This window comes from Podarcis gaigeae (genome assembly GCF_964106915.1).
Source record: "Podarcis gaigeae genome assembly, chromosome: 3".
Lineage (NCBI taxonomy): Eukaryota > Metazoa > Chordata > Lepidosauria > Squamata > Lacertidae > Podarcis > Podarcis gaigeae.
Window position 1 is genome coordinate 122,164,571 of NC_139680.1, and position 109,544 is coordinate 122,274,114.

At 52.1% G+C, this 109,544-nt stretch overlaps 4 protein-coding genes across 8 annotated transcripts; 2 read left to right on the forward strand and 2 right to left on the reverse strand.

Moving 5' to 3' along the window:
• Positions 1-648: 648 nt before the first annotated feature.
• CAD (carbamoyl-phosphate synthetase 2, aspartate transcarbamylase, and dihydroorotase) lies at positions 649-44,308 on the reverse strand. The gene is made up of 44 exons (XM_083732953.1): positions 44,174-44,308; positions 42,638-42,777; positions 41,006-41,135; positions 39,470-39,612; positions 38,348-38,489; positions 38,015-38,186; positions 36,836-37,021; positions 36,506-36,618; positions 35,547-35,689; positions 34,057-34,188; positions 32,762-32,995; positions 31,031-31,252; positions 30,049-30,237; positions 29,778-29,902; positions 29,303-29,436; positions 27,526-27,638; positions 27,153-27,406; positions 25,231-25,477; positions 23,614-23,712; positions 22,726-22,950; positions 20,768-20,950; positions 19,843-20,061; positions 18,175-18,342; positions 17,279-17,461; positions 16,541-16,645; positions 15,123-15,365; positions 14,872-14,953; positions 14,122-14,288; positions 13,644-13,808; positions 13,039-13,170; positions 12,154-12,355; positions 11,667-11,857; positions 10,194-10,334; positions 9,361-9,435; positions 8,312-8,453; positions 8,143-8,190; positions 7,395-7,549; positions 6,157-6,231; positions 5,855-6,067; positions 4,324-4,449; positions 4,062-4,217; positions 2,697-2,798; positions 2,450-2,544; positions 649-1,198 (listed from the first exon to the last, which is right to left on the reverse strand). Exons 1-44 carry the CDS (start codon positions 44,256-44,258, stop codon positions 1,096-1,098), a joined length of 6,699 nt encoding a protein of 2,232 aa, XP_083589079.1. The 5' UTR covers positions 44,259-44,308; the 3' UTR covers positions 649-1,095.
• A 5,737-nt stretch (positions 44,309-50,045) lies between these two features.
• On the reverse strand, positions 50,046-58,028 carry ATRAID (all-trans retinoic acid induced differentiation factor). The gene is made up of 6 exons (XM_083733818.1): positions 57,764-58,028; positions 55,688-55,759; positions 54,281-54,352; positions 53,897-54,018; positions 52,177-52,277; positions 50,046-51,319 (listed from the first exon to the last, which is right to left on the reverse strand). The coding sequence occupies exons 1-6, from the start codon at positions 58,006-58,008 to the stop codon at positions 51,215-51,217; spliced, it is 717 nt and encodes a 238-aa protein (XP_083589944.1). The 5' UTR covers positions 58,009-58,028; the 3' UTR covers positions 50,046-51,214.
• Positions 58,029-76,244: 18,216 nt separating this feature from the next.
• On the forward strand, positions 76,245-90,171 carry LOC310841818 (uncharacterized protein). Of its 3 annotated transcripts, XM_083733329.1 has the most exons (8): positions 76,245-76,530; positions 80,088-80,601; positions 80,792-80,873; positions 81,406-81,488; positions 82,532-82,658; positions 85,158-87,644; positions 88,154-88,540; positions 88,982-90,171. In XM_083733329.1, the coding sequence occupies exons 2-6, from the start codon at positions 80,188-80,190 to the stop codon at positions 86,567-86,569; spliced, it is 2,118 nt and encodes a 705-aa protein (XP_083589455.1). In that variant the 5' UTR covers positions 76,245-76,530; positions 80,088-80,187; the 3' UTR covers positions 86,570-87,644; positions 88,154-88,540; positions 88,982-90,171. The 3 variants fall into 3 exon arrangements, with proteins under 3 accessions (XP_083589455.1, XP_083589454.1, XP_083589453.1); XM_083733327.1 differs by lacking the exon at positions 76,245-76,530 and having other exon boundaries at positions 79,999-80,613; XM_083733328.1 differs by having other exon boundaries at positions 79,643-80,601; positions 85,158-90,171.
• Positions 90,172-97,595: 7,424 nt separating this feature from the next.
• On the forward strand, positions 97,596-99,236 carry LOC310841975 (zinc finger and SCAN domain-containing protein 32-like). 3 transcript variants are annotated; one of them, XM_083733780.1, is made up of 4 exons: positions 97,596-98,080; positions 98,279-98,354; positions 98,597-98,682; positions 98,897-99,236. In XM_083733780.1, exons 1-4 carry the CDS (start codon positions 97,655-97,657, stop codon positions 99,140-99,142), a joined length of 834 nt encoding a protein of 277 aa, XP_083589906.1. In that variant the 5' UTR covers positions 97,596-97,654; the 3' UTR covers positions 99,143-99,236. The 3 variants fall into 3 exon arrangements, with proteins under 3 accessions (XP_083589906.1, XP_083589905.1, XP_083589907.1); XM_083733779.1 differs by having other exon boundaries at positions 98,273-98,354; positions 98,897-99,206; XM_083733781.1 differs by lacking the exon at positions 98,597-98,682 and having other exon boundaries at positions 98,273-98,354; positions 98,897-99,088.
• Positions 99,237-109,544: the final 10,308 nt, after the last annotated feature.

Here is a 109,544-nt window from a genome sequence, read left to right on the forward strand (position 1 = left end):
TGTTTGTACAGTGGTACCTTGGTTCTCAAACTTAATCCATTCCAGAAGTCTGTTCCAAAACCAAAGCGTTCCAAAACCAAGGTGCACTTTACCATGGAAAGTAATGAAAAATGGATTAATCCCTTCCAGACTTTTAAAAACAACCCCTAAAACAGCAATTTAACATGAATTTTACTATCCAATGAGACCATTGATCCATAAAATGAAAGCAATAATCAATGTACTGCAGTCAATCAGTAACTGAACTGGGTTCGACACAGTCACAGAAATAAACCAAAAAAGCCGCAAAAAAGCAAAACGTTTAGCAAAAAACAGACAGACCTCAGCGTACCACTCAAAACGGAGCACGTTTGGCTTCCGAAAGAAGTTTGCAAACTGGAACACACATTTGGGTTCCACGTTGTTTGAGTACCAAGGTGTTTGAGAACCAAGGTACCACTGTAGTTTAATGGTAACACTGTTTCTGATTTTATTCCCTGACTTTTGTTAGTTGGGAAGGCCTTAGTTTTCTCCATGGGAAATTCTCGGAATCATCCAATCCCTGTGCAAACCGTTTCTCTGGAACGGATTTATTCATAAAAATTACACGCTGGTGGGATTAAGAAAGCCACACAGGTACCCCAAAGCAGTTCACAAAAGAGCAGTAGGTTGTATTGAACTGTTTTTATTAAAAAAAAAGAAACGGAAACAAAGGGATCCGCTTGGCTCACTAGTATGTGTAGAAAAGTCACTGCGGGCAGCAGGCCGTTTGAGGGAAGCAGCGAGGGCTGAAGGGTGTTGCAGCCTGCCAAAGGGGGCCACCAACCCAGACCCAAAACGAACAGAACTTGGTCCTCGGGAAGGAGGGATGTCTCCAGGGCTGGGCCCAGGAAGCAGCTCAGCCCAAGAGGGGAAGGCAAAGAGCCCCACAGAGCCCGTCCTGGAGGCTGGAAGACAAGAGCTGGGCCGGCAGGGAGGGTGGGGCCTTTCCTGAGCTTGCTCCCCCCCCAGCATGGAGCTGTCCCAAGGCTGCCTCCCAGCAGCGCGTTTTTTGCTCTTTGGTGGAGGAGCCAGGTGGGCAACGCGGACCAGGCCCAGAGTCCCGCCCAGGCGGCTTCAGTAGCGTCCCAGCACGGTGGCCAGCAGGGCCATGCGGATGTACATGCCGTTCTCTGCCTGCCGGAAGTAGGCGGCGCGCGGGTCTGAGTCGACCTCCACGCTGGAAGGAGAGAAAGCGGGGGGAGGTCATGATCGCCACCAAGTCAGCAAGTGCTTCAGGCCACCACCCCCCCTCGCCCTTCCGAGGGCCCAGAGCTCTGCACACGAGGTGCTTCTCCTGTGCAAGATGCTTTGTCACCCGCCCTGCGAGGTAGGCCGCTCTTCTAACTCAGCCCCAGTTCCTGCATTGCGGGGGGTGGGGGGTAGATGACCCCTGGGGTAGGAGTCAAATATTCAGAGTGTGGGGATCAGATGGGATTGCTATGAGGAATTATAAAATAGGCATCAAGCCATTGTGTCCACTATGAAAGCATGGCGTTGACTGGGTTTGATTCATTGGCAATAATTTCTGATCAAATCCCACAACCCTCTGCATCTCTGGCCATTTCCTCTACCGTCTATTTATCAAGCTTGACAAGTCTCGGACACAGCCCAGTTGCCAGCTGCTTCCTCAGGCATCCTCAGTACATAAAGATAGTAGGGTACCTTGATGTAGTTTACTCTTTAGATAGATCTTAGGGCCAGGAAGAGGGTTCACAAGAAGACAGTAAATACTATCCATCCTTCCTTCCTTTACTCCTGTTTATGATCTTCCTAAAAGCATTCCTCTTCGTTTCCTCTTTTATTTACTCTGAATTGCATATGCATGCTCAAGTAGGAAACTAGCTCTTTGTAGTTTTAACGTTAACTTTGTCCCCACGTGGGGTTTTTGGAATGCTCAGAGGAAATCTGATTGGTTCTTACAAACACTGTGTAAAAAGTTCTTTTGTGACCTGGGCCAGAGGGTGGAGGGGAATTATTATACGCACCCCTCCCAGAGTCTTGCCAGTTGAAGCCTCTGAGTGTATTTTATCAGGGTCCAATCCTTGCTTTGCTTTGGGAACGCCACACCCTGGGGTTCCCTTCCAACTCTGATGCTCTTTGTGGTTCTACACATCCCAAGGCGACCAACTGAGGCTGGGTGTTCCCATCGCCAAACTACGCCCCCCCCCATCTGACACCCCCTTCTACTGCTCCAGAGTCTCCAAGCAGCCAGAAGCAAAGAAACAGGGACGAAGCTGTTGACGTCTGCTGCTTATGAACCCGCCCCACCCCCCGGACCCACAGGTCTTGGTCCTCCTACATGGGGGCTCTGCTGGGTCCACCACTGGTCCAGATTCCTCGGCTCCACCCAAAATGTCCCTTCACCCCATTGGGCACCCTGAAGCAATTCCCTGGCCAGCAGTGCCCCTCCCTCCCCGCCCTTCCGCACCTGATCTCGTTGACCCTGGGCATCGGGTGCATGACCACCATCTTCTTCTTGGCCCGGGTCATGATGTGAGGGGTCAGGATGAACTGGCCAAAACACTGAGGAGGAAGGAGAGGAGCACAGCCAGTGAGCCTGCGTCGGGGGGGGGGGCTACCCCTCCCGCCAAGGGACCCTCTTCCCCATCCCCTCTGGGTGGCTTCAGGGCCGCCATGGGGTGGGGACAGCAGTTCAGGGCCCCTCCCTCACTCACCGCCTCAAACTCCTGGACTGAGGCGAAGCGCTCCTTCTGGATGCGAGTCATGTAGAGGACGTCCGTGTCGGGCAGAGCCTCCTCGATGTTCTCAAACTCCTCCTGAGAATTTATTACCGCAATTATGGCTCCTACATTTATTTACTTGCCTTTTTGTTATTCCTTAAAATCCACACGCCTCTCAACCGGAACAACGGCAACAGAGCCCACCTCAACGCCGTTTGCGGAAAGATAACACCGGGGAGAAAATCTACAACGGTTTAAGGCGTAAAAATACCCCATGATTTATACTCTGCCTTTTTCCACAGAAGGGGACTTGAGGCAGCTTGCACGGATCAAAGCAACACACAGATCAAACATGGAAAAGGGAGAAGAAGAAGAAAATGCTTTAGCCCCTCAGCAGCCTTCTCCAGTTATACCATATTGGCCCGAATATAAGCCGCAGCTTTAAAATTGGAGGAGGGAAAAGAAAAAATACCCGAATATAAGCGGTTCCCTTCCTCACTACTCTTGGCTGCATACGGGTGCACCTAGCTGCATGCAATAAGACTGCGAATATAAGCGATGCTTTAACTTTTCACGGGAGGAATTTGGGGGGAAAGCGCAGTTTATATTTGGGCCGATACGGCAATTGTATTCATTCTCTAGGCAGAACTTGGGTATCAAGGCACGATTGGATTCTTGCATCCCTGTATTTTTGTACCTCTCCTATGCTGTGTAAACTGCTGGACTCTGGCATTCCTGGCTTCCCTATCCCTGACGGGTGGTTTGCAAAGATTGAGGGCGCAATGTGCCTTTCCTGAGATTCCCCAAGGTGTGGGAAGCGACAGGAAAGGTAAGTTAAGGAGGTCTGGTTGTCAAGGAAGCAGGAGGATCAGTGGGTGAAGCGAGACTCTTGAGGCTCCAGAGTCTGAGGGGACGGAAGATAACAAGGCAAAGCAGGATTGTTCTAGTTGCCTGACCTTCCAGGTATGCATCCTATGAGCTCGTGTTAAAAGGTGCCTTTGGGGCAGCTCCCCTAACTGGTGGTTCTCTGAAGCACAGGTTTATGGAGCCTGCCCTATGGCAACAGCTCCTCTAATAAAGGGGGTCTCTGCCGGATGCTGAGCTTGTGTATCTCTCTTGGCTGTGCTTTTCTTTAAGGTGTTGCATGAAGCATTAAGAGCGGGCTTAGAAGTTAAAATGTTGCTCACCTCAGAGTTTAAACAGTCTAAAAATGCCCAAATCAGTTAAATTTAGGAAGGGAATGGCTTCCGTAGAGAACAGCAAATTAAATCAAACGCTAATAGATTTGCTTTTGAGACTCTTTTAGCTCTGTTAAAATACAGCAGGGGGGGACCCCCAGCGCAGCCCCCTCCCCCTCACCTGCTTGATCCCCTTGGAGGCCACAAAGTGGAAGATGTCGGCCGGCATGCGGAGGTTGGGGGGCGTGACGTAGCGCAGGCTGACCCGGTAGAGGGTGAGCAGGCGAGCCAGAGAGTGGACGGTCCGGCCGTGCTTCAAGTCGCCCACCATGGTGATCTGGGGGGAGGGCAGAGGCAGCCGTCAGCACCCCTGGCTGGGGGGGGAGGCCCCCACAAAGAAGCCACCCCCAACCCCCCCTCCCGAATGAGGTGCCCTCACTCACCGTCATGCCGTTGACCGTGCCCAGCTCCTCCCGGATGGTGAAGATATCCAGCAGACCTTGCGTGGGGTGCTCCCCGACCCCGTCGCCCGCGTTGATGACAGGCTTGCGGCAGTGCTTGGCAGCCAGCTGGCACAAGGAGGAAGGAGGGAGGGAGGGAGGGAGGGAGTCAGCAGGGGCGCTCCTGCAGAGCCCTTTCACGGCCGCCCTGGAGAGATTGTACTGACCGCGGTCCCCATTTCCTCCTTTCTGGGAGGTGGCAGCCCCGTGCCCACGGCGGTTCCCAGGGCCACACGAGAGCCCAGGGTTCAAATTCCCAGTTGGCCATGAAGCTCTCACTGGGAGTGACCCTTGGGCCACTCGCTGCCTTTCTCAGCCTAACCTACTTTGCAGGGTCATTGTGAGGATGAAATGGGAAGCGGGAGAAGCACGTAGAGCACTTTGGGCTCCTTGGAGAATAAGGAGGTGCAGAAACGCAATCAAATAAATAAATAAACCAATAACTCTGCTGCCTGGGGTGGGAGTGAAGTGGCTCAGAGCCTCCTCTGGGCGGAAGAAGAAGACCCAGGCAGGGAAAACAAGAGGCTTTAGGGAACTGAGCCCCGCTGATAGCATAGGCTGCATCTGTTCCTTCTCCTCAACACTGGAATGGTCATCCGCATATAAGAGAACTGGCATATAAGAGTACCAGCCAATTTAGGGGGGTGGGCATTTCCTTTCTCCATGTTTCCTGCTAAGGAGTTAATATAGAAGTTGACTAAAGTAGGCGCAAGGAAGCAGCCTTTTTAACACCATGGGAGGTTTGGATTTCCTTGGACAAATGGCCCTGTCAGTCACACCTAACCCGGACCCGAGTGTTGTCGCATAAACTGCAGATGAGACGCAGTAGACGTCTGTCTATGTTTGAGGCGCTTGGTTTTTCCCAAAGCCTATCTCGTGATACTAAATCAAAGGCAGATTTAAAATCTATGAAAGCTGCGTAGAGGGACCCTCCTTTTCTGGAGGTATATTTCCCCACAAGACATTGGAGTCCTAGGCCTTGGTCGAAAGTTGACCGGTTTGCCCTGACAGCAGCTTGTGCTTCTGTAAGGACATGTTCTCGCTCCATCTGCCCTGAGCCCGCCTTCGGCTGGGGAGGGTGGGATATAAATAAAATTTATTATTATTATTATTATTATTATTATTATTATTATTAATCCAATCCTCAAGTTTATTACGTAAGTGGGCAGCATATAGTTTACCGATAATGCTTAGGAGACTAATTGGCCTGTAATTAGCAGGGTCCGATCTGCTCCCTTTCTTGGCATGATGATTGCTAGACCCCAATCCTCTGGGACGGTCTCCCTCGGAGGGGAGCAGCCACTCCCTGGATGCTCAGAGATCCCTTTGCTGTAACCCCTGCACTGCAGGGGGTGGGACTGGATAACCTTTGGGTCCCCCTCCCAACTCGACAGTCCCAGGGATTCTAGGATTCTCTTTGGTGGGGCCCCCGAGGGCCCTGCGTCCCATCAGAGCAGCCTTGGCCAGAGCTCACCTCCACGGCCCCCGGCTGGGGGTGCCTCAGCACCAAGACGTCGGCGTAGCAGCTCATGGTCTGGACCGAGTCCGCCAGCGACTCCCCCTTCTGGCAGGAGGAGGTGGCCTCCGAAAAGGGCAGGACGGAGCCCCCCAGGCGGTACATGGCGGCGGCAAAGGAGCTGCTGGTGCGCGTGCTGGCCTCGTAGAACATGGAAGCCATCACCTTCCCCTGCGCAGGAGGAAGCGGCGGACTTCAGTACAGGTACAGGAACTCCCCCACCCCCACCCCAACCCCCACCCCCCCGGCCCCCACCTCACCTTGAGGATGTCTATGTTGCGCTCCTTCTGGACCATCATGCGCAGGTTGTGGGCCACGTTGAAGAGGTGAGACATCTGCAGCAGAGGGGAAAGGGGCGCTCAGTCAGACAGGAGGGGGGCTCATACTATTCTATGGCGTTCAGAACGTATGCTCTGGTCAGCGCACCTCAAAAAGTGTACTGAAAACTTAGGGAAGGGTCAGACAAGGCCATTGTGGCATTTGCCTGTTTGTTTAGAGCCTGTTTGTACATGGGAAAAAGAAAGGGTTAAAAATGTAGACCAATAGGAAAGCTGGAGGCGGAGCCTGCATGTGTATAAAAGGGCTTAGCCTGAGGTTTCTTGGAGTTGTTGGTGGGTAGTTGGTTGGTTTTTGTGGGTTGGCTGGTTGGCAAAGGGAGTTGGAAATAGAGACACAGTTAGGGCCGTGGGTTCTTGAGTGAGGGGAGGTGGAAGAGAGAGAGGGGGGGGGGGAATAAGACTAAGAAAATAAAGAGTAACAACGTTTGGAGTGCTGTAAGTTTGGGTCTGAAATAAAATACACTCTTCTTTATTAACTTGAGAACCTGACTGAGGCTGAAGTGATTTTACTGGGGGGGACCAGGTTGGTGGCAGCGGATTAGTGGTGTACGGGTCAATAGTCCGTGAGACGACCGGGGGCTCCGTACAAACGCCACAGACAGTGACTGAGGGGAGGGAGCGACTGCACCATGAGGAATGGTCGCAGCGGTTGGGACTTTTTCAGTTTAGAGAAATGGCAACACACAATCAAAGCTTAAAACGTTCTCCCTGGCCTGCGAGAAAGTGGACAGAGAAAAGTTTTCCTTCCTCTTTCGTAACACTCGATCCCGTGGAGACCCAATGAAGCTGGACGTCGGGAGAGTCAGGACAGAAGACAGAAAGTCCTTCTTCACAGAGAGAGCACATGGGTAAACTGTGGAACTCCCTGCCACAGGAGGCAGTGAAGGCCACCCACTTGGATGGCTTGAAAAGATTCATGGAGGAGGAGAGGGCTTTGGGTGGCTCCTGGCCAGGGTGGCCAGCAATGCTTCGGAATCCCAGTGGCTGGAAGCCCCGGGAGGGGAGAGGGCTCTGGTGGGTTTCCCCTTGGGGCACCTGGTCAGCCACTGGCCTGATCCTGCAGGCTCCTCTTAGGCTTTTCCCTTCCCCACCCCAAGACGGCTGAGTGAAGAAGGCAGGCCAGAGGAGCGGGGTGTCCCAGTGTGTCTCTGCGTGAGTACCTGTCCCTTGGTGAACTGCTTGACGGACAAGACGTGCTGCCCGACCAGCGGGTGGAGGAGCGGCGATGTCTGGGGGTGCGGCAGGCTCTGCGGGGATGTCTGCCTGGGCAAGGGGCCTGCCAGGTACAGGGGGCCGTCCTGGATCATGGCCAAGTCTGTGGGAAGAAAGGAAGGTCAACCCTGCTCAAGAGGAGGACCAGAGAGGCACCACCCAGCGGGGACAGCAGGATCTGCCTCTCAGCCTCTCTCGCCACAGAATGGCAGGAAACCCCAGCTCCTCTCTGATCCTGGAAACACCCCAGGAAGTCTATCAGGACACAAAGCCCTGAACAACTTGGGAGCAGTTTACCTAGAGACCCCCTTGCCCCACACGGACCCACTCGGTTGCTTAGATCAGCGGAGAGGGCACAGCCACAGGGGCTGCGTAATACCCCATCCCAGTTTGTAAAAAAATCAGATCTTTGCCCTCTGGAACTCCCTGCTACTTGACACCAGGCCAGCGCCTGTGCTGTGCATTATTGTTTAGGAAAGCACATCCAGAGACATAGATATAGTTGCTGTGAGTTCCCATCGGCTTTTGGTCCACTGCTATTTTAACTTTTCTACAGCCTTAAATTATTGCTGCTAACTCTTCATCAATCATTTTATTGCCTGGTTTTCTTCATTTTCTTAAAGCAACCAAGCGGCGCATCCGTTTTACGAGAGAAAGGAAACGAGGGGCTCTGCAAGGGGAGGAAGGAAACCTCACCTGGCGGCTCCACCGTTTTCTTGGCCACTTTTTCCCTGAGATCTTCGGCTGCCGGAGGATGGAGAGAGGAAGAGGAGGACCAACGTTAGAGGGAGACGGGAGGCCTTTGCAACAGCACCTCTTTGCCCCCAGGAAGGACCCCCCTCCCGCCACCCCCCACGCCCATCACCTGGCAGCCCGGGGTCCGAGGCACGGTGGATGCGGGGGGCCAGGAAGAACCGGGCGTCTCCCACCGGTCCGGCTCGACGGGGGCTGGGCGCTCGACAGCGCAAGGCCTCTGGCTGGACACTGGGGAGGGGCCGCTCTGGCGTCTGAAAGGGGGGAGGTGTAGTGATCAGGTGGGATTGCCATGAGGAATTATAAAAAATATGGAGCAAGCCATTTGTGTCAGCCATGAAAGCATTGCGTTGACTGGGGTTGCTGAATGCATTCCTCTAGTCCTCTTTTATTTACCCCAGAATGTATGGATGCTCAAATCAGCTCTTTGTCGTTTTAACTTTAACTTTGTCCCCACGTGGGGTTTTTTTGAAATGCTCAGGGGAAATCTGATTGGTACACCTTTTTCGCTCTGTGCTCGGAAGGACTGGCCTGAGGCTCTGCTTTTGAGTCACCAAGAGATTATCCCTTCACAGCTTAGGAGCAATTTATCTTACCTGCCATGGACCCACTTTGGTCCTGCAGGGGCCACCCAATAGCTGTTCCGCATTGGGAAGAACTCGTGTGTGGCAGGACCTGCCCTTTGGAACTCCCTGCCTCTTGATAACAGGCAGGCCTGTCACTGAACTCTGTTTGGCCACTGCTAAAAACACCTGCCCAGGTGTTTGGAAAGTTGGTGCAAAGTAACCTGCTTTAGTTATTTTAACTTTTGTGTTTCTTAAAGTGCTCTTGATTTCCTTGGTGGTGCATAAAGTTTATGAATTAAATAAAGGCCACACTCCCTCTCCCTCTCTCAGTCCTCCTCTTGCTCTTGCATGTCTTTCCTGAGGGATCTCCTACTTGGCGGTCCGAAGGCAGCACCCAAACACCCTGCCGTTCCCTTTCACGGACTAAGCCACCTCTCCTTCATCCCTCTTGGGGGCAGAAGCTTAAGGATAGAGAGACACACTCATAGCCCCACAGAAAGGGGTGCAGGAAGGGGTGCGGATGCTGGGCAGCCTGGCAGGTGGGTTCCCTCACCTTTCCCGCCCCCTTGGGGGGCATTCTGGGCCCAGCGCCTACCTTCAGGATCTCTTTGGCTGGCACCGCACTCGGCCATTTCCGCACATCCTGCCCATAGCCTGCAGGTACAAGGACCTGGAAGGAGAGACAGGAGGCGCTCAGAGCCCCAGAAACCCTCCCCAGGCAGCGGCGTCCGCAGACCCCTTCAGCCCAAGGAAAGCGGCCGACCCTAAACATCAGGATCCCAGGATTGACAGCAGGTGCAGGGGTTATTTTGCCAGGACAGCAGCAGGGAAGGAAAGGGTTAAACCCCACCAGGCTGCACCTCCTTTAACGAAAAGCTGCAATTTTCCCAACTGCAAGCTTGGCATCACATCTAGTCTTCCTCCGACAAGGATAGTTAATGGGTAGAGCTGGTCTGGGCTCATGGAAGCCAGTGCAGCCTAATGGTTAGAGTGCTGGACTGTGACCTGGGAGAGGCGGGTTCGAATCCCCCACTCAGCCACGAAGCTCCCTGGGTCACCTTGGGAGTCACTCACCATCTCTTGGCCTGACCTACCTCCTCACAGGGTGGTTGCGAGGATAAAATGGGAAGGGAGAGAACCGTTACGGGAAAATAAAGGTGGTATATAAATGTAATTACTAATAAGGGATAATTTTCTGATAGCAAGAGCTGTTCGACAGCCTCGGAGGCTGGTGGATTCTCCTTCCCTGGAGGTTTCTAAGCAGAGTTTGGAGGGCCCTCTGTCCTGGGTGCTTCAGCTGAGATTCCTGCGTGGCAGGGGCTGAACTGGATGACCCCGGAGGGCCCCTTCCCCCTCTGCCGTTCTAGGGTTCTGTGGCCCACACGGCCCACTCAGCCCCTCCCTCTCCGCCCTCCCTGCCCCGCTTACCTGCCCGTCAATGTAGGCCACTTCCCCGCGGAGAATGACCCGGCGCACGGTCCCCTTCACCCGCATCCCCTCGAAGGGCGTCCAGCGGGCCTTGCTGAAGGCCGTGTTGGGGGGCACCAGCCACTCCTGCTCCAGGTCCACCTGCCAGAAGGAAATGGCTCAGTCCCACGGAGCCTCAGCCCCCCAGCTCCTGGGGGTCCCATGCCAAGGGGGGGGTGTCGTTCCTGGAGGATCAGGAGCCCTGCAGTTGGTGGATCAGGCCCACCAGGTCCACAGGAAGCTCCATAAGAAGCTGCTTCAGAGAGAGTCAAACCACGGGGCTCCTCTGTGCTGCCTGCAGTGATTGGCAGTAGGGGATCTCCATGGTTTCAGACAAGGGGTCTTTCCCAGCCCCCCAGGAGATGCTGCCAGCGGGGATGGAATGTGGGACCTTCTGCATACAAGGATGCGCTGCCCGAGCCCCGGCCCTTCAGCAGCCTCTTCTGGCCCCCAGGTGCCTGCAGGAAGCAAGCAGGGCTGGGGGGCAACAGCAGCAGCTTCCTCTCCAAACATAGTTAAACGGTGGAACTCCCAGCCAAAGGAGACCCAGCAATGGCCACCAGCCTAGGGGGCTTGAAAAGGGGCTTGGACAAATGCGTGGGGGAGGAGGGGGCTGGCGCTGGCTCTGGCCTGCCACTGGGGGCACCTGGTTGGGAAATGTCCCCCACGGAGGACCTTACAGTCTTCAAACGAAAGCATCGTGGAGGTCCCAGGCCACAGGGAGGTTAGGCTGGCCTCAACCAGAACCAGGGCTTTTTCGGCCGCGGCCCCAATCTGGTGGAACGCTCTGTCCCAAGAGACCAGGGCCCTGCGGGACTTGAGATCTTTCCGCAGGGCCTGCAAGACAGAGCTGTTCCACCAGGCCTTTGGTCAGGGCGCAGCCTGACTCCCTCCTTTGGCAATCTCCACAGAACTTTAGCTTGATGGTTGCCAACAATTTGATTTTAATTAATTTTTATAATGAAATGTTTTTAGAATGCATTTCAATTAATTAGAATGAATTGATTTTAGAATGCATTCCAATTAATTGATTGTGATTTTATGTAAACTGTTACTTTTATTGTTGTTAGCCGCTCTGAGCCCGGCTTCGGCTGGGGAGTGCGGGATATAAATAAATTATTCTTATTCTTATTCTTATTCTTAAATGTATGCCTGGGATACTGGGCTGCCTTTGGCCTGATCCAGGCGGCTCTTCTTATGGAACCTCCAGGTCCAGAGGCAGTCTATCTGGCTCCCACGTTCTTAGGGGTATTTGGCCCTGGGAGGAGAGGAAGCTGCTGGCCATTGGCCTGGTCCTCCCAGGCAGACGGCCTTGACCGGCAGAGAGAGAGCATCGTGGCTGGAGAAGAGGCTTTCCTGGGCGGGAGGCCCCCTTGCCTGTCCTCCCCCAGCCCTACAGAGGGACCCCCCCGAGAGGGCTCCCCCCCGCCTCACCTCGATGTAGGTGTCCTCTTGCAGGGGGAGCCCGAAGATGCGCCGGGGGTTCTCGTAGAGACGCTGGACCAGGTCTTCCACGCTGAGCCGTCCCTCGGAGACAGCCGTCAGCAGCAGGGGCAGCATGGTCTCCAGGCCAGGGAAGCCGGGCGGGGGCTCCTTGCCCAGCTTCTCCTCCAGCGTGTGGGGAGCTGAGTGCGAGAGAGACGCGTGGCAGAGACCAGGGCCCCACACAGCACCCCTTCCCCCCATTTATCTACCCCACCTTCTCCTCCATGGAGGTCAAGGTGGTGGGGCGGTTCTCCCTCCCCCTCCTCTACGCTGAGAGAGAGAACCCTGCGTGTTTCATGGCTGAGTGAGGATTTGACCCCTGGTCTCTCGGAGGTCCTAGGCCAAGACTCTAACCACTCAACCACACTGCCTCTCTATTAGCTATGGGGCTCTGACTGAGCATGGCAGGCGGATCTGCCCCCCACGCCCCCCTTACCGTGGTCCGTGGCAAAGCAGTCGATGGTGTCCATGTTTTCCCACAGGGCCTCCATGTCCTCGCGGGTGCCCAGCATGGGCCGCACCTGCCCCCGGCCCTCCCCGATGCGCCCCAGGTCCTCCTGGCACAGGAAGAGGTGGTGGGGGGCCACCTCGCAGGTCACCTCAATGCCCTTCTGCTTCGCGGCCTTGATGATCAGGATCTGCGGGGGGAGGCGGGGGGGTCACACAACCCTTAGCCCTTCAAATCTGCATCACGATGACCTTCCCTCCCCAAGCAGCTTCCTGACTCTCTGTTGCAGGAAAGGGGAGACCTGCCTCTGCCCCCCTTCTCCCCTTCCAGCGCCCCCTCCCTGTGTGGATTCTCCCTCCCCCCCCCACTGGCCCCCTTTTCGCTGTTGCTCAAAACTGCCCCAGTGCCAGCCCAGCCCACAGCCTGCTCTCTTCCCACTGCCTCTCACCCCTTCGCGTGCCCAGGGGCCGGCTGGATCAGGCCAGCAGCCCCACTCGTCCGGCCTCATCCTGAGTCCTAGCAACCTAGGACTCTAGACATACTGTCTCTGAGCTTGGAGGCACCAGAAGAGCCCAGATGCTGCCCCCCCCCAGAGCCCTCTGCCCTCCAGTGGTTCCCAGCCCCTGGGATTCAGCAGCATCGCTGCCTCTCGAGCATGGAGTCAGCGCAGAGCCACGGTGGCCGGGAGCCATCGATCGCCCTCTCCCCCCTTCATGAATCGGTCCTGCCCTCTTTTCAAGCCACCCAAGGCTGGAGGTGCTTTGCCAGCCTGCCTTGTCCCCTTGCCCCCTTCCTGCAGGAGAAGTCTTCCCGGCCAAGGACCCCCTGCAGCCCCCCTGGGCCGCCATCCCCCACCCCTTCCGACCCGCTCACCTCCTCCTTCCGCGCCACGTGGCAGATGTGGACGGGGCGCTGGTACAGCTGGGCCACCATCAGGATGGCGGCCACCGTCTGCTTCTCTGCGTGAGCCACGATGGGAAGGTGTTTGGGCCACTTTTCAAAGTGCTGCCAGGGAAGAGAGAGAGAGGAGCGAGTGAGGGAGACCCCCTGAGCGCAAAGGGGCGGGGGAAGGAGACCCCCCGGGGTGCAAGGGGGAAGGTCAACCACCTCCCCAATATTCAGACGCCGCTTGATGGTAAAATGGCGTACAAGTGATGAAATAGATTCACACGGACTTCCTAAGCATCTTGGCTTGTCTCAACAAAAGAGCCCAGTGATTCCTGATATCAATAGGCAGGGAGTTCCAAAGTCTTATTGCAGCTGCCCTAAAATGCTGAATTCTTACAGAGGTTGAACGGGTGTTACAGGGCACCTGTAGCTGTGCCAGGTCCCCCAAAATGAAGCAGCGGAGCAAGGCGGTTTTGTGTTCTGGGGTGTTGGCCGAAGGCCTCGCCCCGTTAAGACAGGATTCCTGGACCCACAGCCAGAGAAGGGACGGGAAGGTATGGCTCAACGTGCATCTCGCGTGCCCGACCCACCTCCATCCACAGGGAGACGTTGTCCATCTTGAGGTCCGAAAAGGTGTCGTTCAAGTACATCTTCAGGCCAGCGGCTGCTCCGGCCAGAGGCCCCAGGGAGCCGGCGTTGTCCGAGGAGGCGCCCACATAGAGCGCATAATCGCAGCGGGCCCCGGTCTCCGCCAGCTGCGGGGTGGGGGGAGAGGGCAGAGAGGCAAACCCAGTTTCACAACGGGGCTGGCACACCTTTCGGCACCCCCAAACCAGGAGCTGCAGACGGTGACCCCCACCGAGGAAGAGCCCTGCTGGGGCAAAGGGAGCCCATCCAGTCTCAGAGAGCCCAGCCAGATGACCATTATGGGAAACCCGAAAGCAGGATCCGTCGCCCACCTCCCTTCTCCGCAGTCACAGAATTGTGAGCTGCAAGGGGTCCGGAGGGTCATTTAGTCCAACCCCCCCCCCCCGGAAGGCGGGACCCGCCAGGCAGGAGCCTCTTTACCTTCTGCGCCAGGGCAAAGGAAGCAGCGTCAATGATAGCCGGGGAGGTGTTGGGCATCGCACACACCATGGTGATGCCGCCAGCCAGGGCAGCGGCTGTGCCGGATGCGAAGTCCTCCTTGTGGGTGGCCCCTGGCTCCCGAAGGTGCACATGGACATCGATGAGCCCTGGAGGGGGAGAAGGGGGCCAAGGTCAGCGGAGGGAGCCCCCCCCCCCGGGGAGTCAGGCAGGTGCCCAACGGGTCCAGCTCAGCCTCCGCCCAAGGGGGACCCAGCACCAGGCTCCTCCAAGCCCTCATCGCCCCATCGCACACAGAATGGCAAAGGCGCTCAGGACGGCAGCCTGAGTTGCGTCTGGTCCGGCCCCCTCTTCTCACAGTGGCCAAAACCCCCTCAGAACTTGCAGTCCAGACGGGCTGCCTCTGGAGCTGGAGGTTCCATCAAGTGCGCAGGTGATGGAGCACACCGTCAGGGAAACCGAGGCAGGGTTGGCCAGCCATGGTCTGTTCAGAGTGGCAGGATTTACTGTCTGGGGCCCACAAGCTGTGGGGGTCCAAGGGACTCATGCTTCACTCCAGCCCCATGGCCAGACAGCCAGGTCTGCCCTCTGACCCCACGGATGGAGGCAGGACCCCAACGCTGGCAAGTGAGGGCCAGGAGAGGGTCAGGATGGGCTCAGGGGGAGATGCTCTTCTGCCTGCCTAATGCCCCCCTCTCCCTCCCCCTGGCACCCCCATATCCCAGCTCCCACCTGGCAAGCGGATGAGCTTCTGCGAGGTCATGCAGTCCACGTGCATCTTCAGCGGAGGAGCCCCCCCAATCTGTCCAAGGGCCTGCGGGGAGCAGAGGAGGGGGTCACAACTGCCCAGGAATAGCTGGCAAACCCCCCCTGAACCCCCAATGCTTGCCTCCCACCCTCCCCATTCACAACCTCTAACTGGGGTCTCCCACCCCCAGAGCCCAGTCCCAGCCTTCTGCCCCCTCCCCCAAATGCCCCCGCACCTCGACGAAGAGCTTGGTGCACTTGATGTCGATGATGAGGGGCACGGAGTAGTCGATGGCCAGGCGCCGGGTGCGGTAGCCCTTGGTGACGAAGGAGGAGAGTCTTCGGCCGCCCGAGTTGCGCATGGAGAGGTTGATGACCAGGTCAAAGTGGTTCTCGGCCAGGTAGTCCAGGATGCTGCGCTCCTTGCCGGCCACCTCGCCCCCGTCGGCCTCCTCAAAGTGCCAGTCCACAGCCATCACCTGCCGTGCCAGACAAGGAGGGAGACCCCCAGCCCCAGGTCAGCCACGCCCAGCAAGGACGGAGGGCCAGTTCTGCCCCCGGGGCCTGGGAAGGGCCACGGGAGGCTAGGGATCAGGGAGCCACCAGATTCCTGCATTGCAGGGGGTTGGACTAGAGGACCTTTGGAGTCCCCTTCCAACTGGACAGCTTTAGGATTGAGGGCACCCCATGCCCTGCCTCCTCCCCATAGGAAGGTTCTCCCAAGCCCCACATGCAATAAGACACAAACTGGTGGCTAAAGAGGAGGGAATATGTTGTGTGTGATGTACTTGAGATTCCTTGGGGTCCCTTCCAACGCTACAATTGTGATTTAGAGGAAGGCGTTGTAAAAATGTAAGCTAGGGGGGTGGGGGAAGTTATAATGCTGTATCATGTTTTTAATATTCGGTTGGGAGCCACCCAGAGTGGCTGGGGAAACCCAGCCAGGTGGGCGGGGTATAAATAAAGTATTATTATCATTATCTCCATCATTATTATTACATGCCAAACTTCCAGTCCCTCCAGGGCTGGCACAGAGGGAAAAGGTAAAGGGACCGCTGACCATTAGGTCCAGTCGCAGACGACTCTGGGGTTGCGGCGCTCATCTCGCTTTATTGGGCGAGGTAGCCGGTGTACAGCTTCCGGGTCATGACTAAGCCGCTTCTGGCAAACCAGAACAGCGCACGGAAACGCCATTTACCTTCCCACTGGAGTGGTACCTATTTATCTACTTGCACTTTGAGGTGCTTTCGAACTGCTAGGTTGGCAGGAGCAGGGACCGAGCAACGGGAGCTCACCCCGTCGTGGGGATTCGAACCGCCAACCTTCTGATCTGCAAGTCCTAGGCTCTGTGGTTTAACCCACAGCGCCACCCGTGTCCTGGTACAGAGGCAACTGGCCTTAGAAGTCTTCACAGTGCCCCCCCAGGGGATAAGAAGGGGGGTCCACTGCACTTGGTGAGGGATGGGGCCAAATGACACTCCGGTTGTTGAACGGAGTAACATCACCCCCACATGGCCTTGGAAGTGGATCCCTTGCCCCACTCCCCCCTGCAGGGACCCTTTCCATCCCTCCCTCCACCCCCCCCCCCCGCAAGGCTCAGCCATCAGCCAAACTGACAGGGATGTTAAGCGCTGCAGCTCCCTGCCCAGCCCACCTTGATGCCGTGCTCCGTGTAGAAGTCGGCCGTGCCCAGGCTGGCATAGAGGTTGTATCCCAGGCCCTCCAGGGTTCGCACGGTGGACAGCAGCTCACTCTTGTTCTGGAAGAGATGCCAAGGTCAGGCCACGTGGCAGCGCTCCTCTCACTGCCTCCCTCCCGGGGTGAGGGTCTTCGCGGTCCTGGGCGGGTGCTGCCACCACCCAGCCTTCTCCTGCCACTTTGTGCCATGCGCCCGCTTCCACAGGCTGGCATCCAAGGACAGAGGAACCCAAGAACCCAGGGGGGCCCATCTAGACACCCAGCTCCTCTTCAAGCTCTTTATTTAATAGCCCTGAACGGTTTCGCGCCCTCAGCAAACTGGGCCACTTCCCTGATCACCCCAAACTCCAGATCAAGATAAAAAAGGTCAGGTCTCCTTTCTGATCCTTGAAAATTGACCATTTATTCCAACTCTCTGCTTTGTGTTTCTTAAGCAGTCTCTCCTCTTATTTCCTAACTGCTCATCTGAGTCGGGAGTCTTTGTCCAAATCTGCTGCGTCTGCCAGGGCCCCTCTCCAGAAACACACGCGGCCAGCCCAGTCTCTTCCCCTCCGCACAGGACTTCCTCATCTCTTCCACTATGGAATTCTGGGTGCTAAATGCCTTTGGGGATGTGTGGGGCACTGCTGGGCCCCCTCCTCAGGCCCTCCCTCGCCCCAAGGCTGCCCCCCCGTCCCCTCCCTGCCCGGCTCACCTTGTAGCTTCCAATGGTGAGCAGGATGTTCTTCCGGGGGATCTTGAACCCGGTGCTGAGCATGGCCTTCAGGTACGCCTCGCAGCGGTTCTCCCCAAAGCAGGCCACCTCCCCCGTGCTGGTCATCTCCACGCCCAGGACTACGTCGGCCCCTGCCAGCCGCGAGAAGGAGAACTGGGGCACCTGCGGACGGAGAGGGGCATGGGAATTTAAGTGTTTTAAATTGGTTGCTAGCCGCCCTGAGCCCAGTTTCCTGAACTGGGAAAGGCAGGGTATAAATAAAAATTTATTTATCAACCTGAAGCATTTTTGTTAGGGACTGTAGGAAAAGACCGGCCAAGGAAACTGAGAAATATCTTCATGTGTGCGACAACGGCGGCAAGAGTCTTAAGAGCACAAGGATGGAAGAATGAAGAAATCCTGACTAAAGAACTGTGGCAGGAGAAACTGATGGACTACGCAGAATTGGCAAAACTGACACATGACAAGGATAACTGTGACTTTAAAGATGAATGGGAACAACAAAATGAACTGGACTCCTTGGCAGGTTTTGAATAAACATACACAAACTTTTTATTGATAACATTTAGATAGATAAATTAAGGATCTGTACAATTCTGCAATGTGCTGAAAAACCAGAGAGAGGAGCTGAGGGAAGTCGGGGGGTTGGGGGGTTTTCTTTTTTTGGGGGGAGGGGGAAAATGGGGGGGAGGGGGAAAATGGGGGGGGGGAAATGAGGATGAATTCCTAATAATTTTTTTTAAAAAAAATACAAAATAATAAATTTATTTATTATTATTTATGGGCCCCAAACAAGAGGCCCCCTCGGAGAACTCGGGGGAGATCCAGCTGCCTCAGCACCCCTCCCCCTGAGGAGCCCCCCCCCAGCCACTCACCTTGACCCCCACGATGCCTGTGCCGGCCATCAGCCCCACCGGCTCCACCTCTTCGCCCATGATCACCTGCGTGGCCAAAGCCACCAGGTCGACGCCCAGGGTCTTGGAGACGAAGGGGAAGGAGCGCGAGACCCTCACGTTGCACTCAATCACCTTCAGCTGGTCGTGCTGCGGAGGAGGAGGAGGAGAGGCAGGTTGGCCAGGGGTTCAAAGGGGGCCACGCGGCCCCAGTCCAGAGCCCCAAGCGCACAGGGATGCGCCAAGCCCGAGCCACGTTCAACGCCAAACAACAACAGGGGCTGAAATGTACAATTGCACGCCGGGGGTCTGCATATACACAGAAATCCTGTCTGGCCAAGCCCTGTGAGAATCCTCCCTTCTCACAGAGATCCTGTGCCAAGTGGAACTTGCCGGCCAGGGAATTTGTATGGTAAGCCCAGCACAAAAAGAAGGAAGTTCATCGCATGCTCAGCGCACTGGCTCTGGGAAGCTGGCGCAAGCATGTCAGAGCCTGCACACTGCCCCCAAGCGTGAAAGCTCTTTCTGCCTTCATAGAACTGTAGCGCAACTAAATACATGAATGCAGAAAATAAATATTATAATACGTTGTGAGTTGGGAATACTTCCTTTATCAGTAAGAGTATGGCTGAGAACCTTGAAATATTGGATCTTCCTGCATTATAGAGCCCTGTCTCCTAATTCTCTACGACCTCTTAAGTGATAATGTAATTTACAAGTTATCATTGATTGTAGGAGAAAATTGAACTTGATAGGGCTTAATCTAACTGACTTTGAAAATTCGGACCCCAAAGATGCTTGGGAAATTATCAGGCAGTCTTACAGAAAAAAGTATCCACTCTCAAGGTTGCAAAGCACAGCACTTCCTCTCCTCTCTATTTAAATCTCTCTTTGTATAGAGATTTTCAAAAGGAATACATGACAAATCTGAAGAATCATGAACTGTGCAGGCTGTTTATATTAGCCAGATTTAATATGTTTCTCTCAGTGATAGTGAGAGGAAGATATTTAGCTCTCCCAGAATCAAGAGTGTCTCTGCAAATGTAGTAAACAAGAACCTGATACTTTGGTGCATATTTTCATTTCTTGTGATTTTGGCATTTATGCCAGAAGACAATTATTAGAGGCCTTACAACTCAATAGGCTCAATTCTATGCCACCAACGGTTCAGGACCTGCTTTCGGACAGGAATGATCAAATTACTTTAATAGTGGCTGTCCATGTAGAAAGACTGCGCCATTATAAAAAGATCTAGTGGTTCTTAATTGATCGGTGATGTAGTAGTGTTGTATTGTATTATTTATGCAAATTGATTTCCTCTGGAGTTAAAGATCTGACTGGGACAAACCTTGTTATGCTAAGATCACATTTTGCACAATTTGTATATGGTGTCTGTTTGATAATGTATGGTTTGCTATGCCTAATAAAGGATATTTGATTTGAAATATTATAAAGAACCAGCCTGTCTCCAACCACGTCTGGTTGAAACAGCGCAAGTTACATGTGTATCAGATGTGATCGTATTGCAATAGAAAACTTGGCCAAGCAAATCTGCTAGAGAACCCCACAGCCTGATAGGGGGGCCCCCAATGGCGGACAAAGGGGTCTGTCACCCCCCCCCCGGCTGCCCCGCTCCCCCACCCCCTTCACCTTGGCGATGAGCTGGAGGTTGAAGGGCCCCGTGACCTGGAGCTCCTGCCCGATGGCATGCACAATGGCCTTGATGCGCTCCAGCGTCTTGGGCGTGATGTCCTGCGGGGGCGTCACCAGGGTGGCGTCCCCCGAATGCACCCCGGCGTTCTCCACGTGCTCAGAGATGGCGATGGCCACCACCTGCCCGTCGCAGGCCACGGCGTCCACGTCAATCTCCTGCGGCAAGGGGGAGAGCGAGAGCCCAGTGAAGCGTGTGTTCACCCCACCCCCAGCAGACACCCCCCCCAATTCATGCTCTCCTGGCGGGGGGGGGGCCTCTGAGCTTCATCGGGCACTCAGAAGCGCCAATCCTGCCCCCTGCTCCCCTCACGCCAACAGCCACCTTTGCGGCAGTGAAAGGCAGATGACCATCCACTGTCCGACTTGGAGGGCTCACCCCCAGATCACAAAAACCACACCCTTTAACCCCCCCCCCAGCTCTGAATCAGGAAGGGGTAGAGATGGGAAGACCGGGGGGGGGGCGGAAAAATTGGAAAAAACCAGTCCCCCACCCCACAATTTTTCCCATCTCTAGGAAGGGGAGAATAGCATCTGTTTTTGCGTTTGGAAGGCTGTCTGCCGGATCAGACCACTGGCCCATCCAGTCCAGAATCCTGTTCTCACAGCGGCTGAGCAGACAGACGGCCATTGCGTAAAACCCACTAGCAGGATCCAAGCAGCAGAGACTCCTCTCTCCTCCTGCGGCTTCCGGCGAGTGGATTTAAGAAGCATTTACTGCCTCCTGGAAGATCAGAGCCATCGAGAGCCCTCTCTTCTCCTGCCTGAATTGGTCCGATCCTCTTTTGAAGTCGCTGGCCACCCTTGCCCGGTCCGGTGGCAGGGAGTTCCAGAGTCTAACCCCCCTTTCCCTCTGCCCCCGCACCTTGGCCTCCTGGATGAACTTGGAGATGACGACCGGCTGCTCCTTGGAGACGGCCACGGCGTTGCAGAGGAACCTCTCCAGGTCGCTGTCGGAGTAGGCCACGTTCATGGCCGCCCCGCTGAGGACGTAGGACGGCCGCACCACGCAGGGGTAGCCCACCTTGCAGCAGAACTGCTTGGCCGACTGCGGGGGGGGGGGAGGAAACGGTCAGCAGGCGTCCAGGGCGGACCCCTGGCAGAGAGAGGGGCCACTTGGGTTTCCAGGGAGAAAAGATCCAGGGGCTCCCTCTGGCCTGGGACCCCGGGGTCCATCCATTCTGGACCTCTGCCCTGAACAAGGGCAGCGAAGGACCCACGGCCCCAAGGGGGAGCATCTGGCATCAGTTTCCAGACCCAATTCAAAGTGCTGGTCTTGACCTGTAAAGCCTTAAATGGCTCAGGACCGCAAGACCTCAAGAACTGCCTCTACCTGGACCCCAATATCATCTTCTGCGGCCCTCCTTCGTGTGCCTCCTCCTCGAGAGGTGCGGAGGGTGGCAACACAAGAACGGGGCCTTTTCTGCAGTGGCCCCCGTCTGTGGGGTGCTCTCCCCAGGGAAGCTCGCCTGGCGCCTTCATTACACACCTTCAGGTGCCAGGCAAAAAGGTTCCTTTTTAACCAGGCCTTTGGTTGGTCTAATCGGCATCCTCTGCCTTTTTAAAATGTGGCTCTTTTTGGCGTTTGTGTGTGTGTTACGGGGTTGTTGTTTTTCTTCTGATTATGTATGTTGTGATTTTTTTTCTATGACCTCTGGGTATAGGGCGGCATATAAACTCAGTAAATAATAATAAGATGATCAGAAGAGACGGGCTGGATCAGGCCAGTGGTCCGCGAGAATAGCATCATGAATTTAAGATAGCTTACAACCGTAACAATAAGGTGGGTCCTAAAAGGCAAAGGTCAGGGGGGCAAAGAGGAGGGAGACCCCCGGAGAAGGCCGTCTCTCCCTGGCCCTCCCCAGAGGGCAGAGGATCTACCAGGAGGGGCCCCCCTGCAGCCATGAGGAGGAGGCGGCCTTTAAGGGATTTGGGGCCATTTAGGGCCATGATCCCCTTACTATTCTTTCTGCATTGCAGGGGTTTGGACTAGATGATGATGATAATAATGATGATAATAATAATAATAATAATAATAATAATAATAATAATAATAAATAAATAAATAAAAATTAAAAAATATTTTATTTATACCCCGCCCTCCCAGGCAAGAGCCGGGTTCAGGGTGGCTAACACCAGTAAAATTACAGTAAAAACATAATAAAAAAGGTAAAGGGACCCCTGACCATTAGGTCCAGTTGTGACTGACTCTGGGGTTGCAGCGCTCATCTCGCTTTACTGGCCGAGGGAGCCGGCGTACAGCTTCCGGGTCATGTGGCCAGGATGACTAAGCTGCTTCTGGCGAACCAGAGCAGTGCACGGAAACGCCGTTTACCTTCCCGCCGGAGCAGTACCTATTTATCTACTTGCACTTTTTGGCATGTTTTCGAACTGCTAGATTGGCAGGAGCAGGGACCGAGCAACGGGAGCTCACCCCGTCACGGGGATTCGAACCGCCGACCTTCTGATCGGCAAGCCCTAGGCTCTGTGGTTTAACCCACAACGCCACCTGTGTCCCTTTAAAAAAACATAATAGGGGGGAAGAAAACCAATTTAAAATACAGGTTAAAATGCAATGACTCCTTGGGGTCCCTTTCCAACTGAGTTGGGCCTGGAAAACTGGCAACCAACCCCGTTCTCACAGTGGCCACCCGGATGCCCAACACGGGGAGCCCCAAAGCAGGATCCAAACCCTCTTCCCCACCCCTCTTGGTTGCCTGGAGACAAGAGAGAGGTCCGCCTGCCCCCTGCCCAGCGTTGCCAAGCAAGGGGCGGCAGAGCCAGGCTGGCCGCTGCCCCCAGCCGCCCTCCCCGGCTCCTGACCTCGGTGTCGGAGAGCTCCTTCCAGAGGGGCTGGCTGATGCTGATGGTGTCCAGCAGGCGGGAGAACTTGAAGCGGTTCTCGGCCGAGTCGATGGCCTCCGGGGACGTCCCCAGGATGCGGCACTGCTGCCGGTGCAGGGCCATGGCAATGTTGTTGGGCAGCTGGCCCCCCATGGACAGGATCACACCCTCAGGGTTCTCCAGTTCGTAGATGTCCATCACCACCTGGTTGGGGGGCGGAGAGGCCGGGTGAGGGTCCCAAGAGGGGCAGGATCAGGCCCGTCAGGCACAGCTGCAAAGCCCAGCTGCAGAGAAGAGGCCCCTTTCACCCACTTGGGGGCGTCCTTTACACAGCCATCACCAGAAATCATTTTGGGGAGAATCATTATGAGGGGTTTTATTCCATTGTTTTACAGTTTTTATAGCACACTCCCATGCGAGGCCTTGACACCTGCTGCACCAAAACAGTAACAACTCAAATGTTTTAGAGTAGCAGCACAGAACCTTTGGAACTCCCTGCCTATTGAGATCACTGCACTCTTTTCGGCACCTGCTAAAAAACATTATGGCTTAAACGAGCCTGCCAGGAGAGTGGATGTGAGTTTCATCTTGTCTCAGTCTATTGCGGCTGCAACTTTCTGTACGTTTTGAATGATGGCTGCAACTCAGTGATAATTTTATTGCTCTCTCTTTTCTTTTTTTGTCAACTGCTTTGAGGTCGCCCCCCCCCCCGCCCCTATGATCAAGGGGCATATAGACTTTGTGAAATAAGGAAATAAAGGACGGCTGAGGAGTAGCGTAAACTAAATAAGGAGAAGCCCTACAAGACAGATGGGACTTGTTAGAGGCCCCGATCCCCTGGCATAAGCACCCATGGACGGCACCCACCTCGAAGGACATCTCGTCAAAGTAGAGCCGGTCACACATGTCGTAGTCGGTGCTGACCGTCTCCGGGTTGTAGTTGACCATGATGGTTTTGTAACCCATCTGCGGAGGAGAGAAGGAAGGCTCATTCTCCCAGAACTCAGCCTGAATAAAGCTGTGGGTCTGGCCCCTGTCCTGCCACCCCACCCCCCCAGGGGCTGGGAGCTTGCTGCCTCAAGCACCCGAAGGGAGTACTTCTCAAACCTGGGTCCCTAGCTGTTGTTGGGACTACAATTCCCATCGTCCCTGACCACTGGTGCTGCTGGCTAATTCAGGGTGATGGGAGTTGTGGTCCATCGACAGCTGGGGCTCCAGATGAGATACATGGCCCCAAACCATCAATGGCCTGGGGGCCGGACAGAAGGGCCTCCCCAGCACCAGCGCCACCCAGTGCCTTAAGCCCAGAGACAGCCAGTGTGGTGCTCACAATGGGGACAAGGGACAGGACAGGGCCTTCTCAGTGGTGGCTCCCCATTTATGGAACACCCTCCAGACTGAGATACAAGAATCCTCTACATTGGCTGCATTTAGGAGAAATTTAGGTGGAAACGTATCGGATATGGATGCCGCTCAGAGTTCAGCCCCAGTGTTGCTGTTTTATAATAGATGCATGGTTTTATTCTGTTTTATTTTGTATTATCTGAAGGGCTGCCACACGGAAAAGGGAGCCGGCTTGTTTTCTGCTGCTCCAAAGGCTTCGAGTTACACAAAAGGGGATTCCGACTAAACATCAGGAAGAACTTTCTGACGGCAAGAGTTGCTTGACAGTGGAACGGTCTTATAGGGGTGCAAATATCCCCGAGTGTGGGGGTCAGGTGGGATTGCTATGAGGAATTATGAAAAATGAAGCAAGCCACTGTGTCCGCGATGAAAGCATGGCGTTGACTGGGTTTGATTCATTGACAATAGTTTCTGATCAAATCCCCCAGGCCTCTCCACCTCTGCCATTTGCTTTCTCTACACCTGACAGGCACCTATAAGCATTCTGGAACACAGGCCAGTTGCTTCACCAGGCATCCTCAGTACATAACGATAGTAAGTTACTTTGATGGAGTTTAATCTTTAGCATTCCTCCTTGTTTCCTATTTTATTGACTCTGAACTATGTATGAATGCTCAAATTAGCTCTTTGTTGTTTTAACTTTTAATATTGTCCCACGTGGGGTTTTTTGAAATGCTCAGAGGAAATCTGATTGGTTCTTACGAACACTGTGTAAAAAGTTCTTTTGTGAATAAAACGACCTGGGCCGAGGGGGGGGGGAGAGGATTATTATTATTGGCACTCCTCCCAGAGTCTTGCTGGTCAAGCCTCGTGTGTATTCTATGAAATCAGAGTCCAATCCTTCCTTGCTTTGGGAACGCTACACGGTCTCCCTCGGGAATCTCCCTCCTGGGAGGTTTTTAAGCAGAGGCTGGATGGCCCTCTGCCAGGGATGCTTTAGCAGAGGTTCCTGCGCGGCAGGGGGCTGGACTAGATGTCCCTTGGGGGTCCCTCTCAACCCTACAATTCTATGAAATACTGATGGGGCAAGAGCATCCCCAAACCCTGTGCAGCCGAGGGAGATGGGGGGAAGAGGCTCACCTTGCGCAGCTCCTGGATGCACCCGACTGCGCACCAGTCGAACTCCACGCTGCTGCCGATGCGGTAGACGCCGGAGCCGATGACCATGACGTGGGGCTCGCGGAAGGCCAGGTCGTGCTCCGTCCCGTTGTAGGTCAGGTAGAGGTAGTTGGTCTGGGCCGGCCACTCGGCCGCTACCGTGTCGATCTGCTTGACCACCGGCAGAATTTTCAGGTCGTGGCGCATCTTGCGGACGGCCAGCTCCGTGCTGGGAGGGAGAGGAAAAGTTCCCTTGTAACGCGCTGAGCCAGGTCTGCCTGCACTGACGGGCAGCACCGACCGGCCGGGATTTTGGAAAGGGGTCTTCCCTCGCCTTGCCAGGAGATGCTGCCAGCCATGGCGCCTGGGATCTATAGAATCATAGTTGGAGGGGACTCCTAGTCCAGCCCCCTGCAAGGCAGGAATCTCGGCTCAAGCATCCCTGACAGTCCACAACCTCCTGAGGGTATCCATTCTGCTGTCAAACAGCTCACCTTCATAAAGTTTTTCCATCTGTTGAGTCGGAATCTCCTTTCTGGTCACTCGAAGCCATGGGTTCGAGTCCTACCCTCTGATGCAGGAGAAAACAAGCTTGCTCCCTCTTCCATGGGGCAGCCTTTCCGATATTACCAGATGGCTCTAGTGTCTCCTCTCATACCTGAGGGGCTGCCCCATGGAAGAGGGAACAAGCTTGTTTTCTCCTGCTTCAGAGAGAAGGACCTGAATTCCGAGCACAATTCAAAGTGTTGGTGCTGACCTTTCAAGCCCTAAATGGCCTCGGTCCTGTATACCTGAAGGAGCATCTCCACCCCCATCGTTCTGCCCGGACACTGAGGTCCAGCTCCAAGGGCCTTCTGGCTGTTCCCTCATTGCAAGAAGTGAGGTTACAGGGAACCAGGCAGAGGAAGAAGAAGAAGAAGAGTTTGGATTTGATATCCCGCCTTTCACTCCCTTTAAGGAGTCTCAAAGCGGCTCACATTCTCCTTTCCCTTCCTCCCCCACAACAAGTGGGGCTGAGAGACTTCACAGAAGTGTGACTGGCCCAAGGTCACCCAGCAGCTGCATGTGGAGGAGCGGAGACGCGAACCCGGTTCCCCAGATTACAAGTCTACCGCTCTTAACCACTACACCACACTGGCTTCACATCTGGTGGGAGGGCCTTCTTGGTAGTGGCGCCCGCCCTGTGGAACGCCCTCCCACCAGATGTGAAGGAAATAAGCAGCTATGCTATTTTTAAAAGACATCTGAAGGCAGCTCTGTTTAGGGAAGCTTTTAATGTTTAATAGGTTATTGTATTTTAGTGTTTTATTGGAAGCCCCCCAGAGTGGCTGGGGAAACCCAGCCAGATGGGTGGGGTATAAATAAATTATTATTATTATTATTATTATTATTATTATTATTATTATTATTACCACCAATGGAGCCAAGTTACAAGAAATGAGATTCTGACTAAACATTAGGAAGAGCTCTTCTGACGGGAAGAGCTGCTTGGCAGTGGAACAGATGACGTCGGAAGGGGGCGGACTCTCCTTCGCCGGAGGTTTTCGAACGGAAGTGGGATTGTCATTCATCAGGGATTCTTGAGCTGTCATTCCTGCATTGCAGGGGGCTGGACTAGATGGCCCTTGGGGCCCCCCCACCCCTAAAAAAACCATCTCTTGGCCTAGCTCAGTCATGGCCAACCTGGCGCCCTCCAGGTGGCTTAGATGACAACTCCCAAGTGCATCTTTTCCTTGGGGGTCCCTTCTATGATTCCATGACAATTGCCCCGGGACGGCTGAAAGAAGTGCCGAACACGCTGGCACCCTGGCAGTCAGGCCTGCGGTGATGCCCTCCCTATTCCCCCCAGGGGAAGAGGGGGCTGCCGCTCCTGGCTGGATGGGGGGGGGCACACCTCCAGGTACCTGAGCACAGCTTGGGCCACCTGCTTGTCTGAGAAGCCGAGCTGCTTGGCCAGCTTGAGGACGGCGGTGGGCATGGAGCCCGGCTCGGCCTGGCGGTAGGACTCGAGGCACAGGGCGTGGTCCGTGATGTTCTTCATCTTGTGCAGGAACCAGCGGTCAATCTTGGTCAGCTCGTAGAGGCGCTCGATGGAGTAGCCGGCCCGCAGGGCGGCCGCCAGGACAAAGATGCGCTTGTCGGTGGGCGTCTCCAGCTCCTGTGGGTCGGGGAAAGGGAGGGGGCAGGCAGAGAGGGTCAGGGCTCTGGGCCCGGTGGGGCAGGCACAGTCTGGCCAGGAGGGCAGCCGGACCCTCTCCACCCCCCCGGACCCCTTACCATGTCTGAAGCAGGCTTCACAGTGTGGTCAAAGCCCACGCAGTTCTCATCCACCATGCGCAGAGCCTTCTGGAAGGCCTCTTCAAAGCTGCGCCCAATCGCCATCACCTCGCCTGGGGGGCGGGGAGGAGGAAAGAAGGGGGGTGGGCAAGATGCAAGTTAGCAAATGATCCGGAAGGGAGCCTGTTCCCCAAAGCAGGTGAGGCAGGTGCTAAACTGCAGTGATCAGATGGGATTACTATGAGGAATTATGAAATATGCATCAAGCCATTTGTGTCCACGATGAAAGCATTGGGTTGACTGGGTTTGATTCATTGGCAATGGTTTCTGATCGAATCCCACAAGCCTCTCCATCTCGGCAAGTATAAGCATTCTAAAACACAGGCCAGTTGCTGCATGAGGCATCCTGGGTCATAAAGGTGATAGCTAGCTTTGATATAGCTATTGTTAGGTTTGTTAATCTTAAGGGCCAGGAAGAGAGTTCACAAGGAGATAGTAAATATTCTTTCCTTGTTTATGACCTCCGGGTTTCCTAAAAGCATCCCTCCTTTTATTCCTATTTTATTTACTCTGAATGCATATGCATGCTCAAGTAGGAAATTAGCCCTTTGTAGTTTTAACTTTAAATTTGTCCCCACGTGGGGTTTTTGGAAATGCTCAGAGGAAATCTGATTGGTTCTTATGAACACTGTGTAAAAAGTTCTTGTGTGAATAAAACGACCTGGGCCAAGGGGTAGAGAGGCATCCTGGGTCATAAAGGTGATAGCTAGCTTTGATATAGCTATTGTTAGGTTTGTTAATCTTAAGGGCCAGGAAGAGAGTTCACAAGGAGATAGTAAATATTCTTTCCTTGTTTATGACCTCCGGGTTTCCTAAAAGCATCCCTCCTTTTATTCCTATTTTATTTACTCTGAATGCATATGCATGCTCAAGTAGGAAATTAGCCCTTTGTAGTTTTAACTTTAAATTTGTCCCCACGTGGGGTTTTTGGAAATGCTCAGAGGAAATCTGATTGGTTCTTATGAACACTGTGTAAAAAGTTCTTGTGTGAATAAAACGACCTGGGCCAAGGGGTAGAGAGGAATTATTATTATTGGCAGCTCCTCCCAGAGTCTTGCTGGTCAAGCCTCTGTGTGTATTCTATGAATCAGAGTCCAATCCTTCCTTGCTTTGGGAACGCTACACTAAACCAAGGAAATGAGTATGATCCGAGGGAGAAGGGGGGGATGCAGAAGGGGCAACAGAGTTGGCGACAGGGAACAGTTCAGACTTTGAGGCTGAAGCAGAGGAGGGGGGTCAAGAGGCTGCTGAAGAATCGTGGGAGCCTCCCTCCCCTCTGGTCTCGTGCAGGATCACTAGGAGGGCAGAAGAGAGGCCAGAGGGGCACAGATGCAGTTTTGAGTCTGCTGGGGAAAAATCTGTGAGAGGAGCCTTAGGAGGGTGGAAGGCTCAGTCTGGGAAGCTGCCCTGTAGGGGCAAGACCTGCCGGGAGCTGTCTCCTTGAATAAAGTGTTAACTCTGCTGACAAGAGACTCGGCCGCTTGGCACTGAACTGCATCTGACTCCAGTCTTGACTCCGGGTCTGCGCTAGTCCGGGGCTCATGCTCTTAACTGACAGTTCTAGACCCACGAAAGGCAAAAGGAGGGGGCAGCATCACAGAATCAGGAAGCCTGCAAGTTCCAGGACCAAATCCTGCCTCTTTGGCAACTCAGAAGCAGCAGGCGCAAAGCGAGTGGGCCCAGCCGGGTCTCCCAGGGACCCCCCCCCCCCGCTCACCCACACTCTTCATGGAGCTGCCAATCTTGGTGCTGACGCGCAGAAACTTGCTGAGGTCCCAGCGCGGGATCTTGACCACGCAGTAATCCAGACTGGGCTCAAAGCAGGCGGTGGTGGAGTTGGTGACTGAGTTCCTGGGGCAGAGAAGTGTGCGGTTGGAAGGGACCCCAACCAACCCCTACAAGGAAGGACTCGAACCCACGACCCCGTTTGTGGAAAGCTCTCCCCAGGGAGCCTCGCCTGGCGCCATCTTTGGTGCCAAGCAAGGGCAAGACGGCAAGGACAGCTAAAACCCAGGCGTGAGCAAGACGCAACCCGGCCGCTTCTGTGTTTCAAGGGAAGCTTCTTGCAAGGAAAACAGTTTTGCTCCACAAGATGCTCAAGCGGTGAAGGATCCTCGGGACCCGTGAGCAGCAAGCCCCCCGCCCCAGCCAGGATTGGGCAGAGCGATGCCCCAGCCCAGGGTGAGCATTACCTGAGGACAGGCAGAGGGATGCCCAAAGCCAGCTTGGCAGCCACGTACGCCAGGGGGTAGCCGGTGGCTTTGCTGGCCAGCGCTGAGCTCCGCGACAGCCGGGCATTCACCTCGATGATGTAGTACTGCGGGTGGGGGGCAAAAGAGAAGGTTGCAGCGGCAGCAGACCCAGACCCCGCAGGGGGCAAGGGGGTCAGAGAGGGCAGAAGCCGGCATGCGCTGCTCAGGCACAGGGCAGCCACCCCAACCCACCCCACCTGCCGGGTCTCACCTGCTCAGATTCGGGGTTCAGGGCATACTGGATGTTGCACTCGCCCACGATGCCCAGGTGGCGCACCACCTTGATGGCCGTAGTGCGCAGGAGGTTGTACTCGCGGTCGTTGAGGGTCTGGCTGGGGGCCACCACAATGGACTCCCCCGTGTGGATGCCCAGGGGGTCCAGGTTCTCCATGTTGCACACCTGGATCAGGGGGGAAAGCAGGTGAGGCAGGTAGGAAGAGGGGGGCCCTTCTGGGGCACCAACACGCCCCTCCCACCACACAAGCTGTTCCAGCAGCGGGTGACATCAAATAAGGTCTATATATAGCTGGCAGATGAAGAATTCTTTGTTTCTTAGCTTTATTTCTCGCTCTTTTAATCCTTCCATCTCTTTTTATCCATTTCTTTTTCCTTTTTCTTCTTTCTTTCCAATTGGACCTAGATAGAGTGGTACTTTGGTTCTCAAACGCAATCCGTTCTGGAAGTTCATTTGACTTCCAAAACGTTCGAAACCAATTGCGTCCCGGAAACAAAACGTCCCGGAAACAATTGCGGACAACTGCACTGGACGTTCAGCTTCCGAAAAACATTCAAAAACGAGAAATGATAATAATATTTGTATCTGTATTTTACTGTATTGCTAATGCAATTTTCTCAGAGGAGGAGGAGGGGAACTCTCCCTCAAAGAAAGTAGAGATCATCGAATTGTAGAATCGTAGTGTCGGAAGGGACCCCTGAGGGTCATCCAGTCCAACCCCCTGCAATACAGGGATCTCACTGCCAGACGGTCACCCAACCTCTGCTGAAAAACCTCCAAGGAGAGAGAGTCCACAACCTTTAGCTGTGATTTCCTTTCACTTCCAGGAACCATTAGAGACTAGCCTGGACTGGCCGCTTCCAGACAGAGATCCAACAGGTGAGGACCAACCGGGTCCTGCGAATGCCAGCCCTGCCTCCTTGTGCCCAACGAAGACCCCCCGCCCCCCGCCGCTTACCGTGACGCAGTTGTCGTAGGCGTCCCGCACCACCTCGTACTCGATCTCCTTCCAGCCCTTGAGGGACTTGTCCACCAGCACCTGGGAGGTGTGGGCAAAAGCCTGGCTCACCAGCGCCGTCAGCTCCTCTCGCCCGTTGGCAAAGCCAGAGCCCAGGCCGCCCAGCGCGTAGGCAGAGCGCACAAGTACCGGGTAGCCCAGCCTCTCAGCTGCCGCCTGCGCCTGGGGGGGGGGAGGGAGGGAGGAAGCAGTGAGGGGCCCGGCCTCCTCCAGGAGGGCCCCCAGGGTGCCCAGCGAAGGGCACCTCCAGGCAGTGCCCAGGAACCCGCCGTGGACTCCCTGCAGTGCCCCCAGACCCAGCATTTTAATAGGTAAAATCACGTTGTGCAGTGGAAGGAATACGTCCCCCAGTCCTTACAGACACAAGTTCTCAGAGTCCATTCGTACTGCAAATGGATTGAGGTTGAATCCTGACAAGACAGAAGTACTGTTTCTGGGGGACAGGAGGCGGGCAGGTGTGGAGGACTCCCTGGTCCTGAATGGGGTAACTGTGCCCCTGAAGGACCAGGTGCGCAGCCTGGGAGTTATTTTGGACTCACAGCTGTCCATGGAGGCGCAGGTCAGTTCTGTGTCCAGGGCAGCTGTCCACCAGCTCCATCTGGTACGCAGGATGAGACCCTCCCTGCCCACGCACTGTCTCGCCAGAGTGGTGCATGCTCTGGTTATCTCCTGCTTGGACTACTGCAATGCGCTCTGTGTGGGGCTACCTTTGAAGGTGACCTACCCCCCCCCCCCCGTTTTCCTCCTCTAAAAACTAGGGGCGTCTTATGGTCAGATGCGCCTTATAGAGCGAAAAATAAGGTGACTGAATAATTTTATTGTGCATTTTAATGATGGGTATTAATCTTTGTACTACTGCAATGGACTACTTTGGACTACTGCAATGCGCTTTACGTGGGGCTCCCTTTGAAGGTGACCCGGAAACTACAACTAATCCAGAATGCGGCAGCTAGACTGGGGACTGGGAGCGGCCGCCAAGACCATATAACACCGGTCAGAAAGACCTACATTGGCTCCCAGTACGTTTCTGAGCACAATTCAAAGTGTTGGTGCTGACCTTGAAAGCCCTAAACAGCCTCTGTCAAGTAGGAGCGTCTCCACCCCCATCGTTCTGCCCGGACACCAGGGTCCAGATCCGAGGGCCTTCTGGCGGTTCCCTCACTGCGAGAAGTGAGGCTACAGGGAACCAGGCAGAGGGCCTTCTCGGTGGTGGCGCCTGCCCTGTGGAACGCCCTCCCTTCAGATGTCAAAGAGATAAACAACTACCTGACATTTAGAAGACATCTGAAGGCAGCCCTGTTCAGGGAAATTCTTAATGTGTGACATTTTAATGTATTTTTAATCTTTGTGGGAAGCCACCCAGAGTGGCTGGGGAAACCCAGCCAGATGGGTGGGGTACAAATAATAAATTATTATTATTATTATTATTAGCTGGGGGTAGTGTGTGTTTGGGGGTGTGGACCCCTCTGCCCCTTTGTAGCCGCTCAGATATAGCAGCCTCCCCACCCCCTGATTTTCAGAAGCCCCCCCTTGACAAAGAGAAGCCAGTAGGGCTCTTCCAGACCTTCTTCCCACAGGAACAAGCCCCACCCCCGCCTTGGGGACCCCCCCCCCGCAAAGGAAAGTCCAGCGTTGAGCCTGAAGGTGGTCACCCTGCGCGAGCCCCCTCACCTGTTCGAGGGAGCAGGCAGCCTCGCTGGGCGCCACGTGCTCCCCGATCTCCTCCATCTTCTCCACAAAGACCTTGCGGTCCTCCGTCATCTCGATGGAGGTCACCGGAGTGCCCAGGACGCGGACGTGGTAGCGCTCCAGGACCCCCGCCTTGGTCAGCTCCACGCCGCAGTTCAGGGCCGTCTGCCCCCCAAAGGTCAGCAGGATCCCATCGGGGCGCTCGTTCTTGATGACCTGGGGGCAGGGGAAGGAGGTGTCGGGGACTGGCGGGACTCCAGCGGAAAGGGGGCTGGAGCCTCGTCTGGGGGGGGCAGCGGTTTGTGGGGAGCTGTGCTGGCCAGAAAGCGAGAGTTGGAGGCAGAGAAGATTCAGAGCTGGGGGAAGAGGCGGGCCAGGCAAGCGAAGGATCAGGTCCTTCCTCACCCTCTCCTGCAGAACCAGGAGGGGGCTGAAAAGGGAGGAGCAGAAGAAGTTGCCACACGGGCGCAGTCTCCTAACGCAACACATCTCTCCAAAGCTCTGGGGGCCACCCAGGCACCGCTGAAGTCCCTGCAAATGAAAGACTTGTCTCCCTCCCTCTCTCGTAACCGTATGACTCTGGGGCACCCAAGGAAGATCCGAAGGTTCAGGACAGATACCGACAAAAGAAGAATGGCAGACGAAATTAATGGACTACGCAGAAAGGGATAAAATGACAGGAAGGATTCAAAACCAGAGATTCACAGAAGATTGGTAGAAATATACGAATTATTTGAAGAGCAGCTGTAATCAACAAATTACGCTAGTAGGACTAAAAGAAGTTTTGTAAGGAGGAATATATGAAATACTGCAAAGATGAGAAAGAAAAGAGATACTGGTTATATTTATGTAGTGAAAGTAAGAAATGTAAATTAAGTGAAAAGACTGGAAAACTTTTAGATGTCATTGATGGAAGTAAAAAAAATTGTATAAGATATAAAAGTATGTTTCATAATTGTGGGAAATGATATGTTAAAAAACTAATAAAAATATATGTATATAAACCAGAAGGTTCAGGACAGAGAGAATAAAGCCCTTCTTCATGCAGCGCAGAGTTAGACTGCGGAACTCGCTGCCACAAGAGGCAGTGAGGGCCACCAATCTGGGCAGATTTAGAAGAGGATGGAACAAATTCTTGGAGCAGAGCGATAGCAGCAGCCACTACTTGCTGCCTCCAGATGACTCCGTATACCAGTTGCAGCTGGTTGGGCTAGATGCCCTTTGCGTGCCCCTCTGAATTCTACAATTCCACGGCGGGAGGGGGGAGCTCAGCTCACCTGAGCCACGTAGTCGGGGGTGATGGGCAGGAAGTAGACTTTGTCGGCCAGGCCTTTCGAGGTCTGCACAGTGGCAATGTTGGGGTTGATCAGCACAGTCTGAATGTTCTCCTCCTTCAGGGCCTTGATGGCCTGGCAGGGAGGGAGGGAAGGAAGAGGGCACTGGGTCAGTCATGTGTGTGTGTGTGTGTGTGTGTGTATGGTCCGGTCCCTCCCCACTCCCACCCGCCTTGCCAACAAGGACGCCAGTCAAGGGAACGACCTCGAATTTGCAACCACAACGTTCACAATCTGAAGCAGTGCACTTGCGCAGGGCGGCCGTCCCAGTGTGGGAAAGCAGTTTGCAAGGCTTTGTGTGGCCTTGGCTGATAGGAAGAGATTAGCACCTCCAGAAGATGCTGGGGGGAGGGGAATCTCAGCCACACCCACACTGTGACAGGCCCCACATGCTCCCAGCACCCCGACCTCCCGCCCGTCACCCCCCCAAAAGCCCCAAGGCCTCTCCCCCCAACCTACGTACTTTAAAGTCTAGATCTGCTGCAGATATTTCTGTGAGATCGGGGACCTTCTATACGGCTTGTGTATTTTAGTAAACAGAGTGAAGGAGTATGAGTCATGCGGGGAGGGGATAGTGTGTGTTGATTTACTAGGGTTTAGCATAATTTCTGGTTGCTATCTTGTTTATTGTTTTAGAGATTATAAATGCCACATTGATTTGTTAAGCATAAACATGACTTTTGTGGTCACCGTGATGTCTAGCTTCTTTTTTTAGTTGCAGGTTTCCAAAGAGTGCTCTACAGATTGCAATTGCTGATTTGCTAATTACCGTATTTTTTGCACCATAACACTCACTTTTTTCCTCCTAGAAAGTAAGGAGAAATGTCTGTGCGTGTTATGGAGGGAATGCCTACGGGTGGCATGCCTACAGATTTTCCTCCTCTAAAAACTACGTGCGTGTTATGGTCGGGTGCGTGTTATAGAGCGAAAAATACGGTATATGATTTTTGTTGCCCCTGTGATGATCTGAAATCTTAACTGCACACGGCTAAATTGCGAAATATTTGTTCTGTTGTAGATTTGCTTGTTTATGATAAATTTTAGTTCTTTATTGGTGCTGTTGACATGTTTCTGTAATTTCTGAACATTGCTTTTCTGTGTTTTCATTACTTAGCTCCCAGCTCATTAAATTACAAATATAAATTCATGTTGTAATTTTGTTTGTTTACGATACAATTGTTTATTGATATTGTTTACATGATTTTCCAATTTTTGTACACTGCTTTTCTCTTACTATTTTCATTACTTTGCTCCTCACTCTGCGGAGTGAAGGGTAGCCTGCAAATAATGTAAACAGGGTAAAATAAAATTACATTATTGCTACATATTGTTTTGTACGCTGCTTTGGTATGCGTCTCAATGGGGGGAAAGTGGCATGGAAATACGTTCAATCAAATCAAATCGATCACCCTCCCCTCCCTTCCTCAACTCACCTGGGAGCCAGAGTAGTCAAATTCACCCGCCTGCCCTATAGAGAGCCCCCCTGAGCCCAGGATGAGCACCTTGTGGGGTCGGGCAGTGCTGCTGGCGGGGGGCGCTTTGGCAAAGCAGAGGCGCTGTTGCAGGAGCTCACGAACTGAGGGGGGGGGAGAGAGAAAGAAAGAAAAAGGGGGCATCTCAGTTAAGACAGTGGTCCAGCCCCACACGAGGTGCCCGCGATGCCTCAACCTGGATAGAGCAGAGACTGGGGCAGGCCCCCCCAGCACGCAAGGCGGAAAATAATAATAATAAAAATAATAATAATAAAGATAAAGGTAAAAGGACCCCTAACCATTAGGTCCAGTCGCGGCCGACTCTGGGGTTGCGGCGCTCATCTCGCTTTACTGGCCGAGGGAGCTGGCGTACAGCTTCCGGGTCATGTGGCCAGCAGGACAAAGCCGCTTCTGGCAAACCAGAGCAGCGCACGGAAACACCGTTTACCTTCCCGCCGGAGTGGTACCCATTTATCTACTTGCACTTTGAGGTGCTTTCGAACTGCTAGGTTGTCAGCAGCAGGGACCGAGCAACAGGCGCTCACCCCGTCACGGGGATTCGAACTGCCAACCTTCTGATCGGCAAGTCCTAGGCTCTGCGGTTTAACCCACAGCGCCACCCGCGTCCCTAATAATAATCATAATAAATTTTATTTATACCCCCGCCCTCCCCAGCCAAGACTGGGCTCAGGGCAGCTAACACCAGGTATAAAAACAATTGAATGAACAAGATTAAAATACAGTGTTAAAATGCAGCCTCATTTCAGCAGAAACTCCAATCAAAAACTGTTTTGGGGAAGAAAACGTCAAGTCTTCACCAAGGCTAACTATCCAGACTGGTCCAACGTGGGCCAGAAAAAAGCCAGGGAAGTCCCCAAATAGGAGTCCCTAGGGGCCAGACCTGACCCCCCAAGAGGCACCTGTCTCCGGGCTCTGCGCTCCCTCCGCCTGGCCTCGCACCGTCTCCAGGAAGATGTCGAAGAGACACTCAAGGTCTGTTGGTCCAGCATTGTGCTCCGGGTGAAACTGCACACTAAAGGGGGGGAGAGAAAAGGCTTTGGGAGGTCAGGAGCCCCAGGGGTGTGGGGAGACCCTGCCAGCGCACAGAGAGTCGGAGGGGAACCCCAAAGTCATCTGGCCCAACTCCCATTATGCGCTCTGCCATGCACCGTACTCCCCACTCCAAAGGGGGCAGGAGAGAGGCAAGACACCCCAGCCCCCCCCATGCATACCCCCCCACCGTCTCTCACCTGAAGAAAGGCTTGGATTCGTGGACGAGGCCCTCGTTGGAAAGATCGTTGGCGTTGATGAAGAGGGGGGACCAGCCGGCTGGCAGGCTAGCCGAGTCGACCGCAAAGCCGTGGTTCTGGGAGGTGATGAAGCAGCGCTGAGAGCCCTCGTGGAGACACGGCTGGTTGTGCCCGCGGTTTCCGTACCTGCCCAGTGGGGAGAGGGGGGCAGTCAGGCCTGGCCAGAGGGAGGAGCCAAAGGACTCTGTGCCCAGCGCGAACTTGCCATGGAGAGACAGGAATGGCCCTGCAGCTGGATCCGGCCCGTGGCCCATCCAGTCCAGCCTCCTGTTCTCACAGGGGCCAACCAGATCCCCATTATGGGAAACCAGCAAGCGGGATCCGGGCACCAGAAACAGGGATTGGGAAGCACCAACTGCGGAGGGAAAGCAGAGCCAACTTGGCCAGGAGCCATCCATGAATGCGTCAACTCCTGCTAATAATAATATATTACTTGCCCCCTGCCCATCAAAACGGGCTGCCCCAGTCACTCTCGGCAGCTTCCAACACAATATAATAAACACAGTGAAACATTGGGCGTTAAAAACTTCCAATCCTCTTTGAAAGCCATCCAGGTTGGTGGCCATGTTAGAATTCCTGCTCCGTGATTGCAGTCATGGGATTGTTGTCTTCCACATGACGGTGTACATTTTGACTCCACCGAGCAGGAAGTGATGGAGACAGGATGTTTGTGTTCCTGTGTTCCATGAAGTGGGACTCTTGTCCTTTGTTCTTTTTCTCTTTGCTGTCTGATGCTAGAGAGAGAGGGAGCCATGTTGCAGTGCTCTGTGTGTGTTTATATGCAAATAAAGTAGATTAGCCAAAATGCTGAGTTACTGAGGTCTGTTACGCATGATGCACAAACTCTGTGGATCCCTAAGTGTGCTGGTGTCGCTTGGCATCGGTCGCTGTGATGTTTGGGCTGAAGAAAGCTTTTGAAGCTCCCGAACGATTGACCAGTAGGGAGGGAACAAGCCAGTCGGGCATGTGTCTCTGTCAGGGTCCTACTCAAGTGTAGGCTGAACTCCTGACAGGCCACTCCTGCCTCCTGGGGGAGGGAGTTCCACAGGTTAACCGTCAGCTGCAAAAAAGGGGGGGCTTTTGCGTGACCTCCCTGACTCTCCCCCCACAGACACCTACTTCATCTTGTAGGTCTTGGCCCCGATGGCCAACGCCAGCAGCTGGTGGCCCAGGCAGATCCCAAAAACGGGCTTCGGGGTTGGCAGCTCCAGGATGCGGCGCAGGTTGGCAACCGTCACTTGGCAGAGCTGGGGGTCTCCAGGGCCGTTGCTGACAAACAGACCGTCAAACTCTGGGAGGAGAAGCCAGAGATGGGGCAAGCTGGGACCCTTCACCAAGCGAGGAGAGACCCTCGGCAGCCCCCAGACCCAAGGCCTCCCCTCCCTGTGTCCGTCCAGCGCCCAGGAAGGCTCCTGCCAGCCGTCTCCACCGGGCCCCGGCCGCCCCGCTCACCTGCGCTGTCCAGGGGGTGGTCCCAGGGCACCACTCTCACGGCTGCGCCACGGCTGCAGAGGCACCGAATCTGGTTGTACTTGAGGCCACAGTCGACGGCCGTGATCCTGACGGATCCCCCGGGGTTGAAGAGGCGGGGAGCCTAGTCAGTCAGGGGGAGGCAGAGAGCAAGAGTGACGCTGATGGCAGGGGGCACTCAGGGGCCAGGCTGGCCCAGGAAACACCCCCAACCCCTGGGATGCTGGCCCACGATGGCTCAGTGCTCCTGGCCACCCTGTGCTTAAGAACTTACGGAGAGCCTGCTGGATCAGGCAGTGAAATCGAACCCAGCACCCTGTCCTCCCAGTGCCTCTTTTGCGAAACCCACAAGCAGGATTCAGGCAAAAGAGCCCTCTCTCCTCCTGTACTTTCCAGGAAATGGCATTCAAAAGCGTTGCTGCCAGGAGCAAGGCAGCAAGAAATCGCACGGCGTCAGTGAAGTTAGCTCTTTATTCAAGGAAACAAGGTCTGCTCAGGAAGCCAGGCCTAGTGAGCACAGCAACTCTTCCTGGTGCATCTTGCCCCCATAAGGCTGATATTTGCCTAAGTCTCCTCCTTTCCCAGGTTCTTTCCAAGCAATCTGAGACTTTGTTGGTGTGCCTGTCTCTGCCCCCTCCCTCTTCATGCCTCTTCTGGTTCTGGAAGGGAGTTTGTCACAGGAGGGGGGGCATCTCTGCCTCTTGGTCTCTCTCCTCTCCTGCATCAGCTTCTGCCCCTGATTCTGGACTGCTCTCTGGCACAGACTCTCCCCGCTCACCAAGTCCTGTTACCCCTTCTGCTACTGACACCTCCTCTTCCCAGGCTGCTCCCTCTGACCCCTCACCACCCCTCTCGGGGCTCTGAGCCTTCTTCCCATGGGGGTCCCCAGCTGCTTCCTCCCACCATTTTTCTACGTCCAAGCAGCCCACGAAACTTCCAGCCGTGGAGACTGGAGCACAGCCTGCTCTGCTGCTAAGCCCCCTATGCCAAGGGCCACATGCACGCCCAGAAGCAAACTCTGCCATGCACAAAGGCAGGCCCCCTCGCGGGCAGCCAAGCCACCTCCAGGTCCGACCGCCCAAGCTCCCCTCTTGCCCCACCTACTTGGAGGGAGACCTCCTTCACCAGGTGCCTCTTGTTGGGGTCCTCAAAGGGCAGGTGGGTGTTGGGGACACCATCGGGCACCAGCCTGCCCAGCAAGCTGCCCTTTTCCCGGATCCTCTTGGTCAGCGCGCGAGTGTCCACTCCTGCAAGCACAGGACAGGCTCATCATCCGCCGGCGCGTCCCTCGCAGCCCCTGCCAGGCTCAGCGGGAGAACTGGGGCAGCCCCACAGAGCGGCCCCTGGGCAGAGACGCACAGCCATGTTCGGCCACCGAGGGGCAGAGAACAGCTCATCGCACTTCTCTGGGGGCAAATTCTCCCCGCCACCTGGCGGAATTATAGAAGGGACCCCAGGGGTCATCTAGTCCAGCCCCCGCAGTGCGGAAAGCACAACTAAAGCGCTCCTGGTGGATCATATGGTCACCTGACCTCTGCTTGAAACCTCTAGCAAAGGAGAGTCTGCCGTCTGGCAAGGCGTCTGGGACGCTGTCCAACAGCTCTTAGGTGCAGAAAATTATTCCTAGCGTTTAGCCAGAATCTTCTTTCTTGCCATTTCCATCTGTTGCTTTGGGCCCCACTGACTGGAGCATCAGAAAACAAGCTTGGGACGCCTTTCAGATTCATGAAGGGGGCTCATATGTCCCTTTTCAGTGCCCCCCTTTCCAAAGGGCCTCTCCCTCCCCATGAGGATGCCGTGTTTGTTTTGTTCCCCCCCCCCCGGCTCCCCCCGACTTCACTAAATCCAATCTCAGCTGACATTTTGCATCGTGCAGAGAGATGGTCTTTTCCATCAACAGGAGGAGGAAAAGGGGGGGCGACAGGAAAGGGGGCTGGGGGGGCGGAGGAATCCACAATGGGCAGGGTGCTTTGGAGAACAAGCTCTTTTATCCCCCTGTAAGATTTGGAATGAGAGGCCCCCGTCTGCTCACAGGCTGCTCCCTCCCAGAATCCCAAATGTGAGTATTTGTCACAAGGATTCCTGGGGGGTGTCTATAATCCCCCCACCATTTCTGCATTTTCCACCTATGTGTTTTCCCCCACAGGACTCTTGGCGGTGAAATAAAAAAATTAAGGTCTTATAAGATAAATGAGATAAATGTTCATAAATGTACCAAGCAAATACGTACATAAATATATAAACCGCATGTCTGAAACCCCACAGAAAAAGTCCTGAAACCATTTGTCCCTCCCAAATCGACCTCAGATATTTTCTCTGCAAGGTAGAAGGAAAATGGAAAAGCCTCCCCATTGTCTTTTCCTTCACAAATCCTGTCTTAAGGTTATGTCTGTGTATGAATAGGGTGAGCCTGTGACCTGGCTCAGGAACGAAGTATTTATCATTCCAAAAGACTGGCCAGGCTCCCCAGGCAATCCAATCAAGTGACCATTAAACAGGTTACCTGCCAGACAGGAGGTAAACAAACCACTCAGATTTCCGTTGCAGACCGCCTTTTCTGTGATGTGTAGGTATGGTGTGTCTGGGGGTGCAGCTGAGGGAGGGCACCAACAGGCTCAGCCCTCTGGCCCCTGGGCTTACCTTCCAGGCCAGGAATCCCCTTTTCCTGCAGCCAGCGGTCAAGCGAGGTGGTGGCGCTCCAGTGGCTGGGGTTTCGGGAACACTCGCCGACGATGAGGGCCGCGACGTGGATGGAGCTGGACTCAAACCACTAGGAGGCGGAGGAGGAAGGGGAGAGGGAATCAGGGCCAGCATCCCCCCACCACCACAGTCTCAAGGAATATCAGAAGCGCCTGCTGGGTCCGTCCAGGTGGGCTCATCCAGTCCAGCAGCCTGTTTCCCCAGGGGCCACACAGGGGTCCGTAGTGGGAAACCAGCAAGCAGGATCTTAGCGCAAGAGCAACTCTCCTGTAGTTTTTGGAAGCCTGGCTGCCTCCAGCTGTGGAGAGGGACCATCGCCATCTTGGTCAGCAGCCACAGAGAGGCCACCATGAATTTGTCTCATCCTCTTTCAATGCCTTGGCGGCCACCTTTGCCTCCACAGTTTACCGTAACTGCATGATGATGATTATTATTATTAGAATTTATAAACATGCCCTATACCTGGGGGTTTCGTGGTGGATCACAGAATAAAACCACAAAATACATAAACAAAACACAAACAACCCAATAGCACCCCCAGAGAAAAGAGCCACATTTTAAAAGGGCAGAGGATGCCAATCACATCAATCAAAGGTTAAAAAGGAACATTTTTGCCTGGCACCTAAAGGTGTATAATGAAGGCACCAGGCGGACTTCCCTGGGGAGAGCATTCCACAGACGGGGAGCCACTGCAGAGAAGGCCCTGCTCTCATGTTGCCACCCTCCAGGCCTCTCGCAGAGGAGGCACACGAAGGAGGGCCTCAGAGGATGATCTCAGGATCCAGGTTCATCTGGGGAGAGGCTGTCCTCAAAATATTGTGGTCCTGAGCCATTTAAGGCTTTATAGATCAAAACCAGCATTGGGTCTGGAAACTAATTGGTAGCCAGTGCTGTCGGACCAGGATTGGTGCAATATGTTCAAACCACCTTGCTCCGGTGAGCAACCTGGCCGCTGAATTCTGCACCAGCTGAAGTTTCCGAACCGTCTTGAGAGGCAGCCCAACGTGTAACGCGTTGCAGTAATCTAACCTTGAGGTTGCCAGGGCATAGACAGCAGTAGTTAGGTGATCCCTGTCCAGACCGGGGCGTAGTTGGGCCACCAGCCGAAGCTGATGGAAGGCACTCTGGGCCACGTGTTGAGTGAAGGACATTGCAGCGCATGTTGAGGATCCCTCCTCCCCCACTTGATGCAGGAGGGGGGCTGCGAGAGAGTGGGATACGCCCCACAGAGAGGCCCACCGGGGACCCACGTCATAATATCTGCAGCAGCAGGGAATTGCCATTTCAGTCCTGCAAGATTGTTCAGTCCTGCATGAACCCTGTTGATCCGATCAAGGTTTTTTTAAACAAATTTAATTTACGACTTCCCTAAATACAAGCACAGGCCGGATTCCAAAGGACTAATGCTTGGCCTTTCTGACAGCGACAAGAACTCTCAATGACCAGCTTATTCCTAGGACCAGACGTGAAATGCGGCTGTGTCATTTATACCGGCCTCTGCCGAGAAGCCGCTCATCGCTCTAGATGACAAGCCACGTGCAGCAGAACCAGGAATCTCTGCCGCCTACTCACCCTGCTGAGCCCGTACGGACCCTCCTCGTCCGGCGGGACCCCATAATTCCCGACCAGGGGGTACGTCAGCACCAAGATCTGCGATTTGTAGGAGGGGTCCGTCAGCGCTTCGAGGTAGCCCACCATGCCGGTCTGGAAAACTGCGGAGAGGGAAGCCAGAGGAGGCCTGGTCAGCACTGCAAGGCCCTGGCCAAAGGGTCAGTCCTCCTGCCCCGATCCATGGGGGGGTGGCTGGCTGAACCCCCAGGCCCCTGGCCAAAGCCACTTCAGGGGGCTGGAGGGTCATTGGGGGAATCGTGACAGAAGCCGCTGCGCCATCAATGGGGAAGCCCAGCCAGATGGGCAGGGTACAAATAATAAATTATTATTATTATTATTATTATTACTATTATTATTGCCTGACCCCCCAGGGGCTTTCAGAGGAAGCAGAGAGGCAGCAACCCTGGACCTAGACCACCCTGCCCCCCTTCCCGCGTTCTCTGGGGCCGCGCTGATCTCGGTCCCGCCAATCCCGAGGCCCCCACATCCCTTCTCAGGTGACGATAATTAGAAGTGCGCCAGAAGCCGCTCAGGTATCAGGTGCTGCAGGAGGGAAGGGGGGCAGGAAGGGGGTACACAGCGGCCCCAGTGCCCACTTCTGGGACCCCCCCAGGCTAATTGAGAGGGCAGCGGAGGAGGGGGGCTGCCTGGCCTGGACCTCAAAGGGGACGTCACACGCAGACACTGATCCATTTGTTGGCATTTTGGAAGTTTCACGACTTGTTTTAGGCGCCTCAAGTCCAGATCGTAGAATCGCAAAATTGCAGAGCTGGTGGGGACCTCAGGGGTCATCTAGCCCAGCACAGAGCCCGGTCTCAGCTTAGAGCTGCACATTAGTCTCACTCTTTTGGGGGGGTCTTATTTTGTTTTCACACCCTGTCATTTTACTATTATTATGGGCTGGGGCCCGAGAAACTGGCATTAGCCAGAGGTCTCTGTTGGGCCCTGAAAGGGCTTGCCCCCCCCCTTTATCCAGGATTATTTCTGCAACACAAAGCAAAGTCTCAGAAGCCTGAAGGGGGGCGTGAGAGGAGACCCCCCCCCAGCCCGGCTTGCTTCCTGGGGGTGATCCAGGAGCGGAGAAAGGGCCCAATCCAGATGCCAAGGGGTGGGCCCGGCTTTGCCTTGGAGCCCCATTGCAGCCCAGCAGGCCTGGCCCCCGGCACAAGGCGAGACCCCCACCCCACGGGCCCCCCCCCCCGCGACCTCCCCGGCAGGCACTCTGGACGCGCTCAGAGGCGCTCTCCAGCAGCTGCGGCCTCCCTCCCGCCCTGGGCGCGCTTCGGGGCTGCGGGGCCCCGGACCTATGGGGGGACCCCCGATCGCCCCCCCCCCGAGCAGGAGCAGAAGGGGCAGCCCCTCCCTCGCCCACGTGGAGGGAGCAGGCTCGGTCTGGGGGCGGGGCAGGCGCGGACCCGGAGGAGGACAGGGAGGGGGAGGGGTCCCGCCTTTGTGCCCCCTCCCCCCACCCGGACCCCCCCCAAAAAAAAGACTCACCCACTTCCCCGGCGGCGGCGACCTGGGCTGCTCCGAAGGGGCGCCCGCGCACCAGCGTGCCATCTTCCAGCACCAGGCTGCCCATCGCGGCGCCCGGCACGTGGGCGCGCCCGCCGCCTGGACCGGGAGGAGGAGGCGGGGGCGAGCGGGGAGCGGGAGCGCGCCGAGCCGGAGGGAGGGAGGAGGGAGGAGGGAGGAGGGCCGGATCGGGGCCGGAGGGCGAGGAAGGAGCGGCGCGCCGAGAAGAGGCGGAGCCGGCGAGGCCGGGGAGGAAATGACCCGCCAGGGGGCGGGAGGAGGGGAGGCCTCGATCCGCGGAGGGGATCTGCCCCTTTCCCCTTAGGGGGACGCAAGAGCCCGGATCGGGTCCTCGGGGGGGGGGGGTCCCTAGACCAGGAGAAAGTAGCAGAGGCCGGCCGAGCAGAGACTCTGGAGAAGCCAAGCCAAGCCTGCTCTCCGAGATGAAACTCTTGCCGGGGGTCCCGCTCGCCACGCGCAGGAGGAACAGTGGGGCACGAGCCCTTATATAGCCTTTGGAAATTGACCCCCTGGAGCCCGAGACCCCCCCTCCATCCATGCATCACAGAAGGGGGGGGTCTTGTTTTTTGTTTTTCCTGCCTGCCAGGTTATCTGCCTTATCTGATTGCCCTTCCTGGTAGTCCCTCCCCCTTTCAGATGGTGATTTCCCAATTCCGGAGACAATGGGGAGGCTCCCTCGCCCCCTCCCTCCCTCCTCTCAGGGAAAACATTTGGTCCCTTTGGGAATTAAAAATGGTTTCAGGACGGGCTTCCTGTGCTGATCTATCTACGCTTATGAACATTTATTATACATCTGAGACGTTTAAATTCTAATCACAAAAGGACCCCCCCAAGACATACAATTGGGGGTCTCCACAGCCCCCCAGCCACGCTTGAATGGAAACATCCTGGCACGGCACACCCCCTCTTCCTGCATTGCTTTTAATGGAGGGATGCATCCTTTGCAATGTTATCGCTTCTTTTTTTCATTAAAAAGTGCCGTTTATGAAGTTTGCAGAGGAGGGGAACCCGCTTACACGGACAGAGGGAAGACCCCCCTCTGCTGACTGTGCCCTGTGCCCAGGCAAGCCTTAGAAGTGCCGCTTTGTGCAAGCAAAATTTCAAATGCCCCCAATCTTTTTTGGGGAGGCAGTGAAAGGTTGCTGGGCACCAGGGAGGCCAGGCCAAGAGGCCAGCGGACTTCGCTTTTGGCATCGCCCAACAAGGTCAAAGCTCCCCGGAAGCCAACAGTCCGTGCAAGGCAGCTGGCAGCTGGGCAGGGCTAGTGGGAGTTGCAGCGCAACATCTTGGAGGGTGCCACGTTGGCAGAGGCTGCTCAGACATTGCCCCAGACCCTGGGGCATGGGCGGCAAGCAGCAAATGCCTGGCGCTGCTGCACAGCCGCAGGGAACTCTTGCCATGTTATGAGAATTTTAAGGTCTTAGGTAAAGGTCAAGGGACCCCTGACCGTTAGGTCCAGTTGTGGACGACTCTGGGGTTGCAGCACTCATCTCGCTTTATTGGCCGAGGGAACCGGCGTACAGCTTCCAGGTCATGTGGCCAGCAGGACTAAGCTGCTTCTGGCGAACCAGAATAGTGCACAGAAACGCCATTTACCTTCCCGCCGGAGTGGTACCTATTGATCTACTTGCAATTTGCGTGCTTTCAAACTGCTAGGTTGGCAGGAGCTGGGACCGAACAATGGGAGCTCACCCCGTCATTGCAGGGATTCGAACCGCCAACTGTCTGATCGGCAAGTCCTAGGCTCTGTGGTTTAACCCACAGCGCTACCCGTGATATATGTAATAAATGTTCATAAATGTACCAAGCAAACGCGTACATAAATATATAAAGCACATGTCTGAAACCCCACAGAAAAAAAATCCTGAACAAATTGACCTCAAATATTTCTCTGCTAGGTCAAAGTGGGAAACCTCCCCATTGTCTCTTTCCTCACAAATCCTGTCTTAAGGGCACATTTAAGATCTGAATAGGGTGTAGCCTGTGACCTGGCCCAGGAACTACGTATTTACCATTACAAAAGACTGGCCAGGCTCCCCAGGCAATCCAATCAAGTAACCATTAAACAGGCTTTGCAGGAATTTATGTAGGGGGCAGTTGCCCCTCCAGCAGATATCCTGCACATGCAGCCCACTACCTAAGTCAGCAGGATCACTTTTGTGACTTTTGTGATTTGTCCCCGCAAAACACTTCATCACAGTTTCTTCCTATCTATTCAAAGGGACTCTGCTGCAGGATACCAAATGGAAGAATTAACTGATCAATGTACTGGCTCACAGGAAAAACTTCAGAAATTCATCTAGACCTGTGAGCTCAGCTCCTCAGCAGCCCCTCTGCCTGAGGGATAATCCCTGGCATTCTGATACCTGAGTGCCAGACAGGTAGCCATTCCAGAAATCACAAACCCAGATGAAGACAAAAGGGTGTGATGAACTTGGCTGGGAAACAGGGAAATGTAAATATCTTTTTTGTTCCACTTGATGGGTGTTTGGTGGAGGGCAAGGGGAACCATGGGGCAGGGTGCAGGATGCTCAGATTACGGTCACCAGACCTCCCCTTTCATGATGTAACTGTGATGTAGTTGGGCTGTAACATGGGGATTAGCAGCTAATAAAAGTTTGGGGGCTCTTTTGTTGGGGGCTTCCATCTTGTTCCACCTGGTGGCAGGGGGGAGTCCTGTGGCGACAGTCTTCAATCAAGACCAAGCCGACTAGCTGCTGTTTTGCTCTGGCTGGTGTCCTTGTTTTTTGTGCCAGACAGGAAATAAACAATGGACTCAGATTTCCGTCGTAGACCGCCCTTGCTGTGATGTAGGTATGATGTTTCTGGGGGTGGTCTTTGACGCCAAGGTGGGCAATTTAAAATGTCTATATAAGGGTGGGCACACCTTTGTTCTGGGTCCTCCTCTGTCCTCCTGCATGAGAGGGGAGCCCCCTGTTGCAACAGTTCAATAAAGATCAGGCTTCCTAGCTGCTTTGCTTCTCGATATTCTCTGACTGGCCTCTGTTCTTTTCTTCAACCGATGGAGAACCTGCAGAGGACTCTACAAGGGCCTTTGTGTCCCCCATAAGGGAATAAAGGCAGATTTCCGTTTATTACACCACACCCCGGTTCCCGTTGCCCCAGGTGCCTCTGGCAGCCCTTGGCACGTGGCTCTCCTTGGCATGTCTTTCCCAGGGAGTCCAGCAGGGGACGCTGCTGCTGTGCCTCCAGGCCATGTGAGATGCACGGGGACATGCGTGTGGCTTAGGCAGGAGCAGTGCATTGTGGGAGCACGAGGTTGGGGGGGCTGAAGGCTCATCCTGGGCAGATCTCCGGGCGCAGCAGCCAGCAGGGGGCGCTTTGCAGGAGGGGCAGCGCATGCATAGAAGAGCCAGACAGGCTTTGAGCTGCATTTATACGTACATGGGGCACCTTAGCAAGGAGAAGCCACGCTCCATGCCCTGGCAGAAGCAGCTGCCTTGAGGGTTTGCCACTCAGCGGTTGCTCACTTTAGCTGCAATTCCTGCAATTCCACCCCCATTGTTCTGCCCGGACACTGAGGTCCAGCGCCGAGGGCCTTCGGGTGGTTCCCTCGCTGCGAGAAGCCAAGGGAACCAGGCAGAGGGCCTTCTCAGTGGTGGCACCCGCCTGTGGAACTCCCTCCCACCAGATGTCAAAAAGAACAACAACTACCAGACTTTTAGAAGACATCTGAAGGCAGCCCTGTTTAGGGAAGCTTTTAATGTTTGATGTATTAGTGGCTGGGGAAGCCCAGCCAGATGAGCGGGGTGTAAATAATTTATTATTATTATTATTATTATTATTATTATTATTATTATTATGGCAGGGGGTTGGTCTAGATGACTCTCGGGACCCATCCCACTCTACAAATCTATGGTGTGTACGGGGAATGCTCAAGCGTTGAACCACTCTCAAGTATTTTCACGGCAAGAATTTTGTTTTTTTTCACTAGAGGCTCCTGAGGCTGTTTTAAGGGAAAACACTTGAGGAAATTAGACCATAAGAAAAGCCTTCTGGATGAGACCAATGGCCCATGGTTACAGAAATTACGGGGGGGGGGCACATCTTTAAAGTTGTTTAATGTTACAAATATTATGCATAAATGTATCCATTCGACTTGACGGCTCAGGGAAGTTACCTAGGTTTATCATATAAAATCAACTCCTTTGCCAGTTCCCTCCATTTCAACACTTTTGCCCTTGGAAAAACTTTTCTTTTCCCTGCCACCTCCCCAAGCCTGAGGACATGTATACACACCTCCTACCCCAGGAAGTGCCCAGAGGTGACAATTGCTGAGCTGATTGTTGGCCAAGGAAAGCCTAATCCCATCCCCAGACATGCAAAGGAAGTTCTATTGTGCTTTGGGTGGAGGGACTTCAGAGGTCTTTGTCTAGGCTCATCTTATACCTGGATCTTGCCCTTATGCTAATCTTGTACCAAGGAATTGTCTGCACATGTTTGCCAAGGTGAAGCTACTGTCTCCCCCTCCCCTTTGGTGACATGTCAGTGATGTAGCAATGATGCATCAATGATGCTGTATGAATTGTATTCTGGGATATGGTGGGAAAGTTTTAAAAGTCCCTGTCACCCCATCCTCGGGGTTCAAAATTCCTCTTTGAACCTGTTGCGCAATAAGCTTTGGTCTACAGCTCTTTGCTCCGGTTGGCTGGACTCCTTCCTTTATTCCACAGGGACCTGCGGGCTCTGTCCGACCAGCTGGGGGACTGAGCAGCCTCACACCTAGATTTTTCCACAACACCCACCTAGTCCAGGGCTCTCACATGGGCCAAATTTCAAAGCGCTCCCTGGTTGTAAAGCTGGCACCAGCAGAAGAGCTACTTTGGGCCCCAGATGCGAATGATGCTCCTTGCTTGGGGCTGCTGCGTCCGGCCGAACAGATCTTGCCTACTGCCACCATCAGTGCAGAACTGTTTGCACAACTCAACTCTTAGAGCAGCAAATACCACCTGGCGGGCTGCTCTAGCATCAAGCAGGGAGCAGGTGCCCCTTCTTCCACTTCTATGATTCCAGGCTATGGAGCACCACCACCAGAATACCTGCCTGCCTTGTTTAATTCTCTGTAGGAAGCAAAGGTCTCCTTCCAAGAGAGTTCTGGAGCTGGCGTCCATCCGAGCTGTAGGCAGGCAGGCCAAAGACACGGCCGTTTCCCCCTTTCTTGTACGTGATTCTGCATTTGGATGGTGGCCCCATCTCCCCCTCCCCAATAAAAAAAGTACCACATTTTTTGCTCTATAAGATGCACTAGACCACAAGACGCACCTAGTTTTTGAAGGAGTAAAACAAGAAGAAAAAAAATTTGAATCTCAGAAGCCAAAACAGCAAGAGGGATCGCTGCGCAGCAAAAGCAGCGATCCCTCTTGCTGTTCTGGCTTCTGGGATAGCTGTGCAGCCTGCATTCGCCCCATAAGACGCACACACATGTCCCCTTACTTTTTAGGAGGGGAAAAGTGAGTCTTATAGAGCAAAAAATACGGTATTTTCCTGGCACCCTTCAAAACTCTTTGGTAAGCTGAAGGGAGCAGCAAAGATGAAGAATGAGTTCCCTGCAATGCAAGCGTCCCAGGAAGGCCCTGCTCTTTCATAGAAGAAAAATTAGCCAGCCAGGGTCTCCCCAAGTGACCACAGGAGCCTCTTCACAATGGGGGGGCCGGTCGAGTTCATAGAATCATACAGGCGGAAGGGACCTGTGAGGGCAATGCAGGAATCACAACTGAAGTTCTTACGCAACCAGCCAAACTGCTGGACTACGCCAAAATGGCAAAACTAACAGGAAGACAAGAATCAAGAGGATAAGATTTAATAAAAATAATGGGGGAAATTCATAATTTATTTAGGAGACCATTGTAATCAAATTGAAACTTTAGCTGGACTCTGAGACTCACTTGTAATGTAATGAAAGCATGGTTGATTTGAAAATTGAAATTTGGAGAACAGAAGCGCTCCAACTGGAGAACAGCCTTCACCAAAGGTGTCCTAGGCTTTGAAGACACTCGAACTCAGGACGCAAGGGAGAAACGTGCTAAGAGGAAGGCATGCTTGGCAAATCCACACCGTGATCAACTCCCGCCCAGAAACCTCTGTCCCCACTGTGGAAGGACGTGTGGATCCAGAACTGGCCTCCATAGTCACTTACGGACTCACTGTTAAGACCGAGTTCATGGAAGACAATCTTACCCGGCTAATCGCCAAAGAAAAAGAAGAAGAAGAAACATTTTAATAAGGAACCATTCTAGGGTATGGGGGGAAGTCAAGCAATTCAGAGAATCTCAAGAGACGGTTATATAATTGATTGTAAATTTGTATTGATGAAAACAAACAAAAAATATTTCAAAAGAAAAACAAAGTTCTTATGCAACCTTTGGGCAATCCTGTTTAAATGCCTGGAATGAACCTGAGGGGGCCGTGAGCAGCTCACAGGGGGCTGCTGCCTCTGTATGTCCAACTTGCCGTCAACACACAGAAGCAAAAGTGTGAAGTTCCTTCATTTCGGCAATTGTGGGTGAGGACGTCAACACACAGGTGCCCTGTCTCCAGCTTGACTCTTCCTGGGGGGCAACGGACAAACCTTTCTAGGGAAATAGCGCACAGCGGGTTTTCTGGGAGAGAGTCTCACGCACCTGCAAAGCAAGGGGGGCAACCACCATCCCTCTGACTCTGGCTGCGTCAGGGACCCCATCCATGAGGCCCTTTGGGGGTTTAGAGGGCAGCAGCTGCAGCGAGGCTTGTGAGATGCAGGTTCTGGCCCTTGTGAGAATCCCAAGACACCAGAGCGGCCTTGGCGGAGAAGGGGGGAGCCCAGGGCGCCTCTTCCTCTGGGACCCTCTGGCCAGCAGCCCCAAGGCAGAGACCCCTGAGCCCTGGGGGGGGGTTCGATTCCGCCACAAGGACCATTCCTCTCCGTGTTCCGCTTCCAGACTTTATTACAAACTTGTGGCCCAAGCCAAAGGGTTTCTGTCCAGCCGCAGAGAAGAGAAGCCTCTAGGAGAACTTTGCCTTCCGCCTCTGGGTGACCCACAGAAGGAGGGAGAGGGCGATGGTGACAGCTCCCAAGGTCCCAAAGAACAGCAGGTAGGGGAAGGTGCCCTGGAAAAGAAAGGTCAGTTAGGAACACTTTTCTCCTCTTGCGGCAGCCCCCAAAGCCCCCCAACACCCAAGCCAGTCTGGGGAAGGCTGGGAGGGGGCAGTGCCTTTGACTGTTGGCTGCCGCTGGACCTGGCTGGGTCGAGGGTCTGCCTTCTTGCAGAGAATCATAAATTGGATGAGTTGGAAGGGTCCCTGAGGGTCTAATAATAATAATAATAATAATAATAATAATAATAATAATAATAATAATATTTATACCCCGCCCTCCCTGACCAAAGCCGGGCTCAGGGCAGCTAACACCAGTAAAATTACAGTAAAAACAAAACAGGGGTGGGGAACCCCAATTTAAAATGCAGGTTAAAATGCAATTTAAAATGCAGCCTCATTTTAAAGTAGCTGATAAATCAAGACCATAAGGGGAGGGAAACATAAGGGTCAGACTGAATCCAAACCAAAGGCCAGGCGGAACAGCTCTGTCTTGCAGGCCCTGCGGAAAGATGTCAAGTCCCACAGGGCCCTGGTCTCTTGGGACAGAGCGTCCCACCACGTCGGGGCCAGTGCTGAAAAGGCGCTGGTACAATTCCCTACAATGCAGGAATCTTTTTGCCCATCGTGGGGCTCGAACATGTGGCCCTGAGCCGCCCACACAGCTGCAGGGCTGGGGCAGGGCTCCCGCCGTTGGGCCAGGGGGGGGGCAGCGGCCCTGCATTCCTGGCCTCCGCTGTCTCCCAGCCCCCAGGCTTTCCTGGTGCACGAAAAAAGCCGCTCTGCTCCAGTTGAGTAGCACAACCCCCCCGGCCCCCTCTTTGCACCCCTCCTCTCAAACACAAAGCCCCCCGCCCTCTGGGGCAGCTCACCTGGCGCAGGCACTTGTAGCCGTAGTGGGGGCTGGTGCAGAGGCACTGGGGCAAGCCGGGCCCCTCGTGGGAACACAAGGAGTCCTTTGGGCACAGGTGGCCTGCGGGAGGAAGAGGACAAGAGAAGGAGACTTTCCCCACATCCTGCAGGTGAAGAATGTTCAAGAAGAGTCTGCGGGATCAGGCCAGTGGCCCAACTAGTCCAGCATCTCGTCCTACAGTGGCCAAATACCCCAAAGAACCTCAGAATCCAGGAAGACTGTCTCTGGACCTGAAGGTTCTAGAAGAACAGAAGAGAAGCCTGCTGGGTCAGGCTAGTGCCAAATCTAGGCCAGTGCTCTGTTCTTACAGTGGCCGACCACACGCAGGATTCAACCAGCCTCCTTTCTGGCTACCAGGGCCAGGCCACGATGTCTCGGTGGTGGAGGCAATGAGACCCCCCCCCCCGGGAGCTCCCCAGGTCCTTGCAGGGCTCCCCTCTGTTCCAGCGAGGTCTGAGCAGAACGTCCCACGCAAGGCCACAGGTCTTGTGCAGGAGAAGCTCCTGGCAGCTGGTGCCCCACGAGCCAGATGCATCTGCCCGCCCCTCCTGCAGCCCTTGCTGCAGTCGTCCTTTCTAGGGTTGTGCCTCGAAGGAGACGGGTGGTTGCCCTGAGCAACTGGGCCGTGTGGCACGAGGGATCCTGGGATGGCCCTGCACTCTGGACTGTTTTCCTGCCCTCCCCTGAGCTCTCTCAGTGCTGCTTGTGGCCTGATCTGAACACCAAACAGACACAGCACCATGCCCAGGTCCCAGGGTGGGTCGCTCTCGCCCCACAGAGCACTTCTGGAACCCCTGAATGGTTCAGACCCGGCTCCAGTTCCTACACTGTGGGGGTCAGGTGGGACTGCTATGAGGAATTATGAAAAATGGAGCAAGCCATTGTGTCCGTGATGAAAGCATTGCTGTGACTGGGCTTGATTCATTGACAATAATTTCTGATCAAATCCCACAAGCCTCTCCACCTCTGCCCCATCTTCTCTACTGTCCATTTTCTACGCCTGACAGGCATGTAAAGCATTCTAAATCACAGACTGGTGGCTTCACCAGGCATCCTGAGCCATAAAGATAGGAGGTAACTTTGATGTAGCTTTCGTTAATCTTTAGATAGATCTGAAGGGCCAGGAAAAGAGTTTACATGGAGATGGTAAATGCAGCTTTCTTTCGTATGGGTTTATGAGCTCTGGGGGTACTAAATGCATTTCTAATTGGCTCCTGTTTATTTAAATTAACCACGTAGGCATGCTCAAGTAGGAAACAGTTTCTTTGTAGTTAACAGGATTTCTTCTGATCTGACTTTGTCCCACGTGGGGTTTTTGAAATGCTCAGAGGAAATCTGATTGGTTCTTACGAACACTGTTTAAAAAGTTCTTTTGTGAATAAAACGACCTGGGCCAAGGGCTGGACAGGATTATTATTGCCACCCCTCCCAGAGTCTTGCTGGTCAAGCCTCGTGTGTATTCTATGAATCAGAGTCCAATCCTTCCTTGCTTTGGGAACGCAACACTTCACACAGCATCATCCTGCAGCTCCTTCACTGCGGCGGATCTAGGAAGGACTTTGGTGGCTTCCCAAATCGATGCTTCCTGCGCCCCACATCTGCCCTGATCCCCCCCCATTCTGCACGAGGCTGTTCCTCCAGCCCCCAAGCAGGCCAGCCCCTGCCCACCCCCTCCATACCGAGCCCCCCTGAGCCGTTGCAGGGGTTCCTCTGGCCGTTGCAGATCCGGCTGCTTCCTTGGACGGTGACGTTGTCCCAGCCTTCGTTGCCTCCAGGGCAGTCCAGCGTCAGGGGCAGAGCGCTGCGGATCAAGGGGAATTCTGAATCTCACTGAGTCCAGGACTGGTCTCCCCCCAACTGTCCCAACAGCAGGACTTGGAAGCCATGTCCCAGGGGCCCGCCTTGCAGCAAGGGGCCACGGGAGCCACAAAAAACGTCCCGGCCACCACAAAGCTGCTGTTTCCCAGGAGGCAGCGGCACCAGGGGAAGCCATCACCCTCGGGCTCAGCTGGCCCAGTCCAGGAGAAGCAGGAGCCCCCAGCCCAGCTCTCCACCCCACTCACAGGGTCTGCAGCTGGGTGAAGCCCCGGAAGGCATCTTCAGGGAGAGTCTCCAGAGGGTTGTCAGTCAGGTCTCTGCATTGAGAAGGAGGAAGCACAGTCAGGCCCTGAGCTCTGGTACAGAAACACAGGAAACGGCCTTTTGCAGAGTCAGGCCCACTGACAGGGTCTCTCCAGGGCAATGGTTCTCATACTTTTCCCCTTGGGCCACAGAATAAAAATTCGCTTCGACTGCACCAACTTTTAAACTGGTAAGAAATACATTGGGAAATGAAAAGAAACTGCTCCTCGCAGTGCTTGATTCAGTACGTTTCCGAGCACAGTTCAAAGTGTTGGTGCTGACCTTTAAAGCCCTAAACGGCCTCAAAGGTCCAGTATACCTGAAGGAGCGTCTCCACCCCCATCGCTCAGCCCGGACACTGAGGCCCAGCTCTGAGGGCCTTCTGGCAGTTCCCTCCCTGCAAGAAGTGAGGTTTCAAGGAACCAGGCAAAGGGCCTTCTCGGTGGTGGCACCCGCCCTGTGGAATGCCCTCCCACCAGATGTCAAGGAAATAAAGAACTATCTAACTTTTAGGAGACATCTGAAGGCAGCCCTGTTTAGGGAAACTTTTAATGTTTGATGCATTATTGTGTTTTGATATTTTGTTGGGGGCCACCCAGAGTGGCTGGGGAGGCCCAGCCAGATGGGCGGGGTATAAATAATAAATTTTTATTGTTATTGTTATCATTATTATTATAGCATAGCACCACACCCTTTGAGAGCCACTGCTCCAGGGTTTGGGGCATGAAAGTTTTACCAGCCCTTCTTGCATCTGCCCTCCCCTGAGGTTGAACCTGAGGCCTTCTGCATGCAAGGCACCTGCTCTGCCACAGGGCACATTTTGGTGTGGCACATCACACGGGCGCCACTGCCCCCTCTGGGACAGGGCTACCAAAACCTCAGGACAAGTGTATCATGTTGAGGCATTATTTCTAGTTGACGCATTATTTCTAGCGCAGATGAACAACCCGGGAGAGGGTGCTTGAATACAAACCTCAGGCTCCCTTCCTAATACTTCCCTGTACAATGGGGCACCAAGACTGTGACTCAGCCCCATTCCAGGGCAGCCTAATCCCTGCATGGCGTTACACGTGAGCAAGCAAATACAAAGCCAAGCAGAGACCAGAACCCTGTCACTCCAGCTCCCTCTGAGAAGGCCGGGGGGAAAGGACAGGCGACTTCAGGTTAGGACCCAGGAGCTGAATCCGTCCCACCAATCCAGCCTGAACAAAGGAGCCTAAAGAGGGCTTGGAAGGCGAGAGAGTTCCACAGGCACCTGGGTGGCCACTGTGAGAACAGAATGCAGGACTGGGTGGGCCCCTTTGGCCTGATCCAGCAACCAGGCTCCTCTTAGGTGTTTATGAACTCACATGAGCAAAGCCGTGCTGGCCTCCTGGAAGCTGGAACACAGGTGCTGCAGCGAGCAGTTCCCCAGATCCAGCCTAGAGGACAAAGAGAGAGGAGCATCAGTTCACAGGAGTCCCCAGTCCCTGCCCTTCCTTCCCTCGCCCTCCAGCAGTTTTGGAGGTTGGGGGTGAAGGATGAGTTTCTCACAGCAGCAATAATATGGGGCTCACCCCAAACCTCAGCCGCAGAGCCTCGCACTTCCGTTGGGCCTTTGGAACAGCCGCCAATTAGGCAGCATCAGGTCACAATCTGTTCCAGGCTTCTAAGCAGAGAATGGTAGAGTTGGAAGGGACCTGAGGGTCATCTAGTCCAACCAACTGAAATGCAGGTGCTCCAGATGTTCATCAGCACCATGCAGCTATGCTGACAAGGGCTGATGGGGGTGCTAGTCCCACAAATATGGAGTATACCAGCAGTGCCAGATTACCAAATAGCCAGAGTAGACACCGGCCTATGGGCCCCATGACAACGGATCAAAATAATATTGATTTCATCCTCAAATAATTTTTAATTTGGAAGAGAAAATCCCATTAACTCAGAAGCCTACATTATTGCAAGCCCCCCCCCCCAAGATTTTGACTGCCTAGGGGCCTCCACAGGGTTAGTTTGGCACTGTGTATCAGGTTGGGGGTAGATGCATCAGCCTTTCGGGGGCCACCTGAGAGCATCATCTCTTCCCCAAGGGCCCACAAGAGATTTGCTGCAATGCATCCAAGTCCAAGCGGTGATGTGGGATGAACATTTTCCTCCCCCCGCCCCAGACAAGATGGCCAATTGTCAAGGGATAATGGCAGTTGTAGTCCAGCAACATCTGGGAGGCACACAACATCTGCTACGCTTGCCATGAATAATAATAATAATAATAATAATAATAATAATAATAATAATAATAATAATAATAATTTATTTATACCCTGCCCATGTGGCTGGGTTTTCCCAGCCACTCTGGGCGGCTTCCAACAAAACACTAAAATACAATAATCTATGACAATGCATTCACATCGGGCGACTGGAGCAGCTACCAGAATCTAAGGTCAGAGTGACAGGTAACATTTCCCAGGTGACTATCCCTTGGGAGCACACATGCCAGGCAGTGGTGCTGTGAGTGTGACCTGGGGGACCAGAGTTTGAATTCCCACTTAGCTGTGAAGCTCACTGGATGAATCTTGGACCTGTCACTCAGCCTAACCCAGGCTTCCTCAACCTCGGCTCTCCAGATGTTTTTGGCCTACAACTCCTACGATCCCTAGCTAGCAGGACCAGTGGTCAGGGATGATGGGAATTGTAGTCTCAAAAACATCTGGAGGGCCGAGTTTGAGGAAGCCTGGCCTAACCCTACCTCACAGGGTTGCTGTGAGAATAAAATGGGGAGGGGAGAACCAAGGCCTTGAGGTCCTTGGAGGAAAAGGTGGGATCTAAATAAAATAAATATTTATGTATTCTGTTCTTCAGGCATTTATTTATTAAATGTATATACTGCCCTTCACTCAAGGATAAAACTACTATTTGCAAAGCTAAGCAAGGTCTGGTGTGTTTCAAATTGGATTGGGGCCTGCATGTTGACACTGCTGCATTGCAGGGGCTTGGACTAGATGATCCTTGGAAGCATAGCTGTCAACGTTTCCCTTTCTTTAAGGGAGATTCCCTTATTCCGAATAGGATTCCTCGCAAGAAAAGGCAAAAGTTGACAGCTATGCTTGGGAATCCCTTCCAGTTCTACAATTCTATGATTCTAAAACACAACATAAAAGCAGAAGATATATAGAATCATTGATCCCGGAATGGCAGAGTTGGAAGGGACCCCAAGGGTCACCCAGTCCAAATTCCTGCGAGGTAGGAATCTCAACTAAAGCATCCAGGACATAAAACCGCACATTGACAGAAAGCAGCGCCCCTCCCGGCACGCAGACGGCAGCGTCTTCGTCCCTCCCTCCCTCCGCTAAAAACTGAAGAGTGTCCGGGAAGGGTCCCCTTTTCCAACATGGCCGGGATTCCCTTGGCTGCAGCCCCCGGGCTCCCTCCCGGCCAGCCGGACTCACCCCACCACCAGCACCGCGGCGGCGGCCTCGCCTCCCGAGCAGCAGCAGCGGCCCCGCAGCCGAGCGCCCGGCCGGGAGGAGCACTGCGCGGCCACCGCGGAGCCGTTGCGCACGCGCCCCGGGCAGCAGCCTCCGCCGCACACCGCCGGCAGCCCCGCGCCCCCGCCGCCGTCCCCCGCCAGGCAGGAGCCCAGCAAGGGCAGGAGGAGCAGCAGCGGGGAGAGGCGCCTGGGCGCAGCCATCATGCGGCACGTGACCTCGGCCCGGGAGGCGTCACGTGAACGGCAGAGGCCCCGCCCCTCGACACGCCGCAGGCGCAGCCACCCTTGGCGAAGGCTGGAGCGCGGGGAGAGGCGGGTCGCTGGATCCCGACAGGCGGGGCAGACTCGTGTTCTCATGCGGGTCAAAAGTCCCTGTGGACCTCGGGATCCAGGTAGACTGGCTCTGCCCCTGGAAGCTCCTCCCCGAGGGAGGGCAGAAGAAGAAAGAGCCTGCAGCAGGATCAGGCCCAGGGGGGACAACACCACCCTATATATATATATCTATATTGTTGTTGTTTAGTCGTTTAGTCGTGTCCGCCTCTTCATGACCCCCTGGACCAGAGCCCGCCAGGCCCTCCTGTCTTCCACTGACTCCCGCAGTTTGGTCAAACTCATGCTGGTAGTTTCGAGAACACTGTCCCACCATCTCGTCCTCTGTCGTCCCCTTCTCCTTGTGCCCTCCATCTTTCCCAACATCAGGGTCTTTTCCAGGGAGTCTTCTCTTCTCCTGAGGTGGCCAAAGTCTTGGAGCCTCAGCTTCAGGATCTGTCCTTCCAGTGAACACTCAGGGCTGATTTCCTTCAGAATGGAGAGGTTGGATCTTCTTGCAGTCCGTGGGACTCTCAAGAGTCTCCTCCAGCACCAGAATTCAAAAGCATCCATTCTTCGGCGATCAGCCTTCTTTATGGTCCAGCTCTCACTTCCATACATCACGACTGGGGAAACCAGAGCTTTTACTATACGGACCTTTGTTGGCAAGGTGATGTCTTTGCTTTTTAAGATGCTGTCTAGGCTTGTCATTGCCCTTCTCCCAAGAAGCAGGCGTCTTTTAATTTCATGACTGCTGTCACCAAGTGCAGTGATCATGGAGCCCTAGAAACTAAAATCTCTCACTGCCTTCAATATAAACATTTATAAATATGCACAAGCATGCATTACTCTCATGTTGCAAAAACACATTGAGCACCTATATTTGCAGCACACCCAAAAGTCACAGAATCTGTGCATCCAAGCGGAGTGCTCTGAATAATGGCATTCTTATTTTCTGCCTTGCATGGTTCCTGGGTGAGCAATACTCAGTGGGCAAACTGAAATGAATGAACATGGTTAACTTAAGGCAAGGGGAAATGTGAATTAAATTGGAGGGGGGGGTATGGGATGGCTGGTTGTGCACCCACAGTAGTGGCCAGAAGAGGAAAGACTGCAGGGAGAGGCATCTTGGTGCATCTGCAGCAGCAGAACCGGACGCCTTCATCTGCCTCAGCTGCAACTAAACATGCCTTTCCTGTTTCGGTTTCTACAGCCACAGCAGGAGATGCAACCTTCTAATGGTTTGACTTTACCCCTGGAAGAACACTCCTCCTTTGTCTCCTGAGATAGACAGATGCCAACCTGTGGCGCCCGCCCTGTGGAACGCCCTCCCATCAGATGTCAAGGAAATAATCCACTATCTGAATTTTAGAAGGCATCTGAAGGCAGCCCTGTTGAGGGAAGTTTTTGATGACTGATGTTTTAATGTACAGTGGTACCTCGGGTGCAGTACTTATTTTGTTCTGGAGGGTGTCGTAAATAAAAATATGCCCTTTTCCCTTATGGGGTATCCAAGAGCCCATATAGAGTCCTTACATAGGTTCCCTATTGGTAGGAGAAAATAACAGAGGCCAACCAGAGAATATTGAGAAGCAAAGCAGCTAGTAAGCTTGATCTTTATTGATCTGTTGCAACAGGGTATTCCCCTCACACGCAGGAGAGGAAGAGGACCCCCCAAAAATGCTGTGCAAGGGCTTATAAAGACTTTTGAAATTCCCATTCTCTAGATCAAGACCACCCCCAGAAACATTATGCATTCATCACAGAAGGGGTGTAACCTAAGACCACCCCTCAGATAAGGCAGTCTAGAACAGAACATTTGCATGTTGTTTTCTCCTGTCGCTTTGTTTATTTCCTGTCTGGCAGGTTACTTGATTGGATTTCTTGGGGAGCCTGGGCAGCCTTTTGTAATGATAAGGCTCACACCCTTATTCAAACACAGATTAAGACAGGATTTGTGAAGGAAGAGACAATGGGGAGGCTTTTCCATTTTGACCATGCAGAGAAACATTTGCTCAGTTTAGGAATCAAAAAGGTTCCAGGTTGGCTTTCCTGTGCTGATCTATGTACGTGTGGTTATGAACGTTGCCATATATCTAAGACCATAAAATTCCTATCACAAGGGCTGTACTTAACCTGAAACTGCTCTTAACCTGAAGCACCACTTTAGCTAATGGGGCCTTCTGCTGCTGCTGCTGTGCCGCCGCAGCCCAATTTCTGTTCTCATCCTGAAGCAAAGTTCTAAACCCGAGGTACTATTTCTGGGTTAACAGAGTCTGTAACCTGAAGCGTCTGTCACCTGAGGTACCACTGTACTTTTAATCTTCTGTTGGAAGCCACCCAGAGTGGCTGGGGAAACCCAGCCCAATGGACAGGATATCAATAATTATAATAATAATAATAATAATAATAATAATAATAATAATAATAATTCTACTGTGGTGACAATGCAAAAAACAAACAGCATCCTGTTCTCTGTTTCCTCACAGTGGCCAACCTGTGGGAAACCTGCAACTGCAAGCAGGATCCGAGCACAAGTGCAACTCCCCCTCAGGAGCATTGCTCCCTCGGACTGTGGAGGCAAAGAGGGGCTGGGGAAATCCAGCCAGATTGGCGGGGTAGAAAAAATAAATGTTGTTGTTGTTGTTGTTGTTGTTGTTGTTGTTATAGAGCAGAGCCACTGCCAGCCCTCTCCACCTTCATGAATTTCCCCCCAGTTCTCATTTAAAGACATCCAGGTTCATGGCCCTGGCTGCCCCTTGTGGGAGGGAGTTCCACAATTTAATTCCGCTGCCTGAAGAAGGCTTTGCTTTCATCCCTTGCCCCTCTGGATCCTGGCACGCAGATTTTTTTGCTCCCATGTGCATCCTTCCCTCACGGGTTGTGCTGTGGGTTAAACCCCAGAGCCTAAGACTTGCCCATCAGAAGGTCGGCGGTTCGAATTGATACGGATCGGAAAGGGGGGGGTACCTTCTTTTCCCCTCTCCCTTGAGCAACCGAGGTGATGACCTCAAGGGTATTCCCCGTTCACCCACCCTCAGTTCCCCTCACCGTTGCACAAGCACCACACCTTCCCCAGAGCCCCTTTCTCTTCTTTCTTCCACGAGCGAAATAAGCTCGAATATATGAATGTATTCTCCTATCTTTTCCTATGGCTATTTGCGCTCCATACTCAGAACGAGTAGACCGGGCGCTCCTGTATCTCCGCTTACTCCTATGGCTGCGTCTTGGCCAATCACAGCCATGCATTCGTCCTGCAGGAGCTAGCTCAGGCAGCTTTGCACGCCTCATTGAACCTACTGACAAGCTGTTGACGGCCCCCCACTGTGAGAACAATGGATCCGAAACTGGAGACCTCGTAAAACTGTCAAAATGTATCCATTCCTGCTACAATGTGTCCATTTTGTTTCCGCTTTTGATCACCAATACCGAATAGGCCAAATCACATAGGAAACCTTTGGAAATTGACATAAAATCAACCACAGCTCCGATTTCTTTGCTCTTGGTGTCATTCAACTCAGTCCCTTCTGGACTCCATGATGTGATCCCTACTTCCATAATCCCCGGAGCGGCAAGGCACGTACACAGGAACTTCTTAATCCTGTCAGATCGCTTCGCATAACCCTTCCCCCGGGCAATACCAGGTGGCAGACGATGCATATCTCTGGCCCTTTGTCCTGCCACCACCGGTACTTGATAAATGATTGTCTATGTGTATTTCTCGCTCTACATATTTCCCCCTCCCTTGTCTCAAATGTAAATTAGTGTAACCCCACCTTTTCTCTGAGACACTCATGACGTGTGTAATATATTCATGATGTAATCCGTGAAACCCAACTCTCCCATAATGAATTCATGACGCTTCGTGCACTGAATTCTGGGACTTGGAGGGAACTTTTAAAAGTTTATGTCGCCCCACTCTCGGGGTTCAATCTCGTCTTGAACCTGTTGGCCAATAAACTTGGATCTTCTGCAGTTTGCTCCTGTCTCCGGCTGAGCTTCTTTTCTTCCGCAAAGACCCACGGACTCTGTCCGATTGGCTGGGTGGCAGGGTAAATACGCACCCAGATTTCCGTAACAGCTTGGCGCCCAACGTGGGGCTTTGAGCGGTTCTCCCGAGTTGCTGACCGGGGGCCCCGAGATCTTCAGCCAGCTCCGGGCCACTTTGCCTGGGAAGACCCTTCTGGGACCTCCGGCCATCTTCCGGGCGGTAATCGAAAGCCCCAGGAGTTCAGCCGGGGAGCAAAAGGGATCCAGCCGGCTTATTCATCGATCCCGGGATCGGATCAACACAGAAGACTCGTGAGTATAGGAAAGAAATCCAGTGAACTGGTGGGAAAGGGGGTGGAATTCTCCTGGCAACCGAATTCTCTGCCCTCCTCTCTATCACTTCTTCTCACCTTTCTCTTGGTCCAGTTAGCGAGAGAGACCGTGGACCGCCGCTCGACCCGAAAGGGGGGTTCTGAGCTCTATCCCTTTCTCTAAACTCTCCAGCCAGCCGCACCAATTGGGAGCCCGAAGGGTAAGACGGAGAGACCCGACTTGAAAGATAGCCGACTCTCCGCAACGGGCATCCCAGTTGAAAGCAAGGGGTTGGAGCTCTTTTTCCGATCTTCCCGAGCGTCCTTTCTAGGGGGCAGGAAGTGGTCTTGCTTTCTATCCTGATCCCAGCCGCACCGGTCGGACTACGTACCCTGTGTATCGTAAGCCCGCTTCCGAAAGCAAGGGGGATTTTCGATCCGAAATTCTATCCAGGGACGACCCGATCTGGCACCGCACGGCGCGGGCGTTCAGTAGGGCCCCTTTTCCTGAGAGTGATCGATAGGTAGGAGGTTGCCAGGGGGGAATAGCCCATGAGGAATTGGGCGGGACCGGCAGAGTGGAAAGGGACCCCAAATTACTGGTCAAGGAAATAGGAAAGGAAATAATACCGGATAGCTAGAGCTCTTTAAACTCTCTAAGGAAGTTGCCAAGCGACTAGAGGCCACTCTTATACTGCAAGCCCTTTATTGAGTATACCGAACACCTTAGACCCACCAAACTTTACCGACCCCTATCCCTCTCTCCTCTTTCTTGTCTAGACACGCGTGAAATATACTATGGGTACCCAGGCTTCCAAACACGAGCGGGCTCACTCTGGGAGGAAGGCTTCCAGAAAGCCATCCCGATCCCAGAAGGATCCCGACTCTCCTCTCCAATTTGTCATCACACATTGGAAGTCGATTCCTGGCCACGAGTTATTATCTAAAGAAAAGTTAGAGGACCTCTGCTCTGAAATCTGGCCCGCCAGTACCGCCTCGGCTAAACCTGAATTGCGCTGGCCGACAGGGGGTTCGTTTAATGAAGAGCGCTTGAACTATTTAAAGAAATACTTAATGGAAGAAAAACCTCGCCAGTTGGAATACCTGGCTGCCTTCGAGGCCGTAAGGAGAGTGCTCCAAGCCCCGAAGGGAACAACTTCTTACCAGCTACCTATATTGAATCCCGGGCGACAACAGATGCCCCCCCCCTTATGAAGACGAGGATATACAGCAGGCCCTGGTTCACTTTTACTACCAAGGACCACCGCCGTCTGACAGCGGTTCGAGTAGCGATGAAGAAGGGGGGGGGGGAAGGGGCTCAAGACAGTAGAAGAGTCACAAGGCTACAAGCCAAGAAGGACCAAAAGGACCTCGGGCTGGCTAAAACTAAGGACTCTGGACAGGCTAAAACCAAAGACCCCGGGCAGACCAAAGCTAAAACCCCTTCCTCAATGCTCCACAACACCATTGAAGATCCTGCCCCAAACAGAGATAGAGATCTCCCCTCCGAACCTTGTGGGTCTACAGCAGAGTCCCTGAACTATGACCAAGAAACCCCAGGACCTTCTGACCAAGTGAGCTCTACTGTGAGCTCTACCGCGATCCAAATGCCTCTAAGGGCTTTGCCGATCCCGCCTCTCTCACCTGACGGACCCCCAAGAATGGTGTATACGCATCATCCCTTTTATACTTCGGACCTCGTAACTTGGTCCAACCAGATGCCCTCCCTGAGGGACGATCCGGACAAATGTCACCGCCAGATCAGCGCAATCTTTTCCACCCACAATCCTACCTGGGCAGATGTCCACGTCCTTCTGAATGCCCTCTTTAACGAGGCAGAGAAGGCGGACATTCTGGCTAAAGCCGGGGAAGCTATAGAATCGCCCGATTACCAGAGGGGACGGCCCCAAGGATTGCAGGCGCTCACCGCACAATGTCTCCGAGTAGAACCTACATGGGATTATAACACGACAAATGGGATCTGGTGCTTAAAATTATTTAAGAAAGCCATTCTGGACGGCGTAAAGGCTGCCGGCCAACGCACCGTTAATTGGACCAAAGTCCAAACGGTAATGCAGGGACCAAACGAACACCCTTCTGATTATTATACGAGATTGGTCTCTGCCATCAAGACCTGGGGAGGAATAGACCCCGAGAATCCGCAACATGAAGTAATCGTTAAAGGTTTCTTCAAGGATCAGGCCTGCCCAGACATTAGGAAAGCCCTGAATCTTCAAATTGGATACGATGGAAAGAGTATAAATGAAATCTTATCCATTGCGAAATCCATCTACAACTCTCGAGATGAAAGAAAGAAAAAGGAGAGTAAATCCGAGGTCGAACAGATCTTGGCCTTAAGCATGGAGACTACCTATGGCCCTAACCGAGGTAGAGGTCTCAACCGAGGAAAGGGGGTCCGGGGAGGAGGACCTCCTAACCCCTATAGGCAATGGGGACCGGGGACTGGAGGGTGTTACTACTGCCAGGAAGAAGGACACATAAAAAGATTCTGCCCTTACCTAAATACGCCACCCTACGGGGGGCAGGAATCCAAGCCCTTCTCTGCTCGAACCAGCCACCCTCCTTTTCCCCCGCAACCCAACGTAACCCCAGGGTACACCAACCACCAACCGGCGACTTATGCTCCACCAACGCCCTCGAACCCGATACCTCAAACCCGACCCCAATCGGGACCCCGGACCCAGATGGCAGCCATAGACCAGTCTGCTCACCCTTGGGCGAATGCCACTGCGCCTCCCTTGCATCCTCCAAACCAACCACCTCCCGATGATCAGGACACCTATTGACAATTAGAAGGGGATCCCACTCAGGCCCAAACCATCTGCCCCGTCCTTGCACTGTCACCTGAGGACCCGGTCTGCACTATTGAGATTGACGGCCACCCCTATCAATGTCTATTGGACACAGGGGCTACTTATTCCACCCTAACCAACAGCCACCTGGAACCAGGGACAGTGACCAAGAAAGTAATGGGACTGGATGGGATACCCCGCACTTGCCCGCTCTCGCGACCGGCTAAGGTCACCCTCGGACCATTACTAGCGGAACACACTTTCCTTTTAACAAGCAGCCCTGTCAATCTCCTCGGCAGAGACCTCCTCTGCAAACTTAACGCCACCATAAAATGCTCCTCCGATGGCATTTACCTACATATGCCAGGGGACTCTATTCCCATGTTCCAAGGTATCGTTCAGGAATCTAAAGCGGATCGACAGTTTCCCGAACTCCCTCTTGACCTAGAAACCGACTTGCCCCCCTCCCTATGGGGCACTGAATCAACCTCAGTCGGGCTCTTACTCTCCGCCACTCCAGTCAAGATCACTTACCGAAGTGACCTACCCTTCCCGTGCACCAAGCAATACCCTCTGCCCAAAGAAGCCATAGAAGGCCTAACACCCATGATTGAGGACTTCCTCGAAAAGGGGATCCTAGTCTCGTGCGCTTCACCCTGTAATACTCCAGTTCTCCCGGTCAAGAAACCCGCTAAAGAAGGGGAACCTATACGGTACCGTTTCGTGCAGGACTTGAGATTAGTGAACCAATTCGTAATACCCCGGCACCCAGTAGTGGGAAACCCGAACTCCCTCCTAAACGCAATTCCAGCGGGAACGACTTGGTACTCCGCTGCGGACCTGTGCTCCGCCTTCTTCAGTATACCCCTGGACCCGACCAGCCAATTCCTCTTTGCATTTACCTGGGGGCCCGGCCAACTAACTTGGACCAGACTTCCCCAAGGCTATGTAGAGTCGCCCGCAATTTTTTCGGCCATATTACATCAAGACTTAGAGGACATCCATCTACCGGCTAGCTCCACCTTACTCCTTTACGTGGATGATATTTTATTGTGTTCTACCACTGAAGAGGCGTGTAAGATAGATACTAAACACCTCCTATCAGAACTGGCAAAGAAGGGACATAAGGTGTCCCCAAAGAAACTCCAATATTGTAAACAAGAGGTCAAGTATCTGGGACACATCCTGGGTGTAGGGACCCGAAGTCTAGCCACTGACAGGATTGAAGCAGTCACTAAAATCCCTCTCCCAAAAACGAAGCGACAGCTGCGCGGCTTCCTTGGCATGGCCGGCTTCTGCCGAGCATGGATCGCTGGTTACAGCGAAATAACGAAGCCCTTAACTGTTATGACGCGTCAGGACCACCCAGACACCTTGGTCTGGGAAGAGGAAGCTTACAACTCTTTTGAACGACTAAAACGGGAACTCAGATCCGCTCCTGCCCTAGGATTACCCGACTACCGAATCCCGTTCAACCTATTTATTCACGAGCAAATGGGAGTAGCCTCCGGTGTCCTAACCCAACCCTTCCGCGACCAAGAGAGGCCAGTAGCATATTACAGTCTGCAACTTGACAACACTGCTAAAGGGGCTGTCAGTTGCCTGAGAGCCATTGCAGCCGCTGCAGTCCTCCTCGAGAAGGCCCAAGAAACAGTTCTGGGCCATGAAATCACCCTTCACGTTCCCCATTCGGTCTCAACCCTCCTAACTCTAAAAGGATGCCACCATTTCTCAAACTCACGCCTCAACCGGTACGAAGCCCTCCTCCTAACCCCAACCAATGTTACCATTAAACGTGTCAACTCGCTAAACCCCGCTACCCTGCTACCCCTTCCCGATGATGGCACCCCACATCATGACTGCACCACCATAGTCCGGCAAGCCGAAAAGCCCCGTGAAGACTTAGATCATCTTCCCCTGGAGAACCCGGACCTAATATTATATACTGACGGCAGCTCTAAAGTAATTGACGGGGTTAGAAAGACTGGGTATGCGGTGGTCACCGACTTCGAAGTACTAGAATCAAACCCAATCAACTCCCAGTACAGTGCCCAAGCCGCTGAGTTAATCGCGCTACTGCGTGCCTGCGAGATAGGTGAAGGGAAGCGGATAACCATTTATACCGACAGTAAATACTGTTTCGGCCTGGTGCACACAACCGGCCAAATTTGGCTCCAGAGAGGCTTTCTAACCGCCGCCGGGTCTCAAATCTCGCACGCCGCCCTAGTTGAGCAACTTCTCACGGCGATCCATTTACCTGCCGCTATAGCTGTCGTCCACTGCAAAGCCCATACCAAGGGTAGGGACTCAGTTTCTAAAGGAAACAGACGAGCCGACAAAGCCGCACAGATGGCTGCCCTACGCATTCCTAACAATGAATCCGAGTTTCAAGCCCTCCTGCTACCAGCAGACCTAGACCTTACAGAAATTTACAAATCTGCCCCAGGGGATGAAAAGGCTATGTGGGAATCGATAGGTGCCACCGAACAACAAGGCATCTGGGTCCTCCCCGATGGAAGAACCGTCCTTCCAAAGGCCTGGACTCCAAAAGTAGTGAGGATTCTTCATCAGCGGACACATTGGGGAAAAGGGAGATTAATGGAACATGTAATTAGATCTTGGTATGCACCCGGGATAGCTGCTGCCGCAGCAGCAGCATCAAAGAATTGCATTACCTGCCATCGCTTCAATCCGAAGCGTGAACCCAGGAGGCCACCGGGAGCCAGACCATGGGCCTTTGTCCCTTTTGAGAACTTGCAGCTTGACTTTATTGATCTGCCCCAATGCCAAGGCTTTAAACATGCTTTGATTATAGTGGACCAATTCTCCTCGTGGGTGGAGGGATTCCCTTGCCGAAAAGCTACCGCATCCGTAGTTGCCAGGGCCCTCCTACAGGATATTATTCCCCGCTATGGCATACCCCGACGCCTTGACAGCGACAGGGGAACCCACTTTACTGCAGAAGTGGTGCAATTAGTTGCCAAGACACTCCAAATTAGATGGGACCTCCACACCCCATACCACCCACAATCCTCTGGCCAAGTAGAGCGCATGAACCAGGAAATAAAAATACAGTTGGGCAAACTTTGCAAGCTCACTGGCCTAAAATGGGTGAATGCACTCCCACTGGTCCTTCATAACATCCGCAGCGCCCCAACCGAACGTTTGAAACTCTCTCCATTCGAACTTTTATTCGGGAGACCTCCTCCCGTCTACAACACTTTATTCCCACTCTCAGAACTGGAGCTAGGAGAAGCAGAACTTACTAATTATGTTATTCAGCTCCAGACACAATTACAACGTCTCCACCACTACGCGGCCATCGAGGGACAAAACCTGCCCATCGACGTCCATGCTCACTCCTTCCACCCTGGTGACTGGATTCTCGTCAAGGTCTACCAGAAAGAACCACTCCAACCCGCGTGGGAAGGTCCCTACCAAGTACTCTTGACATCGCCAACCGCCGTGAAAGTAGGTGAGAAGTATTCTTGGTTACATCATACTAGATGCAAGTCCTCACCCCCTCCACAGGAGACGGAAGAAAGCAACGGCGAGGACTTCACCTTTTCGACTCCACCTGCTCCACCGACCTCATATATTGACGACGACGACCAACAGACCGGACCAGCAGATCGGGGCCAAGGTCGGGCTCAACAGACCGGACCAGCAGATCGGGGCCAAGGTCGGGCTCAACAGACCGGACCAGTAGATCGGGGCCAAGGTCGGGCTCAACAGACTGGACCAGCAGATCGGGGCCAAAGTCGGGCTCAACAGACCGGACCAGACACCGCGACATCCAACTGGACGTCCGAAATCATCCCAGATACCAACACCATTAAGCTACGTTTCAGACGCGGTGACAGCCGCGTTTGACAGCTTGCGTCGTTTGACAGCCTCGCCTTTGACAGCTCCGTTGACAGCTTGCTTCGTTTGACAGCCTCGCTTTTGACAGTTCATTTGACAGCTTCATTTGACAGCTCCATTTGACAGCTCCGTTGACAGCTTCCTTCGTTTGACAGCCTCGCTTTTGACAGTTCATCTGACAGCTTCATTTGACAGCTCCATTTGACAGCTCCGTTGACAGCTTGCTTCGTTTGACAGCCTCGCTTTGCAGCCTCACTCTATCTGACACCCTCATTCGTTTGCCCCACACGCATCCAAACCATGAATCTGGCCTACACCGCCCTTCTTCTCGCCGCCATATCCTGGGTCACGCCCACATCATCAGACCACTGCACAGGGTTGCAAACAGACTATCACTTCTTGGACTATCATGAGGTCGAGACGGGAAGGTCTAACCCTGATCGAATGGGGGACTTTGATTTCTGCCTTCCGGAGTCTCGGGTCTTACTGCGCCATTCTTTAGTACCCCGACTCGCCAACGACGAATACTGGGAACTTTTCGTCCGAAACAAGGACTTGCGCCGTATCGGGTCCGCGGCCCTCACTCTTGACCACTCCTCTTACCGGCTGACCTGCCAAAACGGGACTTATCTTCTCTACGCCAACGGAGAGATCTCTCAAAACCCGAACTGGACCGAAATCGAGATAGGAGGGGCCTCCCACGCTTATACGGACTCAAACCACCCCTCTGGAAACTTGATTTTTGGGTTCCAGTGTCTCCTCTCCACCCCAGAAACCCGGAAGTCTCAACTCCAGGGACTCTGCCTGCGACGATTCTGCTGCTTATGGAACCTAGGGGTCACTCGCGAGTGGAAAGGGGCTGAATATCTCGAAGGTTGGCATCATCCTATACACCCTTCACGCCCCCCCTCATGGGACCACGTCGGACCCCTGAGATGCGGCGGTATCGCCAGGGATAGGCGACTATTAAACACTACTGACCCACTCCACCCAGTCGGCACGGCACCTCGACAATTCGGCACTGACTCTGCACTCCCGGGAGAAGACCTCCTCTCATCCTGGGAGCAAAACTCCTACATTAAACTCCTCAGCCAGGTGGCAAAGGAAGCACCCTACCCAGACTGCTGGATCTGTGCCCACGCGCCTAGCCACCTCCAGCAGAGTCTCCCACTAGTCCCAGTGCCAGTGACCCTTGAACAATTCCGTTCCGGAAACGTTACTTCCTGGAACCTAACGGCGCTCAACTTGACACATCAATATCTCTATCTCACCGGCCCTACGAAGGGGCCCCTTTGCCGCAGCTTCTCTGGAGAAGGAACCTTCATTGGATCCAGTACATGTTCCAACACTCTCGAAATCCTGCCAACTGGCCTGGTCACCCTGACCAATACAAGGGAGTCCCGGACTTTTCCTAACCTTACCGTCGCCTGGGCCGCTGCCGTCGGACACCCCTTCAACTGGAAACCCCAATCCTCGGACTCCATGCTGTTGCAAACCTTTGCCTCAGGCAGAATGGAATCTTACCTCAGCGGCCTATTCTGGGTGTGCGGACACCGTGCATATACATGGGTGAGCCCGCACATGTCCGGATCCTGCTTCGTCGGCTACATTGTCCCCGGAATTAGGATAGTTCCACATCTACCCCCCGGAAGACAACGGAATAAAAGGGAGCAAAAGGAGTTGTCAGATCTGTCAGATGTTGCTGCAAATGGAGAGACCGTAGGCCGAGCACTTTTCCCGGCCTACGGTGCCGGTTCAAACCATGTGGATATCCTTCGACTCACCGACATCCTCCTTAAGTTCATGCAGGAAGCGACCCAGATCACGGACTCTCTCATGTCGGAACTAACCGAGGTAAGACAGATGGCCTTACAGACGAGGATTGCTACGGACTTCCTCTTATCTAGCCAAGGAGGCACCTGTGCCTTAATAGGCACCGAGTGCTGCACATACGTGACTGACCAGACCTTAAACATAACTGGGCATTTGAACAATATTCACGAGTTAGCAGGGAGGCTACACGATATCCAGCATGAGGGACTATCCGATGTGGACCTGTGGGGATGGTTACCCAAGTTGGGTTGGCTCCGACAATTATTGAAAGTCATGCTGCTCATCGTCTTGACCGCTGGTCTTTGTGTGTCTATCTTATGTTGTACTGTGCACTGTATTAATCCCTGTTGTTCCCTCCTCCGCCTCCGCCACCCTGCCTCGCCTAACTCCTTATCTCTTCGAGCCTATTCTCGTTCCCAACATACCCCCACCTTCCCTGACTATGTACAGATGAGGCATCTAGGAGAAGGGGAATATGAGATCACAGAAATTTAGCGTTCCTGTGGTGCGGAGAAAGGATTTGCAAGTTCCTTCAGAACTTTGATGCAAATCTATCTCCGAATGGGGGACTGATACGGATCGGAAAGGGGGGGGTACCTTCTTTTCCCCTCTCCCTTGAGCAACCGAGGTGATGACCTCAAGGGTATTCCCCGTTCACCCACCCTCAGTTCCCCTCACCGTTGCACAAGCACCACACCTTCCCCAGAGCCCCTTTCTCTTCTTTCTTCCACGAGCGAAATAAGCTCGAATATATGAATGTATTCTCCTATCTTTTCCTATGGCTATTTGCGCTCCATACTCAGAACGAGTAGACCGGGCGCTCCTGTATCTCCGCTTACTCCTATGGCTGCGTCTTGGCCAATCACAGCCATGCATTCGTCCTGCAGGAGCTAGCTCAGGCAGCTTTGCACGCCTCATTGAACCTACTGACAAGCTGTTGACAGCCCCCCACTGTGAGAACAATGGATCCGAAACTGGAGACCTCGTAAAACTGTCAAAATGTATCCATTCCTGCTACAATGTGTCCATTTTGTTTCCGCTTTTGATCACCAATACCGAATAGGCCAAATCACATAGGAAACCTTTGGAAATTGACATAAAATCAACCACAGCTCCGATTTCTTTGCTCTTGGTGTCATTCAACTCAGTCCCTTCTGGACTCCATGATGTGATCCCTACTTCCATAATCCCCGGAGCGGCAAGGCACGTACACAGGAACTTCTTAATCCTGTCAGATCGCTTCGCATAACCCTTCCCCCGGGCAATACCAGGTGGCAGACGATGCATATCTCTGGCCCTTTGTCCTGCCACCACCGGTACTTGATAAATGATTGTCTATGTGTATTTCTCGCTCTACATATTTCCCCCTCCCTTGTCTCAAATGTAAATTAGTGTAACCCCACCTTTTCTCTGAGACACTCATGACGTGTGTAATATATTCATGATGTAATCCGTGAAACCCAACCCTCCCATAATGAATTCATGACGCTTCGTGCACTGAATTCTGGGACTTGGAGGGAACTTTTAAAAGTTTATGTCGCCCCACTCTCGGGGTTCAATCTCGTCTTGAACCTGTTGGCCAATAAACTTGGATCTTCTGCAGTTTGCTCCTGTCTCCGGCTGAGCTTCTTTTCTTCCGCAAAGACCCACGGACTCTGTCCGATTGGCTGGGTGGCAGGGTAAATACGCACCCAGATTTCCGTAACAGAATCCCCGTGACGGGGTGAGCTCCCGTTGCTCAGTCCCTTCTCCTGCCAACCTACCAGTTCGAAAGCACGTCGAAGTGCAAGTAGATAAATAGGTACAGCTCTGGCGGGAAGGTAAACGGCGTTTCCGTGCGCTGCTCTGGTTCGCCAGAAGGGGCTTGGTCCTGCTGGCCACATGACCCAGAAGCTGTACGCCAGCTCCCTCGGCCAGTAAAGTGAGATGAGTGCCACAAGCCCAGCCACTGCATCCCTGCCTCTTCCCTCCAAAGCACTTCTGGCAACCTGGCAGGAGTGGGTCTTGTGCTGCTGCCCTTGTAAAGTGGGTCCCTCTCCTGGCAAGTGAGGGGCTGGTGCTGTCAGGGCGCCCCTGCCAGGCACCAGGGGGCACTTGGAGGTGCCAACCAGGAGGTGGAGGCCTGCACTGCAAGTGGGAATCACAGAATCAGAGTTGGAAGGGACCCCAAGGGTCATCTAGTCCAACCCCAGCTACTTTAAAATGAGGCTGCATTTTAAATTGCATTTTAACCTGTATTTTAAATTGGTGTCCCCCCTTTCCCCCTATTATGTTTTACTATTATTTTTTTGGTGTTAGCAGCCATGAGCCCGGCTCTGGTCAGGGAGGGCGGGGTATAAATAAAATTTATTATTATTATTATTATTATTAAATGCAGAAATCTCACCTAAAGCACCACCAGGGGCAGAAGCCAAAAGTGGAAGCCGGACTCGCTTCCAATTTGCAGGGAGATGACAATGGGGAGAGATCTGGGGTTCCGCCTATGGGGGGGGGGCGTCACTGCCTGCCACTTCCTTCTTTACAGCCCTCCTCTCTAGCAGGCAACTCTGTCACTATAACCCTTTGCTTTCTGAAACTCTCATTCCTCTTCCTGGATGGAAGAAGGGTGAATGTGTGCCAAGATCCAGGGGGAGGGGTAACAGCAAAGCCTCCTTCGTGCAGCGCAGAGTTAAACTGTGGAACTCGCTGCCACAGGAGGCAGTGATCACCACCAACCTTGGATGGCTTTAAAAGAGGACGGGACAAATTCATGGAGGAGGCCAGGATGGCTCACAACCCGCGATGGCTTTGCTCTGGCTCCACAGTCGAAAGCAGCAAGGCTTCTGAATCCCAGTTCCGGGAAAGCACAGGAGGAGAGAGGGCTGCTCTTGGCCTAGGATCTTGCTCTTGGGTTTCCCTTGGGGGGCAACTGGGGGGCCAAGGTGGGCGCAGGGTCCTGGGCTAGATGGTTCCCCTAGATCCAGCTGCTGCAGGGCTTGAGGAGTCTGGAATGGAGCCTCCATAGACAGAACCAGTCTACCTTAGAATGTCAGGGCACAAGGTGGGGGAGAAGGTGCTCTCCTTCTGCTTGGGGCGCCTGGGTGCCACTGTGGGTGCAGGATCCTGGGCCGGATGGGTCCCCCTTGGCGCAATGCTGCTGCCTTGGGGCTCTTCCTGCATGGAGCCTCCAGGGCCAGAGCCAGTCTACCTTAGCGGGCAAAGGCCCTCTCCTCCTGCTTGGGGCGCCTGGGTGCCACTGTGGGCGCAGGATCCTGGGTCGGATGGGTCTCCTTTGGCGCGATGCTCCTGCCCCAGGGCTCTTCCTGCATGGAGCCTCCAGGGCCAGAGCCAGTCTACCTTAGCGGGCAAAGGCCCTCTCCTCCTGCTTGGGGCGCCTGGATGCCACTGTGGGCGCAGGATCCTGGGCCGGATGGGTCCCCTTTGGCGCGATGCTCCTGCCCCAGGGCTCTTCCTGCAAGGAGCCTCCAGGGCCAGAGCCAGTCTACCTTAGCGGGCCAAAGGCGCTCTCCTCCTGCCTGGGGGCGCCTGGGTGCCAGATTGTTAGACATCCCGTAGACTGTCCCCGGGAGAGGGGAGGCTGCTGATCCCTTCTTTTCAAACCTGAAAGTGGACAGCTCTGGCCCTGCCTGACTTTAGCCCTGGTTCAAGAGGCCAGAAACTGCCCCCCCTCCCGGCCCCCCCGCCCGGCCTTTTCCCTGCCCATCCCGGGGGGGGCAGGGGCTCCTCTTTCCCCCTCTCAGCTCCTGTCTGGGCTCCTTTTCCTCCTCCGGCCCCCCGGCTCCCCACAGAGGAGACCAGCTGGTACCTATTTCTCTACTTGCGCTGGTGTGCTTTTGAAGTGCTAGGTTGGCAGGAGCTGGGACAGAGCAAGGGGAGCTCAGTCATGGGGACTGGAAGCACAGACCTTCCGCTGGGCAGCCCAAGTCTCAGTGGCTTATAGACCACAGAACCCCCTGCGCCCCAAGACCTTCCCCTTTTTTGCGGGAAATTCCCTTATTCCAGCCCCGTTTCCGGCTGCGATCCTGGATAGATAACCTATAGACTGTCCCTGGGACAGGGGAGGCTGCTGATCCCTTATTTTCAAATCTGAAAGTGGACAGCTATGGCAGGATCCTGGGCTGGATGGGTCCCCTTTGGCGCGAGGCACTTGCCCCAGGGCTCTTCCTGCATGGAGCCTCCAGGGCCAGAACCAGTCTACCTTAGCGGGCCAAAGTCGCTCTCCTCCTGCTTGGGGCGCCTGGGTGCCACTGTGGGCGCAGGATCCTGGGCTGGATGGGTCCCCTTTGACGCGATACACCTGTCCCAGGGCTCTTCCTGGTTTCTGAGGAGTCCTGCATGGAGCCTCCAGGGCCAGAGCCAGTCTACCTTAGAGGGCCAAAGGCGCTCTCCTCCTGCCTGGGGGTGCCTGGGGCCGGATTGCTAGATCTCCCATGGTCAGCTGATCCCTTGCCAGCTCTGGCCCTGCCTGACTTTCGCCCTGGCCCCTCCCGGCCCCCCCACCCGGCCTTTTCCCTGCCCATCCCGGGGGGGGGCAGGGGCTCCTCTGGCCCTTCTCGGCTCCTTCTCCTCCTCCTCCGGCCCCCCGGCTCCCCACAGAGGAGACCAGCTGGTACCTATTTCTCTACTTGCGCTGGTGTGCTTTTGAAGTGCTAGGTTGGCAGGAGCTGGGACAGAGCAAGGGGAGCTCAGTCATGGGGACTGGAAGCACAGACCTTCCGCTGGGCAGCCCAAGTCTCAGTGGCTTATAGACCACAGAACCCCCTGCGCCCCAAGACCCTCCCCTTTTGGGGGGGAAATCCCTTATTCCCGCGCCCCCTTGCCAGCTCTGGCCCTGCCTGCCCTTCGCCCTGGCCCCTCCCGCCCCCCCCCCGCCCGGCCTGCCTTTTCCCTGCCCATCCCCTTTCCCCTCTCTCGGCTTCCTGCCTTTTCCTCGAGGCCCCCCGCCAAGAAGACCACCCTGGGGAGGGAGCAGCTGGGCGCGGAGGGGTTAAGAGCAGCTGAGCCGCCCTCCTAGAGAGGACAGGAAGAGGCGGAGGCGGGTCTTCCGGAGCCCCTCCCGGACCCCCCTCTGGCCTCCTCCGGTGAGTCTCCTCTCCCCCCTCGGGGGTCCCATTGCGGGGAGGGGCAGGCAGGGCCGGGCCAAGGGGGGGCGAGGGGGTTTCCCCAGCTGGTGCTGGACTACAACTCCCATCATCCCTCAGCCCTGGCCGGGCTAGCTGGGGGGGGGTGTGGGAGTTGTAGTCCAGCCCCCTAGGGGGGGGGGGCGCCCAGCTGGAGAAAGGCTGGTCCAGATGCGGGACTGAGGACCCCGCGGGGCCCCTAAATGGCAGGGGCTTCCCCAAATGCTCAGATCTGCACCCCCAGACTGAAGAGGAAGCCTTGGGGACTTGGAAGGGACCCAAAGGGCATCTAGTCCAGCCCCTGCACTGCAGGAATCTCTGCTCAGTTCCCCATTGCAGGCGGCCCCCCACCTTCTGCTCAGAAACCTCCAAGGAAGGAGAGGCCGCCATCTCTCCTGGGGGTGACAGGGCCCAGCAGCTCTTCGGTTTTTCCCAATGCTTAGTCGGAATCTCCTTTCTGCAGGAGATCCAAGAGGAGAGGCCATGGTGGGAAGGAGGGGCAGTGCGGCCTAATGGTTAGAGTGCCCGGACTGGGACATGCCACTCAGCCATGAAGCTCCCTGGGTGAGCTTGAGTCAGTCAGCCTCTCTTCGCCTCGCCTTCCTCACAGGGTTGTTGTGCGGGTGAAACAGGGAGCAGGAGAATCACTTATTCCACCTTGAGATCCTGGGAAGATGAAAGTGGTCTGTACGTGTGATAAATAAATCCCAGGGTGCAGGTGGGGTGAAAGAGGCAGCCCCCTCCGAGAGCTGAGAGTAAGTGGGAGACCCTCTCTCCACAGCCCCCTCTGCTCCAGCTACGGTTCCCCAAGTCCCCTGGCAAGGAGGCTGGGTTGTTACACCACCCTAGGAATTGCGGGAGAGGGCGCTCTCCTGTCCACTCACCGCATCCTGAACAAACTACGGTTCCCAGGATTCTGGGGAGGAAGCCGTAGCTCTTGAAAGGGCTCTGGTCCTGCTTGGCAGATGCACCACAGGTGGAGCCTGGCTGGGGGTCCGGGGTCTTCTGCTAATGCTTTATAATATAATAATAATAATTTAAAGGGCTCTGGTCCTGCTTGGCAGATGCACCACGGGGTCCGGGGTCTTCTTATTGGCCTTTATAATAATAATAGTAAACTATTATTGATACCCAGCCCACCTGGCCGGGTTTGCCCAGCCACTCTGGGTGGCTTCCAACAAAAGATTAAAAATACATTAAAACATTAGTGAGTAAAAACTCCCCTAAACAGGGCTGCCTTTAGGAATAATAGACCCAAATAAATAGGCTGCCTTCTTGTTTCATGTGTACATCACAAAATGGGCCGAGATCTGGGCAGCCCAGTTGTCAGCATGTGGGCTCTTGGTTTGTGAATGGGTCTAAACCAAACCAGGAACAAAGGGGAAAGAGGACAGAAGTGAGTGAGATCAGTCCCCATGGCCCCCCAAGCGCCAAGTCAGGAGCGCCTCTGGCTGGGCTGAGATGAGTTTCCTCGAGAGTCATTTTCCTCCTCTGCCATCTGGTTGACGGAGGGAGGAGCCGGTGATTGACAGCAGAGCCAGGCCGGAGTCGGGGTGCAGTTCCCCCGAAAGGCCACCAGGGGGTGGAGCCCCCCTCTCTCTCTGATTGGCTGCCCAGCAACCAGCCCAAGGGGCGGAGCCAGCACTTTGGGCGGGAAAAGAAAAGGAGCCGCTTCTGAGGGAGTTTTTAGTCAGGGACAGAGAAGGGAAAAGAGCAGATTATTGATTATTATGATTATGATTATTTTATCATTTATACCCCTCCCGTCCGGCTGGGCTCCCTCAGCCACTCTGGGCAGCTTCCAGCACATATAAAACCATAGTAAAATGTCCACCCTGAAAAGCGAAGCTTCCCCAAAGAGGCCTTCAAGTGAGCCAGGGCTCCTTTGGAGAGATAGAAGCAGAAAGAGGGATCTGGACCCAGGACTGGACTGAGGGAGAAGAAGGGGCTCTGGATGGAGCCTCTCTGAGGAGAATCTGGTCTCTGGCCAGAGGAGGAGCCGGTGGAGCCTCTGGGGAAGGCAGGCAGGCAGACGGATGGACAGACGGGCGTCCCATGGGGGGCTGAGTCTGGGGCAGGAGAGGGAGAAGCCAGGGGAAGACCTGAAGTGAAGGCCCAAGACAGGTGTTGATCATCAGGTGAGCTGCGCACAGGTGGGCTGAAGCGAGCGAGCGACCGAGCTACCACCATTCCTGTGGAGCCTCTTTTTATTGAGACAAATATGCAAGCCAGGCAAATACATTTTGGGGCTGTGACCTTTACACATCTTCCGTCCCGAAATCGTGGAGTGGTACAAAGTTATTTTGGCACCTGTGCCACAGCATCATTTCCCCCTTGCACAATGTATGACGAATGGAGACAAAAGGTCTCAGGGAAAAACTTACAGACAGGACACTGCTGACTCTGAGGCCGCAAAAGGTCAGACCGAGGGGACGATGTTCCAGACAGCCGTGACTTGTCTGAGGGGGAGTTTTCCCTGCACCCCAGGGTCACGCGTGCAGGCAGATTGTGGCTGCCTGCTGGTGGGGAAGTGTGCTTCCTCCGGACCCCACTCCCCACTCCGCGATATCCCTACAAAGACCCTCTGAACCAGAGCTGTCCACTTTCAGATTGGAAAAGAAGGGATCCGCAGCCTCGAAAAGAAGGGATCCGCAGCCTCCCCTGTCCCGGGGACAGTCGACGGGATATCTAACAATCCGGGAGAGCAGCGGGAAGCAGCGCTGGAATAAGGGAATTTCCCTCCCAAAAAGGGGAGGTTGACAGCTATGCTCTGACCAGGGTCTCCTTCCCGTCTGGAGGGGAGAGGTCTTCCTGAAGGAGAAGGGGACCCCAAGGTCGCTGATCTTATTTGGAAAGACCTCCGCAGTGGCATTGCTCAGAGAACCGGGTCCAGGACGAAAAGCTCCCTTCTCTGGAGGCAAAGAATGAGGCTGCGCCCAAAGCATTTGGCCCCCTCTTTGGCCCCCCTCAACGTCTCCCTCAAGTGGAAGAAGCGATCTGGAGAGAAGCTGCGCCTGTACTAGTGGGTTTAGGCCCGTGACATCTTTGAGTTTAGTTTAATAATGACTTAACTGCTGCCTGAAAGAATGCCTCTCCTGACCCAACCTTCTTTCACCAACATTTTGTGTAAAAAAAAAAAGCTTTTCTGGTTTGACCAACTCCTGCCTCAGACTGCAAATCACTAGGTTTTCCCTCAGAAAAGACGCCCTCCCCCGACAGCCTGTGGCAAACGGTAGAAATTTGGTGGGTCAACGATAATGAGTGAGTCTGCGACATATGAGTTGGTGCTTAGCGGTGGGCTCTGCTCCAGAGGCTCTTCAGAGATTGGGGTCCAAGTGAACCCCTCATGGCAGCGCCTTGAACGGAGCCCCATTGTTGTGGGGACTCAGTGAGGAGGGGTAGACGCATGGATGCCCCCGGAGATCCTTGGAGAAAAAGGTGGCATAGAAATGCCATTAATAAAGAAAGGCAGCCCAGCCCATCATCTGGGTGCTGACAGATGGGTCTGGCATGACTTGTTTTCGAGAAACCCCTGATGGGTCCTCACAGCATCCTTTTCTCAGTCCTCACAGACTGACGGTTTAATTATCTGTTCTAGGACCTTCCCCGGTTGCCTGGTATCAATCTCAAGCTCACCGGTCGGTAGTTTTTCCTGTTTTTGAAGATGGGGACAACATCTGTCCCCCTCCAGTCTGCAGGAACCTCTCCTGTTCTCCCAGAATCCTCAGAGCTCTAGATGAAGGCTCTGAGCTTACATCCCCAAGCTCCTTCAGTACCTTGGATGCAGCTCAGCAGGTCCTGGAGATCTGGATTCACTTGAAGAAGCCATGCGTTCAGTTACTTCCTCTTTTCCGATGAGGCAATTCGGCATGGTCACTTTTCTTAGACCAGGGCTAGAGACATACTTCTCTTTCTTCTTCCTTTTTTCCTGTTAATGAAAGTTCAGAGTGTGGTGCAGTCCAGCCCTGGCTCCTAGCAAGACTCAGCCACGCTTGCTCAGGAAACATTTCTCTTCTCCTGACCATGTATCAGTCTGATAACAGACCAATATGTTTGCTTTGTAGGATTTGCTAGCACCTCTAAATCGAACCATCAGAACTTGGCAAAAAACGAAAGGATTCCTTCCGATCCCTTGGAGGCTTCATGAGAGCCCAGATGGATGAGCAAGACTCAGCTGGCCCTGAAGCAGGAGGAGGCCCTGCCCTCCAAACTAGGAGCAGGGGGAGATTCGGGGGAAACTCAGTGCAGAAGATTTCGGGTGAGGAGGACACCCTCTGCTCAGAGGTGCAGAGCCAGCAGTTGACGCAGTCCAGCTCTCTGGAAGCCAAAGGACTCCGAGAGGCTTGCGGCCGACTCCACCACCTTGACTGTCGGTGGCTGAAGCCAGAAAGTCATACCAAAGCTGAGATGCTGGACCTGGTGATCTTGGAGCAGTTCCTGGCTGTCCTTCCGCTGGAGATGGAGAGCTGGGTGAGGGAATGCGGAGCAGAGACCAGTTCCCAGGCTGTAGCCCTGGCCGAAGGTTTCCTCCTGAGTCAAGCGGAGGAGAGAAAGCAGGCAGAGCAGCAGGTGAGAGAGACTTCCCTCTGGAAACTCCCAAGGGGCTCCAAGCAAGACAGGGCGCCTTCCAAGATGCTCTCCTAACGGCTGGCCCTCTTTGGAGAAGCAAGGGATGAGATCTGCTCCGATCATTCCTTTTCTAATCCTTCTCGCCATTCTCTGTTTTAAATCCTTGCTACTCTTTCAGGGAAAGGATCTCTTTGCGGAAATGGGCCTGGAGTCCTGTGAGGCAGAAAAGACTCCGTTGGACACCAGAGAGAGGCCACTGGGTAAGGAGGAACTCGTCTTTCTTCTCATTCTGTGGATCTTGAAACTAATCTTTGGGTTCTGTTCATCTTTTTTGGGGGGGAGGCACTTGGGGCCCAGAGCCCAAAGGGGGGCAGATGTATTTTGAAGAACAAAAATTTGAAATGGGTACAATGTCAAAATGCACTCAAGAAGCAAGACCTTTTCCATGGCACATCTATGGCACTTATCTCTAGTTACAGGTAGGTAGCCGTGTTGGTCTGCCATAGGCGAAACAATATTAAAAAATTCCTTCCAGTAGCACCTTAGAGACTAATTAAGTTTGCTATTGGTATGAGCTTTCGTGTGCATGCAAACTACTTCAGATACACTGAAACAGGCTGCTGAAAGAGACTTCTGTTTCAGTGTATCTGAAGAAGTGTGCATGCACACGAAAGCTCATACCAATAACAAACTTAGTTGGTCTCTAAGGTGCTACTAGAAGGAATTTTTTTATGCTGAACTTCTGAGAGACGCAGGACCTGATGGCTTGCCATTGACTTTTGTCTCTTGCAGATGAGAGATGGATGCCCCCCAGACCTCCTCATCCATCTTTTCATGAGAACGCAGGAGAAGCAGCAGCTGTGGAAACAGATCTGGTATGGGGAAAGAGCTTTGTGGAGAAAGAGACAGAGGAGTGGGCCAGCCAGGGAGCCTCTGGGCCAGAAATAATTTCTCTTCCTCTGTCCTGAACAAAGATGGACAATGCCATTCGAAAAGGTTTATGTTCTGAAAGGAATGTACAGCCACCTCACCTCAACTATCCTTCTGAATTTCTCTGTATTTATCAGTAGCTGCAGTTATATTTCTATATTGATCAAAAAAGGCTTCTAAGCAGTTGTTGAAGCCATAAAAAACAGTGGTCAGGATTAAGTAGCCCCATCAGCTGCTGGAGACCCCCCTCTGTGCCCCCATGAGCCCCTTGAAGTTGGCTTTAGGGCACAGGGAGAGTCCCATCGCCCCCCAAGCAGCACACAGCGGGAGTAGAGAAGGGAGCGTTCTGTCTGCCAAACAGGAATACTTCCACAGAAAGAATAATTTGAGGAACACCATGTGGAGTTCCACCCATTCACACAAAGATTTATACCCATTGTCAGATGCTGCTGCTGGTTGCTCGTGAGGAACCAGTCAGGACTCCAACCTGTCTTTTACAGGTTTTATTGTAAAAACTATTTACAGTGCAGATCTACAAAGTTCATGTCTGTCTCAGTCACTTGCAGAATCTGGGAGTGGCCCCTTCCGGTTTCTCCCCCAACATAAGAACTTTGACACCCCAAGCCTCCTCCTCCCCCCTTATGTTTCACCCCTCTGCGCAAGCTGGCCGACGGAAGGGGCGTGCGTCCCTCCTGGCCAGCCTGGCGAGGTGAGGCGCTGCTCCTCAGGAGTTTTGGAGACTCTCTGGGGCCCAATGGCCCCCCTGCATCCCTCCCCTGTTCCGATGGCAGTCCCCTGACACCCATCATTAAAGGGCTCAATAAAAGAAGACAATTAAAATGTTCAAGTAAGTGTCTATAATTCGAATGTGCAGCAAAGTAATCCCATTAAAACAACACAACAATGAACGGACAGAAAACAATCAAGCAATGTGTAGTAGATAATCTTTATGCTGTCTCAGAAGAGGACCTTTTTCCTTTTCCTTCAGGGTCCTCTGTGCTTTGAAGATGTCGCTGTGTATTTCACAGAGGAGGAGTGGGCGTTGCTGGATCCTGACCAGAGAGCTCTGCATAAGGAAGTCATGGAGGACAATCGTAGGATTGTGGACTCTCTCAGTAAGGCTTCCTGCTGGATCATAATCCCTTTTCTTCCTCCACATTTGCCTTTTAAAACCATGATCAGGCTGCTCTCAGCTGCCCTTGCCTTTTTAAATGTAGACTTCATCATGGGGACAGAAGATGAACCTGCTTCTATCAGGTTAATTGGTTTATCAAAGAGATGACTGAACTTGCAAATGGGTCCCAGCAAACAAAATGGCTGGGGCATGTTCCACAGGGGGGGATGCACTGGGACAACCGATCTCAGTGATCATGGGTAGAAGGAGGAGTTACGCTAAGACCAGACCATGTCATTACCGAGGAAGCAGGCTTAGTTGTTGTCTGTGGACTATCCCTGCCTCCAGGTCTGACCAGACCAGACGGATACTGGAATCAGCAAGGGATACCCACACGACCTGAAGGTGCTGCTGTGCAATGCCAGGTCAATGATTCATAAGATCACTGCCATCCATGACTTGATCATGGATGGAGGGCTTGACCTGGCATGTGTAACAGAGACTTGGTTGGATGAAGCAGATGGGCCTGTCCTTGCCGCTGCTTGCCCACCAGATTTCTCTTACGCACAGCAACCCAGGTCATGTTTGCAGTGATTTTTAGGAAGTCATTAGTTTGCACCAGGCGTCCTACTGGGAAGACCCAGTTCTCTGAGTGCATGTTCTGGAAGTTGGGCAATAGGGGCAGTACAGGATTCCTTTTGGTGTACTGACCTCCCCGCTGCACCAAGGATTCCCTGCCCAAGCTGCTTCAGGTCGTGGTGCATTTTCTCCTGGAGACACCTAGCTTGGTTGTCCTAGGGGATTTTAACATCCATGCTGACATGACCTTACAAGGGGCCGCTCGGGACTTCGTGAAAAGCATGGCCTCCATGGGGCTGTCCCTGAATAAGTCTGGCCCAACCCATAGCCGCGGGCATGCCTTGGACCTGGTGTTTACCTCTATGGATGTTGCTGATCTGACACTAAGTAAAAGCGAAACGCAAGAAGTACCATGGTCTGATCACTTCCTGGTGCAACTGGACTTCTCCACGACCCTTCCCCTCTGCGGGGAGGTGGGACCGATTCAGATGGTCCGCCCCCGCCACTTAATGGATCCAAATGGTTTCCAGAGAATGGTAGAGGATGCTTTATCCCATGTTGATGGCCTTTCAGCTGATTCCCTGGTGGCCCCCTGGAATGTGGAGTTAAACAGGGCTATCGACAGTCTGGCTCTGAAGCGCCCTCTCCGATTGCATGGAGCCCGGACAGCCCCGTGGTTTTCCACGGATCTGAGGGCAATGAAACAATCGTTGAGACGGCTAGAGCGCCAGTAGCGGATAACTCATTCCGAATCTGACCGGACACAGGTTAGAGCTCAACGTCGAGCCTACCAAGTGGCGATAGCGACGGCGAAGAAAAATTTCTTCACCGCCTCTATTGCATCTGCAGAAAACAGCAGCAGGAGACTTTTTCAGGTGGTTTGCAATTTAGCGGAACAGGAGGCGGGCAGGTGTGGAGGATTCCCTGGTCCTGAATGGGGTAACTGTGCCCCTGAAAGACCAGGTGCGCAGCCTGGGAGTCATTTTGGACTCACAGCTGTCCATGGAGGCACAGGTCAAATCTGTGTCCAGGGCAGCTGTCTACCAGCTCCATCTGGTACGCAGGCTGAGACCCTATCTGCCTGCAGACTGTCTCACCAGAGTGGTGCATGCTCTGGTTATCTCCCGCTTGGACTACTGCAATGCGCTCTACGTGGGGCTACCTTTGAAGGTGACCCAGAAACTACAACTAATCCAGAACGCAGCAGCTAGACTGGTGACTGGGAGCATTTGCAGAGACCACATAACACCGGTCTTGAAAGACCTACATTGGCTCCCAGTACGTTTCCGAGCACAATTCAGTGTTGGTGCTGACCTTTAAAGCCCTAAATGGCCTTGGTCCTGTATACCTGAAGGAGCGTCTCCACCCCCATCGTTCTACCCGGACACTGAGGTCCAGCACCGAGGGCCTTCTGGCAGTTCCCTCACTGCGAGAAGCCAAGTTACAGGGAACCAGGCAGAGGACCTTCTCGGTGGTGACGCCTGCCCTGTGGAACACCCTCCCACCAGATGTCAAAGAGAACAACAACTACCAGACATCTGAAGGCAGTCCTGTTTAGGGAAGCTTCTAATGTTTGATGTATTATGGTATTTCAATATTTTTTGGGAAGCCGCCCAGAGTGGCTGGGGAAGCCCAGCCAGATGGGTGGGGTATAAATAAATTATTATTATTATTATTATTATTATTATTATTATTATTACATTAAGCCAAACAAAATCCATCCTGAAAAGTGCCAGGCCTTTTGAATCTCAGGTTTCCATCGATATGTCTCTCTCTTAATGCCAGTCAAAAAAGGCATTCATTAAACCTGTAGTAAAACCTCAAATCTAACTCCTTTAGTTGTCTATCACAAGTGTTTATTAGCATTGTTTAATAAGTTGGGGCTCCATTTCTTCCTGAGACTAATCTCTCATTTTTGCAGGTGGTGATGGACTGGAAGTTGTGAACAAGGGAGACCACGACAAATTACACACAGTGGGGAAGTTGTATGAATATTTGGAGTTTGGAGAGAGCATCAATCACACCTCCTATTCCACTTCCAATGAAATAAATCCCATTGGAAAGAATCAATATCAGTGCTTGGAATGTCAAAAGACTTTTAGTCGGAAGGGTAATCTCACTTCCCATCAAAGAAAGCACAGCGGGGGAAAACCCTATCAATGCTTGGAATGTGGAAAAAGCTTCAGTGTGAGGGCTACACTCACTTCCCATCAAAGAATTCATACAGGCGAGAAACCATATCAGTGCTTGGAATGTGGGAAGAGCTTCAGTCAAAGGACCCATCTCACTCGCCATCAAAGAATGCATACAGGGGAGAAACCATATCAGTGCCTCGAATGTCGAAAGAGCTTCAGTCAGAGGTCCAATCTCATTTCCCATCAGAAAATTCATACAGCGGAGAAACCATATCAGTGCTTGGAATGTGGAAAAAGCTTCTCTCAGAGGGCTAAGCTCACTTACCATCACAGAATTCATACAGGGGAGAAACCGTATCAGTGCTTGGAATGTGGAAAGAGCTTCTGTCAGAGGTCCTATCTCATTTTCCATCAGAAAATTCACGCAGGGGAGAAACCATATCAGTGCTTGGAATGTGGAAAGAGCTACAATCACATCTCCAAACTTACTTGCCATCAAAGAACTCACAGCGGGGAGAAACCGTATCAGTGTTTGGAATGTGGAAAGAGTTTTACCCATAAGGAATGTCTCACTTCCCATCAAAGAATTCACACAGGGGAGAAACCATATCAGTGCTTGGAATGCAGAAAGAGCTTCCATAGGAGCTTCAATCTCACTTCCCATCTAAGAACACATAGCGGGGAGAAACCCCATCCGTGCTTGGAATGTGGAAAGAGCTTCAGTGTGAGGGCTCACCTCATGGCCCATCAAGTAATTCATACAGGGGAGAAACCCTATAAGTGCATGGAATGCGGAAAGAGCTATGCCTGGATGTCTAATCTCACTTACCATAAAAGAATTCATACAGGGGGGAAACCATATGAGTGCTTGGAATGTGGTAAAGGCTTCAGTGAGAGGGCAGAGCTGGTAGCCCATCGAAGTATTCATGCAGGAGAGAAACCATATCAGTGCTTGGAATGTGGGAAGAGCTTCAGTAGGAGATTTATTCTCACTTCCCATCAAAGAATTCATACAGGGGAGAAACCCTATAAGTGCATGGAATGTGGAAAGAGCTTCAGGCAGAAAGCTCAGCTCATATGCCATCAAAGAATTCATACAGGGGAGAAACCATATCAGTGCTTGGAATGTGGAAAGAGATTCAGTAGGAAAGGAAGTCTCACTTCCCATCAAAGAATTCATACAGGGGAGAAACCATAGCAGTGCTTGGAATTTGGAAAGAGCTTCTTTCAGAGGTCAAACCTCAAGAATTCATGCAGGGGAGAACCCACACAAATGCGTGGAATGTGGGAAGTGCTTTAGTAGGAAGGAACATCTCACTTCCCACCAAAGAATTCACCGTGAGGAGAGACCGTATCAGTGCTTAGAATGTGGAAAGAGCTTCAAATGGAAGAAACTTCTCACTTTCCATCAAAGAACTCACAGCAAGGAGAATCATAGTATTTGAAGATGGCCATCACATCTCTTAATCTCCTCTTTTCTAGGCAAAACATGCCCAACTCTCTCAAACTGTTTTGTGTCCAGTATTTTCCTTTCTCTTCCCCGGCTCCGACCTTCAACAGGAAGGACTGGTGGTGAAGAGACCACCTGTGCCCCACATCTCTTCAGCTTCCTCCCAGAGTCTCACAGTCCCTTGATATACATTGTCCGTGTTAGTATTATTTGTACCCACATGAATCAGAAGGAAGGAGTAGTGGTCAGTTGGCTTTAAAAGACATGGCAACTTCTCTGTCACATTGTGAATCTTTGCATACCATCTGGGACATCCTATTTTCTCTACACACTACTTCTTTTGCCCCCCTCAGTAGGGAGTCACCTATCACCACCACGTCTCCTTCTCTGGGGAGTGGCAGGAATTGTTTGATATGCTATACCTTCCAAAACCTCCTTGGAGTATTCTATGGTCTACAAGTGCTGTTCTTGAGTTCTTGTCTGTTGGAGTTGCCTAGTTCATTTCCTTGGAAGATAGCAAGTGGGTTATCAGCATACTCATCCATGATCAGTAGCCGTGCATCTGAAGGAGTTAGGTCAAGAATGAAAAAGGACTCCTCTAATAATACTAATACTAATAATGCTAATAATGACAATTTATTATTTTTACCCTGCCCATCTGGCTGGGTTTCCCCGGCCACTCTGGGCAGCTTTCAACAAAAGAGTAAAAATACATTATAACATCAATCATTAAAAACTTCCCTAAACAGGGAAGTCTATCTCCTCTTGTCTCTTCCACCTCTGGGGGGTGGCAGAAATCATTCTGTGCTCTGCACCTTTCACAGCCACCTTGGTGTATTCTGAGGTCGGCAACTGCTGTCCTAGCTCCTCTGGTCCAGAACTGGTGTCCAAGGTGAGAGCATAGAAGCCATTCTGCAGCTCTAGTGACAAAGCGTGGTTCATGACTGTCCTCCTTTTGTGTTTCACATTCCTCCAGGGGTTGGTCTTTTGCAGGGGGCGATCTTCCTCCAGCCTGGGGCCACCCCATCGGTGTTGCTGTTGCATCACAGTCAACTCTGCTCTATCAAGACACTTGGCCTGTTGTCCTGTAGCTCCAAGCATGGCTAGGAGGGCCTCAAGTTTCTGTACCTTCTCTTCCAGCAAGACAACCAGTTTGCACTTGCTGCAGGTATACAACTGTATGTTCTCCGGCAGAAAGACAAGCATGGCACGTGTGTTGCAGGTCACTGCAGCAGCTCCCTCGCCCTGCATGTCTCTTGGTCCTATGCATGCCATGGGACAATACTCTGGGCCTCCCCATTAAATGCCCTCGCAAATGCCTATGTTTGGGAGGCCTGTTTGTGAGCTCTGTTCATGAGCTCCCAGAAGCTGCAATAAGCTAAGTTTGCTGCTGGTTGCTAACTCCTTCCTCTGCTCACTTCCTCGTTCAGCCTGGCTTCCTCTCAGGAGCCACACCCTCGGGCCTGCAACCAACCAAGCCTCTAGCACAGTGGTTTGCAATTAGCTAATTAGCCCCTAAAAAGCAACAGATTTTAGAAATGCTATAAAAAAATACCATAAAATTTGTGATATTACCACAAATTGCCTATCCCCAGACAGTAGGAAAAACCTGTCTCCATTGCTGCACTACAACTGATTTTTTTAAAAAGCAATTGTGTCTCTAACTTGAAAATGTTCTATATGCAGAAGGCTTTTTATATGAGAGAGCATTCCTTGCTCGTAATCTGCGATGGTAGAACTTAACAAAACTTTGCAGCATATGGATCTTCTAACTGAGGGACCTTGCACCTTCCAGACATAGGTGAAGGCTTCGTCAGGGCTTGATAAAGTATGGGTGAAAAGAGCCGGAATTTTGTAATGATTTGATGATGATGAGGAGGAGGAGGAGGAGGAGTCCTCCTGTGCCCAAGTTTCACCCCTGACTTTAATTAGTTAAATACAGTTTTATTTGGTGAGAGGTTTTTATTCTTGCTGATTACCCAATAGGAGCAACCAACTTTTTAACTTATTAGGATTCTGCCCTACATCTTTTTCCTCCCACCCCAAAATGCAGCCACATAATTTCCCAAAGATAGCAAGGAAGCAACATCCACGCAGGCTGCCTTCTGCACTAAATAGGAATGGGTTATTGATTGATACATTGCCCAGGACTGGTATGAGGGGCAGAATGCAATGGCGGCTTCACTTGGAGGTATAATCGCAAACAAAAGCACCACCACTCTTGGCTTGTGCTGGAGGCAGAGGGACTCAGGAGCGGCAGCAGTTTCACCAGTGGTCTACCGTTGAGTAGCTCACTGTGTAGAGCTGGACCATGTATCTTGGCTGCTTATTCTTTCCCTAAGGCGGGAAGAAGCAGCCAATATAAATTCCAGTCATCATGATATATCAGCATACATCGGTATGTAGCTGCTGATATATCACAATGTTGAAAAGAAAGTATCGCTCAGCCCTAACACTAAACTAAATCATCAGATGGTGAGCTATTCTAATCATCGTCACTATTTGCATAGCTATTTTGCCTGTTGGACTTCCAAGATGCGACATGAATCCCAAACACATCAGGCAAGATTCACAGCAAACCCTGGCCTACAAGCAGTGGGAGAGTCCTCCAAACTTTAAAATCTTTGAATAATAATAATAATAATAATTAATTTTTTTTGTACCCCGCCCAGAGCCGGGCTCAGAGCAGCTATCATCATATAAATAACACAGCATACATAAAAGCAGGCATCAATTAATTAAAATACATCTTAAAACTAATTCAGACAAATTAAAATCTGGACAAATAGCAACTGACAGGTTAAGATTGAGAGCAGTTAATACTTGCCAGGACCAACTCTTTTCACATATAAGGACCTGTGAACAGGCTGGGAGGCTTCCTTCGTGCTTGTTCTTATACAAAGGAAAATAGGGCAGACTGCAAACCCTGACCCTGACCCTGACCCTAACTGGACTTGCTGTTATTCCCTTGGCTCTGTGTTTTATTGAAAGGTGTTCCCTCTGCTGGGTATCAGCCAAGCGGTGTAGAAGTAAATCCTTGCCACAATTCACTGGAAAGATAAATCTGCGACTCCCTTGGAATAATAGGTAGAAGATAGGACTACTCTTGCAATATATGAACAGATTGCTTTTAGATGTAGATTGTGTATGGACAAGTAGAATGATGTTTGGAATGCATTGCTATAAAGCACAGTGAATTGGTCATAGTTTTATACTATTACAATAATCAGACTACTTATATATTGCAAAGTATCAGTTTCAAGCAGTTTGCTTTGTTTTGACCGTTTTCTGACTTTTTCCACTTCATTTCTCTTCCAAAAATGTTCAATAAAATATAAATATTAAAAAGAGAGAAGTTGGATGGTATATTTCTTTCTGGTTTTTTACCCTGTGGGGAGATCCATAAAAGAAAAAAATGTCACCCATTTATTTCTAATTGTGCAAAATTGTCCAAATGTGAGCACGGAAGGCTTTTCTTGCCATTTATTTACATGGAAGCAAAACCTTTATTTAATTTCTTTCCTTTCTGGGGCTGTTGCTAAAAAAGTGGGTCATCAAAGGTGGTAACAAGAATATGGAGAATATATATATATACCGTATATATGGGACGCGGTGGCACTGTGGGTTAAACCACAGAGCCGATCAGAAGGTCGGCAGTTCGAATCCCCGCGACGGGGTGAGCTCCTGTTGCTCAGTCCCTGCTCTTGCCAACCTAGCAGTTCGAAAGCACGTCAAAGTGCAAGTAGATAAATAGGTACCGCTCCTGCGGGAAGGTAAACGGCGTTTCCGTGCGCTGCTCTGGTTCGCCAGAAGTGGCTTAGTCATGCTGGCCACATGACCCGGAAGCTGTACGCCGGCTCCCTTGGCCAATAAAGCGAGATGAGCGCTGCAACCCCAGAGTCGGCCACGACTGGACCTAACGGTCAGGGGTCCTTATATATATATATATTCCCATAGGCGCCGACTCCATGGGGCCTGAGGGGGCCCGAGCCGCCTCAAACATTCGTTTGGGGGGGCTCTGCCCCCCCCAATAATTTAAGAAAATTATTAGTTATATTATGCTTTGTAAAATCACAAAATTATGTTGGTATTTTTTATTTTCCTTGTTTGACGATAGTTACCTTTTAAAATACATTCAGTAATGAGTTAAAACAAAGCCACTCCCGATCTAGAGAGGGGGTGGGGTTGCGGGCTCTCGACCCATCAACAATCTCGCGGGGCTGGCGTCAGCCCCTCGAGAAGCGGGGATTCCCCCTAGCTCATTAATATTCACCGCCCACGGCGGCAGCCAATTGGCTGCCGCAAAGGGCAGGCCCTCACAGGTTCACTTAAGGTCGGGGCAGCCCGGGGCTCGCCCCTTTCGTTCCCCCAGCAGCAGCGGTTTGGAGGTCTTGGGCCCCCCCAATATTTTTTATAAGTCGGTATGGGCCCCCGCCCCCCCAATATTTTTTATAAGTCGGCGCCCCTGTATATTCCAAACTAAAACATTGATCTAGAGAGGAATAGAATGGAAACGGAATTAAAAGAGAGAAAGAGGAGCAAGAGTAAGAGACGGAGAGAGAGACTTTAGAAGGTAAGGATATTAGGATATATTTGTGGTGCTGCTGTGGTCGCTTAACAAGCCAGGCTACCTGGGGTGAGCATACCACAGACGGGGCCACCACAGAAAAGGCTGGTTCTCTTCTTGTCACCCTCTGAACCAGTGGCGTAGCGTGGGTTGTCAGCACCCGGGGCAAGGCAAGTAATTTGCGCCCCCTAGAGTGAGCGAGCCAGGTAGGGGCAGAGAGCTGCGAGTGTGAGCACCCCCCCCCCGATGTTGCGCCCGGTGCGGCTGGCCCCCCCTGCACCCACCACGCTACGACACTGGGGAGAGGGGACATAGAGAAGGGCCTCAGGTGATCCCAGTGTTGGGAAATGAAATTGTCAGGGAGGCAGATTCTGAGTTCCAAGAGATGCTGGGGAAATCAAAGCCCCCCAGGACTACTATCTCTCTCCTTTTTTATGTTTGGTCATCTGCTCTCGGAAGGCATCAGCCAAGTCTTTAGTCTGGCTTGACGCTCTATGACAGACCCCCACTGTAAGTCAAAACAAAAAAAAAATTCCTTCCAGTAGCACCTTAAAGACCAACTAAGTCAGTTCTTGGTATGAGCTTTCGTGTGCATGCACACTTCTTCAGATACACGTGCATGCACACGAAAGCTCATACCAAGAACTGACTTAGTTGGTCTTTAAGGTGCTACTGGAAGGAATTTTTTTTTTTGTTTTGACTATGGCAGACCAACACGGCTACCTATCTGTAACCCCACTGTAAGGTCACTGTGGTTTCTCTCTCAACCATTTTTGCCCATATACTCTCCATCTGATTTTCAGGCTCCAGGTCATGGATTTCTTCACAAGTGTACACATCCTCTATATATAATGCTACTCCTCCTCCCTTCCTGTTTGGTCTGTTCCTTTTGAACCGGTTATACACCTCAATTCCCACATTCCAGTCATGAGTCTCATCCCACCAGGTTCCAGTAAGGCCTATAACAGGAGTCAGCAACCTTTTTCAGCCATGGGCCAGTCCACCGTCCCTCAAACCATGTGGGGGGCCGGAGTATATTTTGGAAAGAAGAAAAAAGACCAAATTCCTCTGCCCCACAAATAACTCAGAGATGCATTTTAAATAAAAGGATACATTCTACTCATGTAAAAATACGCTGATTCCCAGACAGTCTGCAGACTGGATTGAGAAGGCAATTGGGCTGCATCCAGCCCCCGGGCCTTAGGTTGCCTACCCCTGGCCTATAAGGTCAAATTTCCCATCCTGTCTCAAGAGCTCTGCTTCTTTCCCATCCTCTGAGACAGGCGTGTGGACATGCAAATCAGGCAGACTTTCATCTTGGTATTGGCACTTAGCATCAGATTCTCCCAGACTCTCTTGGATCACTCCCTATTGAATTTTACATGGAAATTCAGGGCAATTCTGTATTCTCCAAACAGGAGTCCCAAGCAGGTGGCGTCTTCTGGGATGAGAGCCACCCTCGCCCTGCTTCCTGCCCTTGTTAACGGAGAATCTGAGGGCTCCCTTGGACAAAAAAACAAGGACACCAGCCAGGAATCCCAGAGCAAAACAGCAGCCAGTCGGCTTGGTCTTGATTGAAGACTGTCACCAGGTGGAACAAGATGGAAGCCCCAAACAAAAGAGAACCCAAACTTTTATTAGCTGCTAATCCCCATGTTACACCCCCCCCCCAAACTACATCACGGTTACATCATGAAAGGGGAGGTCTGGTGGCAGTAATCTGAGCATCCTGGACCCTGCCCCATGGTTCCCCTTGCCCTCCACTGTTACAGGAAAAATCCGAGGGCTCCCTTGGACAAAACAAAGACACCAACCAGGATAACTTGGAGCAAAACAGCAGCCTGTAGGCTTGGCCTTTATTGAACTGTTGCAACAGGGTATTCCCCTCATGTGCAGGAGAGAGGAAAAGACCCAGAAGAATAGCGTGCAAAGTCTTATCAAAACTTTTGAAATTCCCCTCCTCTAGGTCTAGCCCACCCCCAGAAAGGAGGGGTTGAGGGAGGCATACATTACAGAAAGGAGGTGCTGAGGGAGGCATACATTACAGAAAGGAGGTGCTGAGGGAGGCATACATTACAGAAAGGAGGTGCTGAGGGAGGCATACATTACAGAAAGGAGGTGCTGAGGGAGGCATACATTACAGAAAGGAGGTGCTGTGGGAGGCATACATTACAGAAAGGAGGGGCTGAGGGAGGAGTTGGTGGTAACTTGAGTGTCTTGTCACCTGGCTGGTTCCTCCTTCCCCCCTCCCCTTCCAGGAATTTCTAGGAGACAAAGGGGATTTTGCAGTTTCCTGCCCCCTGAGGGAAGATCTGATCAGTGTCCTTTGTTTGAATCCATTCCCATATGCAGGTTCTTTGTGATCTTGATTGTCTTCTGTCTGGGATCATCAGGGTTGGCATGGGCAGGGCTCCAGTGTATGTGCTGAGACAGTGAAGGGATTATGGCTGACTAAGTCACCCCCCTTTGTTAGTTCTTGTCATAGGGAGTAAAATAAAAAATGGAACAGTGCAAATCCAATGTATGGTTGATTTTCTATGAATTTATAACAGAAATGTGGCGTATGTAGTGTGTGAGTGTGAAGTTTATACAAACAGAATGATTGGGGTGGGGGGGGTTCCTGCTACACCACCAAACACCCATCAAGTGAACAAAAGAGATCTTTACATTTCCCTGTTTCCCAGCCAAGTCAATCACACCCTTTTGTCTTCATCTGGGGTTGTTCTTTCTGGGATGAATACCTGTCTGGCACTCAGGTATCAGGAGGCCAGGGATTATCCCTCAGGCAGAGAGGCTGCTGAGTAGCTGAGCTCACCTCTCTATATGAATTTCTGAAGTTTTCCCAGTGAGCCAGTACATAGATACATTGATCAGTGAATTATTACATTTGGTATCGTGCAGCAGAGTCCCTTTGAATAGAAAGGAAAAAACTGTGATGAAGTGTTTTGGGGGGACAAATCACAAAAGTCACAAAAGTGATTGTGCTGGTTTTGGTAGTGGGCTGCATGTGCATGAGATCTGCTGGAGGGGAAACCCCCCCCCAACCTACACATAAATTCCTGCAACACCCTGCCCATCCCGGGGCGGGCAGGGGGCTCCTCTGGTCCCTTCTCGGCTCCCTGCTTCGGGCCCAGCCTTTTCCTCCCCGCAAACGAGGGACCAGCTGGGCGCGCCCGGCGGGCCAAGGGTGAAGAGCAGCTGAGCCGCACTCCTAGAGAGGACAGGAAGGGAAGGGGCGGGTCTTCCGGAGCCCCTCCCTGGCCCCTCTTGTCTCCTCCGGTGAGTCTCCTCTTCCCCTCGGGGCGCCTCGGGGTCCCCGGGATGCCGGGCGGGGCTCGGTCCAGGAGGGACCCCCCTTCAGGGGGAAAGAGGCCGGGCAGGAGGAGGCGAGGGCGAGGGGAGGCTCTTCATCGCCGAGGCAGCCCTGCTGCTGCTGCTTCCCTGCTTGGCCCTCCGGAGGGCTTAGGCTTCTCTTGCACGACTCGAAAAATAATAATAATAATAATAATGAAATAATAATAACAATAAATTATATTTACATCCCGCCCTCCCCAGCCAAAGCCGGGCTCAGAGCGGCTAACAACAACAAAGATGCAGTGGTCCCTCGGGTTACAGACTCCGCTAACCCAGAAATAGTACCTCGGGTTAAGAACTTTGCTTCAGGGTGAGAACAGAGATCGCGGCCCCATTAGCTAAAGTGGTGCTTCAGGTTAAGAACAGTTTCAGGTTAAGAACGGACCTCCAGAATGAAATAAGTTCTTAATCCAAGGTACCACTGTAATTAATAATAATAATAATTTCTTTCTTCATCCCCCGCCCATCTGGCTGGGTTTCCCCAGCCACTCTGAGCGGCTTCCATAAAATGTTTTAAAAGCAATAAAACATCAGACATTAAAAACTTCCCTCGCCTCTCACGCAGAGCTCCCCCAGATGCAAGCGAGGCCTCAGCTGCCTTTCAGGGGGAAGTAAACCCCCCCATTCAGACATGTTTTGCACAAAATGGGCCGAGATGTCCACAGCATGTGGTCAGTACAGTTTGTGGGCTCTTGGTTCGTGAATGGGTCTAAACCAAACCAGGAACAAAGGGGAAAGAGGACAGAAGTGAGTGAGATCAGTCCCCGTGGCCCCCCAAGCGCCAGGTCAGGAGCGCCTCTGGCTGGGCTGAGATTCAGCCTCCTCGAGAGTCATTTTCCTCCTCTGCCATCTGGTTGAAGGAGGGAGGAGCCTGTGATTGACAGCAGAGCCAGGCCGGAGTCGGGGTGCAGTTCCCCCGAAAGGCCACCAGGGGGTGGAGCCTCTCTCTCTGATTGGCTGCCCAGCAACCAGCCCAAGGGGCGGAGCCAGCACTTTGGGCGGGAAAAGAAAAGGAGCCGCTTCTGAGGGAGTTTTTAGTCAGGGACAGAGAAGGGAAAAGAGAAGATTATTGATTATTATGATTATGATTATTTTATCATTTATACCCCTCCCGTCCGGCTGGGCTCCCTCAGCCACTCTGGGCAGCTTCCAGCACATATAAAACCATAGTAAAATGTCCACCCTGAAAAGCGAAGCTTCCCCAAAGAGGCCTTCAAGTGAGCCAGGGCTCCTTTGGAGAGATAGAAGCAGAAAGAGGGATCTGGACCCAGGACTGGACTGAGGGAGAAGAAGGGGCTCTGGATGGAGCCTCTCTGAGGAGAATCTGGTCCCCCACCATGTAGCCTTATGAGGCTTTGCCCTCGGGTGGGAAAAATACTGCGCCCGGGAAAGGGACACTCAAGGAATAGTTTCAGAGAAAAAGCTTTAGTTCCACCATCCATGAACTGGTAGAAGGAGCAAGTGTGATAGTTCACAAACAAGCACCGGTTCGCAGTCATTCCCCTTCCAGTTCCCTCCCCTTTCTCCTCCCTCAGGAGTCCTGCCCATGAGTTCCTCTGAGCATGAGCAGAAAGCTCTCTTGGGACTATTGTGGACTCTTGGCTCCCTTCCCAGGAAAGGGGTGAGAAGCCAAAGGGGGGTGGGGGGTCGAGGAGCCTTGTGGTTCAGCATGTCCAAGATGTTGCAACTAGAGTGAGATAAGATTTCAGTTCCCAGGCCTGCTCTGAACAGAGCCTAGTCATTAGCTTTTTGAAGCCTTCTCGTACTGATAAAATGTAACAGTTTTGCCTATGCGCAGAGAAAAAGAGAGGAAAACTTTAGCTGTGGATTTTTAGAAGACAAAAGGAATTTTGGACAGTTTTGGGGCCTGGTTGGGGGGACGGGACTTTGGGCCTAGGTGGGGTCACCTGTCCTCACCTTCCTTCAACCAGAGGAAGGAGTGCTGCTCCTCACATCATTTTTTATTTTATTACCTTGTTGGGCATCCACACTGTTTTCCATAGATGCCTCCCACTTTCCTGTTGCAATTGTTTGCATTTGGGCCTTCAATATTTCACCTTTAAGAAAGTCCCAACCATCTTGGACCCATTCAGTAATTCTTACCCTGGGACCTCACCCAGTAGCTCCTTAAGCTTTCTGAAATTGGCCTTTTTAAAGCCCAGAGTGCGAGTCTGACTGTACTCAGCTTCCCCATGACTGTGAATCATGAAACCCAGAGGGACATGATTATGGTGATGATTACGATAATAATAGTAATTTTTTATTTAGACACTGCCCATCTGGCGGGGTTTCCACACGTTTCCCAGTACAGTGGTACCTTGGGTTACAGACACTTCAGGTTACAGATGCTTCAGGTTACAGATTCCACTAACCCAGAAAGAGTACCTTGGGTTAATAACTTTGCTTCAGGATGAGAACAGAAATCGCACGTCGGGAGGCCCCATCAGCTAAAGTGGTACCTCAGGTTAAGAACAGTTTCAGGCTAAGAACGGACCTCCAGAACGAATTAAGTTCTCAACCCAAGGTACCACTGTACTTCCACTATGTTGATCACTTTGTCCCTGTCTCATGTCCAAGAGAGATGATCCCCTTGCTGCTGCTTGTACCTTCTGGGTCATGAAATTGTCAGTGAGGCAATTCTGCATGGTCACTTTCCTTAGACCAGGACTAGAGGCTTACTTCTCTCTCTTCTTCCTTTTTTCCTGTTAATGAAAGTTCAGAGTCGGGGCTGTGGTGCAGTCCAGCCCTGGCTCCTAGCAAGACTCAGCCACGCTTGCTCAGGAAACATTTCTCTTCTCCTGACAATGTATCAGTCTGATAACAGACCAATATGTTTGCTTTATAGGATCTAAATCGGACCATCAGAACTTGGCAGAAAACGAAAGGATTCCTTCCGATCTCTTGGAGGCTTCATGAGAGCCCAGATGGATGAGCAAGACTCAGCTGGTCCTGAAGCAGGAAGCTGCCCTGCCCTCCAAACTGGGAGCAGTGGGGGATTCTGGGAAAACTCAGTGCAGAAGATCCCAGGTGAGGAGGACACCTTCCGCTCAGAGGTGCAGAGCCAGCAGTTGAGGCAGTTCTGCTCCCAGGAGGCCAAAGGACCCCAAGAGGCTTGCAGCCGACTCCACCGCCTTGACAACTGGTGGCTGAAGCCAGAGAGGCATAAAAAACCTCAGATGCTGGACCTGGTGATCTTGGAGCAGTTCCTGGCTGTCCTTCCGCTGGAGATGGAGAGCTGGGTGAAGGAATGTGGAGCAGAGACCAGTTCCCAGGCTGTAGCCCTGGCCGAAGGTTTCCTCCTGAGTCAGGCGGAGGAGAGAAAGCAGGCAGAGCAGCAGGTGAGAGAGACTTTCCTCTGGAAACTCCCAAGGGGCTCCCAACATGAGGGAGAGTATCACCAAATTCTCTACTAATGGCTCATCATTTTTTGGAAAACATTCAGTGAGTTAGATCTGATACCCCCAAAGATTTTGCCTCTGCCATTTCTTTTCCAACTCTTCTCCCCATTCTCTGTTTGAATCCTATTTCAGGCAAAGGATCTGTTTGCCGAAATGGGTCCTGATTCCTGTGAGGCAGAGAAGACTCCGTTGGACACCAGAGGGAGGCCGCTGGGTAAGGAGTTTTTTCTCATTCTGTGGATTTTGAAACTAATCTGTGGGTTGTGTAATCTTTTGAGGGGAGGCTGAAAGCCCCAAGGGGGGGATGTATTTTGACACAACTAAAATTTTAAATGGGTACAAATGTCTAAATGCACTCAGCCAGGAAAACTTTTTATAAGGCCTATCTGTAGTTAGAGATGAAGTGCTGAGAGATGCAGGAACTGATGGCTTCCCATTGACTTGTGCCTCTCGCAGGTGACAGAAGGATGCCCCCAAGACCTCCTCATCCATCTTTTCATGGTAGTGGAGGAGAAGCAGCAACAACTGTGGAGACAGATCAGGTATTGGGAAAGAATCAGGGAGCCTCTGGGCCCATTAAAATGTACAATAAAAGAATTCCATTTAAACATTATAATAAGCATACATAATTAACATATGTAGGAAAGTAATCCCATTGAAACAACACAACAATGAACGGACAGAAAACAATCAAGCAATGTATAGTGGATAAGCTTTATGCTGTCTCAGAAGAGGACCTTTTTCCTTTTCCTTCAGGGTCCTCTGTGCTTTGAAGATGTCGCTGTGCATTTCACAGAGGAGGAGTGGGCGTTGCTGGATCCTGACCAGAGAGCTCTGTATAAGGAAGTCATGGAGGAGAATCGTAGGATTGTGGACTCTCTCAGTAAGGATTCCTGCTGGATCATAGTATCTGTTTTGAAATCCAATACATATCTATATGTGAGGAATTTTCAATATTTGGATGGAGCACAACAGCACCACCACCAACATTTGGGATTCTAATTCCCCCACAGCTCACCTTAAATGGAGAGCTATCTACCATTTGGTCTGACAATATTCTTCCTCCACATATGGCTTCTTAAACCATGTTCATGCTGGTCTTCACAGTGGTGAGGGAAGTTAAAATAGCTTCTGTCAGGTTTTTTGTCTCTGCTTCTGTTGGCCTTTGGTTGACCAAAGTGACAACTGACTTTGCAAATGGCAGAGATTCCATGATTTGGCCAAACATAATCTATCCTGGAAGGTGCCAGGCTCTGGTCCCCATCAGTGTGTATGTTAATGAGCATCAACAAAGGCAGTAAAGCTTGTAGTAAGGGTATTGTTCAATAATTTGGGGCTCCATTTCTTCCTGAAGTTCTAATCCATTTCTCTCTTTGATGCAGGTGGTGGATTGGAAATCATGAGCAATGGAGACCATTACAAAATTGACACAGGAGAGACGTCCTATTCCACATCCCATCAAATAAATCCCATTGGGAAGAATCACTATCAGTGCTTGGAATGTAGAAAGACTTTTAGTCGGAAGGATAGTCTCACAGCCCATCAAAGAACACACAGTGGGAAAAAACCCCATCAATGCTTGGAATGTGGAAATAGCTTCAGTCAGAGGTGCAATCTGGTGTCGCATCAGAAAATTCATACAAGGGAGAGACCATATCAGTGCTTGGAATGTGGAAAGAGCTTCAGTCACAGCTTCAATCTCACTTCCCATCGAAGAACTCACAGTGGGGAGAAACCATATCAGTGCTTGGAATGTGGGAAGAGATTCCGTTTCAGCGGCTCGCTCACTCTCCATCAAAGAATACATACAGGAGAAAAACCATATCAGTGCTTAGAATGTGGAAAGAGCTTCAGGCAAAGTTCTAACCTCACGGCCCATCAAATAATTCATACAAGGGAGAAACCGTATGAGTGCTTGGAATGTGGAGTGAGCTTCTGTCAAAAGGCTAAACTCACATCTCATCAAATAATTCATAAAGGGGAGAAACCATATCAGTGCTTGGAATGTGAAAAGAGCTTCAGTCGGAGGTCCCATCTCACTTCCCATCAGAAAATTCATACAAGTAAGAAACCCTATCAGTGCTTGGAATGTGAAAAGAGCTTTTGTCAAAGGGCTAAGCTCACTTCTCATCAAAGAATTCATACAGGGGAGAAACCATATGAATGCTTGGAATGTGGAAAGAGATTCACCCATAAGGAAAGTCTTGCATCCCATCAAAGAATTCATACAGGAGAGAAACCATATCAGTGCTTGGAATGTGGAAAGAGATTCACCCATAAGGAAAGTCTCACTTCCCATCTAAGAATTCACACAGGGGAGAAACCATATCAGTGCTTGGAATGTGGGAAGAGATTCACCTATAAGAACAGTCTCACTTCCCATCAAAGAATTCATACAGGGGAGAAACCTTTTCAGTGTTTTGAATGTGGAAAGAACTTCAGTCAGAAAGCCAAGCTCACAGCTCATCTAAGTGTTCATACAGGGGAGAAACCATATCAGTGCCCTGAATGTGGAAAGGGCTTCAATCGCAGCTCCAATCTCAGTTGCCATCTAAGAACTCACAGCGGGGAGAAACCCCATAAGTGCTTAGAGTGTGGAAAGAGCTTCAGTCACAGCAGCTCTCTCTTTTTCCATCAAAGAATTCATACAGGGGAGAAACCATACCCATGCTTGGAGTGTGGAAAGTGCTTCACTAGGAAGGAACGTCTCACTTCCCATCAAATAACTCACAGCGGGGAGAAACCCCATAAATGCCTTGAATGTGGGAAAGGCTTCATTCAGAAGGCTAAGCTCACAGCCCATCAAAGAATTCATACAGGGGAGAAACCTTATGAATGCTTGGAATGTGGAAAGAGCTTTTGTCAGAGGGCTAAGCTCACAGCCCATCAAATAATTCATACAGGAGAGAAACCCTATAAGTGCTTGGAATGTGGAAAGAGCTTCAATCAGAAAGCTAAGCTCATGACTCATCAAAGAATACATACAGGAGAGAAACCATATCAGTGCTTAGAATGTGGGAAGAGCTTCAGTCAGAAATCTAAGCTCACAACCCATCAAAGGATTCATACAGGAGAGAAACCACATCAGTGCTTAGAATGTGGAAAGAGCTTTATTTGGAGGGCTACACTCACTTCCCATCAAAGAATACATACAGGGGAGAAACCATATGAGTGCTTGGAATGTAGAAAAAGCTTCAGTAGAAAGGAACATCTTATTTCCCATCAAAGAATTCACAGTGAGGAGAGACCATATCAGTGCTTGGAATGTGGAAAGAGCTTCAAATGGAAAAAAAGTCTCAGTTTCCATCAAGGAGCTCACAGCAGGGAGAATCGTAGTATTTGAACATGGCTATCACATATCCTTTGACTTTCCAGGCTAAACATATGGAAATCCCTTGAACGGTCCTCATAAGGAACCTCTGGGATTAAAAATAATAATATTTATACCCCACCCATCAGACTGGGTTTCCCCAACTACTCTTGGCAGCTTACAGCATATATAAACCATAGTAAAATATCAAACATTAAAGACTTTCCAATGTCTTTTAAAAGTTATGTAGTTCTTTATCTCCTTGAGATCTGAAGGTAGGGTGTTCCACAGGGTGGGCACCACTACCAAGAAAGCATTCTGCCAGTTCCCTGTAAGTTCACTTCTTGCCGTGAGGAAACCAGCAGAAGACCCTCAGAGGAGGACCTCAGTCAACATGCTCTATGTGCTTGATATCTGGTTGGAGAATTCGGTATTGGCTCCTTCAGGAACAGCCAACAGTTTATTCCATTCTCCACCAGTGTAGTCCGGAATGTTGTCCTCTCCACCAGTAGCATGACACCAGAAGTTGCCATGCTGTTGAACGATCTGTCTTGGATGTGGGAGCCCAGAGTGATGTTAAGTCCCTGGGTCCCTGAGAGCCTTGGGTCCCTGTTGAATGCAAGACAACTTGACAGTGGCCTCAGGTGATCTTGCACCCAAAGGTGGGAGCTGAGGAGATCTTCTTCATTGGATCATAGATCAGTAGAATTGTAAGGGACCCCAAGGAGCCTCCAGGCCATCCCTTGAAATGCAGGAATAGACTCAGCAGGCAGGAGGGTGTTTTATAAAGAAGGTACCAGTCCAGAGGAGCCTGAGACCATCAGAAGGGCCCCACTGTTTCCACATTGGCTAACCAGGTGTCCATCATGAGTTATGAGAGAGGCTGGATCAATGGCAGTACTTGCAGCTGCAACACGTTGTAACATCTTTATTTGGACCAGCAGCTTTTACAGAATCTAAGACACCTGAGATATTAGAACAATTGGCTAAATCCTTTGAGACTAAAAAGCCAGGGATTGTTTTCTACAGATACCTGATTTCACTCAAGCAATTTGACATACAAAACCTGAGAAGCAAACAAAATAAAGAACTGGAGGTTCCAGTGTTACCCCGTCAGTGGGACAAAGTTTTAACTTCGGTAGCTCATGTTTCATTAGATTATGAATCATGTCTTATACAACAAAAAATAATGTTTATAATTTATTGGATGCAATGTCTGACACTTGCACATTTAGGGAGGAAAGTATTATGAGGTATAAATACTACTTTGGGGGCAGGGAATTGAAATTGTCAGGGGATAATATTACCCTAAACCACATACCAACAACTATATGTGGACAACTCATGCCCTTCCTTCTGCTGAAATACTGATATTGATCCTAATGTAAAATGTGGATATTTAATTAGACATTAGATATAACTTTTGACTTTGTTCTAACTGTTCCAGTAGTAATTGCATTTAACCTTCCGATAGAATGCATCAGTGAATGATTCCTGTGTGCCTGCATTTTGTACTCCTCGCGCTTTCTTCCTATGCTGTGTGAACATTGCATGGGCTTCTAGGAGGGAAATGGATGTTTTGCCAAAGGGTCACGTGTGGAGTTAGCATCCGGGGAAGAAGTAGTATTTCTCCTGGAAGCTGTGTGAGGCCCAGAGAGAGGAGAGAAAATTCTGGTCCTCGTCCCTTCTCACTGATGGTCTGGTTGCTAAGAAAACTGTCCAATGAGTTGTAAGTTAACACCTAACGGACCGGGAGTATGCTAGATAAATAAGGGAAATGATATCAGTATAGAGCCATGCGTGTTTACATCCCATGACCTGCAATCTTTCCAATGTGCGTAGTAGGATGTTTTGATGTTTATGATCCTGTATTTTATGACTCTCTGTGTGCTGTGTTTGAAAGTCTTGTCTGAGCTTTGTTCTGATGTGCCTTGTGGCAGTCCTCTTCTTCACTGGCAGTACAACTAGAACAACCATGTTCTAGTCTATATTTGCCTATGGCAAATATAATATATTGAAACAAAAAAATTCCTTCCAGTAGCACCTTAAAGACCAACTAAGTCAGTTCTTGGTATGAGCTTTCGTGTGCATGCACACTTCTTCAGATACACATATCTTGAATGCATTTATAAAAATAACCGGTCTACTTGTTGTTGTTGTTTAGTCGTTTAGTCGTGTCCGACTCTTCGTGACCCCATGGACCAGAGAACGCCAGGCACCTCTGTCCTCCACTGCCTCCCGCAGTTTGGTCAAACTCATGCTGGTAACCTCGAAAACACTATCCAACCATCTCGTCCTCTGCCGTCCCCTTCTCCTTGTGCCCTCCATCTTTCCCAACATCAGGGTCTTCTCCAGGGTGTCTTCTCTTCTCATGAGGTGGCCAAAGTACTGGAGCCTCAGCTTCACAATCTGTCCTTCCAGTGAGCACTCAGGGTTGATTTCCTTCAGTATGGAGAGGTTTGATCTTCTTGCAGTCCATGGGACTCTCAAGAGTCTCCTCCAGCACCATAATTCAAAAGCATCAATTCTTCGGCGATCAGACTTCTTTATGGTCCAGCTCTCACTTCCATACATCACTACTGGGAAAACCATAGCTTTAACTATACAAACCTTTGTTGGCAAGGTGATGTCTCTACTTCTCAAGATGCTGTCGAGGCCTGTCATTGCCCTTCTCCCAAGAAGTAGGCGTCTTTTAATTTCGTGGCTGGTGTCACCATCTGCAGTGATCATTGAGCCCAAGAAAGTGAAATCTCTCACTCCCATTTCTTTAAGAACTTGCCATAGTTTGCCGTGGTCGACACAGTCAAAGGCTTTTGCATAATCAATGAAGCAGAAGTAGATGTCTTTCTGGAACTCTCTAGCTTTCTCCATAATCCAGCGCATGTTTGCAATTTGGTCTCTGGTTCCTCTGCCTCTTCTAAATCCAGCTTGCACTTCTGGGAGTTCTCGGTCCACATACTGCTTGAGCCTTCCTTGTAGAATTTTAAGCATAACTTTGCTAGCGTGTGAAATGAGTGCAATTGTGCGGTAGTTGGAGCATTCTTTGGCACTGCCCTTCTTTGGGATTGGGATGTAGACTGATCTTCTCCAATCTTCTGGCCACTGCTGAGTTTTCCAAACTTGCTGGCATATTGAGTGTAGCACCTTAACAGCATCATCTTTTAAAATTTTAAATAGTTCAGCTGGAATACCATCACTTCCACTGGCCTTGTTATTTGCAGTGCTTTCTAAGGCCCATTTGACTTCACTTTCCAGGATGTCTGGCTCAAGGTCAGCAACCACACTACCTGGGGTATACGAGACATCCATTTCTTTCTGGTATAATTCCTCTGTGTATTCTTGCCACCTCTTCTGGATGTCTTCTGCTTCTGTTAGGTCCTTTCCACTTTTGTCCTTTATTATGGAAATCTTTGTACGAAATGTTCCTTTCATATCTCCAATTTTCTTGAACAGATCTCTGGTTCTTCCCATTCTATTGCTTTCCTCTATTTCTTTGCATTGCTCGTTTAAGAAGGTCTTCTTGTCTCTCCTTGCTATTCTTTGGAAATCTGCATTCAATTTCCTGTATCTTTTACCATCTCCCTCGCATTTTGCTTGCCTTCTCCCCCCCGCTATTTGTAAGGCCTCATTGGACAGCCACTTTGCTTTCTTGCATTTCCTTTTCATTGGGATGGTTTTCGTTGCTGCCTCCTGTATAATGTTACGAGCCTCCATCCATAGTTCTTGAGGCATTCTGTCCACCAAATCTAAATCCTTAAACCTGTTCCTCACTTCCACTGTGTATTCATAAGGGATTTGACTTAGATTGTATCTTACCGGCCCAGTGGTTTTTCCTACTTTCTTCAGTTTAAGCTTGAATTTTGCTATAAGAAGCTGATGATCTGAGCCACAGTCAGCTCCAGGTCTTGTTTTTGCTGACTGTATAGAGCTTCTCCATCTTTGGCTGCAGAGAATATAATAAATCTGATTTCGATGCTGCCCATCTGGTGATGTCCATGTGTAGAGTCGTCTCTTGTGTTGTTGGAAAAGTGTGTTTGTGATGACCAGCTTGTTCTCTTGACAGAACTCTATTAGCCTTTGCCCTGCTTCGTTTTGATCTCCAAGGCCAAACTTGTCAGTTGTTCCTTTTATCTCTTGACTCCCTACTTTAGCATTCCAATCCCCTATAATGAGAAGAACATCCTTCTTTGGTGTCACTTCTATAAGGTCTTATAAGTCTTCATAGAATTGGTCAATTTCAGTTTCTTCAGCACAAGTAGTTGGTGCATAAACTTGGATTACTGTGATGTTAAAAGGTCTGCCTTGGATTCGTATCGAGATAATTCTATCATTTTTGAGATTGCATCCCAGTACAGCTTTCGCCACTCTTTTGTTGACTATGAGGGCCACTCCATTTCTTTTACGGGTTTCTTGCCCACAGTAGTAGATATGATGGTCATCCGAACTGAATTCACCCATTCCCGTCCATTTTAGTTCACTGATGCCCAGGATGTCAATATTTATTCTTGCCATCTCATTTTTGACCACCTCCAACTTACCCAGGTTCATGGTTCTTACATTCCAGGTTCCTATGCAATATTTTTCTTTACAGCATTGGACTTTCCTTTCGCTTCCAGGCATATCTGCAACTGAGCGTCCTTTCGGCTTTGGCCCAGCCGCTTCATCAGTTCTGGATCTACTTGTACTTGCCCTCCGCTCCTCCCCAGTAGCATGTTGGACGCCTTCCGACCTGAGGGGCTGGCTCATCTTCCAGCGTCATATCTTTTATATGCCTGTTGTCTTTGTCCATGGAGTTTTCTTGGCAGGGATACTGGAGTGGCTTGCCGGTTCCTCCTCCAGGTGGATCACGTTTGGTCAAAACTCTCCACTATGACCTGTCCATCTTGGGTGCCCTGCTCGGCATAGTTCATAGCTTCTCTGAGTTCTTCAAGCCCCTTCGCCACGGCAAGGCAGTGATCCATGAAGGGGACCGGTCTACTTATTTACCCCTATATTGTATTGTATAATGTTTCAAACAAAATAAAAAAAAATTCCTTCCAGTAGCACCTTAAAGACCAACTAAGTTAGTTCTTGGTATGAGCTTTCGTGTGCATGCACACTTCTTCAGATGTGTTCTTCAGGGTGTATCTGAAGAAGTGTGCATGCACACGAAAGCTCATACCAATGTTACCGGAAAATCCGAGGGCTCCCTTGGACGAAACAAAGACACCAACCAGAGCAAATTCAGAGCAAAACAGCAGCCAGTAGGCTCGGTCTTTATTCAAAGTAAGACTGTCGCGACAGGACTCCCACCGCCCACGAGGTGATGTAAGATGGAAGCCCCGAACAAAAGAAGATCCCGACCTTTATTAGCACCTAATCCCCTAAACTACACCCCTAGAAATACATCATTTTTTACATCATGATTATATTAAAAATAGGAGGAGTTGAGGAGGGGCTGCACAGGTAATCTGAGTGTCCTGACACCTGGCAGGAGCCTCCTCTCCCCTCCCCATGTGAGTCATTTTAGGAACAAAGGAAAAGGGTGAAGTTTCCTGCCCCCTGAGGGGAATCCGGCCACGGTCCTTTGTCAGAGTCCGCGTGGAATACACTAATGCATGCAGTTTATTGTGTCCCTGATAGCCTTCTGTCTGAGCCCATCAAGATGGCTATCAAGGTTGTCATGCCAGCTGGGAAAGCTCGCAGAGTACGTGACTGCTCGGTTAAAGGATTATGGCTGCCCAGCATCAGGCCACCCCCCTTTGATGGTCCTTGTAATATGCAGTAAAATAAAAGTGGTCCGGTGAAAATCCGAGGTATGGCTGATTTATGGTGAATTTCTAAAGAATACCGTTCTTGAAGTTCAAAGCACTGTGCCTTCCGGAAGCGGCTTGCAACATTTTGATTAAATCAGTCACGGTCAATTGAACTCGGAAACTTTGTATTGAGAGCTGTCAAAAGGCAAGGGAAAAGAGCGCCTGTAGCCTGCAGTACCTGCGCGGCCGCCGCAAGGGGCGCTGTTCGATAATGCTGATTGGTTGAGGCGGCCGCCGTTTGACCTGGAGTTGAGGCGGCCGGTCTACCAGTAATAAAGATAGGGCAATGCGGAGTGTTACGGGGAAATATATGAGGAATTTCGGGTTTTCCATGAAGAGCCGTCAGGCTAGCGCTTCCTTATTTACGGAAGGCTTTTAGGGGATGTCCCTCTAAAAGGGGCATCTCCAAGGTCGGGATGGTGTGTGGTGCTTGTGCATTACAGTGTAATGAAGGGGGGGGTGTCTCCTGCTACACCAAGAACTAACTTAGTTGGTCTTTAAGGTGCTACTGGAAGGAATTTTTTTATTTTGTTTTGACTATGGCAGACCAACACGGCTACCTATCTGTAACTGGAACTAGGTTTCAAACAGTTAATTTTGCTTTGTTTTGACCTTTCTCCACCTTTTTAACTTCATTTCTCTACCAAAACCTTCACTAAAGTATCAGTATTAAAGGGGGGGGGGTCATAAACAAAAATGTGCCACCCAAAAGTACATATAAGGAAACCGTTGTGGCTGCATAAGGAGCTTACAGATGAGCTGAGAGTTAAGAAGGGCATGTATAAGAAATGGAAGAAAGGTGGGCAAGAAAGCGGGACCCCTGCCCCCCCTCCCTCAGCAGACCCATGACCAGCTCTCCTCCCTCCAAGAGAATAAACAAACCAGGCAGCCACATCATGGGCAAAACTCGTCCCTTTTGCCTGGGCACCTGGCTCTTGCAGCCCCAGAGAACAGCATGTACCCTGAAAGAGCCCCCCCCCCAGCCCCGTGCTCAGAATAGTTAGGAAACCCTCTTCCACCAGCCCTCTCCACCCATGCTACAATTCACGTACCCAGCAACCCTTTTCACAGGTGTTAATTGCTGGCATCCTGGCCCCAGAGTGCCAGGCAAGAGGCCACCTCAAAGACACAAGTTATGTCACAATCTGGGAGGGTTTTCCAGCAGTTTGCCCCATCCCTCCCCTGACTTCCACCTCACACCCATTGAGTAAAAACAAAAGGAAATATATGCATGATCCCGTTTCTCAGCCAAGTTGACCACAGTAGTACCTTGGTTTAAGAAGAGCTTAGTTTATGAACAACTTGGAATAAGAACACTGCAAACCTGGAAGTAGGTGTTTTGGTTTATTTACACTCTCTGGATTTTGAGTACACTATTGATTTTATATGACTTCCTAAAGTTTTCCCATTGAGCTAGCACATAGATACAGTGAATTGTTACATTTGGTAATGTGCAGCAGAGGCCCTTTTGAATAGCGATAGGAAAAAACTATGTGAAGTGTTTTGTGGGGACATTTGCAGGAGTGATTGTAGTCAGGGGGTGTGTGATGTCCGCTGGAGGGGCAACCCCCCCCCACCTTTCTATAAATTCCAGTAATGCTACCAATTAAAAAACATGAAGTGTTGGTCTATCAATGAATGGGGGAGGGGCGTTTTTCCAAAATAAAGATATTGTCTTTAAATTTAAACTTGGATCAACCCAACTGAGCCATATGCTGATGGGGATGAGCACGTTTCCTGGAGGCTTTGCTTTTTCCTCCACATAATGCTCTAGTGTGTGTGCACTTAGTTATGCCAAAATCTCAAGGGGGAGAAAGCCTCTGCAAATTCCAACAGGCTCCGTGGGTATCCCAAGGCTTAATTCCCCCCCCCCCCCACACGTTTTACACTTTATGTGACTGTTGTTCTGATTGTTAAGTCTTTTTACTATGATTTTGCCAACAAAGGTCTGTATACAGATAGGTAGCTGTGTTGGTCTGCCATAGTCAGAACAAAATAAAATAATTCCTTCCAGTAGCACCTTAAAGACCAACTAAGTTAGTTCTAGGTATGAGCTTTCGTGTGCATGCACACTTCTTCAGATATCTGAAGAGTTCAGGTATCTGAAGAAGTGTGCATGCACACGAAAGCTCATACCAAGAACTAACTTAGTTGATCTTTAAGGTGCTACTGGAAGGAAAGGTCTGTATAGTTCAAGCTATGGTTTTCCCAGATATATGGAAGTGAGAACTGGACCATCAAGAAGGCGGATCGCCGAAGAATGGATGCTTTTGAATTCTGCTGCTGGAGGAGACTCTGG

What these genes read in the sequence shown, in the direction of transcription:
- CAD (XM_083732953.1), bottom strand. Translation starts at nt 44,258, where the DNA reads ATGGGCAGCCTGGTGCTGGAAGATGGCACGCTGGTGCGCGGGCGCCCC. An exon ending in TTGACTACTCTGGCTCCCAG is followed by an intron (nt 34,189 to 35,546) that starts GTGAGTTGAGGA and finishes CCTCCCTGCCAG; the next exon opens with GCCATCAAGGCCCTGAAGGA. An exon ending in GCAACATAGACATCCTCAAG is followed by an intron (nt 6,068 to 6,156) that starts GTGAGGTGGGGG and finishes CCTCCTGCGCAG; the next exon opens with GGGAAGGTGATGGCTTCCAT.
- LOC310841818 (XM_083733327.1), top strand. Translation starts at nt 80,188, where the DNA reads ATGAGAGCCCAGATGGATGAGCAAGACTCAGCTGGCCCTGAAGCAGGA. An exon ending in GAAAGCAGGCAGAGCAGCAG is followed by an intron (nt 80,614 to 80,791) that starts GTGAGAGAGACT and finishes CTACTCTTTCAG; the next exon opens with GGAAAGGATCTCTTTGCGGA. An exon ending in CACCAGAGAGAGGCCACTGG is followed by an intron (nt 80,874 to 81,405) that starts GTAAGGAGGAAC and finishes TGTCTCTTGCAG; the next exon opens with ATGAGAGATGGATGCCCCCC.
- LOC310841975 (XM_083733779.1), top strand. Translation starts at nt 97,655, where the DNA reads ATGAGAGCCCAGATGGATGAGCAAGACTCAGCTGGTCCTGAAGCAGGA. An exon ending in GAAAGCAGGCAGAGCAGCAG is followed by an intron (nt 98,081 to 98,272) that starts GTGAGAGAGACT and finishes ATCCTATTTCAG; the next exon opens with GCAAAGGATCTGTTTGCCGA. An exon ending in CACCAGAGGGAGGCCGCTGG is followed by an intron (nt 98,355 to 98,596) that starts GTAAGGAGTTTT and finishes TGCCTCTCGCAG; the next exon opens with GTGACAGAAGGATGCCCCCA.
- ATRAID (XM_083733818.1), bottom strand. Translation starts at nt 58,008, where the DNA reads ATGATGGCTGCGCCCAGGCGCCTCTCCCCGCTGCTGCTCCTCCTGCCC. An exon ending in GCCAGCACGGCTTTGCTCAT is followed by an intron (nt 54,353 to 55,687) that starts GTGAGTTCATAA and finishes TTCTCAATGCAG; the next exon opens with AGACCTGACTGACAACCCTC. An exon ending in GCTACAAGTGCCTGCGCCAG is followed by an intron (nt 51,320 to 52,176) that starts GTGAGCTGCCCC and finishes TTTCTTTTCCAG; the next exon opens with GGCACCTTCCCCTACCTGCT.